The sequence below is a fragment of the Engraulis encrasicolus genome, chromosome 3, assembly GCF_034702125.1.
Source record: "Engraulis encrasicolus isolate BLACKSEA-1 chromosome 3, IST_EnEncr_1.0, whole genome shotgun sequence".
NCBI classification, from domain to species: Eukaryota; Metazoa; Chordata; class Actinopteri; order Clupeiformes; family Engraulidae; genus Engraulis; species Engraulis encrasicolus.
Window position 1 is genome coordinate 56811745 of NC_085859.1, and position 144179 is coordinate 56955923.

The 144179-nt window shown below is 41.0% G+C and overlaps 4 protein-coding genes across 5 annotated transcripts in view; 2 read left to right on the top strand and 2 right to left on the bottom strand.

The window, feature by feature from the left end:
* ptger4a (prostaglandin E receptor 4 (subtype EP4) a) overlaps positions 1 to 3854 on the top strand; it is a 7515-nt gene extending 3661 nt beyond the window's left edge. The window contains exons 2-3 of the mRNA XM_063194597.1: positions 1691 to 1873; positions 3021 to 3854. Coding sequence (XP_063050667.1) covers positions 1691 to 1873; positions 3021 to 3455 — 618 coding nt within the window. The 3' untranslated portion in view covers positions 3456 to 3854. The remainder of the gene's footprint in view (positions 1 to 1690; positions 1874 to 3020) is intronic.
* Positions 3855 to 17101: 13247 nt separating this feature from the next.
* loxhd1b (lipoxygenase homology PLAT domains 1b) lies at positions 17102 to 83928 on the top strand. The gene is made up of 42 exons (XM_063195761.1): positions 17102 to 17702; positions 31257 to 31371; positions 34246 to 34326; positions 36005 to 36189; positions 37457 to 37555; positions 38076 to 38224; positions 41306 to 41429; positions 42777 to 43027; positions 45000 to 45135; positions 45287 to 45447; positions 45910 to 45996; positions 46113 to 46248; positions 47436 to 47590; positions 48871 to 49031; positions 51219 to 51295; positions 52890 to 53086; positions 55017 to 55209; positions 56270 to 56430; positions 56720 to 57038; positions 57225 to 57376; positions 60036 to 60169; positions 60915 to 61060; positions 61361 to 61465; positions 62071 to 62199; positions 63907 to 64071; positions 64778 to 64959; positions 65222 to 65338; positions 65645 to 65807; positions 66926 to 67080; positions 68955 to 69056; positions 69326 to 69433; positions 69641 to 69758; positions 70729 to 70937; positions 71585 to 71770; positions 72893 to 73020; positions 74812 to 74929; positions 76234 to 76411; positions 76908 to 77093; positions 78111 to 78281; positions 80984 to 81116; positions 81958 to 82113; positions 82759 to 83928. Exons 1-42 carry the CDS (start codon positions 17462 to 17464, stop codon positions 83237 to 83239), a joined length of 6750 nt encoding a protein of 2249 aa, XP_063051831.1. The 5' UTR covers positions 17102 to 17461; the 3' UTR covers positions 83240 to 83928.
* A 2952-nt stretch (positions 83929 to 86880) lies between these two features.
* Positions 86881 to 114081, bottom strand: ark2cb (arkadia (RNF111) C-terminal like ring finger ubiquitin ligase 2Cb). 2 transcript variants are annotated; one of them, XM_063195762.1, is made up of 8 exons: positions 113330 to 114080; positions 97717 to 98122; positions 96339 to 96461; positions 95484 to 95613; positions 94508 to 94612; positions 93226 to 93321; positions 92261 to 92364; positions 86881 to 91270 (listed from the first exon to the last, which is right to left on the bottom strand). In XM_063195762.1, exons 1-8 carry the CDS (start codon positions 113472 to 113474, stop codon positions 91153 to 91155), a joined length of 1227 nt encoding a protein of 408 aa, XP_063051832.1. In that variant the 5' UTR covers positions 113475 to 114080; the 3' UTR covers positions 86881 to 91152. The 2 variants fall into 2 exon arrangements, with proteins under 2 accessions (XP_063051832.1, XP_063051833.1); XM_063195763.1 differs by lacking the exon at positions 96339 to 96461 and having other exon boundaries at positions 113330 to 114081.
* Positions 114082 to 121276: 7195 nt separating this feature from the next.
* Positions 121277 to 138729, bottom strand: LOC134445547 (phospholipid phosphatase 1-like). Its single transcript, XM_063194598.1, has 6 exons — positions 138607 to 138729; positions 135446 to 135597; positions 134614 to 134897; positions 133952 to 134009; positions 133523 to 133699; positions 121277 to 121981 (listed from the first exon to the last, which is right to left on the bottom strand). The coding sequence occupies exons 1-6, from the start codon at positions 138662 to 138664 to the stop codon at positions 121862 to 121864; spliced, it is 849 nt and encodes a 282-aa protein (XP_063050668.1). The 5' UTR covers positions 138665 to 138729; the 3' UTR covers positions 121277 to 121861.
* Between the last annotated feature and the right edge of the window lie 5450 nt (positions 138730 to 144179).

Sequence of the window (144179 nt, forward strand, 5' to 3'; positions counted from 1 at the left end):
GTAGCTTAAATTCAAAGAAATTCAAGGTAATGACACCACCTAGTGTTCATATTATGGCATTACTTTGAATTCAAATTCATCTAATTCGGAATGTCGTACAAGCCTGCAGTCCACCGCATGGACGGCCACTCTCCTTAGAAGTCCGTTCTCCAGAGAGAACGAAGATGCCGGTGTTTTGCCCTAGCTTCCTTCCAGTTCACCTCGCTCCATTGCTCTCCAACCACCATCTGCCAGGGGGTGTCTGCTCAGATTTCACACATATCTGCAGATACTGCCCGAGCCCTTCAGATACTGCCCGAGCTCTCAGTGGCGCCCCGTACTCCCGAGCTCGAGAATGTTTGCTGCATAGACATTCCTCGGCCGTGTCAGTACTTCAGCACTATGGCCAGCGATCTTGCCCAAGTCCACCACGTGGACAGCCACTCTCCTGCGAGAGCGGCACGATCATGGGAGGTCCGTTCTCCAGCGAGAACGAATATGTATGCATACATTCTTAATCCAAATTTCAGAGAGTGAACTAATGAAAAAAGTATAAGTATTGATGCATCGATCCTACAGCCGATGATTGAACCGGATCGCATTGTATCTTGGGGCATTCTTCAGTATTGAAAATAATCGAATCGCTGGCCCTTGCCCAATGCCCTAGCTGTTCATTGTACAACGCAACAGAAGTAGGAAAGTAATTTGGGAAAAAATCGAATCATGTCATATCATATCGTACCGAAAATAATTGTATCGCTGCCTTAAGAAATCGATATTGAATCGTATCATCATAAGAGTTGTGAGGTGCACCCCTACTTCTTCAGCAGTTCATGTTTGTCCCACACACACTGTTTACCTTGGTACAAAATTACCTCCACAGTGTTACCGTCATTCTTCACTGGAAATTTAGATGCTGGCTTGTTGGAATGAGGAAGTTCTTTTGAACATATTGTGAATTAACCCAAATACTACATCACATTTGGTGTTAAAATGAATATGAATGCTCTTCCAAGTTATAATGTATAACTGCATGTTGACATACAATACAGCATTAAATAAGTGGTGCTTTGATCTGTGTTCTGTATTAAAAGAATGGTCCACCGTGTGTCCATACTGAGCTATGTTGCCTTTGTGCGTGATCACTGCCTGTTACTGCGGCACTACTTTGTTAGCATTTAGCTTAGCTCAGCATGACATTAGCCTACGTATCGAATGAGGCTGATGTTATTAGTGACCAAGTCAAATGTTATAGTGACATGTTGTCAGAGGTTTCCTTATCTCTATCTCTCTATGCCTGGTGGACTGGTCTTGACTGAAAATGCCCGAAAGTGTCATAATGAATAATCAAAAACTGATGGGGGCCGTACATATTCATGAAAACAATAACGTTTGTGAATGGGCAGCATACACTCTGGAAATTAACAAGGGATTGTAAAAAATGACATATATTAGTGTACCATATCATTTTGGCACTATTGCATTTACATTGTCAGATCGATTAATCAAAAAATTCTGATGTTGATTGTCATTCTTGCCTGTCTTGCTTACTCTTTATATTTCTTCTTCTTCTTCTTCTTCTTTCTCTTTTAATTAGCATTATGTTTTATTCGTAAACCACTACTGCTTAGGCCAACAGCTCTTGTGTTTGTGTCACAGAAATAAAGTTGACTTGAGCTGACGTGTTCCCTTCTGGTGTGCCTTTCTCCAGGCCCAGGTGTTCATCAACCAGCTGTACCTGACTGAGGTGGAGAAGAGGATCGAGAAGAACCCTGATCTCCAAGCCATCCGCATCGCCTCCATCAACCCCATCCTCGATCCCTGGATCTACATCCTCCTGAGGAAAGCTGTGCTCCTCAAACTCGTCCAGAACATCAAGTGCCTCTTTTGCAAGGTGGGGATGTCATGGGGAGGGGTGGTGTGTGTGTGTGTGTGTGTGTGTGTGTGTGTGTGTGTGTGTGTGTGTGTGTGTGTGTGTGTGTGTGTGTGTGTGTGTGTGTGTGTGTGTGTGTGTGTGTGTGTGTGTGTCTGTGTGTGTGTGTGTGTATGTGCATGTAGTTCATGTAGGAAATACCCATATGAGGAAGATCGTACAAAATGACGAGAAAATAGTTTGTATGTGGCCTATGCAGTTCTTTATAAGTGTGGCTCATTCCTCCTTATGTCTAAGGCTACCTTTACTGCAACGTGTACGCACTGTACCTAGAATGTGTATGTTTGCTTACATATTTGCACATACAAAAGTGGTCCATAAAACTGTATACATTTTACAGCTAAGCACCTCGGTCATGGGTGAGATAATGCTGGTTATTCACTGCCCTTAACCATTGTTGTCTGTAATCAAAATGGTAACAAGTTGAACTTGTTGGGGTTTGCTGTGCCACAGCACACTAATGCAAGATCTTGGTGAAAAAGGAAACTTGAGACATTGCAGAAACCATATCGAAACAATGGCACAGCAAATGTGTGCAGTAATAAATAAAGCTGAAGGCAAGGCAAGACATATTTAATTAGAGTGTGTAACCCCTTAAAACATGGCATTATACATTTGTTGTTACCAGAATGGCAATGACCGAGTCGTAGAAGTGCATATCTAAGGCCCTGTGTTATGTCATAGTAGAGTAGTACAATCAGAGATTCTTTAAGTATAGAGATATGCCAACATAATAGGTTTCTATGGGCACCTAATTTGACCAGGTTCCGGTCTGCCTAAAGGGGCGTGTCATAATGCTCCTAGCATTGAATAGAACAGTCCTCAGGTCTGCCTAGGTCTGCCTAAAGGGGGATTTCCCCCCAATAATAGAACCTTGAAACAATGGGCCAATGGAACCTCTCTCTCTCTACTCTCTCTGGTACAATGGCTATTACAGCGTTCCACAGGTGGTACGCCGGGCATTATGGGGCTACTTAGAGTGACCTTTTTCGATGGTGACCTTTATTTGGGGAGTGCGTACATACAGCATAGAATATATGGAATGCACCAGTATGTGCCTGTCTGTGTTTGAATCTTCGCATCTGACATCATGTTTCTTTTTGGCAAGGTGGGAGCCTGTCACCCCGGGCAACCTGGTGTCCAGGCAGCGATGTTCGCCTGCCGTGAAGGCCAGCAGCAGCAGCAGCAGCTGTCCTCCATCATCTCCCGAGACGGAGGCTTCCTGTCTTCCTCCCACAGCTTCCGGGAGGTCAGCAGCACTTCACAGACACTTCTGTATCTACCTGAGGGCTCAGAGAGCTACGGCTGGCACATGGAGGTGTCGTCGAGACGACCCTCCTCCATGGAGGACGAGACGGGTGACAGAGCGCCGCCCCTTCACGACAATGACAAGGTAGCATTGTCATTAGAGGGGGACAAGGAGCAACCTCTTAACGGGACTCACGGGAGCTATCAGACTTTCCAGAAGGATGGCGCCGGAGATGTGTGCGAGGGAGCTGTAAATGAAAGGAAAGACTACAGAACATTTGACATCTCCTGCTGATGTTCCCCAAGAAAGGGGAATAAAAGAAAAACTAACTTAACATTTTGCCCCTCTATCCTCACCACTCTCCCAGCGTTATGATGCTACGATACACTGCCTCACTTAAGCGCAGAGGCCTACTGCTTGCACAATGCACACAGTGGAACTGAAAATAGAAGCTGTCATGTTCAGAGATGGGAAGAATGTGAGTTATCAGATATTTGAAAAGGACACTGTCAAAGATAGGAGAACTGATAAAAAAGTGAAAGGTTAAAATATTAGAAATGCTACAGGTATTAGCACTTTTCACAGTAATGTCAAACAAGTTTCGTGATGAAGCGTAGCAGGGTAAATGACTGCCGGTCATTTGAGGCATTTATACAGAAAAAGTGACGTCTATGTACAGTGCACATCAGTAATGTGTACACTCATTTTGAAAAGTAAGAATGTGAACAATGTTTCAATTAACCCACAAGTTTTATTTGTAAGCTTGCCACAGAGAAGGAAGTTTAATTATACATTTCAATGATTATGGTGGTGCAAAGTGAGCACACCCAAGACTGATGTCCAGTTTTGTCTCTTAAAATATCCTCATTTATGTTCGATTGATTTCAGATCAGGTGTCATACTTAATCACTGAAGCACTCTCCCCTTTTCATAAAATCAGCAGTTGGAAAAGAAAATAATGACCCAAAATGAAGGGCAGTGAATGATGGTGACATAGGCTACTCACTATCCATAGAGCAATACATCTACCTGTATGTACTCATGATTACGTCAATGAGAAGCTCTCAAACACCAGCGGCATTCATGCAACCCCACATGAGAGCTGCATTCGTCGTACCATGTTTCACTTTAGGAACTGCATTTTTTCATATTGTCAATCTCCAACCATACAATTTTGATGCTATCTAAAAAAGATTGATCTTGTGCTCATGACTCCAAGATGCCCCTACCGAGGTGTTAAAGTTTGTTTTTTTGACTGACAAGTAAATCTTTGACCTTTCTTGTGTAAAACGTTCTTTTTTTCAGGTCTGTTGTCCTTTCTCTTTCACGTGATGTCATTGCTTACAGCAGGACATGTGAAGGGATTTGCTCAATGAAATACTATTTTGTAGCCAACTGTTTGATTGAAAACTTTGTGATGAGTCTTGAAATTCCTCTGAGAGTAATTGATTGCTTGTTCATTTACTATAATGTAGCTTGTCTCTGAGGCTTTCATTAGGGTGCACTCACTTTTCTACCACCGTTGTTTCACAAAAATAGAAAAATAATAGGCCCTATGTCTTTTAAGTTATATAATTAAACTTACATTTCAGTTGTAAACTTCACATATGTTGTACTCTATGCATTTTGAAAATAACTTGAAATGCTGCTCAAAATGTTTTTTCAAAAGGGGTGTGCTCATTAATGATGTGCACTGTATGCATATACTTATCTTTGTCAAAAGAATCAAGTATCTTTTGTTTCAGACGTGTAAAAGTTTTTATCTTTTACCTGACGTGTTTCGACAGTGATACTTCCGTCTTCATCAAGAATCACTGTCGAAACATGTCAGGTAAAAGATAAAAAACTTACATCAAGTCAAGTCAGTCAAGTCAAGTCAAGTCACCTTTTATTGTCAGTTTCTTGGAAAAATTACAGCCATGTAAATCATATTACAGTTTTTCTCGATTGCTTACACACAATTTTCGGAATCAGTTCTCGAATTCTCAAAACTCTACACACAAATCTCCAAACCTCACACACAACGGGCAAAACTCTTCACTTCCTCTGAAAAATGCACGTCTTGTCTCAAAACAATGTACTCTCTTCTAAAAAGGTCATTTTGTTCTCAAATGACACACACAAGCAGTCATTTCAATACACTCTTATGTGAACCATTGAACACTAATATGCACATGGTAAAACTCTATACTCAACTTGACACATAGTGGAAACTTATTTTCTTCACTGTTCTAATTACTAAAGAAGGTATTTTTCTGTAACAAAATACTGAAATATTGTTTTTAGAGTACACAGATGTGTGGCAAAAAATAAATTTTACATATTTAAAAAAAAAAAAACACATTTAAAAAAATGCACTAATTTATTGTAAAATATTGGGTAACCACATGAAAGTGATCTCTTGAATAACAGATTTTGGAGTTCAAAAACTAAACAAATGTGTTTTCTCACTGCATCCACTCATGTTTTCATCAATATCACATGCAATGTGTGCCCTTATGGGGGGATGATTTCAGATTGTAAACCGGTATGAAGAGAGTTTGCCCATGTGATGAGGAAGTGAACATAGTATGGCAGTTGATTTTAGTATTTTGAATGGCAGTGTGTTCAATGCGACAACCAGGGATTTTCTTCATGAGAATTGTGTGTAGTCCAGAAAATTGTGTGTAATGGTTTGAAAAGAGTGTGTTTTAAAACTGAAATGTGAGTGTAAAGAAGCAATTGTGCTTAGTGTTCAGTGACATTGGTTAGGGGAGTTGGGAATGGGTGAGATGTTCTGAGAATTGTGTGTGAAGTACCAGAACTTGTGTGGAGGCAATCGAGAAAAACTGTAAAACTGTAACGAAACATTATACACAATAATGAACATAATCTAGTAGTTTGAAGGGCAAAGGTTGACATGAAACTCGAGACTCGGGCACACACAGTCACACACACTCTTCTACTTAAAAGCTGTTGTATATTGTAGCCTCTAGTAGTATCTAGTTTGCATTTTCCTATTGGGAAAAAGGAGAGTTTGGGCTAATGAATATTAATGTAAGGAAAGAGGTAATTGAGTTCACCACTCACCTATTTCTCCAATGTTCTTGCCACAGGGTTGGACCAAAATAACAAGCCATCATGATGTAGCCCCAGCTCTTAACAATTCGTTGAGCCCACCAATGGCACTACAGGGCATTACAAACTCAAGCCACCACCACTACCACCACCACCAAAGCTGTCACTCATTTACAGATGCCTTGGTCAATGGGGCTTGTTGTTTTTTAATGTCCCCTGCTGCAGGTCAAACACCTCTCTGTTGGCACACAAAAAAATTGGACATTGCTTTGGAGTTTCGTCATTAAATGTGTGTGCATTTCCTGCAATAGGAAACACGCTGTTGAAATTAGCAAACATTTTTGTTGTGATTTCCAAACATCCATTATGCAGAGATAGGTGTGACAATATTATAAGTGTGAGGTGAGCTCCTGTCTTTTGCTGTATGAGCTGAGGCCTTGCGATGCTTTCACATGCTGTAAAGGTCACCACTGAACCAACCGTATCTCGTACCATTCGTGAAGTATTTACGAAAAATAAAACAGAACAAATAAACGGTAAGCTTCGTGGTGCCGTCACAAGATTTGTCATGGTTGGGTGACGAAAGGGGGAATTGACAATTGGGGTAGTTTGGTTCTGGGGGGAAGAATAAGGGGGACGGACGTCAACAATCAAGTGTGAGTGAAGGGTCTTGTGCTGTATAAGTCAACTGAACCCTGGGTAAACTTCAGGTAAGTCATGTCTGTTTTTTGTATTGTCTAACAAAAGTATTTCCTTGTGTATGGTCTGCCCAATCTGATACTAGATATCAGATGTTTTATTCCTATTTGTGTTACTTGCATTTGCTTCCAGCAGCGGTACTTCAGTAGCCATGCTGCCCTATAGTGGTTTGCCTGGGTAAAGTCCCCCATAGTGCTGGTTGGGAGATCTCTGAGTACTGTTAATAATCTAGAAGATTTAGTGGATTAACTCTCATTATATGTGAGTCTGAAGATATTGCACAACCTACTGTAGGTGAAAGGACAATATTTAGATGCATGATCCAGTATCAATGATTTGATTGCGGCATTGGCCAGAGTTTGCACCATACTAACATATAAGTAATCTCTAGGCCCAGAGTATGTAGAGAAACTTTACTGTACCCAAAGGAAATAAAGGTGTCCAGTACTGCAGCATACAAAAATTGCACCCCCTTGTATATACAGACCGATCAAAGAGAAAAAAAATATGTATGATGGATCCTAGAAGAGACATGAGGGATTTTTGTATTGGGATAATTACAGTAAAATCACTAATGTCTGAAAAAACGGACTATGCAAAAAAAAAAAACATTAATTATATGGCTAATTGTCAAGTGGTGTTAAGGACACTGTTAAATCCTTCCTCTTATGAAGTCGTAGTTATTACAAGCATGGAAGATTTACAATTAAGACATTAAGAGGGAATAACGACTTCATTATGGGGTAGCCTACCATATATCACATTAGATAAGATGTAGGCCTAATAATTACATTCAATTAGATGTAGGCCTACTCACCTAATCTAATCCTCATTTTGATCCTCTGATCCTTGATGAGTCGTTTTGACACAAGCACATAAGTGGTCCTCTCCTCTACTGTTTTGGGGGTTATGTTAGCTCACACACAACAGCTTGCATAAACACACAATGTCCCGCCCAACTCACCACCCCATCTGGCAAGTCATTTCAGAAGCAACAAACCCATAGAGCGATTAGTAAGGTCAACACCAGAACCGAGAGATGGAAAGTAGAGAATGAGAACGTCCCTTCACAGGAAGCATAATAAACAGTCAGTCCACAGAGTCCTCCCTGTTTAGTTTACCCTTCTCTGTGATTCAAGTAAAACATGGGGCACTGCACAGTTTATAAAAACACTCTCTACTACACTCTACCATTAAATTAACCAGACATGAGAGGCAAAAGTAGGCCTATTGCAGGGGAGCAATTTGTCCACCATATCATCAGATTCTTACGCCGATAACACAAAGATAGCTTACTGTGATGCTATTAGCTACGGCGTATTGGAGAAGATAGAGGAGCATTCCCTTCAGTACCCAATAGAATGAGTGTGAGAGGCACATACCAGAGAAATAATAATAATAATAATAATAATAATAATAATAATAATAATAATAATAATAATGTAATATAATGTAATGATAGTGGAACATTGGAGATCTAGTCATGACCATTCCTTGACTGTTTACATCTCTCTCTCTCTCTCTCTCTCTCTCTCTCTCTCTCTCTCTCTCTCTCTCTCTCTCTCTCTCTCTCTCCCTCTTTCACACGCCCTCTCATTCTCTTTCACACACAGAGAGTAGAGAAGAGAACCACAAAGGTAACTTTTCTTTCCCTTATTGGATGTTTGCCAGAGATTATTTTTGCTTTTGTCCTGGAGCGGTCTTGTCTGTCACTTTGGGGTGTGGAGGAAGATTTCGACAGGAGGCTGTTGCCAGTCTTAGAAGGCCTTTAGGCGGATGCCTCTCCCACATACACTTAATAAACCTATTTCATTTGAAATTACACTTTTCCTTGACCACCGTCCAGTCAGTGCACAGATGCATAGTCAACAAGAAAAGCGCTCAGAGAGAGCACCTCCGCCCTCCGCCCACAAACAAACAAACAAACGTACACACAGATTATAATGCAATTAGATACAGTATACTAGCCTCCTGTGTGAGAAATATCTATAGGCCTATAAAATGTACAAAATGATTCCGAGACTATATACAATACTATACAAGTGGCCCGTTCCCCTTTTTCTTCATACTGCATGCAAGGTATAAATTGGGGCGGAGCACTCCCGAGCTAAGGGTGGGGAACCGTTTTCCATGAACACAAACCAGGATTTCCCCCTGCACTTTATGCCTATTGAAGGTAGCCACCTTTACAACAGACCCCACCTTCACTAAGTGAAGATATAACTTAATTGTATTGCAAATGTATTTTCTAAGATTTCTTTAAAAGACATATTTCATATTTCATGTGAAACTGCATAACATTACAATTTTATCAGGGGCTGGATGAGAAGGCCTCAAGGGCAGTAAACAGCTCTCGAGACATGGGTCCCTACCCATTAGGCCAAAGATGCCCTACCATGAGATTTAAAAAAAAGTAATGTGACCTGTTGTTAAATATTAGATACATTGCACAACACAGTTCCTCACAGCTGACATACTGTGTTTATTGATAGCTTCAAAAGGAGTAGCATATCAGACTAGCTGCAGGTTTTTACATACAATGCAGTCGCTCTTTCAACTTGGAAATGTTTAGACGTTTACCCACCTCTGCTCTAAAGCCTGCATTCATCACCTGCTAAGGAAATTGGACTGTTTGGAAGCACTTTCCGCTGCAGTCAAGCAAACTTAATCAACATACCTGTTTTTAACTCGGGGAAACCAGGGAATAGACCACCAACATTGGGGATTATAAAGGGAAATTTGGGATGGCTAGACAGGCCTGCAGCTTGATTTCGCTACTAGTTAAAATGTGCATTTAAAAAAGCAGCAGCATCCCTCTGCATGATTGCTCAAGGGAACTGCACCCATACTCTCAGTTACTTACTGAGAACCTGCTTCAACAATAATGTGACCAGGAGGTCCAGAAAGATTGTTTGACAAAGCACACCTCCTAAAAGTATATAAACAGCAAAAGTAGCACATTTTCCCTCATTGCCAAATTATAATTGAATATCTCTGCTTCTTTCCGCAATGGTAAAGCAGGCACTCATCTTGGCTTAGAGAGCATTGAGCAGGCAGGCCTGATGTGAGCCGAGGCCAAGGATGACCAAAGCTTTAGGCTAGGAATACGCTAACCCCTTGGTGCTCCACTAATACTTTTGCATAAACAAGTGTTGTGTGAGCACGCAGGCTTGATTCTGTAGTCCAAAGCCACGAGGAAAAGACACTCATTCCCATGATGTGACATATTGAATAGTGAGTTTCATGAGCGATTGTACTTAACCTGTATGGGTGGGATTGTTTGAACATACATTCAAGAGATAAGCTTTCCTGAATTTCCCCTTGGGGATTCCTGAATTTCCCCCTGGGGATTAATAAAGTTACTCTACTCTACTATACTACTCTACTCTAAACATTAAACTCCTTTGCGCAGAGCCTATGTTATAACCTTGCTGTCACCAAAGTTGTAATGGCTATGTCTTAATCTGTTACTTCAGCAAATAGGCCTAATGCCGCCGACCCCATCTGCAGTAAGAGGCTGCATAGATGAACATTATATATCAAGAGATAAAATATTTCTTTTTAAAAAAGGGTATTTTTTACATTTTCCTTATTAAGTTTCATTTTTTTCGTGCACTGGTGCCTGAATACCAACCTTGATCGTCACCTTCCAAAGTATATTCCAGATAGGTTTAATGCTACTTTAAATCAAGTGTCAAAGTTAGTTCTGGCCAGGCCTTGGTAGTCGAGAAGCTTCTTGCTTTCCCTTGTCACCAACTCTCAATTGCATTAACTAATTGGTCCAGGTGTGTCCCTCAGCTTATCATCTGTCTGCGCTGGTGATTGTCCACACACCTTCAGCACGCCTTCTAAATTCGACCCTGTTCCCCTCAACCATATAGTTCTACTACTTGCTTTTTGCTGCCTACCTCCTAACCTGCTGCACCTTGCTCTACATGACACGGCATTTCTTGCCATGTTTCCTGCATTGTTCATGGGAGAATAGTTACCTCTCTCCCTGTCCTACTTGGCTGAGAATTCCAAAACTGCTGCGGTCCCTTGACTCTGTCTGCTGCTGTCCCTTTTGTCATGGTGCTCATGAAAATAAGGGGATTCCTCTAAACAGAGCCATACTGCTAAATGTAATTCACTTCTCTTGTGTTTCTTTACTTTAGTTGACGCCAGTGTCATGCACATGGCATGACCGTGTCATAACAGTGTCATAACAGAGCAGTCATAATACACTCATGGACATGTCATAAACATTATGTCAGTGTAATAAATGACTGAATGACATTGACAAAAATATTAATGATGCATCCATGACTTCGTTACAACATTGTTGACACTGTTATGGCACTGTGATGTCATGCTTATGACGCCAGCGTCAATAAAGTGTTGCTTAAATGCATTGTTCATACATATATATATGCATGAATGCTTATATGACACATTATAAAATTGGCCCATATCTTATATAAGATTTTTATAAAACTTGTGCATGCAAGTTCTATAGGCCTATATATCTTTTCCATATAGGTTAGGAACGTGTCGTCCAGCACAGCCTTGCTAAGCCTCCACAATGACTGGTATTCGAACAGAAACACAACACACGTTCTGATTGAAGGGTGGCTTTACATGCTTCTGATTTATGTCCAATGGAACAATACTGACCAACTCACCAGGCAAAAGTATTGTCTTCCTATAGGCCGATTAGTCCAGTTTATCAGTTTATCAAGCCAGTGGCGCATTTCTTTTTTTCACACACACCCCCACCACCATCACCATATAAGATTTGTAGCTGCACAAGTTTGTTTCTATATCGTTTTCCTATGGGGTCAACAACCTCTCAATGGTCCCCTAGAGTATAGATAGGGCGTGAGAGGAGGAATCTCTCTGCAACTACTGCAGGACTCTGTTATGTCTTTTATGCAGTGTGGTGGTATTTGGGGGGGCTAGTTGAAGTGCCTTTGCTCTGCCAGGAACTTTGTGCAATTTCCGATGAGCTGTTATTGATGAAGAGCTGTGTCTGGGTGAAGAGTTTTTTTAGGACATTGTATGACATTATAAATGACAATTATTTTCTTATTTTCTCTTATTTTCTACATGCACATGCACATCACAGATTTCGGAGAGAGAGAGAGAGAGAGAGAGAGAGAGAGAGAGAGAGAGAGAGAGAGAGAGAGAGAGAGAGAGAAAGAGAAAGAGAAAGAGAAAGAAATAGAGAAGAAGAGAGAGAGAGAGACTAAGAGTGCTGCTCAAACATAATGTTCAATCCGCAACTAAAAGTGTTCTGTAAACGTTCCGATATTTTGTAGGAGGTGCATGCCTAGACCTGACGAATTGTAAGCACCTAAAATAATCCCAGCAACCCCCAGGGCTTGTAGAGATAATGCAAGAGCTCTTAATCTTAGCCAGCCAGCATGAATGAATCCACAATAATTACTCAAGTATGTCACAGCCCAGCTTGAAAATAAAGTGGATGTTTGTTGTGTGTTGTGTGTGTACCCTTGACCATCTTAGGTTCAGGTTTTTGTGGAAAGAGCCAGAATTTAAATGATTTTCAAGACTGGATGTTATGTGACATTTTATTTGGTTCAAATGGCGTGCTGCCATAACAGTGTGTAAAGATTTTAGGCTTTCACAATCAAAATGTGTATTGCCATACAAATATCCTTGTTTTGTGCTGTACCTTTTTTACCACCTGCACTGTTATTCACAGCATAAAGAAAGTGAGGGTTTAAATAAACAGTCTTCAGTTCACACAAGGAAGAGCGCGACACTGCTTCTTCACAGTTCACCACTTTTTTTATTTTTCCTTTGGTGCTGACGTTTCGGCACTAGGCCTTCATAAACAAAATATAAATGTGTCGCTTTCTTTTACAGTTACTTACTGTGTACTCTCTGTGTAACAATGGGGTAACAGAGAGAAGTTACATGGTGTCATGTAACAATGGGGTAACAGAGAGAAGTTACATGGTGTCATGTAACAATGGGGTAACAGAGAGAAATTACATGGTGTCATGTAAAAAGGGGGTAATTGCAAAATACCATGTAATTGCAAGAACGATTTTTGGGTAACAACAGGGTAACAAAAGACGTAGATGGTATCAAAGTGATCTCTTACTCAGTTGTTACCCAGAAAATACACAGCAGTTTCATAGTATTTTTTCAGATATGTGTATTAGATTATTTAGGCCTACTTTGTAATTGTCCCCTTTTTCCTGTTAGATACCATGTAACTTGTGTCTGTTACCTTGCTACACATAAAGTACATAATTAGGCTACTGTACCCATAAAAGAAAGCATTATCATATGAAATAAAATGAATGTGACTTACTGTAGTGATAGACTCATAAAATCCATTCAGTGTTAGTGGGAACAAAGAGGAGGCATGTTTCCCAAGATACATACAGCCCACTGGTTATTACAGGAAACTTACATGGCTGTTCAAACTTTATGTGGGAAAGAATGCATGGTCTATTTTAATAGTATGTGTGCTTTACGCGTACAGTATTCATGTAGGCCTATTCATCTATTCAACTATTTTCACAGTTACAGTAGGCTATATGTTAAACTATCTCTGGGTTATTGTAGCTGCAATCCCTCTCCATCATTTCGGAACCCAACTTCCTGCGTACACTTTGGGATATTAAGTGTTTGTTTTCTCGCATCTGCATGACACGTCCCTCCTCACCAATCAGGCCAGCTCTGTTTTTGTTTGGATCCTACTCAAGATTCCCCAAAAGGAAAAAAAATAAACTCCCTCAACCTTGGGAAAAGAAGGCTCTCTCTCTGGCATAAAACTAGAGGAAATCACTGGATGAACAGTCAACAGGAGGGCTGGCCTGTTAAAAAAATCTCCAAAACCTCTGGCCTCTAATCACAGCGGAGTCCCTGTATGTTGTGGAAGACATACAAATATGTTTCTTTTTACGGATTTAGAGGAAAAGAAAATAGTCTTCTATAGAAGAATGTAGCAAATTTATATGACATACTCATACTTTCGCCTCTTCCTGGTGTGAAACTAGGCCCAAATTAATTCCAAGGTTGGCATCATATTGTGAATTTAATGCAATTCTGGATGTTTTCCCTCTCTAGATATACAGTACATGTTTAATTCATCCAAAGATTAATGTCCTCAGTGCTTCAGTATCCCATATAATGTTTGTCGTACAAAATATGGAAATGGTATAAGGACAATTTGATAGGGATCATGCTCATTGATGAACACTTTTGCATACCAAATTATTGAATGTACTGTAAATATGCCAGAATTACTGTGAAAGGTACTTTTCAGCTGTACGTAGTTCCAAACAAACACACAAACACAAATACAATAAAATAATGTGTTATAGTGACCACATCACTTCTTTCAGTTTCATATAGGCTACTCTCTCTCTCTCTCTCTTTCTCATTTGCCCCTCCTCTCTCTTTTCAACTCTCTCCCTGTCTCTTCTTATCTATCTTTCATTGTTTCTCCCTCTCTCTTTGTGAGACAGAGAGAGTGAGAGAGAGAGAGAGAGAGAGAGAGAGAGAGAGAGAGAGAGAGAGAGAAAAGCAAGTGCTATGAGACTGCCACCCTGTGGTGATGAACTGTAGTTCAGATAGCTCACTCTGGGCCGTCTCAGTATCATACTTCAGTTCAGATTTCTCCCCATCACACTCATCGCTGAGTGTCAGTAGATACAGCGAAGCTGTACATAAAAAATAGATGGGCAAGAAGGCCCTCTATCTAGTTACAGAAAAGAAGCATGGGTTTACTCTGTGGTACAGCTTTGCCATTGATGTGTGTGTGTGTGTGTGTGTGTGTGTGTGTGTGTGTGTGTGTGTGTGTGTGTGTGTGTGTGTGTGTGTGTGTGTGTGTGTGCGTGTGTGTGTGTGTGCGTGTGTGCGCGTGTGCGTGCGTGTGCGCGCGTGTGTGTGTGTGTGTGTGTGTGAGAGAGAGAGAGAGAGAGAGAGAGAGAGAGAGAGAGAGAGAGAGAGAGAGAGAGAGAGAGAGAGAGAGCGCGAGAGAGCGAGAGAGCGAGAAGGGTATGGCTGTGATGTGTATGCTACTGAGTTTGGTTGAGTTTTTGACAACTGTTCAATTGTAAGGCTATTAACAATCCGCACGCTGAACTAGCCAACATCTAGCTCATTAATTTATTTATTCATGACACATTTCAATACTGGTAGGGCCTACATCACAAAAGTGGTATAGGCCTACATTACAATTTGTTGTTTCTGAAGTTTTCACTGTTTAAGTATGCATTTTTTTAAAAAATTGGATTATTTACAGTGGTAATGTAGGCTACCACCAGCATCAGTTTCTAAGTAGGCTATTCATTATGACTTGGAAATTTATTTTCCATTCACGAATAGGTAGATTTTCTTTATGTCCACCATTGTGAATTACCAGTCATAGACATCTTCGTGAAAATGTAGGCCAGACCATTGAATATAAGTTTATTGCTTAGTAGCCTAATATAAAATGGTCAAATTTGTGAATGAGCAACATGCATTTTCGAAAACAATTAGGCTACATGCCTGTTCTTGAAAGTGCTAAAATCTGACTCAATATAAAGTCAATTAAGCAAATAGCCTGTTAGGCTACTAAATAGCCTATTAGGCTAGGCCTACTAAATAGCATAATACAGTTTTTCTCGATTGCCTCCACACAAGTTCTGGTACTTCACACACAATTATCTGAACATCTCACCCATTTCCCAACTCCCCTAACCAATGTTACTGAACACTAAACACAATTCCTACTTAACACTCAAATTCCAGTTTTAAAACACACTCTTTTCACACCATTACACACAATTCTCTGGATTACACTCAATTTTCATAACGAAAAACACTGGGTTTCTCATGGAACACACTGTCATTCACAACACTACAATCAACTGCCATACTATGTTCACTTCCTCATCACATGGGCAAACTCTCTTCATACCGGTTTACAATTTGAAATCATCACCCCATAAGGACACACATTGCATGTGATATTGATGAAAACATGAGTGGATGCAGTGTGAAAACACATTTTTTCCGTTTTTGAACTCCAAAATCTGTTATACAAGAGATCACTTTCATGTGGTTACCCAATATTTTACAATAAATTAATGCATTTTTATTAAATGTAAAATATATATTTTTGCCACACATCTGTGAACTCAATGGAGGAGGCATGTGGCGATATTGCTGTTGATGCCTTCTCTGGGTGGATGCGCCATGCAAGACGGTATTTCCCTCGTTGCCTGGCCAGGGAAACTATTGCATGCGATGTGGATGAGGTCCTGTGGCCAGACCACAATAGAAGGCAGAGTAGATGTGAGTGTGTTTTTTTTTCATAGCAATAGGCTATACAGTAATGTAATAGGTTTTTTGTACTGCCAAATAGGCAGTGGGGTTTATCTTTGTGTTGTTTTTGTGAAAAAGAAATAAAAATCTTTCTGTTTCTGTTTGTGTGTTGTGGGAATGAAGTTTTTCCAACTTATGTCACAGTATCCATGCAATCCAGAAAAAAAGCCCAAGTTACTGGGAGAAATTAGTTTTACCCTGTGCCCAACAGTGTTTTAATGGGTCTGCAAATGTGTATTGTAGTGACTGTCTGTGTGTGTCATTTGACGACAAAATGAGGTTTTTAGAAGAGAGTACATTGTTTTGAGACAAGACGTGCATTTTTCAGAGGTAGTGAAGAGTTTGGCCCGTTGTGTGTGAGGTTTGGAGATTTGTGTGTAGAGTTTTGAGAATTCGAGGACCGATTCCGAAAATTGTGTGTAGGCAATCGAGAAAAACTGTAAGAGAGATGCAACTGCTCAACAGACCACAAGTGTTTTCTAGCTGTAGGCTAAGCTATTGCTAAAGGTGTTTGTAGGTTACATAGTATCTCAATCAAATTTTAATGAGCCAATGACAGTAGAGTGGTTATGGTTTGTGAAGTGCGAGGAACTGCCATGCAGCAGCAGTGCGCTTGACTGCAGACTCTGCTGGCGCGGGCCCTGCTTCCTGGCGTGAGCCCTTTGGCCAGTCGCCACCGTATCACAGGTCAAAGAAGTCGTCTTTCACTCTGGACGTACGGGGAGTCAGTTACAATTACACACATAGCAGTAAATAAATTAAAGATGCCCTCGAAAGACAAAAAACCCAAGAAGCTACCGCAGCGGCGGACTGTGGAGGAAACCGAAGAGGAGGATGACGACGCCAGGGAGCGGGAACTGAAGACGAAGAGGAAAAGCGGGGTCACCAGCCGAGATTGCACTGATGGCAAGAGCGCGAAGTGTCATCCTCCAACAGAAGAGTTGAACTCGCAGAGTAATTTGTCCGAGGAAGAAGTCAGGGAGCAGAGCGAAAGAAGCAAGAAACTAAAGGTCAAAAAGAAGAAGAAGAGGGCGAAAAAAGACCAGGAGGAGAGTGAGTTCAGTAGCGATGAGGCAAACAGACACGAGCAGAATCAGAGCAGCAGTGACAACGATGATGCAAAGAAGAGGTCGATAGAGACAAAACTACTACCAGATGTTGTGCTAGTCAGTAACGGGCACGATAAGAAAAAGAAAAGAGCATCTTCTGTCAAGGACATGGGAAAAGACAAGAAAAAGAAGGGAAAAGATGAGGAGGATACGACGGACCAGGACGAGGACTCCCCCAAGAAAAAGAAAAAGGATAAGAAAGGCAAAAAAGGAGATAGTGATGACGATAAAAAGGGCAAAAAGAAAAAATCTAAAATCCAAGACTATGTGGAGATATACGAGAATGAACTTAGAAATTACAAAGAAGATACCCAGGAAAACTATGAGGATGAGTACCACAAGAAAAAAGGTAAGGAATGCTCCCTTTAATAATAATAATAATAATTCACGACTTATTCTTAGGCCTAGCTTAGGCCTAGGCTATATAGACTAGGCCTATAGGAGACATGCATAGGCCTACACAATGTGGCTACAACCACCGACTTGAAGTTAGATTGAAGGCAAAATGGCTTAACATGATAGAAAGAGATTGAGCAACACAACAGCCTTTATATTGGCTGTAGGCCTAATCCATTTTAGACAATCATTTGCTTTTCATAGTCCAGAGGAATAGATCAAAACCCCAAGGGACTTTTTTTTTTTAAAAGAAGACACCTGAGATGGGTTATCAGTTTGATATGCATAATTTAACACTCCCACTGCAGTTGTGTTAAGTACCAGCAAATCTTTAATTACCAGGCGCCCCTGCTTTAAAATGAATGGCGTGTGTGTTCAGTGGAAAGCTTGCAGGGCAGTGGGCCAATATTAGCCTGACAGGTCAGACCATTCATTTTGAATTACTTCGTAATCCCAATAAGTCTTTTTTTCCCAAAAAAGTTCACATAGGCTAGGCCTACTCGTGCACATGTGATGCATAGGCTGTTTTCTGTTAACCTATACATAACAGCAGTTATAGTATAGTTGTTCCTTTGGACATGGCTTTATCTGAAATGCCAAGTTTTTGCATCATTTTTTGTACTGTATAGGTATTGGACATTGGCAATAAACATTCGGCCTACCTGTATACAGTAGGTCATCCAATATGAAGGCTATGATCCATCAATCACATGTAAGCTATTAACTTACAAGGCATACCTGAGCAAAGGTGATAGGACTGCACTGCACCCATTGGATCAGGGCTGGCCTGAGACCAAAACATGGCCTGGGCATCTTTGGTGTAGTAGGCCATCTCTTCACACAACCCGCTCCCGCTGCTGGAGAGGCATTTGTGCTGATGGGTTCATTTTACTCTCTAAGTTAGAGATAGACCAATTTTGTGGGCCGCCCTCAGAGGGAAAAACAAAACAAAAGTACCCTTATGAAAGTCGACCATGGTTTTAATGTAGTAACTACCATGGTATTTCATGGTTACTCTAAGTACTCTGAACCAACCATAGTATTACTGCTTATCCATGTTTTTTGATAACCATGCAAACTGTGGCTCCCAACTATGGTTTAATCATCGTTTAACTATGGAAACTAACCATGGATCATGGTAACTCGTGGTTTTCATGGTTTTTGGAACATGGCTTGTGACGATGGTTTCGTGGTTAACCAAGAAAACATGAAAACCATGAATAACTACTTGTGGGCAGCCGTGTTGTCATGGTTATGGAGTTGGACTGACGATCACAGATTTGCAGGTTCGAATCCCACCCTTACCTCTCCCTACACCTCCATCCATGGCTGAAGTGCCCTTGAGCAAAGCACCTAGCCCCACATTGCTCTAAGGACTGTCACCAATATGCGCTTTGGATTAAAAAAAGAATCATCTAAGTGTAATTTAATGAATAACTATAAACCGTGATAAAACCATGGTTAGTTTTCAGATTAAACCATGGTTAATTTTCGTAAGGGGATAGTTAAACCATAGTCAAACCATGATTTAACCATAGTCTTAAACCATGGTCAAAAAAACATGAAAAACATGTTCTATTTCATGCCTCCTGACCGCCAGAGGCGGCAAAGCCTGTGAATGATATCCTTCGCGCCAGCGCATGTCGAGACTTTATACCAACAAAGTCATGTATGACGCACCTCATGCTTATAAGAAGCCCTGTAGCACGTCATACGTCCTCTTATTCTTCTCGCGCTTGAATCGAGCACTACTAGCTGCTACCTCTGAATAGGGGTTATCATATGCATTAATGCATCCCTGATAACTCTGCATCAGGTAGCTATGCTCTTCTTACTGTAAGTATTGAAGTTCGGAAGATGGAATTATTATTCACGGTGGGACTCCCCGTGGATATTATTCCGCAGTGAATACAGTCACAAGCATTGGAGAAGCAAGCGGTGGACTACCCCGTTTTCACCTCCACAGTTCACACACAAAAGCACAAGAGTATGGTCCCTGTATGCGGCGGTTCCCCCCGTTGACCAATAATAAAGTGTGTATCCCTTACTTATACGTTGATGTACGACAAACCATAAGGTAAGAACTGTGTGGACTATCGCTACTGGCGTTAGCATCAGCAGCTAGCTAGCTAGCTCCTCAAGAACCTTGTGTTGTGTTGAGTGTTGCTGCTATTGTACTTCTGTTAACGATGGCTTGTTAACTAGAGCCTTGTTTACTGTATGTTGTTAAAATATGTGTTGCACGTTTTAGGCGTCGGATTTTTGTGTTAGTCCGTTGTATCGCTCTGTTGCAATGAATTCACATGCTAACAGTGGCGACGCTCGAATTGAGTGGTCGGCTGTTTGGAATGAATGCTCAATCTGCGCGATTGTATCGCTTGCAGCCTCGAGGAACCACTAATAAAAACAGCCTTATCGGCGGCCGAGACTGGAGTCAGAGAGCCGCCGAGATGGGCGAAGCTGCACAGTGAAAAACACTACATTTTTCCGTGTATGAGTGGACGATCTCTCCGCATTGCACGGCTTCTATCAGCCTCGGCAGATGCGCTTGTAACTGGCTGCCACTGCCGACCGAGCACTTGCTTGCGCTGCCACTCGCGCAGCCACTCTCGCACACAGTACTACCCCCGCTTCTTGTCGGGGGAAACTGGATAACCGGTATGACGATGGACATTGGAGAAGTGAACGGTGGACCACCCCGTTTTGACCTTCATAGTTCACATATTAAGTCTTAACTTCTTGAATGCAGAAAACTGCTATGAGAACGTCACACGCAGTAAAATTGAGTTGGACTCTAACTGCAACTACTGACTGCCTCCTTGTTTATCTCACGGTCACGGAGAGACAATGAATTAAGTGCAACTCGACTCTCCTCGTCCTTGCACATGCTTGGAGATGACACCCCCCCCAGTACATATTCAGATGAGAGTGGGGATGGTATGGCAATTGGATGCCAGTCTGCTGGCTATCACTTCATAACGGGCTACAGCCCTGACAGGGGGGAGTGTGTATTGTTGGCACTACTCCTTGACAAATTCTGGCTGAATTCCAATTGAGAGGCTACCCATAACACAGTGGCTACCTGCTCACATTAACTATGGCATGCCCTTGGTGCTGGCCTGACTGACCAAATATCAACATCTTTCCCCTGGTGTAACCCTGTTAGTTCCCCAGGCGAGGCCGTACACCCAGTACACCCATAGATAGGTGTGTCATACCGGCAAGGCATGTAACTGCACAGAGGAGGATCATTACATTATTATGACAAATAATGTTTCAAGTGACTAAATGAGGACCCCTGTTTCCTCAGTCCTAATAATTGCCACATTGCCACATTCCACCATAGCCATGCTAGCCATGGTCTCTGAGCTGGTCATACAACCATTATGCTTGAATTCTGTGGATTGTAATTACCATTTGCAAACTTGCTTGCATTACATGGGTACAAACCTAGCCCTACTGTGCATACTGTAAGGCAGTCTACTTGTGAACCCTGCATGGTTTCCAGTTGGGACCCAGGATTGGGTTGTCTTGTGTTATTGTGGCGTATGCCCAACATTGACTGGCAAGCACCATTCTCAGACGTATGCCATTCATTTAAGCTTCCGGTGTACCTGGCCAGCTGTCTGGGCCAGCAAACTAAGGTATGTCAGACGCCATTCTCTGTCCAATCCACAAGAGTGGCAGTTAGACATGCCCCAATACAGTGGCAAGCCCAAACCATCTCCCACTGAGGGTTTTTTCTAGCCCATTGTTGGACTGTATTCAGGAGCTAACCTGTTAGAAGGTAACAGGCTAGGCAACAGTTAGGCCACCGACTCCCTTGCAGAGCCTGCTTCAGGCCCATGATTGGAAGTCCAATTAGTCTCTGATTCCTCAGAGTGGGACAAGCATGAGCAGTCACCAAGCACTCATTTGGTCACCCAATGCTACGACTACTAGTACTACTACTAGTAGGCTACTGTTACTAATATCAAAACATGACAATGAGGATTATGATGACAATGGCTTGCATGCAACTTTTGTATTGATGCAATCTGACTGAAAGGACTGGCATGCCTACTTGTATGCTGTTGCATAAGTGCATCGCTTATCACTCTGCTTGTTGCTAACCATTGCTATTGAGGAGGCTACTCCCTACCATATGCCTTGCACTACTGCTGAGTGCACCCCCGAGTGTATACAGGTACCTCAGCCACCTGACTCGTGTGAAATCCGGCTTGTGCGCTCCTTGACTGGAGCATAGCCTGTAAGTTGCACCTGTATCATACAGCAGCTCTTAAGCCCTTATGATGTACTTTAATTTAAAGGCCTATCTATCAACGGACATTGGAAATTAGCCTATGGCTATACATATGGCAGTATATGTTCCTCTGTTAGGCTGCTGTACAGCCTACATGATATTGCATTTGCCCCTATAAGTTAAACCTTAACTAAACTAAGAGCCGTGGCTTAGAACTGGCCCAAACTGACAACACACAGCGAGCTCGCTTGGCTAAACAATCAGTCCAATGATTCTATGCTGGCAAATTTTGAATACTGTTTTGGCCACCAAGACAGATTTTGAATACTACTTGACTGGCCATGCCATCATGTGAGGACATTGCATTAATGTCAATGATTATGGGAAATATGCATCTCTGCCTGCTGTATGCCAGCAAGGCAGGCTTACACTAGAAATCTAGTGTTTCTCCTCGGGCCTGCTGGAATGGCCCTTACAGTGGTTAATCCACCTTGCCTCAGTATAGGTCTTAACAAGAATACACTCTCCCTCATCACCAAGCGGAAAGCTAGCGCTCTCTCGCTGCGGAGACATTCAGGTCTTTAAGCACCAGGTGAGCTACTGGTTGCGGCACTTGCACATGGGAGGTTCCCCTTGACTATGGTCTTACGCACACCCAACAGGTTGGAGGTGCAGTGAGGTACCCACAACCAAATGTTGATTCATGGAGCTGACAACAGGTCTGAACACAAATCTCCACAGCCTATGGCAATGCATCTGTCTGTCACACAATTCTTATCGCCCTTGCAGGGATGACATGCTCATTCAGTCAGACAATATGACAACAATGTGCTTCAACCATCAGAGGAGGGACACTTGCTCCCCTTCTTTCTGCTGAACAACTGTTTGTTGAAATGGGACTATACTAGAGCCATCCAAGACAGTCCACCTGTCAGTAGATGAATTCATTTATGGACACAATATTGGAAAATCTGTTGTTTGCCAGCAGGGCAACCACTGATTAACACATACGGTTTTCTTATACACAGGAGAGAGAAGTTTGGGCCTTGTATCTGAGTGTGATTGGCCAAACAACATACATACTTCTTCAGTTCATCACTTCCTATCATAAGTGTTACTTCAGATTTCAGCCACAATGTCTAGCAAGTCGGTGGCTATTCTATTCTCTGCTAAATGAAACTCCATGCCTCACAGAGTAGATCTCTTGGCACATGGGGAACAGGTATCTGGGACATCCATACTTGCCTCATTCGGCTGCAAGCATGGCCCTTGACCTAAGTCACTCTATTCGAATGACTGCAACCAGGCAGTTATGAATGCGTTAAAGACACAGAGGCCCTCTCAACTAAGCTACTGTGTGCAGATGCAGTTATGAATGTGTTAAAGTCACAGGGGCCCTCTCAACTAATCTACTGCGTGTAGATGGAAACTACCACCTGACGTAAGGTGTCATGTGCCCTAAAACAGGTTAAAGTTTCCTGTTTACAGAAACTTCTTGATGAGCTCAAGTCTTTCTATTGTGGGAGTTTACGTGGCAGCCATTTCTGTGAAACATGCTTAAGTGGATGATTGACTATATGTTTTATAGTCTTATTCATAGCAAAAGCAAGACACTTCAGTCCTTGGAGAGCCCATTACACTCCAAGTGATTTACACTGGGTAATATATTTATTTCCTATGTTACTACTCCTTTGTATCCTCTGTCTCAGGCCCCCCTTTTTTGACCGAGCAGAAGTGGATCTATCTTGGTGGCCTGGAGGGCAACCCCTTGATTTGAATAGCCTCCATAAAACATTGATTGAGTCACAGACACTTCAGCCAGTCCAGACTGGATGGGAGGAAGGCCAGGCGTCCATGGTGTGGCGCGGGTAAACTCTGTTATTCATACAGGATGTGTCTCCATCCTTCTGTGTACCTGTTGAGCTTGACTTATGGGGTTGCATGTCTGCACCCTGTGTGAATATTAAGGCACTGTATTTCTAAGGACAAGACAGTCCAACCAAATGTTGTATGGCATGTGGGTCACTTGGTATCCTATGTCTAAGGAGCACCCCTTACACAAGGGTTGTGTCAGGAGTAGTGTCCAGAACCCCACTGGCACTTTGACTGCACACTGAATGACAACAACGTATGTTATATTACACTGAATGACAACAACGCATGTTATATTATTCGTTGGTTGGTTGATTGGGCAGGTGGTACTACTTGCCATAGCAATAGTAGCCTCCTTCATGGGCAGCCCTAAGAGGGATTGCGGAAGGAGCGACTTGCTCTTGATCATTAACTTGGTTGTGTCTTGCCTAGCCCAAGTTATGCATTGAATGAAACTCTGTAACAGCATTTATGGGGATGCTCGTCCTCCTGACAGTGCTGGTATATGTCATTCACAGGCTTTGCCGCCTCTGGCGGTCAGGAGGCATGAAATAGAACGCTAGTTACGAATGTAACTGTGGTTCTATGAATGCCGGATGACCGCCAGAGTTTCCAGTCACTCGGACTCGCAGACACACGCGAGAAGTTTTCCGAGGACGTATGACGTGCTACAGGGCTTCTTATAAGCATGAGGTGCGTCATACATGACTTTGTTGGTATAAAGTCTCGACATGCGCTGGCGCGAAGGATATCATTCACAGGCTTTGCCGCCTCTGGCGGTCATCCGGCATTCATAGAACCACAGTTACATTCGTAACTAGCGATTTACCATGGTTCATTTTTGTAAGCGAACAGTATCGGTCCCTCAGAAATTGTGCCCACATAGTAAAAATGCCCTGTATGGCAAATTCCCAGTCCAACCCTGTATTAGACATTATTGAGCCCCAGTTGGTTGTATTTCAGCTCAAGTCGTTTCAGTTAAATGAGTCGCTTAATGTGATGTCACTTTGAGAGGTGATTTTACTCAACTTGATTCCTGACAAGCACCGCAGCTCAAATTGCTCTGACAAAAAGCAGTCAAGTGGAAGAGGAGACGTGATCTAGTGCATTTCGCAGAACATTCTCTTATAGCAGGCTCCCCAAGTTGCAGGATGTCGTCCATCTTGGTGCTGTTAACGCCCCAGCATAGATATTATAACCCTAATTAAAGTTATGGGCCTCATTAATTCCTTTCTGGTAGGTTGTTGAAAAGAAAGCTCAAGAGCCAGTCACACAGTCGTATGAGCTGTTTTCAGCAGGACAATGACTGTAAGCACTGCCCAACACAAACCAATGAATTCTTGCTGAAATTCAAGATAAGATAAGATAAGGTGAAACTTTAATATCTGTTTACGCAGGAATTTGTCCATTTAGTTCATGGGTTCCCAAACTAAGGCCCACGGCCCGCCTGGCCTCTTTGACTGGCCCTCCACCTCTGAGCAACTAGTTGCAAAAAATTATATAAAAAAAAAAATTATAAAAATGTATTTTATATATTTTTTTTATTTGGTTTTAGATAACACTAAAATATTTGTATTAACCATTTATATTTATATAGCCTAACTGCATGTGTCTGTATTATTTTTATGATTTATCGTTATGATGACCGAATTTCTGCCACCTCACTGATCGAGGACGTCATGCGCAGAGAATAGCAGCAGTTGAACAGCAGTGCAATGGCGTGCAGTAAAGTGAGGAAAATTGATCGAGAGTGTCGGGTTTTTAATGAACAATGGACCAGGGATTATTTTTTTGTTCCATGGAAGGACCGTGCCATTTGTATTATATGTAAAGAAAACGTGTCCGTGTTTAAAGAATACAACCTTCGCCGCCATCACGAAACCCGTCACAAGGAGTATGCTAGCTTGAAAGGGGCAGCGAGAGATGACAAAGTTCGGCGACTGAAAGGTGGACTAGCAATCACGGGCCAATCTGGCCGCTGTCCGAGCCAGCTACAAAGCAGCTAACCTACTGGCTATTCACGGCAAGCCGTTCACGGCTGTGTCTGAGGAAGTGTGCCCCGATAAGACGGATACCTTCAGAGGGGTGAGTCTCTCGGCACAAAGCATGACTAGGCGAATTGAGGAGATGGGGGAAAACGTCCTTGACCAACTCAGAGAGAAAGCGAAAGATTTTGTTTTTTTGCTTTAGCCATGGATGAGAGTAATGACGTGCAGGACACGGCACAGCTCTTGATTTTTATCCGTGGTGTTAACGCTCGTTTCGAGGTATCAGAGGAGCTAGCATCTCTGAAGAGTTCTATGCTGCTCTACCAGAGTGCAGTGCACATACCCAAACATCAAACAACATGCTCTGAGGATGTGCACCGTATTTGGTAGCACCTACACGTGTGAGCAGACGTTTTCCCGCATGAAGCAAATAAAAAATCCAACGAGGAACAGACTCTCAGATGAGCATTTGCATCAAACTTTGAGACTGGCAACTACTAGGCTACACCCAGACATCGGACTTCTCGCCAGCCAGAAGCAGGCACACAGTTCACACTGATAGGTAAATATACTGATTTTAACTATTTCAATTTTATGTGGCTGTAAACATGCATATAAACATGGACTATGCTTTTTGATGAAATATGATTGTTTTCATTGCATGTTAATTAATAATGCTACACTGTGGCCTATTTGTAAAATCACATCAAGGAACAACAGGCAACATATCTAGAATTATGATTCAACTGAATGTGTCCAATGTCATCCCTTTATGCCAGGTTTCCAGGCAGCAAGAGAGGGGACTGCAACTGCTGACCTCAAAGATCATTGCCCATCACTTACCTGCCCATCCATCCTTCATCCCACCTTGGTTACAGCATGTACAAATTCACTGCACATATTGCTGACTTCTTTTACTCTGTTGTTCTGTTACTCTCTTCCGAGTGCGTACTGCTCGGTCTCTCCTCTCCTCTCTCCTCCCAATCTCTTCTCTCAGCATCTCTCTCTCTCTCTCTCTCTCTCTCTCTCTCTCTCTCTCTCTCTCTCTCTCTCTCTCTCTCTCAGCATCTCTCTCTCTCTCTCTCTCTCTCTCTCTCTCTCTCTCTCTCTCAGCATCTCTCTCTCTCTCAGCATCTCTCTCTCTCTCTCTCTCTCTCTCTCTCTCTCTCTCTCTCTCTCTCTCTCTCTTTCTATGCACTGCCCCTCATCTCGATCTCCTATTTCAAAGGGTTATAAATCACTGTTTTAGGTTTGTTGATATAATGGTCATGGCAAACTTTGTTTTATATATTATTATTGGTCAATTTGATTTCATGATCTACATGTGAGCTATTATAGAGCAATGAAGTTCTGTTTGTTGTTGCTCTTTCTGTAATTTAAATGTTTTTAATGCATTCAGTTTGTGACATGTATGATGCACTTAATTATAACTAATAGCTAAGCCTTACTCTGAATATTATTGTTTATTATTTTCAATGCATTCAGTTTATTTGACCTGTATGGTGCACTTAATTATAACTTATCAATAGGCCTTCCTACAGTTTGTAATTTTCACCAGCCTAGTGTGAATGACCAGAAGTTTCTTGTCTTGATAGTTTCTCATCTCACTGGAAGTTAAACAGGCCTGCCCTTTCTCTTGTATCACTCATAAACTCAATCACCATATTTTTCTAACCTTTCCCTGCTATTTTTACATGGTTGTTATTAGAAAATAAAAGGAATACCTGTGGTATTTCAAATTGGAAAAACGTGAAGAACTCACTTCTTTTGTAAATCACTTGTAATGATGAACTATTTTGTGCTTGAAATTATGGCTATAACTGGCCGTGGCCGAGTATACAGCCCATATGATTGATCCCGGCCCCCCAACACAGTCAGGAACGATAATGTGGCCCCCAGAGAAAAAAGTTTGGGGACCCCTGATTTAGTTCATTAAAGGGACACTGTGCAGGAAATGGTCAAAAAAGGTACTGCAACTATGCTGCTCATTGAAACTGGGTTGGCTATCGCCAAATTAGATATTTACATGGAATTAACTGAGTAATAAACAAATATTTTCTAGTATGGTCCAAGTAGAGTCATTTTTGCAGCTAAAAATGGCTATTTTTGGAAATTCAAAATGGCGGACCATGGAGAAGATCCCCCTTTTCATGTATGAAAAGGCAATTTTTCCAGTCATAATGAATACTTAGAATTTGATGGTGGTGGTAAGTATTCATGAAAAAGGTAACATTAGTGAATGGGAAGCATGAATTCTGGAAATAAACAACTAAAAATCTCACACAGTGTCCCTTTAACACCGAGTCCATAAGCAGTAAGGGTGCTTCATAGTCCAAAAATAAAGCCTTGAATGTCTCTGGGGTGTGTGCCATTATTTTGAGTGGAGTATGTACTGTATTCCAAGTTGTAAGTGTTTGAATTATTTTTTTATATACAATTCTTTGGTGATTAGTTACAGTACATAAAATGAAGGGAAAAGGAATGTTTATACTACTTGCTTCTCCAAAGTAGATTGTCCTAAGATCATTAGGGCATGCTATGTATTGACGGGTATGCCATGTATTAGGGTATGCCATGTATTGACGGCCCCCCGTGAAAACGAGATGATTCATCTCAAGGGACTATCCTTAATACAATTGAAATTGATCACATTGAAATGCCGGTATATAGAAATTAGAAATATATTGAAGTAGGCTTGATTTGAAGCAAGCGATCTTGAGTGATTTACAGTTGTTTTTGAATAATTGGGAACATTTTTATGTCTTAGTCTGCTGCTTGTTGGCGGCATCCACGGCCCATATATCAACCAAATAATGCTCCATTAAATATTAATGTAATTATTTATTGGGGTACCCATATTTTCTGTACACATAAACATTATACATTTATAGTGCACACAGCTTACTTTTTAAATGCAATTAACACATTTCCCATGGACCCACCAGTACTCAAACTCCAGCCTTCTGAGAAAATCTAATTTGGGGCTCTGACCACTAAGCTTACAACAAAGAGTGAGGCTCACAGACATGTCAGTCAGGGTGCACCCACAACGACGTACAATAACTTACTGTAAAAGGAAAGTTGGTCTTTCAAAAGTTCAACAAAAGATAAACCTATGTGAAGGTTTTCCTAAAGGGCAACCAAACATCTGCATAACACTATATCAGTTACTGCAAATATATTTTTCTACTGTTGTGAAAGATTTGTGATCATTCCAAATTGGAGACAAATGTGAGCCATGATATAAATCGATTAATGACCATCACAAGGAGAAACACTTTAAAATATATTAAATTGTAACTGCCTACAGGAATGTGCAACACTCCATCTAAATTAATATGTAATTGCCTACAGGAATCGAGCAACCTGCGTTAGTTCTGGCAGACAACCTTGTCAACGCGCCCTTTTGCCTACTGGCTGACGCTGACCCAACCCGTACAACTCTCCACTAATCAGCTGCGCTTTGGTTAATCAGCTGCAGCTCGCAATTGGATGTTGACATTTGGCGCGCTTTATTTAAACTACCGGATTTGTTTTCCTGTCATTGCTTTTTGCTGCTTGTTTTGCTCCCATCACCTCCCCTGTTCCACCAGACTAATCATTGTCAAACAATGTCATGTTGTTGTTGTTGTTGTTGTTGTTGCTTGCTCTGTTCTAGGGGGTATTTTGCCTTTCCAGCTAAATGGAAGGCACACCACCTGAGGATGCTGCTGTTCCCTGTATTGGCTTCCATGGAGCTCATGGAGAAGCCGGGGAACTTCCTCCGAACAGAGCCATACCCCCAAACACAAATTTATGCATTCATAATGCTGTGTTTTCACGGGTTAAGCTAAATTGCATTTTGGGGCACATGTTTGCAACTTACTGTACTTAAGAACAGCCATGATCTTCTTAACTACAACTTAACTACAACAAAACAACAAAAAACAGCAAAACATTGTCATTTGACTAAGATTCACGTTTGAAAAGTGCAATATTGTTTCAAAGCTTTGTGGATCAATCTTTTGCAGATGATTAAAATCGCTTTTTTTCTCAACCACATCCTGTAGCTCTCTTCCACATTCACGTAGGCTACATGCACAAATACACAAGGCTTGTTCATGTAAATAGTACAAGTCTTTTCCCACCTTTCTCTCTCATACCAACGTTTCACACTTCATTCTGTCATACCAAGGTATTTCAAGGTATTTGTTTGTATGTGCTTCAGAGGCTGAGATATTTAGGTTTTGTAGCCTAGTGACACAACCCAGCGAGACAGAAGATCAATCTTGAATGAAATCGAATCTTATTGTGAATCGAATCGAATCATGACCTTCTGGATTGGATCAAGAAAATCTGGATCGATTCCCTATTAGAGATGAATTTGGATTTTGGATCAAAATCAGCCAGTGTCTAAATCTTGAATCTACAACGTCAGACTCATTTTGTCCGATGACGTCACAGTGGCTGGGTGCTTGTGATGTATAGCTGAGTTGAGCTCTAGACATGGCCAACAGAGTAGGATCACCATATGTGCTGGTGTCAAACAACAGCCAGTGTTACAGGGTGATGAATTATACATAGCGTAGGTGATTGGAAGGGCCAGCTCGCTCATGTGGACCATGCCAATAACTTAAGGCCCTAAGGGGCTACCAACAGTCAGGCAGTCAATCATTGACACTTGTCCTGAGTGAAGCATAGTACTTACAGTATATGCAGTCCAGTACAAGTTAGTGGAAATGGGGCAAAGATATGATGCACAGTTTATGTACGGTACAAACACATTTTCATATTGCTAGTTTGGGTGGTGTAATTTAAATATCTACCTTGCCGTCAGATGTCAGCATAAACAAAATCATATCAAATATCACATGGGAATCAAATATGAATATATTTACAATAAAAAGCTATTGAAATATGAAATGTTCGTTCTGGCTGTTTGTGGCCTGTTTGTCCCCCTGTCCTCCTGTGGCTTTCAGGTTCATTCCTTAATCCATCCCACAGTCATACAGAAAGGCACACAGAAAGATGTGACCAAAAATGTGTAGATTCATTAAATATCAGGTAGGCCTACCGAAAAATTGCATGATGAATTTAGTATTGTGTGATATATTGTGTGTTATATGCACCGGTGTGGGTTATTAATTGGCCCTCATAGGTGTTAGGCTGGTTACAGTTGTTTTTGTTTGTGTTTAGGCCTATGTGCAGTTTCATTACATTACTTTACCTTGGTGCTTGTTCGAAGTTATGAAAATGTGAAATACAGCAGCTTGCTAACCTCATAGTTACCTGTGTTCACCCCCCCACTCCTTACACACACACACACACACACACACACACACACACACACACACACACACACACACACACACACACACACACACACACACACACACACACCTCTATGTCTTTGTTACCCTGATAGTGTATGAGGTGGTCACCATTACGGGAGATGTGGCTGGAGCGGGCACAGACGCCAACGTGTTTGTTACTCTGTTTGGAGAGTACGGGATCACACCAAAACTTCATCTTGCCAGCAAGTGAGTGTTCTTTCATTTTACCCACACAGACGAAATCTGCATATCCACACAGATTATTCTGCATGTTCGTTATATTTCACCCCCTTTTTCAAATATGCTCAACTTATTACTGAGCCAGCCACACAACATTAAGTCAGATGTGTGCTGCTGACACACAGTAGGTCCTATAATGACTATAGGGTTTTGCATGGCCTGGTAGCCACACAAACTAATTCTGGACAACCACAGGTCACAGTAAATCATTTAAGGATAATGCGTAGGACAAATATTACATCATCTCAGTGTTATCATCGTCACTATAATCACACTTGCATAAACTGTATACCTTAATGTTTGGGTTCACCCTTTATAATAAGTAAGATGTAATTAATAAACATTTAAGACAGTTGTATAAGTAAAGACATAACTGCAAAAAACACAGTGATTTAAAAAACACATTACATTTACTGTTCATGCACATATATGCACATAACTTATGCTAATGATTCAGTAAGGTGTGTGTGTGTGTGTGTGTGTGTGTGTGTGTGTGTGTGTGTGTGTGTGTGTGTGAGAGAGAGAGAGAGAGAGAGAGAGAGAGAGAGAGAGAGGGAGAGAGAGAGAGAGAGAGAGAGAGAGAGAGAATCTGAGATGTTTACTTTTTGTTTAAGTTGTAGTAGATATACTGTTTTTTTTCCTTTGCTTTACATACTACATTAACAGCTACAGTAATTGAATGAGCCAGTCAGTATGTACAGTAAAACGTTCTTTTGATTTTTTTTCTCCAATTTCACAGCACAGAAAAGAGGTATTTGATTGTTTTGTATTGACAAGAGACACCTAGCCGGCGAGCCTTCTGATTGTACCAGTGACGTTTGACTTTCTGGACATGACATTCTAGAACCCTTTTACCATGGATCATTCTGAGCCCTTGTGCTTGATGGAGCAATAAAGTGTGTCCTTTCATTAAAAATGCATATTTTGTTGAGCCATGGCTCAGAACCGTTAAAGCAAACAATGTCAAACATGAGCATGGCTAATTTGTTGACATGCTATTGAGTTCCAAAGATAGTGTGTACAGGGGATGAACCCTTGAAGAACTGTGGTTAATTAATGTAACCCAGCGGAGAAAAAAAAACATGCAATTCCCTGTTTAGAAGGAAAAAATCCACTGCAATAAACATCCTTTCATGCAGTGCATAAGATGAACATTATAAGTTCAGTATATCGTAAAAAGTATTCATTGCAATATTATATCCACACTTTATATTATCACGCAGTTTGACATATACAGTATATCTCCTCAAGATGTACCATGGTAAAAGAAGAGAATATCAATGTGCAGTGCTTACATGATAAAGAAAACCCTAACCGGTCCTTTACAAAAATGCATAGAACAGTATTGTACCCTTCACTTTTCCCATAAGGAGTAAAAAGTGAAAGATAGCAATACAGTACTATGGATTTACAATGATTTGTTAGTTTAAGAATTAATTTAGACCCTCAGTGATCCTTGTATTGGTATACATGGCATTGCATACCAGGGCGACAGATGCAATGGCATGTATACAACACATATTGCTTTTAACTTTTTCTGAGAGTGATGGAGGTTACAGTATGTTTTTATATTGCAACACCATAGGTAGGGGTTGTATTCATAGCAATATTATAGACCATTTAGACCATCTGTGATCCTGGTATTGGTATACATGGCATTGCATACCAGGGAGACAGATGCAATGGCATGTATACAACACATATTGCTTTTGTCTTTTTTGAGTGTGATTGAGTTCACGGTATGTGTTTTATATTGCAACACCATAGTTACCATAGGGTTGTATGATATTGAACTATTGAAGACACAATACTGGGTTGTTCTTCTATTTACATCATGGTAACTATATGCTATATGCATCAAGATGTAATGTTACGTACTTAAACGGTCTACGCCTAACCATAACCCTTACCCCATGGTACAGTGGAAGTACATAACGTTACATGTCATTACATATGCTATGCTACACGGATCCATTGACTTTCACTAGCTTAGCGACATATTCCCTCTTTTAACTTGTCTTAAAGCAAGACAACGCTTAACATGAAAAATAAGACACTTTACCACCTTTATAAACCCCAGCCAACGATTTTAACTGTATTAAGCCCCAAAATAGTGGCATACCCCTTTAATTAACAGTAATGTGTCCAATCCAGTAAAGTATAACATTATTTTTACCTTCCCAGCTGGAACAATTCAAAACTACGCTTTTGCACACCTCTGTAGTTGGACAGGTGTGTAGGATATTATCCCAGTGGGGTTGTCATTGAATTGTAAAAAAAATCCCACATTCTACGAAGAAACTTTAATACAATGTTTCGGTCATCTAACCTTCTTCAGGTTAAGTTACTACCTCAAGGAACCTGAAGATGACCGAAAAGTATTAAAATTTCTTCGTGTAATGGATAGTGTGCGAGATTTCTTTACACCAGCTGGAACAATAGGCCTAGGCCTACAACTCATTCTATGACTGTGTCAGTGTGTATTGGGATTTTGATTGTGTGTTGGAAGTAGAGTTAGAGAAATGTACAGTACTGTAGAGCATCTGTCACACAGTGCAGTGAAACGAGGGGGGTATGGTTAGTATTGCTATGTGTTTTGCATGTATCAGCATGTATTATTTAAAGCAGGAAGTTACATATATCCTCGACACATTGAGTTATAATGATCAGGATTACTTAGCGCGTTCCTACTTCTTGGGCACATAAATGATTAATGAACACTGAAGCATATGACTTGTATGTAAACACCAGTTTAGAATGGTACAATAGTATTAACCTTTAAGGAAGTGACAGAAGTTTGGATATGAATATTAATGAGATAATTTGTCACATGTCTTACAGGAGCCGAACCGCTTTTGAAAGGTGTAAAACGGATGTTTTTCGCCTCAAAACGCATAATGTTGGTCCTCTGAAAAAGATAAGGTACGTACAGTATTATATATTGTATAAGTGATTCAAGTGTTAAAGTGACATTCTACCATTTTAGAACGTCTGAAAGCAATTTCTCCACCATGTCTGAAACGGCTAGAAGAGCAGGAGAAAGGTAAAACCATAGACTGTATATTACTGGACAAAGGATTCATGACGTCACCCATAGGCCTTTGCGCAGCCGAAATGAGGATTAATTCACAGGGCACTGTCATTTTAACACACCTGGGCATTGTTTTCAATCCGCCTTTTCATGACCAGTTCCGAATTTCAGAAGCTGAAAATCGCTTCTCCCGATGTCTGGAGGAATAGGTTGCTATCAATCATGGGAGCCCTGGCAACCCAGCTGTTAATAGTTTGTAAAACGTACACTATGCGCACTTTCCACACGCATTCTATTGTGTACGCCTACTTTAGAAACAATTTAAAGCACTGGTCACAATATGTGATTGTGTGAATATATGATGTCATTGTGAATATCAACACAATTGACAAATGGAAAATCGATCTTTGAACCAAGTTTTAAGTACAGTATGTTAATTTGAAAATGGTCTGGTTAACATTGGAGCTTAAGCTTAGCCAGCCCCAGCCATAACGGGAAAAACTGGCTTCATTACTTTGACTGGAAGGTTGGCTTGGGTATAAGATCAATCATTAAACCCATTTAAGCCTGATGATTCGTATATGTTGTTTGGCCTTTGGTGCCTGGAGACAAATGTATGCTGCATTCAGGCTCTTGAGATTTTAGCTTTTTTAAATAAAAATGTGGGTATGTTACAGCTGAATGAACACATTCTAATGCAAGATGGGGGTCTTACGGTTTAAATGCAACTTATTTCATGTTTTCATGTAACTTCAGACCAAAGTGCAAAAATGTTTGTACACCTTATCTGTTATCGTATCTGTGTCTGTGTCTGTAACTGTATCTGTCTGTCTGTGTTCGTGCATGTGTCCGTGCATGCAAGTCTCAGCAACGAGAAGAGATTGTGAGATGTGTGTTTGTGCGGAGAGAGAGAGAGAGAGAGAGACCCAGGAGGGTGACATTTGCTCCTTTGCTTGTGCTCCAGAACTGAACATGATAACACTAACCCCAATGGCCAGATGGTCCCTAGACTGTTGTAGAATTCACGTGCCATGGGGAAGAGTATGCTTTCCAGTTTAAAAAAGTGGAAATTATGAGGATGGTGTGTTCAAGTCCATTTGTTGTCATAATGACGTAAAACACTAGTGAGCTGAAGTTGATCTTGATAATCAGAGTTGTATAAAGTTAAAGTGGAAGTACTCTCACAGATGTGATTACAACATGAGTGGTATGATATTGCATGATTTTATCTTAATCAATCATGCTACCAGTGTTGTAATTACATCTGCAAGAGTACTTCAACTTCTACATTACACAACTCTGTTCTCAATGTTGTTAGTGTGCATGTTTGAAACTGCCAAACATACTTCAAACCATGTTGTGTTTCATATTTGGTAGGCTTGTGCTCTTTTGCATTAACGTTTTACTCTGCCATTCACAATATAAACGTACACTGCCTACAAAAATAACGCCATAGTTGTTATGCATACAGTATGCATACAGTATGTTATTTTTGTAACATACTGTATGTGATTATAGAGAGATAGAGACAGAGCGAGAGACATCTTGTTTTATTGTGCACTCCTCCAGAATTGAACATGATAACACAGGTCTGAACGCCAGCTGGTTTCTGGACCGTGTGACCGTGACGGACATGAACAGGCCACACTTGCGCTTCTACTTTGCCTGCAACAACTGGCTAAGTAAAGACGAGGGAGACCACCTCTTCATCCGCGACATGCTGGGTACCTCAGACCCCATGGACATGCCAAAATGTGAGTTTCCTTTTTAAGATAAAGCGAGTAAAGTTGAAAGCCCAACTGGGAAACTCTGACTCTCATTGTCATTGTGACACAGCACTCCACAACACACAAGTGTACACTGCACACAACAAAATTGCATTCATGCCTCACCCGTGCAAGGGGGCAGCCCCCAATGGTACCCGAGGGTGGGCAGTGCGGCAGGACGGTACCATGCTCAGGGAACCTCAGTCATGGAGGAGGATGGGTTAGCACTCTTTTTGCTTTTCGATTGGGCACGACACAGTTCAATTGAAGAGCAAAAAGTGGCGGCCGAGTCGCCCTGCGCCGAGCTGTAGGCCTACCAGAAAACCGGCATTAGATGCAAGACTTCTAGTGTAGACTCCTTGTAACCCATACAGGAGAGTGGGGAGTACTGCTCTCTATTATAGGATTTTTTGTCTTTAGAGTTGAGAATGCCCCACTGGTACAACTAAGGAGGTGGTGTATCTCTTCATGGCTTTAGGTGACAGTGGGCTGCCAAGATAATGCGAAGCACAATTTCCATCCTGGTTTTCACTTTTCAGTCAATGTGCCCTGTGATGATGCTATTATAGCCCTCTCAGAAGAGGATAGTCTATAGTCACACACACACACACACACTCACACACAGCAGGGCCGGATTAAGGTGGCTCGGGGCCCCGAGGCTACAGGTTGCTGTAGGCCCCCACGGAAGGCAAATTTTGGGACAATATTACATAGACAGTGTTATAATTCTGAGCTAGGAGTTTAGGATGGCATGTCTGCCAACAGGAAATTATTACATTATAAGGTTCTACAAGTCTTTCTATATCTCTTAAGCCAGGCTTAAACTACACGACTCCCGATTGTGTGTACGATTTTGACGTTGTTGTGCTCCACACACTAGAAGAGAATTGCAACTGTCAGTCTTATCCCGGCTCGCAACCACCGAGACAATGCCCAATGTTCTATTTCCAGTCGCAAATATCAAACAGTGATACGATTTGCGATCGGCAACTCTTGGAGCTGCCAAAATTCTATCTTAGAACGTTGCACACGAGGAGGATATCTTGCCCGACAATCACTTGCGATGGTCCTGGGGGATAATGTTCCAGCGATTGTCGTAAAGGGGTTTTCAGCCTAGAATCGGGCCGATGGTTGTGTAGTTTGAACCTGGCTTTACTCTGAGTTTTTACCTTATGACAATCATCTGGTCTGAAATTATTTAAGAATCAGTTTAAAAGTCTATCCTGTATTTATATATTTATTTATTTACCAACAGACAACAAATATCTTATAAGTGTGTTTACGGCGGACGTCAAGGGGAGTGGAACAGACGCAGATGTCTTCATCAATATCTTCGGAGAATTCGGAGACACAGGTAAATGCAATAGCACATAACAAGCTTTCAACAGAAGACTTTAAAAACAATGTATAGTAGCTTTTAAAGGAACCCTCTGAACCTGAGTTCTATATGATATGTTTTGTGTGTGTGCATGTGTGTGTAAGGGGTGGGTATTGTTCACGATTCGATGTACATCTCGATACACATGCCAAGATGCGATACTATCACGATGCATTGCAATGTATTATTGTGATTCATTGCGATATTTATTTCAGTAAATGTCAAAAAATACAGCTGACTTGCCAGTTGCTGTATAGCATTCATAAGTGAACTTACAACAGAAAACAGAAATACTACTCAAATGAACTGGTGGCACATTCCACACACAATGTTTTTTACTTTTTAATATTATTATTAAATTATCGATTTTTGGTGTCAGGAATCATGCAGTATATCGTGAAAACAAGTATTGAGATGCATTGTCATGACTGTTTTTGTGCACCCCTAATGGATAAGTTATTAACTTAAGTTATTTACCTACACTTTTATTGGAAAGGGGAAAGGTGTCTGGACAATGATAGGAACAACTTTGAGAAAGGCACTGAAGACAAGTTTACCCTTGAAGCACCGAATTTGGGGAAAATACGTAAAATCACAATCGGACACAACAATAAAGGATCCTCAGCAGGCTGGTTTGTTGACAAGGTAGGCAAGGATTTTGCAACAAAACACACCCTACAACATCCTTCCTAATTGGGATATTCTGAAATCACACATTTCTTCTAAGAAGAACAACAGCATTTCCTTCTCACACATTTTTTTTCATACTGTTGTCACAGGATATAGACGTTTTGCTTGTTGGGTGACTTTAAGTGATGTAGATGTTTTCATGTGAAAAAAGACAAATAGGCGTCCTAAGATTTGTACTTTTTTCAGTGTATAAACCGCTGTGAAAAGGTATTCATATTTCTACAATTTCCTTCTAGAGGTCTGTAGAGGTCTGTGTAAGCTTTTTGATTTTCTTGTGACAAGTGTAAGGGTTAAAAAGGAACAGAGCTGGAGATAGAGGTTGATGCAATGTGCTACAGCACTGCCCTGCATGAAATAATTATGACATAAACATGAAAAGTAGTTGTGTCAGATCCACTCTAGTCAAAAATGAGACGGGAAACACAGATATATTTCAGAAGCTTGAATGCATACATTTGTATTTTGGGGTATGGCTCTGTTCGGAAGAAGTTCCCCGGCTTCTCCATGAGCTCCATGGAAGCCAATACAGGGAACAGCAGCATCCTCAGGTGGAGTGCCTTCCATTTAGCTGGAAAGGCGAAATATCCCCTAGAACAGAGCAAGCAACAACAACAACAACAACATGACATTGTTTGGCAATGATTAGTCTGGTGGAGCAGGGGAGGTGGTGGGAGCAAAACAAGCAGCAAAAAGCAATGACAGGAAAACAAATTCGGTAGTTTAAATAAAGTGCGGCAAAGGTCAGCATCCAATTGCGATCAACGGCTGATTAACCAAAGCACAGCTGATTAGTAGAGAGTTGAATAGGTTGGGTCGGCGTCAACGAATAAGCAAAAGGAAGCGTTGACTACGCGGTCTGCCAGAACTATCGCTGGTTGCTCGATTTGTGTGTGTGTGTGTGTGTGTGTGTGTGTGTGTGTGTGTGTGTGTGTGTGTGTGTGTGTGTGTGTGTGTGTGTGTGTGTGTGTGTGTTTGTAAGTCTGTATTGTTTTGTATGCTGGCAGCATTGGTTAATTGTGGATGGGGCCCGTCTACCTAAATTGGGGGTGAATGAGTTCGGGTCAGGAATACGTCACTTTAGTCTTGTTGACAATCAATTGTCTCTGTACCACATGGTCAGAAGATCTACTGTACCTATGTTTTTTTGTGCTGTCGTGTTAGCAAGGTGAAGAGCAGTTTGTACAGGTATGCTCTTAGACTCATGGCATCTGACACAAACTGGCTGTAATCTCTGGCTATGAACAACATTCTCATTCATCTTAGTTTTACCAGTAATAACACATTTACCTGGAAAGAATATTTAATGTGTTCATTTAATAGAGTTTAGTGGAGAACTTTCAGCATTTGTAAAAACATACCACATAAGGTCCACATTAAGCATGTAGATGAGTGGAGAAATATTGAATTGGAGAATACCAGACATACTGTAAATGTATATACTATTAATACCAATACTCTCACTGGCACACACGCACGCACGCACGCACGCACGCACGCACGCACGCACGCACGCACGCACGCACGCACGCACACACACACACACACACACACACACACACACACACACACAGTCTCTGCAAAATGAGATCATTCTTCCTCACTGATCAGTCACCCTATCGCTAGCTGAAAGGAAACACCTGCTTGTTTTACAGGATCAGCTTTCCTAGCAAGAGACAATTACTCACTCACACGCCCATAGGTACACATACAGACACAGAGAAGCATGCACCCTTGACATCCACTCTCTAGCTGAAGTTTATCCTGTTTGCTAGCAGAGTACAAGACAACAGTATGCCCAGTGTGTGCTCTCTTGTATGTTGTGATGAATTATTGCATTTGGCCCTTATTTTGGCAATCATTATGCAACCAGAGCAGTTTTCTTTGGAGGTCATTTGTAACAATACCCTTGCCTGTAGTTGATAGTAATTGGACCCTCCAGTCACTCATTAAGACGTGGATCCCTCTTGCACCCCAAACCATTGTGTACTCTTCCCCAAAGCCATTGTTCATACTAAGCAACTAACGACGTTTACAGCTATGTTAGCCTGATGCATCGCTTAACGATGCAGGTGTTTCTGAACAGCTAAATTCGGACAATCTATTGTAAGGTGCAGCTATTCCGTCTTTAAAGTGATTAGATTGGACCTAGCGTCAGACCATCATATGCATACACCTCACCTTTTGTTGAGCACTTCTGGGTTTTTTGGTAGGCTCACACACTATTAATGCTTTGCAACCACCAAGTGTTTGAATGATCTTATATCCTAACTCACTTCATGTTCACCAGAGCAATGACAAGCCAAATAAAGACAAGGTTGTTTCGAAGGTTGAGATTAACTGACTCCCTTGGCTGATCAATAAAAGTGTATCCTGCTGGCAAAGATTAATTTAGTGCAGTATAATCATCAGGACCCTGCCATGAAGCAACCCAGCATTAAGTAGAGCAAACAATGGCATAGCATGCAGTTACAGGGTGCTCAGTAAGTGTCGCAGTGTGAAAATTGTAAAAAAAATAAATAAATAAAAAAAAAGCCCAGTGCTACCATACGTTACTCCTTGACAGTGTCTGTTTGTGGACTTACGAAGAAGTAATTTCACTGGAATGACATTTGTCAGGAGAGGAACAGGTAGATGAGGCTGTCCTTGGCAGTCTCTGAAGTTATTATTATTATTTTAAGGTAGAAAATGCACACAAAAATGTGTTGAATTCCACAAATACAGTATGCCATTATCCCACAGATAAATTTCACCGGTTTCCAAATGATAAATGTTCATCAGGATTAAAACTCACGAGCCACTGAAAAGGAGGCCATGTTGGATTGCCAGTGTGGTGTGCAAACTATGCAAATGAGATTTTTCACTGATTTTCCTAAAAAGTTACAATAAATGAGTCATCATAACTTTGAAGTCCTCAGCTGTTATATCAAGTACATATCAAATTATTACAAAATACAAGTACAAAGTATGTACATTACTTTTACATACAAAGTATTATTACAAAAACAGTATAATACATAATATCTTTCTCTCTAACAGGTGGTCGTAGATGATATGGGCAACAAAACCATTTATGAATTCCCCCTGGGGCGCTGGTTCGCCATCGACGAGGATGACGGGAAGATCCAGAGAGACGTTCTGGTAGGAGCGAGCCAGCCCACAGGTGAGTCACCAAGGGACCAGCATTACAAGATTGGATAGATAGATAGATAGATAGATAGATAGAGAGATTGAGAGATAAGTAGAAGTAGTAGCCTTCTTTTGTTTAGAGACAGAATTTGGTATCAACAAGTGGAAAAGGTGTTTTACCCTTAGGAAGTTTGGAGGTGGACTAATTTAGGTACGCTCCCACAAAAGCTTTGCTCCAGTTAACAAGCTACAAGATCTCAGTGGTTCTAGTCACTTCTCTAGGCCTTCGTTTACCTTAACTGGTGATGCGGTGATAACCTCTCCCCCTTGAAACCCTGTCACACGCTCTGTTGTCCTCAGGAGAGGACATGGAGTGAGGGAGTGCAGCACTGTGCAGTGGCACATAGAGATAACACGTGTAACTGTATCTTGGCAGGGATCATGTGCGGTACATGACCACTGTAGCAAAGGCAGAGAGCCATCACTCGCACCCGAGCCTTGAACCCTTGAACCCATGTCCCTGGGGTGCACACAAGTATTGGCAGAGGACGCGCTCAACTTCTTGGAAAACCGAAAAGCTTTTGGGTGCGAGATAAAAAGCGTCAACTTAAGGAAGAAGAAATCCGCACTCACAAACTGCGTCTCATTATTTATTTATATTACATTATATATTACATTACATTATACATTATTATATTTATTTATATTGGACATGGTGGTAATATAAATAAATAATGAGACGCAGTTTGTGAGTGCGGATTTCTTCTTCCTGGGGTGCACACACCCTGACCACAGAGCCAAAGATGTAGGCTTTTTGGGAATGGTAATCACAGCAAATGTTTTACCCTACAGACAGTATTTTGGATGTTATATTTCCAGTCAGTGCTACAGTGGGGTCATGCAGGCACAATTTGAACACACGCACGCACGCACGCACGCACGCACGCACGCACGCACGCACGCACGCACGCACGCACACACACACACACACACACACACACACACACACACACACACACACACACACACACACACACACACACACACACACACAGTCATCAAAGCTGCTGCTCCAGGCATCCCAATCATGTAGGTGGGCCGTATAGCTTAAAAGGTAAATCCTCATGCAAATGATTTGTTTGTGTGAATGTGTTAAACAACACTCTGTTGTCTTTCATTTGCCCCCATCTGACCAGAGACTGCAGATTAAAAACTTTTGCTAACTTTTGCTACCCGATCCTTATTTCGCCTTTGTAAATGATTTTAGGTATCCTGTACATACTTATTCGCTAGATTAGAAGAACTGATTTAATGTAAATTACATTATCTTACGCTGTAGATAAAAAACAGAGATAAAAACGGTAGTTGTTTATCTTCTCAGGGATCATGTACAATGTCCAGATTGTGACGGGAAACGTCCGTGGTGCTGGCACCAACTCGAAGGTGCACATGGTCATGCATGGCTCCAAGGGCGTCAAGAACAGCGGGAAGGTGTTCCTGGAGGGCGGCAAGTTTGAGCGTGGGCTGACGGACATCTTCAACGTGGAGATTGCTGCGCTTCTCAGCCCTCTCAGCCGTGTCACCATTGGCCATGACAATGGGGGTGTCAGTTCCGGATGGTACTGTGAGAGGGTAAGATTGGGTGCAGTGAGACAGGAAGAGAAAGCATCACAGTACTGCTGTTTTTGTAAGCTCCAAATCATTTCCCCCAAATTTGTGTGCTTTCCTCTGTCCTCTTGTTGTCCACTTGAGTAAGACATGGCCCATGGTCCCACTGCTTGCTCCGCTTATGGACGCAAGTTTGGGGAAAGCATTTGCACCCTTAGTGATGTCCATTTTAGGGCTGTAACGATACACGGAACTCAGGACTTTGTTCATGTCACAATATTTGACCAACAGCATATAGATTTTTTAAAATGGACTTACCTACGTTAATGGAGTATGCTTTGGTGTGCACACTTTTGGGGTAGGGGAGGTGAAGTGTACCAAATGGCCTTAAATTCCTTGGCTTAAATTCCTGGGCCAATAAGTATCTGGGCCATTGGTCCACAGTGTAAATGGGGATGATATTGGCCAACAACAATTTAGCTAATTGTAGTGCCCCCCAATGGCAGATTCGAAAGAAACTTTGGATGTAGCGTCTGGCTATAGTGAAGATAATGTGTATTTATTTCGGTTGTGATACAAGTAGGCATTGCAGAGATATGAGCTCATTTCCTGTTTGGCGTCTTCGCCGCCAATTTTGATTGGCTCCTGTTTGAAGACGGTTCAATCAATCGTTCCAGAAATTTCAGGGTAGATGTATCTCAGTCTGAAGATGCCCTGATAAAATTCTCGGGACAAAAATTGTGGGCGGGGTGCCATTTTATTGATTTTTGAAAAATTCAAAATGTCGGTAAATCCATCATGGTAAATTCGTTGGATTTGTCTTGACCCAAGGATTCCAGCGATGCCAAGAATTTGATAATCAGATCTCAATATGGGCCACAACAGATTTTTGTTTATTGTAGCGCCCCCTAGTGTCGGATTTGCACTAAAATCAGTATGTGCCCTCTGGGGATAGTGCTGATCATGGGTATAAAACTTGGTTCAAGTAGCTGTTGCTGAGATATGAGGTTTTGATTGAGATTTGATTTGCTCCTCTCTGCAGACGGTTCGACGGTCCAGCATTTAAAGGGTAGATAAGATGTAACTCAGTCCGAAGATGAGCTGATAAAATTCTTGTGACGATCGGACAAAAAATGTGGGCGGAGCATCATTTTTATTGATTTCCACAAAACTCAAAATGGCGGGAAATCCTGGCGGATTCAACTTGGTCCAAGGATTCCAGGAATACCAAGTTTTTGACAATCGGACCTACGGTTCAAAAGTTACAGCATGATATATACTTCCAACTTTGACCTAATGGTGGCACTACAGCGCTCACGGTACCCCTTAACAAAGTACATACCCCAATCTACGGGCCGAGCTGAATAGTTTGGCATTTGAACAGGCTCTCTATCTCAAACGGTGCAGCCGGTGGAATAGGGTTTAGAATAAAAATATAGCATAATGAGAAACACGGCACTGAAATCCCAAGAGAAATAAGGGATGGCACCATGGCAAAATAGGCCATCATATCATTCTGAGATGCGGTTGATCATGGAAGAGAGAGAGAAAGAGAGAGAAGGTTGAAGGTGCCAGTAGGTAGCCTAATTGACACTTGACCCAAATTATTAATTATTTTTCTTAATTAATTATTTTATTTGAATTATTTTGTTTTCTAAACTTCATGTTGATTGTGCAGCAGTACTTGTCCATTTAATGTAGCCTATTCAATTAATGGAAAGTCTAATTGAACCGCAGTTAGCTGTTATAAACGGCTACAGAAATGTCAACAATAAACACCTTGTCTTTTTTTAAGAAGCCTTTCACACTTTGTCAAGAGCGAGAAATAATGCAGAGACTGAAAATGAGCACATCTTTGCCAGGTATGCGATAGTTTTCTGACCACAAACAGCATATTAATGTTGAATATTTATTGGACTCTACATCTCCCTATGCCTTTGGCTTCCTCGCTTTCTGTTTCTTTCTTCCCGTCTTTCTAACTTCCACCCTCATGCAGGTGGTAGTTTTTTGTCCTTTCACAGGCGTTGAGCAAACGTTTCCCTGCTGTAAATGGCTGGATGAAGACGAAGGAGATGGTTTAATCGAGAGAGAGCTCTATGAGATGGTCTCCCTTCGCCAAAAGAGACAGAAGAGTATGCCCTCTTTGAATACTACATTTGTATTACTAATAATATTATATTCAATTTAAAGGGTAACTTCAGTCAATTTCAGCATGCAGTTGTAATGCTCACACTATCATGGACTTGCAACTTGTCTTCTGTATTTTAACCTCTTCTCTACCAGAACACCCATGGTCACTGTGGATTTGGACTTCCGATTTGCCTGGAGCGGGGACAGATGCCACAGTGTTTTTTCAGATCTATGGAGAGAAGGGGAAGTCGGATGAGATTAAGCTAGACAACAAGACGGATAATTTTGAACAGGGGCAGCTTGATAAATTCATTGTAAGAACTGCAGCAGGTCATTGACATAACACCCTACCTTTTTTATTTTATCATGTGAAGCATAGACCAGCTTCAAAAATTAAAGGAACAGTCCATCTCATTTCAAGAAATTGCGGTAACACTTTATTTTAGTGTTATATCTATTAGCACTAATACATATTAATGCCTGTAAGTAACTTGTAAGGCATGTACTACGCAAAAGCAGACAGTTTAGGGATTTATTATATATCAATTGTACGACATGTCATGAGATTACATTATTAACTTGCTATTGCATTGCTGATCTGGCAGCTAGTGCCAATAACTTAATCATTTTTTCATTATTCTTACATTTTGGGCAGAAAGCGTCATATTTAGTTTTAATATTTCATGCATTCAGCAAAGCAAGTGTTTTTTAAATATAATTGAGCAAATGCAAATTAGTATTCATTGATTATTATGTATGATTATTCTCATATACAGGTGGAGTTGCCAGATCTAGGAAAGCTAACGAAAGTACGACTTTGGCATGAGAGACGGAATCCTTTTGCTGGGTGGCATTTGAAAAAGGTAAACCGTTTCTGTGTACCACGTATTCCGAGTCAACAGGTAGCAAGTGACTAAACTGACTAAACTGAGATATACCCCACAGATCCTTCTAATCTAGAACTCAATCCCTTTCCCAGGTGTCCTTGATGAAAACTTTGACTAAGGAGATGTACGAGTTCCCCTGTGAGCGTTGGCTGGACACTAATGAAGACGATAACGAGGTTGTGCGAGAGCTTACTGCCATGGGCGATGAAATATCTGAACCACTGCCAAGTAAGCTTATTGACATGTTTACTTAGTTAAGTTAAGTGCTTTCCTCCCATAGGCACAGTAACACTTTAGAATAGCTACAGTAAGTAAAGCACTGTCCTACCATAGTCACAAACGTAAAGTTTCCCCATTCAAAATGGCCACACTACGTACCACTTCTACGTACTATATATTCCTGGCAAAATATCCCTAAGCACCGCACTGACAAAGTTGTAAACTTCGGAAGGTGTGTACGTCCAGATGAGGCTTTCGAGAAAGGGTTGCATAGTTTCTTTGTAGTACTTAGTAAGTTGCTAAGCAACGGTGGTTTTGAGAAACGTAGCCCTGATTTAGGAAATAGGTAACCGACCTGGGGTGCATTTCTCGAAACCATAGTTGCTAACTACGTTAGTTACTTTGTTGTTTGTGATGTATTTTCTCATTGGCAACTACCCAAGTTGTTAAATGGCTTACAACTATCCTTTCGAGAAACGAATCCCTGTTTTGCAACTGCTCTTTCCAGGGTTTTGGTCAGGAAGGGAAGGAGTGAGACAGGATGGTTGTTATTAACCTGAGCTGGGTTGAGTGTAGGCTTTTCAGTAGAGTCGTTACCCTTGTTTGAAGTGATAGTGAAGAGACGACAGGAAGTGATTGGGAGAGAGAGATGGGTAAGGTTTGGGAAATGACACAGGGCAGATTAGTAATGTTTTCCTTATACTGTGTATTACCCTGCTGTGCCAGAGCATGCCAAAGAGGTCTTAATTTGTCGATGCCTGGATCATATGTGATGCCTGTGTAAAATGTAGTGCCGCTGGGCTTTTGCTCTCATATCACCAGCTTGTGTGTTGTTAGGTGTCTGCTGATATTGGACTTAGCAGCTTAGATATTTGGCGTTTTTAAAAGAGTAGATTCTCCTAAGATATTGAACAATGGCGTATGCATCGCTTCAAAAAGGAACTTGTATGACATCAGAGTATAGGTGAAAGAAGTTCATTCACGCCAGGTCTAGAGGTTCTCATTCCCTAACACCACATTAGAAACTGATGAAGTTCCTTGGATAAGGAATGATTCCCCCAGAAAATCCCACTTTCTGACAACTTTGGCCTAACTTATTCAGACCTTCAATTAATTTATGAAATTGCTCACGCTGTGCCAGTTTCTTGCATCTAGTTAATGAATAAATACATTGTTTTCCCTCTTTTTTGTTCCAGTGATTAAATACAGAGTAACAGTGTGCACGGGTGATATTGGTGGCAGTGGTACAGACGCCAGTGTTTTTCTCTGCCTCATCGGAGACATTGGTGACTCTGGGGATCGGACTCTTATCAACTGCAAGAATAACATCAACAAGTTTGAGAAGGGCAATGTGAGTGTTTCATATTGACACATCATCATAAATTTGCTGTTACCAGAATGGTAGTGACCAAGTCGTAGTGCATTACTAAAGGCCCTGTGTTATGTCATAGGCCTTGTAGTGTAGTATGATGGTTAACTATTTGAGGGTGAGAAAGCCCTGCCAGTGCACCTTTTGACTAAATTCCCGACATAAGTTCAGGGCGAGAACAGAAAGAGATACAGCTGTCACATAGACAGTGCATTTATTTTCAGATCCCTTTTTAATAAAAGAGTCCTTAAAATGAGGGAAGTCACATAAAAGGCAGACAATTACAGGATAAATAACATCTCGGCTAGGCATCTATATTATGCAAATTCGATTTTAGTTGAGTACTAGTACCGCTGAGTGGCGGCTAACTCTAGGTTGGGTATGTACAAATTTAATTGTGACACAATTACACACGTTACAGCGAAATACAAAAATAAATAAATGGGCAATCCAAACAAAATCGATTGTGGATAAGTACCAGTGGCACACAAATAAATTTAAAAAATTCACAGTGCACATGTTAGTAAAAGGACGTTGACCACAACAAGGAAGATGTTGGCCTATGCTCATTCGTCCAATTAGCAATTGTCTATCTAGATAAAGAAATGGAACTGTAATCAAAGGCATAGTAACAAATTTGGAGCACTTTGACTGCGGTGCATTGGTGTACTCACTTCTAGTTCCTCCCCTTCCCCCCTCCCTTCGTGCGAGCGGACTTGGAGCATGAGAACGGAAACCATAAAATAATGTTTTCAGTATTGTGTTAGTAGAAATGTGTTTCTGCAGGTTAGAATGTCTGCTATGAATGAATCGATTTTGCTAATGAGTTCATCGGAAACCTTACAGAGGCATTTGCAATTTCAGAAAATGTTCCTCTTCATCGTCATCAAGTTATTGACTTTGACAGGACGTTTAACCCATTGGTGCCTGATGCAACATTGGCCCTAGCGCCTGGAGCTGCATTACGCAACATTCAGGCTCATGAGATTTGAGACAACTATATTAAAAATCTCTGTTTGTCTGAAATGAATGAACACATTCTAATGAAAGATGAGGGTCTTACCGTTTAAATGCAACTTAGTGCATATTTGTATGTGCTTCAGAAGCTGAGATATTTACGTTTTTATAGGCTGAGGGCAGCTTTTCTTAAAAAGGGCTCAGGCATTCAGCACCCTTTTTTGCAGGTGCCTTAGGCGTCAATGGGTTAAGACGTTGTGTCTTGTATTACTGTTACACTGTCCACTTTTGTGGCTCCTCCACAGGCTGATGAGTTCATAATAGAGTCCGTGTCACTGGGCCGAGTGAGGAGGGTAAGGATCGGCCATGACGGCCGTGGGGGCGGCTGTGGTTGGTTCCTGGATAAGGTCTTGGTGAGGGAGGAGGGCAAGACAGAAAGCGAAGCTACGGTGTTCCCCTGCAACAGGTGAGGAAGACCATGCTTGTAATAGGTAAACTACACTGAGAAAAATTAATGCCACGTGTGTGCACCTTGTTGGTTCAGACAACATTGGTTCACACAAATGTGGGCTTTGGAAAACAGTTGTGTTGGGCTTTGTCAGGTTTTATCAACTTTAATTTGGCCTTTTTGACGAATTTTCATTCCCTTCCCTCTTTGAAACGAAATCTCACGTTATTGTGCGCCTTGTTGGGTCACACCACATTGGTTCATGTGAACATCTGATTTAGAAAACAGTTGTGTCTGTCTTTGTCAGGTTTTATCGACTTCAATTTGGTTTCTTTGGTGAATACTCACTCCCTTCTCTCTATGAGATAAAATTTCACCTCCATTCAAAGGCAATGGAAATGATTGATTCTACGATTTCCCTACGCTTTTGGCAAAAGCAAAATGTCAATTATCAGTATTTTTTTTCAACTAAATGACCTAGATGTTTACATAGTGTATATATTTAAGTTTCCAAACAAACAAATTGCCAAGCTTAATCTTAAATCATTTGATAAATACTCTAATGAAAGCGAACATTTATTACATTATTTTGTCAACAGTGTTATGGACAAATACTATGTCATTTCAAACATATATAAAAATACTACAGAGTTGAAACAATATATGTTTGAAAGTGCTTATGTCCCTTAGCAGTAATGTTGTCATTAATCTGTGCAACTGATATAGAAAATGTGATTGTTGAGCTTCATAAGTAGGATTTTATGAGTCAGTGTGATACAGACTGACACATTTTTCATCATAAATCCCTGTAACGTCTGATTTGAATTTAGTCACCCTCCTTACACAAGACTTCCTTCTCCAGAGATAATCCCTAGTGTATGTTCATAGGATTTTTCCAACACATAAGGGATCAATAGCACAAAAACACTTTCAAAACAGTCAACGGTGTAACTCAACTGTGTTACGGTCAACAGTGCAGGGGAACAAGTCGGCACTCTTTTAGGAGAAAAAAACAGTGCAGACAAACCCATCTCCCTAGAACACAAATTATTTTGTTTGTTTGTCTGTCAATATGGATATAAATTGGCAAAAACATACTCCTCCTCAACTGTCATCAGTGTTACCAGATTGGGCTGGTTCCCGCCCAATTGGGCTGCTTAGGATGGCCGTGTGCGGGTAAAAATGGCATCTATCAGAAAAACCTTCCCACTGCCATATAAATCAATAGAATTGGGCGGGTTTTTAGGGCGGATTTTGATTATTTTTTGGGCTGGAAATCATCAGCCTCATCTGGCAACCCTGACTGTCATACTTAATTGTAACACCATTGACGGTAACACCGTTGACATTTCAGCCATTTTTATGGTGTTGTGCTAACTGAGGACCTCAGAAGTTCCACCACAACACCTTAATCAATTCATGTATCTGTATGCTTTATCTGTGTTTTTCTACATGTGATTTCTAATTCAGATTCTTATGAATATGTTGATAACACTGTTGATAGGCAATTTTCCCGCTATGAGAACATGAAAAAGAATGGATTAAATTATGGAAGGATGGAGCCCAAAATTTACCAAAAAGTCTTCCCGTATCCTGCCAAAGAGGTTATGACATCACGTGATGTTATTCGTATGGCCTAAGACCAAACCATTACTGATTTATGGAGGAGGTTTCAGACCGTGACACGGTTAGCACAGTTTTCGTGGACACACACAAAATGGCAAATTTCATGTATAATGGAAAGGACAGTGGTCTTTCTGACAGTTTTGTCATATTGTGATGATTACTGTGAATCAACATTTGCAATCGTCTTGGGCAAAACAAGTTTCTTTACATGCTAATATGAAGACTGAATCTGACATTTGGAAAACAGGACGGCATGAAAACGCCCAAAACCAGTATTAAATATTCATTCTTGCTGAGGGAAATAATGCTATGTCTACACTTTCTGTATTATATGAAAGATAAATGTTTTCTAATGTCCAAAACATCATTGGAAGCAGTTAATAGTTAATGGAATTGCCAAATAAAATCCACGGACTTAAAAGTGTAGGCGAATTAGAGAATCACTCAAATAAGGAGTATACAACTCACTGAAGTTAGAATTGCGAATCAATATTATTTATTTAGAGGAAATTGATTGACAAGCTAAAAATGAAAATAGATAATGAAGAACATTAACAGTAACAAGAATGATTTTTGCAGGTGGCTGGATCGAGGTGAGGACGATGGGCAGATTGTTCGTGAGCTTGTTCCATATGCTGATGGTCAGCGACTGTACAGTAAGTACAGTCGTACAGTAAGGGGGTGAGGGTGGGGTGGGGGTTGGGGTGTTGTGGTCTAGGTATGCATCCATGAAGACTGGGCGGACAATTGTACTTTATACTGTAGTCAATAAAATAATGTTGCATGCATTCAGACCAAAAGCTGTGAACACCAAAAGCTGGAAAAACACAGCTGCAAACTAATCCTGTTCACTTTTGTCGCTCAAGTATCTCACGTCGTCAGTGGTAAATAATTAGATTTGCATACCTGTTTACAGGATATACAGTCATTACTTCATGCTGATTGGCTTCCAGTGTTTTACGGCCAAAACACTCTAGTAGACCTCTTTTTAGTTGGTTTGTGCCTATATCGCTGGTTGCTCTTGTAGTTCGTCTCCATTCAAAATCAAATGCTTCCAGCAATTGTATAGCTTAAGACCTGGGATATGCTTGCTATGTGACTTAACTTATGTGTTCAACCATGTGCGAAATAGTGCCTACTTGATGACAAGCTATTCAGAGCACTATGCATGATACTGGAGGTATCATCTAGAGCAGCGGTTCCCAAACTTTTTTCCCTGCGCACCCCCTTGTACATTTCAGTGTGGTTCGCGCTACCCCCTAAGCAAATATTTTGATGTGCTGATGGCTATGCAAGTATGATTCACTGCGCATTCACTGCACATTATGTACAGTTGTTTTGGGAAAACTCTTTTCCAATAAAAAACTCACATATCCACCATTGCTCTATTTAGCCTTATGGCAGGCCGCACACCCCCAGGGGTGCACGCACCACAGTTTGGGAAACCCTGCTGTAGAGGACGGATAGCCAATGAGGCTCTCATTACAATCGAACGCCTTCAAGATAGTGTTGTCAGGAGTGAAAAACAGCATGTATCAGGGCTTGTTTAGAAATATTTCCAAGTCTTGTACGCAAGTATAGTGTGGGTCGATTACCATAGGTCATATCTCCTGAGTGAAATCTTCCTCCTGTAGTGTGCCTGTTTTCCCGCTTTAGCATGTTGATAGCAACATTGTATTTATGTTTGGCGTTTGACACCATATGATCAATCCTGTTGTCCCTACAGTCTATTTTTAACATCCTCCATAGAATGTGGGGGTATGCTAATCACGTGTTTTCACTCACACCTTATTTGAGATTGGTCACCATCCATTCTGCCCTATTCCTAGGAACAGTCATGGCGTTAAATGCCAACAAAAAAGACTACATGCTTCCAGGTGACTTGCGAACTCAATATGTTGGCACATGAAATGTACATGCGCCTGCGTATCCTGCCGCAAGCATTCTTTCATCTTAAAATCTATACAAACACAGAACATTCCTTTCTCAAAACTTACACACACACACACACACACACACACACACACACACACACACACACACACACACACACACACACACACACACACACACACACACACACACACACACACACACACACACACACACTACCCTATTGTACTCTGCAGATGATAGCGATGACGATGGGCACCCCTCCCAATGCCAGCTCAGACTATTCATTTACTTCTTAGAGATAAAGGTAGACTATTATAGGAAGTATGTAAGATTTTCTTGTTTCCTTGCCTATAGATGTGAGTTATCAGATAGCTGTGAAGACTGGAGACATCCCTGGTGCCAGCTCTGACTCCAAGGTGTTTGTGAAGCTCTACGGGGAGAAGGGGGACACAAGCAGGATGATGCTGGCAGTCTCCGACAATAACTTACGGAACTACTTTGAGACGGGACGAGTTGATATCTTTACTGTGGACACATTTGACATCGGACAGGTACAGTATGTTTGTTTGTTCACACTACATTTGTGTAAACCCTTGTGATGACTCAGAGAAATCATCATGTACAACTATGAAGTGGACTCAAAGCACTATAAAAATACACATAGGCCTACACATACACACATACGGTACACATTCAAGGTAATAGGCCAGTCAATCTAGCGTTTGACCCGGGGCAAATTGCAATAGTAATCATTCCAGTTTTTTGTAATCCCTAGGTATGTCTAAATAACATATTGAAAATCTACAGCTTTATATTTAGTGGAACATACTTTTTTTAAGGTCAAAGTTGGAGATTTCCCATTCATTTTCCCATAGGAAGACAATATAGAAGATATTTGGGGAATAGGCTAATTTTAAACAATGAGATATAAATTTGAAACTTTCACAGTAATTTACTCAAGCAAAGACAAATATGTTTTGTATTGCAAGTTGTCTGAAATATAATGATTAAATATGCAAATGAGATCACATCTACTTAAATATGTGATACATAATGCAACAACAGGCAAAACATAAGACAAATTGCAAAAGTAATGATTCACACTTTTTATTGATACTTAATCCACCCTACATCACATGTGAAAAATCTACCTTCATCACTTTAGTGGAACATACTTTTTTGAAGGTCAGAAGTAGCTGATTTCCAATGCATTTTGCCATTCAGTGGGTAAAATCGGATACTTTTGACCTTGGGAAAAGTATGTTCCACTGAATTGATGAAAGTAGATTTTTAATATGTGATGCAGAGGGGTTGAAGGATCAATATAATGTATGAACCATTACTATTGCAATTTGTTTTATGCTTGGTCTGTTACCACAGATTGTATCCCACATTTCAGTACATATTACCTCATTTGGACATTTAACCATCACATTTCAGAAAACTTGCAATACAAAAAATCTTTGCCTTAATGTGAGTAAACAACTGTGAAAGTTTCAATTTGATATCTATAGTTTAAAATTTTACCCATTTCACCTTGTATCTCCCTATGGAGAAATGAATGGCCTCGAAAAAAGTATGTTCCACTAAATATAAAGCTGTAGATTTTTAATATGTGATACAAGGGGGTTTAAGGATCACTTAAAAGTAGGAACCATTAATATTGCAATTTATCCCGGGTTTGGGCCTTTTTAGAGCTAATGAATGGCCTATAAGGTCTTAATGGTTTTACTGTAGACACATTTGGCATCAGACAGATATGGCTTGCCTGTTTCTACACACTATACTTGTATTTAAACACTTGCAGCAAATAACCCAGTTCTGGCAGTGTGAGGCAGTTGCTCACCACTGATAATAACAGTATCTGGTAACATCAGAAATTACATGAGGTTGGACTCAAGTCTTGTGGTATCTAGTCTTAGCCCAGTGAGCCATGGCACCTCCTCAAATGTATTTTCATATGATATATTTTAAACACACTGTCTTGCTTGTTGAGCTCACACCTAATCTTGAACTGACTGACTTGTTCACACCCAAAATCAGGATCCAAGTATTCGGAAACTTGAAATTTGGTTTCTGAAGCGAACTGAAAAATCTTTTTTTTTTCCTCTGCAAACTGTCAGCAGGTTCATCACGGTAGCACAATAAAGTCGACAGTTGCAAGTTGTTTACTGTTAAGAAGGACTTTGGCTCAGATCGTTACTAGTGTGGAAGTCAGAACTGGCACTGTTCTGGCCGGTCTCAAATTATCCAGAGTGACGTCTCAATATTAGGAACCACCTGCTCAAAAAGTAATGGCACATGTAGGTGCAGTACACGGGGCTCAGTGGGCTAAGACACCATGCCATAAATCCATAGACACTGGTTTGGGTTGGACGTCTGATCCGAGGTCATTTTCCAATCCTTTCCCTTCTCTCATCACCCACTACTTTCCTGTCTCTGTTCTGAACTTAATTTAACCTGTTTCCTGGATCATGGCAGATAAACCGCTTGCTGATTGGCCACAGCAACGAGGGCATGCGTGCCGGCTGGTTCTTGGACAGCGTCCAGATCATGGTACCAGGCCACGGCTGGCAGTACATGTTCCCCAGCCATCGCTGGCTCAGTCAGGGCGAGGCCGACGGCAAGACAGAGGTGGAGATCTATCCTAGCGAAATCCTGGAGCTGGAGAAATGTTAGTGTGTGTTTTTATGTGTTTGTTTTCACCCGGGCGCGGATGCGAGCGGCAGCAATTCTAAACAGCTCTGTGTTTGTATCTTTGTGTTTGTTCTTTTCTATATGTTTACTGCAATGGGCAATAATGTGTATTAGCTCTTTGTGTATGTCTTGTATTTGTGTAGTTACAGTATGTAAGCTGTCAGACACTTCAATTTCCCTTGGGATATATAAAAGTATTCTACTGTAGTACTCTATGTTAAGGTAGAGTGTTTAATCTTATAGAAGTTTCTTTCCAGAATTTATGTTGCCCATTCGCAAATTCTATCTTTTTCATGAATATGATTTACTACCTCTATCAATTTATAGGTTTTCATTATCTTGGAAATGTGCCTTTTCATACATGAAGAGGTGGATCTCCATGTAAACCTGGCATTTTGAATTACCACTCATAGAAATCATAGACACCATTGGCTGCAAAAACAATCTGGTCAGAACAGACAAAATAGGCATGAAAAGATTATATTTGTGAGTGGGCAGCATACCTTACATTTAGGAAATAACCTGCTAAAATTACACAATGGACATTTAAAATGTATATTTTAAGCGTGTCTGGATGTTGGATGTGTGCTGTACTATGTTCCCACAGCCATATGTTCCCCCCATTCTTTTGTTCTTGTAGCTCTTTGAGTGCCATGGACTTGAAAACGAGTCTTTTCAGAATGTGTGGCACAGTGCCAAAGACTTGATATCAAGTAATTTGCCTAACACGTTGATCTGGTATGTTTGTTGTTCACATGGACAAAGAACTCAATTTTTTAAGGCTCTTGAAAAAACACTCAAATGTTGAAAAAAGCCTGGCAACCCCCCGGTCTGAATTTGAAAATGGCTGGCACTCAATGAGTCAAAACTGACGTCAAGTCATTTTATGCGTATTCCACTAAGAGGAATATTGGACGAATGTAATTTGTGGTCAATGGAAAAATTCATTTTAGCAGAATTTTCTAATCATACTTTATCGAGTACTAAAAGTATTTTTAAAAACTGTAATTTGCGTTTCTGTGATTCCTTTTTTCCAGTGATAAACTATGAAGTTACGGTTGTTACTGGTGACCTCTTCGCTGCTGGCACAAATGCCAATGTTTTTCTGCAGATGTACGGAGATGAGGGCAAAACAGAGTTGCTGACATTGAAAAGCAGGTCCAATAACTACGAGAGAGGGACAACAGAAATCTTCAAGGTAATGACCATGTGTCATTGTAATTACACAGTGTGTGTGCGTGCGTGCGTGCGTGTGCTGTTACACAAATGTTGAAATGGGCAGGAGGCATGTCTCTTCTCAGGAGGTTGCAAGGTTGATCCTGGGGGCCTGGGGTAGTTGCCAATGGGAAATTCCAAACTTGCAAACAAAGTACCTAACGTAGTTAGTAACTATGGCTTCGAGAAATGCACCCCTGGTCAGTGCGAACAACTGTATATAGGTGATTTTAGCTGACTGGTTCTTTGTTTGGCTTCTGTCTTGGCTCCAGATCCAGGCAGCGGATGTGGGGAAGATCTTTAAAATTCGTATCGGCCATGACGGCACAGGGATGGGCAGCGGATGGTACCTGGAGAAAGTAGATGTCAAGCGTCTGGTGATGGGCATGGCACCCAAGGAGAAGAAGGAGGACAAGAAGAAGAAGAAAAAGAAGAAGAAAGGAGAGGAGGAGGATGAGGAGGAGGAGACCATGGAGTTGCAGGAGGTTGTGCAGACATACTCGTTCACCTGCGATCGATGGTTGGCCACAGATGAGGAGGACGGGGAGATTGTCATCGAGCTGCTGCCTGAGGGAGCTGAGGACCTGGAAGGTAAATTACTGTTATTATTGTTATTATTATTATTATTATTATTACCTCTGCAAAGGAGGTTATGTTGTTGGTCGCGTCTGTTTGTCTGTTTTTTTTGGGTTCCAAAGATAGAATTTGCTAGATTATGTCATTTCCATGTTTGCCCAATGATTTTCATGTTCCCATGTCCTGTGTTTCTTTTGTAAGACAATACATATGAGGTCAGTGTGTTCACGGGCAAGATGATGGGAGCCGGTACGGACGCCAATGTTTTTGTCAACATCTACGGAGAGAATGGAGACACAGGAGAACGCTTCCTTAGAAAGTCCAACTATATCAACAAGTTTGAAAGTGGACAGGTACTATAGATAGTTTCAGTCTATAGGTTTGGAATTGTCTTCCTAAACCTATATGGCACTTTCTCCTTTAGTTTTTGATGGGGGGAGGGGGCATTACGTTTAAATACTATTCCACTGATGAGGTTGGTTGTGATAGCCAGCCTAGGATGATGGAGGAAATGTATTGTGTGTATTGTCCCTTATAAAGAGTATCTATGTATGTTACATTTACAAAATGATATATTGTATGTGTGTATGGGTTACACTTTGACGTGTTGCTGGATAACACATCCATAGCAGCTGTTATACACTTTGCATGAAGGATTCATGACTGTTTTGTGAGACATTAATACCAAACCTGTCATAAACATGGAAGACAAAAGGACAGCAACTTATCAAAAAGCCAGGCCGCCTAGTGGCTAGTCAGGTCAAGAGCAATGCAATTACTTTCTGAGTTCCCGAAAATAGAGGAACTCCTTTCACTTTGTTGGGAAGCAAACAACCATAAGCAAACCAAGGAAGACGGGTCAACCATGCCGTTTGGGAAATGATCATATGCTCTTGGTCAGACCAAGTCTCGAAGAGATTTGAATGTTGATGATAATCAGGCTAATTAGGGGCCAAGCAGCGAAACTGGCGAAGGCCCCTTGAGTGTTTCTAGCTTTTTTCTTCTCTATTATTATTATTCTTCAACATCTTTCCTCTCCTTAGCAAGTCTATGGCAGCCCATAGAACCGTATGTAGGAAAATACTGTAAATTGGCACACATATTCGGGCCAGTCTCAGCATTACCCACAGCGATTTATAGGTCCCCAGCCCCAGCACTCTAGCGCCACCAGCAGGTCAAAGTTGCTGGTACATTTCTGCTTGTAACTTTTGAACCGCTGGGCACATTTTCAAAAACTTTGTATCCCTGGAATCATTGGGCCGAGACTAATCCAACGCACCCTATGACGTCATTTTCCGCCAGGATAGTTTTCCCGCCATGCCGAAATGCTACTTCTCCCGCAATTTTTGACCATTTCACCCGAAACTCTTTATATGGGGTCTCAAGCAATATTGGATATCTTTTATCGTTTAGCCGTGACAGCCAATCAAAATGGTCGTAAAAGTGGCAAAACAGGAAGTGAGGTCATATCTCAGCAACCGTTTGTCGAATTCAGCTGGGATTTTTGTACACACATAGAAGTCCATCCCATGACCTCCCCCAGCTCAAACTCTGTAGCGCCACCAACAGGTCAAAGTTTTAGCTACATTTTTACCTGTAGCTTTTAAACCATATGCTCGATGTAAAATATATTACCATCACTAGAATCCTTGGGCCAAGCCGAATCCAACGCACTATAAGACGTCATGTCAAGAGAAATTCCACCATTTTGAATTTTGTAAAATTCAATGAAATGCTACTTGTCCCACAATCTTTGTCAGAATGACCTGCAAAAAGGTACACATCATCTTCAGACTGATAGGCATTAGGATATTCAAAGAATTTTTGATACCTCTTATCGTTTGGCGGTGATAGCCAATCAAAATTGTCATAAAAGTGGCGAAACAGGAAGTGAGGTCATATCGACCGTTTGTCAGATTCTCTTTGGATTTTTTGCACACATACTAGTCAATCCCATGACCTCCCACAAAATAATCCAGAACCCCAGCTCAAACTCTCTAGCGCCACCAACAGGTAACAGGAAGTGAGCTTATATCTCGGAAGCCCTTTAAGGGATTCAAACTAAGTTTGCTTCACGTGATCACACTCCCCTCTGAGGAATGCACACCAACATTGGCGAGATTTGGGCCAAAGGGGGCGCTGCATTTCCCTCTGTTGCCGTGTCGACTTCGGCAAATTTACTGCTTGGCCCCGCATTGCTGCTTGCAGCTATATTTTTTGTTCTGAACCTGTCCTGACTGCAACCAATCTGGGTGTATGATTTACTCCTGCATCAGGGGCAGAATATGGTCATGCAAATATTTTTCATTCAAATGTTCAGTCCCTGGCACTGAAGTAAATTCAGTCCGGTAGATGATTTAGTGGCATGTGGCATGCAGAAATGGCATGCCAAAGGAAGACTATGTTTTAGATTGGTGGACACACATTATTAATTGACAGGTTAGGGTTAGCAAGGGGTTTTGGTATTGGCACAATTTAACATGTTTCTAGGTTGGTGGACACACATTGTTCACTGACAGGTTAGATTTAGGAATGAGTTTTGGTGTAGACAGCAAATGTAGACATGGCTGTGTGGCTGTAGTAGTTTACCATAACCAAGAATAGCCACATGTGACTACACTTGGAGTTTGCTTACTTATATGGCACATAGTCTCTCTCCTTTCTCTCTCTCTCTCTCTCTCTCTCTCTCTCTCTCTCTCTCTCTCTCTCTCTCTCTCTCTCTCTCTCTCTCTCTCTCTCTCTCTCTCTCTCTCTCTCTCTCTCACTCACTCACTCACTCACTCACTCACTCACTCACTCACTCACTCACTCACTCACTCACTCACTCACTCACTCACTCACTGGCGTGCGTGTGTGTGTGTGTGTGTGTGTGTGTGTGTGTGTGTGTGTGTGCACGTGTGTTTGTGTGTGTGTGCGTGCGTGTGCGTGTGCGTGTGTGTGTGTGTGTGTGTGTGTGTGTGTGTGTGTGCGTGCGTGTGTGCGTACACGTGCATCCATGCTATGTGTCCTCAGGAAGATGTATTCTCCATCACAGCTGTGGACCTGGGTCCGCTGAAGAAATTAAGAATTCGTCACGATGACACGGGTCCTAACTCCGCCTGGTACCTCGACAGAGTAGAGATTGTGGACCTTAAAGATGAGATCACGTATGTATTGTGTTTTTTATATACACTACAATATATGTTTATGTTGAACATCTTTTATTTGACGTTGTAACAAGTACAGCGGAATTGAGCAGTCCTTGTTCATTTTCAGCAATGAATAATTAAGGTTAAAAAAAGTTTAAAAAAGTAAGCTAAATCTCACACACATTCAAATATCCAATATGGTAAATATTGTAGAAATGCATCATTACAGGAGACAGAATCCAAGAAGAACAGCCTTTGCCATCTATTTCATGACATTTCTAAACTTTATGTGTGCCTGGGCTAAAAAGAGATCAGACAGAAAGAGTACATCCAAAGATGGAGAAATGAATGCAATGATGCTCAGCCGTGTTATGGACTCATGTAAGAGGACATTTGAACATGTACAAAAAAACATACTTCACTATTGCTTGCCTAGAAATCTAGACGCCTCAAGTGACCGGAAATTGAATTGCGAGACGCGCAAATTTTGACATTCCAGTTTTTAACACAGAAAGAGGGCAGAAAGACTTAAAATAGGGTGTACCAGTCAAATGTTCTATCAATCAGCTTCCTTGGCGGAGGTCTGCCCTGTCTGAGTGCATTTCTAGTTAAGATTTAGTTCTCCATTTGATTGCTATGTGGTTAAAGTCTAGAGACTGTCAATGCCACTTCATGACCTTAATGTGGTTTCCCTTGACGTATGGGTTCCCCTCGGCTTTGTGGGTTATTGCGATTGAATGAACTTACTTCACAACTACTGTAGGTACTACTTCCCTTGCAACCGCTGGTTGGCCATTGATGAGGACGATGGGCAGATTGCCCGAGAGCTGGTGCCAGTGGACGAGGCCTTCATGAAGAGGGACGATGATGAGGAGGGTGACGCTGCCAAACTTGGGCTAGAGCAGAAAGGTGACAACTATCTTACATTACATCATGTCACGTTGCCTACATTACATTATTTTTATATTTAGCATACACATATACCCAAAGCAAATTACAAAGAAGATATACATAACAAGAAATTGGATACAAGAAGAAAGTATCAATTTATCAGAAAAAGTATCAAACGGCCTCAATGCTGTTGTTTGTTATTACTCTGTTGTGGTCATGTCAGCTTAACTACGTCTTTAAAACAGTTTCATTTATACATATACTGACAAAATATTCATGTTCTCTCTGTTTATATTCTTTCACTCTATGTATAAACAGCCATGTCAACAACTTATACAATGCGGGTCAAGACTGGAGAAAAGAAACATGCTGGAACCGATGCCAATGTCTTTGCTATATTGTACGGGGAGAAGGATGACACAGGTACCGTAATACAGACATGGGTTACACATACCATCATTATTGCCTCCACCAAGGAGGTAATGTTTTCGGTCACGTTGGTTTGTCTGTCTGTCTGTCTGTTTGTTTATTTGTTTGTCTGTTTGTCAGCAGCATAACTCAAAAACTAATCAGCAGATTTGGACGAAACTGTGAAGTTGTTGATAATGACCCAAGGAACAAGTGATTAAATTCTGGTGGTGATCCGGATCACGAACCGGAACTAGGACCTTTTTAAAGATTCTTCACCATTGCTGGCCTATACATCTAGACGCCCCCAGTGACCACAAATTGAATTGTGGGGCAAAACATTCCAGTTTCTAACTCAACAAAAAGAAGGCAGAAAGACTTGAAATAAAAATACAGTGTGACATAGTCAAATGTTCTATCAATCAGCTTACTTGGCGGAGGTTTGCGCTCTCTGAGTGCTTCTAGTTAATAATGTGATGCATCTCATCACAGATACTACCAATATTAACAAGAGCAATCAGATGGCAACGTGGTTTATTCATCTGCACTAAGATGCTACTGAGTAATTTGTCTTGGGTGTAATTCCATTATGTAATTTAATATATTTTGTTTGTTTATAGGTCTTATCAACCTCAAAGCCTGCAAACTGCACAAGAACAAGTTTGAGCAGGGCATGATTGAGGAATTCACTGTCGAGGCTGTTGACCTTGGGGAGCTAAGGAAGCTGCGGATTGGCCACGACAACTCAGGTATCTATGGGCAGAGATAAATAACTAGCGATTCATAAGTAGGTTTTCCTGGGCATGAATAGTGCACAGTTGCTTAGCTGTAGCTTGTTTTCTTTCTTTTATTAGCTCTCTTCTAGAAAAGTAACTATCAGTATATGGACGTTTATATAGAAGTTTAATTCAATATCTCTCAAAAGTGCAATTCAAAGGTCATTATCTCATTTGCAGTTGGGATGTTGAATGGGGAAAAGTCCCCCAAAAAGTGTTGTGGCTAGGCTGACAGCGGAAACCATTGTTTTCTCCACGGAATGGGAGGCGTCAGCGATGTGCAAGGCCACAAGCAAGAGTTAGGATAATGGAAAGAGCCCCTATGATGTCGTCAAGTCTGTGACACAGAGTATTATGGTGCAGTGGTCATGAGTGTACGCACAGGAGACATCATCCTGAAGCAACTATGTACTGTATGCACACCTGTTATGTGTATTAGATTAACCTGTCGTTGTCTCACACTTGCAGAGCTGTTTCGGCACCCATAGCGGTCTGTGAATTATTGCAGTGTGTATATTCTTAATTCATCACCTCTCTGATGAACTCACCACAAGTTCAGGAGATTCTCTCCAAGCTTGGCTTGGTCACACTACAGTTTGTGCAACTTTCTAATGCTTGTTTGGATGTTGGCTGCAGTCAAACGATGCAGTTCATCAGCTCTTACCTCATTTGGCTTTTGTTATCTATGTAAAGCCATCAGTGTTCTCAACTGTCCATGCTCTCTTGATGTGTCAGACACCTCTGTCAGGTCTAGGGGCACAGAATGTGTTTCCCTCCAAAATGTATAAAAGAATCCTGACTGCACCTCAGAACTATGTGTTAAGATTTTGTCTGAGACAACCATATTCATGCACCTAGTTAGAGAGTTCAGAGGTCTTGAAAACAGAGTAGCACTTTTCTCCTGTGTGGATAGGCTGGCTGGTGAGCTTAACACTAAGGTTTTTCAGTTTAGATACAGAGCCCCTAAAAGATGTGACATGGAGAAGCAGGATCACATTAAGTGCTGCAGAATTATTTGAGCTCGCATCTGGACAATGTGAAAAGAAGGGAAACAAATGTCCATTGTGTTCTGTGTAGAAAAAACACTCAACTTAGCATAGCAATTCTTTCTTTTGGCAGCACCTGATCTTCCATTGTCTTTTGTAGTGTACCTTCATGTATCAACAAGTAATATTATGTACTTATACTGTACATACTGTGCCTAGTCTTAAGGTACAGTGTAAAGTACATCACTTTGCATGTTTTTTTTCATAGCGTGTTACATTGTACCTAATTAATGTAACAGGACAGTGAAATAAAAGCCATTTAATGCACTCCCGCTGTCAATTTGACAATGCTCTACACTGTCCAGTTTTAAATCTAAGCTTAAGACGCACTTCTTCACTGCTGCATATTCATTACACACTGACATGCACTTCCACTTCCTTTAATTATTACTTTATTTTCATTTTATTTGATATACATAGCCTATGTATTGTATTTTATTCTTGTTTAAGTATTTTTATTTTTATTTTATGTTTTAATTATTCATTGATGCTTAGTTATTACTTTTTCTACTGTTCTTCTCTTTATTTCTTCTCTGTTTTATGTAAAGTGACCTTGGGTATCTTGAAAGGTGCTTAAAAATAAAATCTATTATTATTATTATTATTATTATTATTATTATTATTATTAATGCAGGCGGCTCATCTGGCTGGTTCTTGGACTGGGTGGACATCAACGCTCCGTCTCAGGGCCAGAGAATACGGTTCCCCTGTGGCCGCTGGCTCGACCGAGGGGAGGACGACGGTGCCATTGTGAGAGACCTGTACCCAGCAGAACTTCAGACAGAGTTCTATGTCCCCTGTGAGATAATTGGCCTTGGCCACCACTCCAACTACACATCACATACTCTATTTACTATCAGGGCTGTAGTCAAGTCCACCTTTGTAGAGTCCAAGACAAGTCCAAGACCAGTACTAGTCAAGTCCGAGTCCAAAGAGGTTCGAGTCCGAGACAAGACCGAGTCCAAAAAGATTCGAGTCCAAGTCAAGTCCGAGTCACATGTCGGTCAGTGTTTGACAATGAAAAGGATGAATGTCAATAGTGTGAACCTTAGAAGATAACCTATATGGCATGGATGTGAAGACAAAACTTGTTTGTTATTGGATTTCAAGCTCCACTTTACAATCTATGATGGCCAGTGTTCTAAACAAAACTTAATGACAGACCCCGCGAGTCCAAAAGCCTAATTTGGCAAGACCATTGTCCGAGTCCAAGACAAGTCCGAGTCCAAACAATACCGAGTCCGAGACAAGTCCAAGTCCATAAAAAAACGGACTTGAGACCGGACTCGGGCCGAGTCCGGACTCGAGTACTACAGCCCTGTTTACTATATTGAATCAACACGGTGCACCTTAGATTTTCAGTACTATTTCCTGTAGTGTAGTGTGTGAAACAAACAAAACAAGATGGATTGATTTTTAAGTTGACTAAATTCATTGAAATAGTTATGGAATAAATATTTTTGGTAAACTCATCATAAATGTCATTCTAAAATGTTTAATTCCAGTTGTCCCATATGAGATCAAAACGTTCACCAGTGACGTTTTTGCGGCGGGTACCGACGCAGATGTCTTCATTGTCCTCTATGGGCGCAATGGAGTGTGCACACAGCAGAAGCATCTCTGTGTCAATGAGAGAGAGCGACGCTTGTTCTTTGAGAGGGGAGCAGAAGATATGTTCATTGTTGAGGTCAGTAGGCTGCTAAATTATTAAATGTTTCAGAGTGACTGGAGCTGTGATTTGAGACTCTTCAAACGGTGTTCAGCTATGAAGCATTGGTGTAGCACCTGGTTCCCATAAAAGTCAATAGGTTGAGGTTTTATGAAAATAGAAAATAATTCAATCATTTAATAATTTCCATTTTAATCATTTTAATTTTAGATCTTCTATAAATATATGTCTTGTGGAAAAAGCAAGCAATTCAACAACTAAATGAAATCAATCCTTCCAGCTAGAAGATATCGGGGATGTAATTGAGAAGATACGTATCGGCCATGACAACAGAGGAACAAACCCCGGATGGCACCTCGATAGAGTGGAGATTCGTAGACTACTAAGGAAAGGAAAGGTTTGTTAAGCCTAAAAAGTATTAAAAACATTTTGGCTCAAGCAGTCCAGTCTCACATCTGTCGCAAGTCTGCGCATGCCTCTGTGCACGCAGACATTTGCCATGCGACTGCAATGTATATAACCCTAAGATTGTTGCAAAATAATTTTGGGCAAGTATTTTCATATATGAATAACCATTCAAACCAGTGAGATTCATCTTAAATTGGCTGGGATTTAGTTCCTGGTGGGATTTGATCACAAATTGGTCTGTAAATGATCAGCTACATCTGACAGCCCTGTTTGTTCCTCACATCTCTTCTGGTAGGGCTCAGAAACGGTCATCTTTCCGTGTGAGGGCTGGTTGGCGCGCTCCGAGGAAGATGGCGAGACTGTACTGGAACTGGTGCCCTCTGACATCATCACGGAAACACTGAAAAGAGATGGAACCCTGAAGGTCAACGAGGTTGAGGTGGACGACGCACTGGAGAGTATGTGTGCCTCAATCATACTGTACACACGCACACACACACACACACACACACACACACACACAATATGTGACAAGCTACAGGAAAACAGGCTGGGGCCAGGTCGGGGGGCATTTTGAGTTAATCCTAAATTCTGATGCAGATTTGTTGCACTACCTTTGCAATGATACCTTACACTGGCCTGGTTCACACCAGACAGTGTGTGTGTAGCTTTGGCACCCCCTGGCGGAGCAGAGCTACACACACTACCGTCTGGTACACAGCCATAGAGCACGCTCCGTCTCCAGCCAGAAAATAGACGGAGCATTTATTGCTTTAATATCAACGGTAGCTCACATTGAGGAGTCACAGGACAGATTATAGACTATATTGACTCTTTAGAGATTACCAGGAAGGTTTTTGATTGAATTTGTTGGTGATGAGGCCGCACAGAAGCAATGAATGCTCAGTCTATTTTCTGTCTGGAGACGGAGCGTGCTCTATGGCTGTGTATCAGACAGTAGTGTGTCTAGCTCCCTGGACACGGCAAGAAGTATGCTAAAGACCAGGCATCTAAACTCATTTGCCATATCTGTATGAGACGTGGGGCCCCCGGCCTTACAGCAAACTCTCCGGGGTTCAGACCGGCTTTCTCTGCCAGGCAGTCCGTTTAGGTTGTTTTCCTCTGTACAGTAACAACATGGTTGACAATGGCTTCATCGTTCTGACGCGCCTCACCTCTTTTTCTGCCTGTGCCTCTCTCAGAATAACATGCAAGGCTTCCAAAAAATGGTAGCTGTAGTTTAACGATAGTTTAAAATCAGCTCAAACCTTTGAACGCGTCTTTGCCCGTAATAGGTTGTTGCTTAACAGCAACTGAGTCATGGTCAGCAGATAGTTGAATTTCAACAAAAAAAGATGGAACACAGTATGTAACCTAGCAACAGTGATCAAATCCTGACAGCTGACACCAAACGCTTGCTATCAACACTTCTCAAGTTTTTGAAGGCAAAAAAAAGCATTGCCGCCTGAAAGGGGCCTAAAAAGGGTTCATTTCTAATTTTCCACGTGTAAGATTTGTATGCGATGTACAGTACATAGCCATGTAGGTTTAATATAGACCTTTTTCCTATGGGTAGCCCATCAGTACAAGGTGTCGGTCAGGACTGGTGACACAAGTGGAGCGGGAACAGATGCTAACGTCTTCCTCACCGTCTACGGAGACCTGGGTGACACAGGGGAGCGAAAACTCAGGAAGTCTGAGACGAACAGTAACAAGTTTGAAAGAGGGGCGGTATGTTTTTCTCCTCTTTTTCTTTCTTTCTTTTTTTTGAAAGAAGATTTTAGATTTCAGATGTGGATTTGTTACCTTATGCAATTTAAAATAAATTTGCATACCGATATGACTTGAAACAACTTACTTTCCCCACTGTAGTTTAGATACAATACATTACTTTCCCCACTGTAGTTTAGATAAAATACATTTTCATGCACTTGTAATTCATTAGAATTAATGTTCTAGTTAATAAGAATAATTCATGTTATTATTGTGGTTATTGTGATTTTTACGGTGATGATGATGATGTTTATTAATACTCTCGGCCATAAAAAAAGTCTCCATCAAAAAAGGTCACTGCAGACTTTTTAGAAGTTTATTGAAACAATACAACACTAAATGTTTGGCGCAATCAAAGCTAATGGTAGTTCAACAACATGTAAAGTCTCTTTTCCATTGGGTTCCGCGTTCCGGTGCGGGCTTTATAAATATTCATGAAACTTGACGGGGGGGTCGATGGTGCTGTCTCGCACGCATTTCCATACAACAGGGACTAGAACTGGGCCGTATGATCAGCTGCTACAACTAGCCGCGACAACACCGTGTTTTCACGCCATGTTGAATCTAGCCCTAATCTAAACAATAGGACCTATATAGGACTAACTTAAATATAACCAGCGATCTCCTTCTCTTAGACCCATAGACATGTGTTTGGGCTTGTTCGAAAGCTGCGAATCTTAGCTTTTCACAGGTTTTTACGGAACGTTTTTATGTTCTTTCAATCCAAAGTTATATAACTTTAAGCGGCCGCTGTTTCAAGTGAAAAAATAGCGCTTTCCAACCATTTTTTTTTACCTCGTCATTTTGTTTTCGAACAGACAGCGATCTCCTTAACCTAGACCTACAGACATGTGTTAGGGCTTGTTCGAAAGCTGAGATTCTTAGCTTTTTAAAGGGTTTCACGGAACGTTTTTATGTTCTTTCAATCCAAAGTTACATAACTTTAAGCGGCCGCTGTTTCAAGCGAAAAAATAGCGCTTTCCAACCATTTTTTTTTATCTCGTCATTTTTTCCGAACAGCCAGCGATCACCTTAACCTAGACCTACAGACATGTGTTAGGGTTTGTTCAAAAGCTGAGATTCTTAGCTTTTTACAGGTTTTTACGGCACGTGTTTATGTTCTTTAAATCCAAAGTGCGGTCGCCACTTCAAGTAAACAATGGCGTTGTTCTCCAGCCGGATAGAGAGGAAATCTTTTTTGTCATGGCTGTGTTCTTTGTTCCCTCGAATAAACCACAGTTGTCTTTTTCATTCGAAATTTTCATTTTTACATTTAATTTGATAACAGCAAATTCGCCATCCCTCTGCAGGTTCGTATATGAAGATATGTGCAATGAATGATAGTGTGCCCTATTTTGCATGGTGGTAAAAAAAAAAACGACTTCTCACAAGGAGGAGGCGTGGAGCATTGGAAATAGCCTAGCGTGATTTTAAAATAATAGCCTAATAGGCTAATAATAGGCCTATAACTCCTTGGCCAAGGCCTGGAGTTAGGCTACTTCTCTGTCTACTGTAAAAACTGCCGACAGAAAAGCGATGTTGATTTTTAAAGTGCGTGGGTGGGGATAGGTGTTTGCACATGCCGGTAAAGCAACATGTAGCTCCGCACGCCTCGAACCACGTCTTTCGCGATTCTATAATCGCCCCTGTTTGAGCCCTGTTTGAGCTGATGATGGGTGTGTATGGGTGGAGTAAATGCAAAAAGAAAACGAAACCACGCCCCAGCAGTGCGCAGCCCCGTTCTAACAGGGCTAGTCGAAAAGGGGCTTAAGTGTGTGTTTGTGGGGATTCCTTTGGCCATGGATCCTTACTATTCTTGCGTCTTCCTACAGGTTGACAAGTTTACGATTGAGGCGGTGGACCTTGGTCTGGTGTACAAGATTAAGATTCGCCATGACAACTCCATGCTGGGGGCAGACTGGTACCTGGACCAGGTAATAGGAATAATAATACATTTTATTTAGAGCACCTTTCAAAATACCCAATGATACTGTACATAAGGAACAAGATAATTTCGATTTCCAGCCCTCCCCCACCTCTGTCCCACTACTCTCCTGTTTACTTTCACATAATCCTGGCCTCTATACAGACACAAAATCCCCCCCAAAAAAGCAAATCCAAATAATGATTAGAACACAATAATTACACAATAGTAATAATCACAAAATAATAATAACAAACTAAATGAATTACTTACGAAAAGGTGGAGGTGGTGGATGAGGACACAGACGAAGTGTATATGTTCTTGTGTGAGCGATGGCTCTCAACCAAGAAGGAGGACAAACGCATCGAGAGGACGTTTTTTGTAAAGGTAACGAGAAACATTTGTAATTTTTTTTATTTATGAAGGGACAAGGCACATTAATTATCATGGGCAAATAAAAGATGAGAGAGTCTGCTTCAAACAGGATTTTATCCTCCTTTTATATTCTTATGTGTTGTTTTGGGTCACAGGCCTTTCTTTAGATCATCCAATGCACAATCCATTTACAAAAGAATTGTATTAATGTTTTCATAGGGCTATGAGGGAGAACGGAACCCCAAGAACAGTTCCAAAACCCCAACAAAGAGTGTGGACAATAACATGAACAAGAAGAAGAAGAAGAAGAAAGCTGCACCAGTAGAGGAGGGGCCAGGTAAACTAAACGGGCAGTCTTGTAAAATACGGCACCGTATTTTTCAGTCTATAGGTCTATTTCATGGTTTGGCTGGTCTTGCAACTTATAGTCAGGTGCGACTAATGCCCAATTGGCAGAATGCTCTGCTGCACCAGTGCGAGTTTATTGAATCCTGCAGTCACCATATTCGTATTTCTTGTTGGTTTGATCATGTTTCAGACTTTTTGATCAGGCTAGCAGTAAGCAGTGTGCTAACTGTCTATGAGCAATCGAACATTAGCCAGGTCTCCTTTCTCGGCTGTCCGTTTACAATGAAATTGTTGTTTTGAAACCAGAGTTCAAACAAGTTTACTTAAACAAGATGCTGCTTAATTTATACTGATTAAGCCAAATGTATGAATTGTTAAGGACTTGGGGAAAAATGAGACTTGGACTTTACTTGGCTTGGACACGACTTGGACTTGAACTTGAACTTGTCAAATGTGTCTAAACTTGTGACCTGACAAATTAGTGACTTGGTACCATCTCTCTCAGTAGCCTCTTAGTGCAGATGGGGTCGCCGGCGGGCCTATTCACTATTTGCTGAAAATACTCAGCTACATCATAACAACATTGCTATGACATTACAGAGAGCCTTAAGTAACAGATTAAGACAAAGCCATTACAATTTTGGTGACAGTAAGGTTATAACATAGGCTCTGCTCTACAGGGTTAATATTCTCATAAAAATGGCCACAAAGCTAAACCTTCTAGCAGGGTATGTGAAACATATGAGCAGCACTCTGTATATCAGTTCGCCCGTCTGCCAGAAACAGCTTGCTTTTTGGAGGATTTGCGCATGACATAGGTCTGTAGACCTTGTCCTAGAAAAAGAAGGTCTGAACAATTAACTGTGAATTTGATTCAGATTAATCAAGTACCTATTTGAGTCTGCAACTCTCTCTGACTTCTCTCTCGCTTTCCCCTTCTCTTGATCTCTCTTTCGCAGTAATTCCGTATGACTTTACGGTGTCCACGGGGCTGGATCGTGATGCGAGCACTACTAGTCGTGTGTATGTGATCATCATGGGCCCGGGGGATCTGGAAACTGATAGGATGTGGCTAGATCTTCCTGAAGGAAAGAAGTGCTTCGCCTCTGGCAGCATGGACCATTTTCAGGCATATGGACTCGATGTGGGGCAAATTAAACGTGTGGAGGTAAGTACGTATTATGGAAGTACTCTACGCACATATTTACCTTGCATGATATGTTGAAGCGAAAAGCGGTTTTGTTGATATTTCAGTACAATTAAATTAGTGTTCATTGCAATGTTCTGCTGTTTGAGACAAGACATTAGAGACAAGGTTACTACACAAAGACAAGGCTACTGCACAATAATAGTTGGTATTTAAAAGGGTCCATGGGTAGTATAAGGCAGGCTGGCCTTATAAGACTGATTTTGGTGTCATGATCATTGGGTAGTTTAGTGTAGCAGGATTGCTTTATGTTTTGTTTGTAAGTTTGTAAGCTACCATTGCATTTACAGGTATGTCTTAATTCAATCTGGATGAAAGGCGACATCATGTGGTTGTTATTGCTGGTGTCTGTGAGCAGTAACAACTTGTCTTTTGCACTTTGATTGGGCTTGGATTAGATGCAACCAAGTGATTTTATATTTTTAAGCTTACAAGTACAAGTATTTAAAAAAAAAATAGAAAGCTAAAATAATTTCAATGTTTTTAAATCACATTTATCTAGCTGACACCAAGTCAATCTTACAAGGCCAATATGTCTTAACGAGCCAGATATCCTTTCAAGAAGAGAGTGAAGGCCTCTTGTAATTTTGACCTGATCTTCTTGATAGCTAGGACATAATGGAGCGACACCGGAGAGCTGTTGGCTCGTGGATGAGCTGGCTGTCGCCGTGCCAACCAAAGGGATCAAATATAGCTTCCAGTGCAAGTGCTGGCTTGCCAAAGACCGTGGAGATGGTTTAACAGCCAGGGTCTTCAACATCCTTGATGCCATCAGCATCAGTATTATACGTAAGGTGAGTACACACAGTACTTTTCACCTCAGTGGCTGTATACATGAATTGTCTGTGAATGAAGTAGTGAAACTGTCACAACTGCCATCAAATGTTTTTTGTAAGAGCAGACAGATTAATGTCAACTCATCTTCAAAAAGTGTGCTGTTCAAGTGACACCCGAGTAGAGGCTGGAGAATACGGAACCCTATTTGCTCCCCATACCAATGGTGCTAATAACTGAAGAGTACTTGAAAAATGAAGCAACTGCAGTGCTCCTGTAGCAGCCCTCTCCACCCACCCAGAACAGTTAACAATGATATATTAAGACCAGTGCCATGCAGAGAGCTTCAGTGTGGCATTGTCTAACATTTTTGGAAAGGGCACATGTAAAAAAAACCATCCAAACAACCTGTCAACTAAATTTTAATTACACCCTGATAGAGCGTGCAGGCTTATTAGCCTACAATGCTGTTTCCATTTTTAAGCATGTTAAAAACCCCTAAACAGCCCTGCCAAAATGACACAATGACATTAAAGAGGATAAGGCCAGGGGCTAGAGCCCCTCTGGATTCCCTCCTGGGCATGTGCCTCATTAAGACAGCGTAGGGTCATTTGTTGTCATTAAGGTGAAGTGAAGAGGTGCATCACACTCAGCTTCTTCTTTTCTTCACACTGACAAAGACAACAGCCGAAACGTTTCTCTGTTTTCTGCTGCTATGTAAAAATAAAAAAGAGTGCGATCCACCTCTTCACTTTCTAAGATTATTCAACTGGAGAGATGCACCACACGGAAGAGCGCGGTGTATTATCTACTGCCTGTCATTAAGGTGAAAAAATGTTTTGGGAATGACATAATAAACATCCAGGGCTACCCTCTTCCTCAGGTGGTGTATGATGATTGCTCACAAGTTTGAACAGGAAAAAACACGTAAAGCAATAAAAATGGCTCCATAGTATTTCAAGTTTCACTTAGAATATTCAGATGTGACTAAAGCTGTAGTTCTTAACATTTCCACAAGTAACAGTAATTTGATTCAAAATTGTCTAGTTGTTACTGATTGCAGTTTTTGTTATTTGTCATTTGTAATTGAATTACGTAATCTTGTTACATGTATTTATTTACTCACCTACCCTCTTCCTCAGGTGGTGTATGATGTAACTGTGGTCACAGGAGACACACAGGATGCTGGGACTGACACCAATATCTTCATTACAGTATTTGGGGTCAACGGATGCACTGAGGAAATCTTACTCCCTAAGATGGAGGACAGGTACAGTCAATATGTGTTGTACAGGGCAAATGTACTGTATGTACTTACATATACAGAAAGACACACACACACACACACACACACACACACACACACACACACACACACACACACACACACACACACACACACACACACACACACACACACACACACACACACACACACACACACACACACACACACACACACACACACACACATATTCATAACCACCGACCACCCATTTTTTTCCAATTTGGAGGGTGACTTTCCAGTGGTACAGTTGTTAGGACATAAAATACTTAAGATATTAGTTAAACTAATTTTCATTGCCTTTTGCCGCTCTGGGCTTAGCATTGGAACTCTTGGACAAGGAATCAACGGAATCAACAATCAACAGCACACAATGCTCTGTGCATAGTCTTGGAATTCTCTGCAGCACACAAGATACACCAGCTGCTACAAATCCCAGCATTCGATAGTCAAGTCCACTGAGCACCTGTAAGTTAACCAAGCTGTTCCCGTGCAGTCCGTCCCCCTCGGGGCCACAAACTCACCACCTCCTAGTCAACGTTTCAGTTCGGGTATGGGAGTCACAGCACGACACCGCTGAGCTAAAGGACCAGTCCGATAGCTCAGTGCTACCGATACTGTATGAGGCTTCGGGAGGGAGGTTTACTAACGTTCCACGCCACACTCTGCTAGTTGGCCTCAGTTACTCTCGCCCCCCTAAACCTCACTCCCATCCTGGGTAAATGGCACCAGTGTAACTGAGGTGTTCAGTCCGTCCCCCTCGGGGACTTTGCTTGGTCATGCACCATGGTCATTACGCAGAGGGAGAGTGTTCCAAAACTTGGAAATGCAAATCCCAATTTACAGTGATTCCACTGAAACATATTTGTGCCTCATGATTGGCCTATAAAAATCTATCTATCTCAAGTATTCAAACATTGTAACCCTCACTATTGTTGTGTGAGTAGGATAATGAAGGTCCATTTTTTAAAATTTGTTTTACTTCATGGAAGAGTAGTACATGAAACAGAGCAGAGGGCTACATTTTGGCATTAGGTACTTGCCTAAGGTTATTAGTAGAGTAGTAGACAAGAGTAGTAACCTCAATCTCAATGCCAAATGTAGCCTCTGCTCTGTTTCATGTGGCCCACCATGAAGGAAGGAAGGGTTTTCTAGGGTCAAAGGGCTGAAAGATCGTTTTTTTTTTTTACCAAAAAGACATTCTGTCATTTCACTAGTTCAATTTCCTAAATTTGTTGGAATAAAGTATGCAGACTGTAGATTACTAGCTTCTCTGATTTGGATGTGTTAGCAGAGACCACCTGTGCGGCTGGCCAGACCAGAAAGTGCTATGCGGGGTCCAGCGTGACTAAAAGCACTGGAGAAGCTAGCATGGCCAATGTGATGTGGTTTGGTTTGGTGGTAACAGCACATTGGGCAAGGTAGCTGTCTGGGTCCAGAAGTGTCACCAAGATGTGTCGGACCCTGCACGCACGGCAGGATTCTCGAGCGAACACAGACCAAAGGATGTCAAATAGGGAGCTACAAATAACAGTGTTAATGCTCCCAGTTGTTTAATGGCACAACGTTTCGGACCTTGGTCCTTCTTCAGGCACGAGTTGCACTAAGGTCCGAAACGTTGTGCCATTAAACAACTGGGAGCATTAACAGTGTTGCGGACATTTATCATTTACTTCAGTTATTTTGTTTTGTCCAGCACCTGAGCCACTGATGTGCGCACATTCTCTGCTTTCTTGAGCTACAAATAGCACCCCTGTGTCTTTTATCCAATACTAGGTTTGAAAGAGGGCAGGAGGACACGTTCAGTCAAGAGATCGATGACATTGCCCCTTTGAAGAAGATGAGGGTACGTGTTGACGGCACAGGAAGTCGCCCTGACTGGTTCCTTGATCAGGTTTGTTTCAGTACATTTAGTATTTCATACTGCTCTTGTCCTGTCCACCTACTGTATAGTCATTTATTACCTGCACCAAAGAGGTTATGTTTGCGGTTGCGTTGGTTTGTGTGTCTGTCAGTTTGTCAGCAGGATAACTTAATTTGGATAAAATAGAGAGGTGAATTCACCTATTGGCTATCTGATGAAAACATAGCAGCTGCGATATCTTTTTGTTCACCTAGTGACATGAAAATAAATTATTTGCCTGATTCAACACTATATATGTGGCACAGTCAATTGGTCCATTGTGTTAAAAAAAACAGGTTACAGTACACTTTACATGACGTGTTCCTGCATAACACATTCATAGCAGCTGTTATACACTTTGCATGAAGGATTCATGACTGTTTCGTAAGATATTCATACCAAACCTTTCATAAACATGGAAGACAAAAGGACGCAGATTGTTCACTGACAGATTAGGTTTAGGAATGAGTTTTGGTACAGGCACAGTTCGACATTCGAATTCACAAACATGGCCGTAGTAGCCTACCATAACCAAGAATAGTGTCATGTGACTGCACTTGGAGTGGCATATGCTACATGCCACTAATTCATCCAACCCCCTCTCAGTAAATTTACCCAGATTGATTGCGATCAGGAAGGGTTCAGAACAAAGCCCGCAATGCTGCTTTGTTCAACTTTTATTTTGACAAGTTGCTGTCCTTTCATGTTCCATGTACATGAAAGTTTTGGTATGACTGTCTAATGAAACATTCATGAACGCTTCATGTTCAAGTCTGCTTCAAGTTCATAACAACTGCTATGAATGTGTTATAGTGCTACCAAAATTCCAGATAAAATGTCCAGATTGTGAGTTTTCATGTGACAGTCTATTTCAGTTCTATTCAGCACCGCGTCATCCCCAATCAGCAACAGGTGCAAAGGAGACGCCTAGATAAAACTCAGGAAGTAGCTTAGTAAGATGAGACACTGACGAAGGCAACAGCCGAAACGTTTGTCTACACTTCTGCTGCTATGTAAATAATAAAAAATAAAAAAGAAGAAAAGAAGAACCCGAGTGCGATCCTCTTTTTCACCTTCGAAGTTATTCAACTAGAGAAGCACCACACGGAAGAGTGCGGTGTATCTGAACTACTAGTTCTATTCATCACAAAATCACATCACATGGAGTTTGGTGGAGAATCTATTTTGATAATTAATTTTTAAAAAACGTGCATAAGATGTGAAGTAGAATAGAATACCTACCATAGCAGTATTTAATGAAGTCGGGATTGTCTGCTGTATTTTACACCATTCAGATTATGATGCGCAACACTGTAACTGAGGAGGTATCAGTCTTCACCTATGAGAACTGGCTATCTAAAACCAAAGGCCCAAAAAGGACAACCGTGTGTGAATTAGCAGCCGTAGTAGACGAGGAAGAGATGGTGGAGAAGACAACCTATATTGTCACTGTCAAGACAAGTGACCTCTCAGGTGAGATAAATCATTTTAACAACATCTAGACGGTAATGCTTCAAAACATTAGTTGTAATAGGGCAGTCATGGGTAAGCGGCTAGGGCGTCAGACATGTATCCCAAAGGTTGCCAGTTCGACTCCCGACCCGCCAGGTTGCTGGGGGGAGTAATTAACCAGTGCTCTCCCCCATCCTCCTCCATGACTGAGGTACCCTGAACATACACTGCTCCCTTTCGGGCAACATTGGGGGCTGACTTCTTGCACGGGAGAGGCATAAATGCAATTTTAGCAGTCAATTGGTGCTCATAGCAGGGACTTTCTCATCACACATTTAAAAAAAAACATTTTTCAACAATTTGACACCACTTTATATCATTTATGTAATAAAACATTTTTAATGTTATTATTATATCCTCAGATAAGTCTATAAACTAAAAAGTAATAATTTCCCAATGTGTCTTATTTAGGCCATTGCTGCAAAAGCAAACCAGTGTGTTTTGTATGAAATCCCAGGTGCTGGAACCGACGCTAATGTATCCCTGGTGATATTCGGAGAGAATGGGGACACTGGTACACTGGCCCTGAAAGAAAGCAGCAACAGGAACAAATTTGAGCGGAAACAGGTGGACGTCTTCCGATTCGCAGACATCTTCAGTTTAGGGGAGTTGTCAAAAGTCCGCGTTTGGCATGACAACAAGGGTGAGTTTGTCTGTACAGTCTCACTGACACTCTTTTTCACTCTCTCTCTCTCTCTGTCTTTCTCTCTCTCTCTCTCTCTCTCTCTCTAGGATTAAAAGTTTAATTATGTGAGTCATTTGTAAGTCAACTATGGCTCCCGCAACCGCTTCCACGGTCTGCTGTCAGAAAACCCCCCATGCAACTTTTGACACCGTCGGACCGAATGAGTGTCGTGGGAAACACTTTTCATTTGAAACATCACTTTACATACTGTATTCAGATTTGTATCAACTGCTGGCATTCCGTGATGAAAAACAGTCTCACAGCGAGTATATTTGAACAGCATTTTTTCATTACGGTGTAGATTTTGAGACAGGCATGCCACGGGCGCTGCGCAAATGACGTCATCCTACCTTGTGCCCCTTTAAGATATTTCAATGTGCTTTTATACCTTTTATGGGAGATAGTGCAATGAAGAGAGACAGGAAGTAAGTGGGAGAGTGTGATAGAGTAGGGTTGTAAAATTACCCTGGACAGATTTGAACCTGGATTCCCAGGGACTAGTTGCCCATTTATGGGACAGCACATTAGCGTGATACGCAACAGCACTCCCACTCTCCCTCTCATATACAGTGTAAGTAGTCCTTCCAGGATTTCACAGACTGTTTTGCGACTGTTGCTTATTCAAAGCAAATTCAATGCAATTTCACAGAATTTTTTTGCATGTGTTGCATCTGTTTGGCCAACCGCAACTGTCCCAAAAATAAACTTTGACACCAGTGAAGCAGAGGAAGAAAGCACACGACCCCAATGTTTCCATGATGCAACTACAAGTAGATATTTACAGAAGAGCATGTAACAGTAACACTTGAAACATGTGTAAGGTAGTTTAGTTTTGGGAAAGTCACAGTGACACGGTGGTGCCACAACGCCCAACAGAATTTGTGGGTGAAGTTTCCTTGAAGTTGCAAATCACAGCATAATAAAATCCAGGGAGAGTCTGTCTGATATACATATAATTTCCTCCGTCACCACCAGGACCTGCTGCAGGTTGGCATCTGGAGTTTATCGACATAAAGGATGAGCTGATGGGTGAGACGTTCCGCTTTCCCTGTGACCGGTGGCTAGCCAAGAACGAGGACGACGGCCAAATCATGCGGGAGATGGCATGTGCCAACAATGACAATTTGGACCTCAGTGACAAAACTAGTAGGACTCATTTCTCTGAGCTATTTTTTAGGATATTGAATAATAATACTGCCACATCTGTGATGAAAAGGTTTGGAGGATGATAGTAGTTATAAATAATGTTGGGCTTCGTAGCAGAACTCAGCAGAGTTCTTAAAGGTCCCATGTGTAATGCTGCCCATTAACTAATTTAATATTTCATAAAGAGGTTCTACCTCCATGAAATGTACACTTTTTACAGGTGGATCTTCTCCATGTTTTGAAATTCTAGTCATTGTGGAAATCTTTGGCTGCAGAACTTGAAAGTACTCTGGTCAGACCAGACCAATATTTATTAAACAGGTCATATTTATGAATAGGAAGTGTGTGTGTGTGTGTGTGTGTGTGTGTGTGTGTGTGTGTGTGTGTGTGTGTGTGTGTGTGTGTGTGTGTGTGTGTGTGTGTGTGTGTGTGTGTGTGTGTGTGTGTGTGTGTGTGTGTAGAGGCAAAGACACTTGCATTCTGGGAAAAAGCATGTTGTTATTGATGGTTGCTACTGAAGCGTTCTAATGGCTGTAACAGCTTGACTGCTGCGCTTTGATCTTACCTGGATCAGTTGCAGCCAGATGATGGCACTTTTTACAACAATGACAACTTTTGACTAAAAGGATTTTGCAAAGTTTCAAGAAAACCAAAGACATTAGTGTTCTTAAATCACCAGTAGGCTTATGTAGCTGATACCAAGGGCAGTCTTGTGAGGTGAACGTCTTACTACTGTACGATGGGAACCTTTTAAGATTGATTTTCAATGACTTAATTTTTTTGCATTGGAGCTGATGAATGGCTGAGTCTTTTGGGTGTTCTTCTTTAATTTGCACGATCTCCTATTAGTGGTGTGGATTGGCACTGCCCTCACGATCCGATTCGATCACGATTCGGGAGGTAGCGATTCGATTTGATTCGATTCTCTGCGATTCGATCCGATCCGATTAAATTCTACAATGCATTGCAATGCATTACATTTCTACCGAAAGCAAAGCAAATGTTTAATCAGTCATGATGAGGCAATACAAGTAGTCAGACACTGAGCAACAATTTATTGGCTGTTTTCTGTATCAGTCTGGATCAGTCTGTATCAGTCTTGCAATGCTTTGAAGTACTTTTATTTAATTTAACATTCATTTGCTCCTGAAATATCCACGGAAGTAATTGAAACTTAAAAAAATGGCCGCATCAATTCTGGAACTTGAATTGAATTGAATCATCCATGCCCCGCATTGGATTGCATCGCCGGATAGATCATTGTTGACACCACTATCTCCTATGGTTTTGCCTCTTTGATTGTTTTTTGTTTTGTTCGTTTATTAAAGGAGAATTCCGGCCAGTTTGGATTAATATCCCATCTTGGGTGGACCGAGGGAAAGGGATGAAAGGCAAAACCGCGAGAAATGTTCATGCCTGCTGCGCAAAGTTGTTCAATTGCGCTGTTTTCGGTTAAAACCTGACCCTTCGGGCACGTACTGTATTTGACCTGTTTTAAAGCTCCTAGCGTGCATTAAAACCCTTTTGAACGCTTTGGCCGTGGTGTGTGGGTCCATACAAGTCGATCTAGTGGTTCACATTTCCATTAGGTAGCATAGGTACGATACAACAGGAGTTTTCAAAAGTGGCGCACCTACCTCTTTCAGCTTCCGCCTTCCAACTACGTCCGCAAAATGGTTCGCCAAAGTGATACTTCATAGTAATCCATTTTATTTTTGTCCACCAAAGACGAGCCACAAGAAACATATTCACATGTTTTCATGTCCTGAGTTGTTATTGTCGCGCAGATTCACTTCTCTGTCACTGAACGCAGTTTAGTGACGTCACGGTGTCACATGACTCCTGGAAGGAATAATTCTTAATCTGTAACAAATATTCTGGTTCGAAAAAGATAACCATGGCCACCAAACTCTTCAATTGAACTACCCCAACGGAGGATCCATCTCAAAATATCAAACAGTATATTACGACAGCGCCTCTCTTTCTCGCTTATGTATAATAACTGGATGAGCGAATGGCGTTCCTTCCAGGAGTCATGTGACACCGTGACGTCACTAAACTGCGTTCAGTGACAGAGAAGTGAATCTGCGAGACAATAACAACTCAGGACATGAAAACATGTGAATATGTTTCTTGTGGCTCGTCTTTGGTGGACAAAAATAAAATGGATTACTATGAAGTATCACTTTGGCGAACCATTTTGCGGACGTAGTTGGAAGGCGGAAGCTGAAAGAGGTAGGTGCGCCACTTTTGAAAACTCCTGTTGTATCGTACCTATGCTACCTAATGGAAATGTGAACCACTAGATCGACTTGTATGGACCCACACACCACGGCCAAAGCGTTCAAAAGGGTTTTAATGCACGCTAGGAGCTTTAAAACAGGTCAAATACGTGCCCGAAGGGCCAGGTTTTAACCGAAAACAGCGCAATTGAACAACTTTGCGCAGCAGGCATGAAAATTTCTCGCGGTTTTGCCTTTCATCCCTTTCCCTCGGTCCACCCAAGATGGGATATTAATCCAAACTGGCCGGAATTCTCCTTTAAGTTATCACCATGCCCTACACAAAGCATATGCAAAGCACAACTGTCTTGTGCGCACAAGGAACTTTCAGGTGCTCTTCAAACTTCCTTTTGCTCTCCAAAGAATAGAGAAGAATAAAGAATATACATCATTGTGTGTTTTTCTTTTGCTCCTCTAAAGAATATATAATCGCCACAACAACAGCCAGCTCCGATGATGCGGACACAAAGGAGAACGTCTGGATCATCCTTGAAGGGAGGAAGGGGCGCTCCAAAGAGCTCATGATGGAAAACAAGAAAAAGAAGTTCCAACGGTATTTATTTGCAACACTGCATACAGCGCACAATGAGGACGCATACATTTTGGAAATAAATTACTAAAATTACACACTGGATCTTTAGGAGCAACTCCTATGATAATACATTCCCTGAAATTAAGTTGTTGCATAGTTTCAGGTGGAGTCCAATTCCGTTAATTGCTCATTTCCCATTCAAAACAATTCTGTAAAACTTACAAAATGAAATGCCACATACTTCAAAAGTGGCCCACTTCTCATTAATGGCTTTTGGAAACAAGGATAAAAGACAGAAATTCAGTGCTTACGTAGAATCCAAATCACTTAAAATGAAGTCTTGTATCAAAAATGCCATGATGAATAGTGATCTCAGTTTCAGTGCTCACATCAAAAACTAAAATTAGCTTTTTGGCATCATAGGAACATAATAGCTAAGATTAAGGCGTTGCCTTTATTTCCTGTAGAGTGGACTATTACAATACCCTACTTACAGGCCTTCCCCAGAAGTCATTAAGATAGGTGTGAATAATCCAAGTCATTCCAGTGCTTAGGTCATTGCACTGGCTGCCAGTGACTTTTAGTCTATATGTCACTCAATGGCTTAGGCCTTAAATATATTGCAGATATTCGAAAGCGAAATCATTCTAAAATATATGTTATATTAAGAGTCTCCTCTAATGATTGTGCCCAGGTTTGCAACATGGGCAAATTTCCTGGTTCCAGAATGCTCAGATTTTCGGCGTGAACACGTCAGTGAGTTCAACACTAGGCACGGCAGAGGGCTCTGACACGGTTGTCTGTCAGCCTGAACGCTCCTTCTCTATGTTCTCTCTCATCGCCTCTCTTTTTCTTCCTGCAGTGGTGCCACAGACACATTTGAGTTCTCCTCCAAGAACATTGGTGAAATTGTAGGCATATGCCTAGGCCACATCACCAAGGATGGCAAGAAGGTGAAGACGGAGTCCTTCTGGCATGTCTTGGAGGTGGTCATCACGGAGAAAGAGCTGGGCAACACGTACGTGAATTTATGTTTCGAATGATGTAGAGCTGAACAATTAATTGATAATAGCAATTTTAATCGTAACTGTGATTAAATTAAATGAAAAGGGTGATTGTTTTTTTGTTTAAAATGTATATTCTGATGCATATTTAATTAAGCAGTGGACCTTTCCATCAGTTAACATCTGTTTGAACGTTCGGGTGACAAAATGACTCAATTTCGTGTTTTACTGAAATTGGTTCCTATTAGAAAGTAATAGTGATTACAATATCCATTAAAATGATCGTGATCATTGACTTGGCCATAATTCTGCAGCCCTAAAATGAAGTGTGCTCATTAAAGTTCTGATGGATTTGAGCCAACTGGTACTATTATATGATAGTATTGAAAGCTTACTGGCAGACAGACAAAATGTGAAAATGTTGGCTTGTGGTTTTATGATTGTAAGACATACAAATTATGGCATTTGAGAAGAGATACTATTATAAAGCTGATATATTATTTTAAATTACCTTTTTAAATCCCAAATGTGAACAAACACCTTATCTATGAAATGGTTGTGTAATTAGCACTGCTTGCTGTTACCTGCAAATGCCCTTCCGTTTACCCTCTCTCTCAAAAGTTGTCACTCATATGTCTTATCCACTTCAATATATGCAGATATACATTTCACTGCGACGCTCAGATCGCCCTTGCTGCCAAAAAGGATGCCTTCATGACGTTTGAGTGCACCAAGTGCGTGGAGAGCTTTGCCAGCAAGGTGCGCAGCCTGGTGCCCGTCAAGTATGAGATCATCATCATCACGGGCGACGTCAAGGCTGGTGGAACAGACGCCAACGTCTTTGTCACCATCTACGGTGTCAATGGAGACTCGGGCAAGCGCGCCCTCAAGCAGAAGTTCCGTAACCTTTTTGAACGCGGTCGCACAGATCGGTTCATACTGGAGATGCTTGACCTTGGGGAACTGTTGAGGGTGCGTGTCGAGCATGACAACACGGGTACGAACCCCAGCTGGTACCTTGAATGCGTAGAGATCACAAACACGGCCAACTGGGTGACGACTATTTTCATGTGTGGGAAGTGGCTGGACCACAACAAAGCTGATGGGCAAATTCAGAGAGTTCTGTACCCTCGGTATTAAGGGTAAGGACACCAGCACATAACTCTGGATCCAACAACAAAGCTGATGTGCAGATTCAGAGATATTGAGAGAAGGGCTGAATGCATGGATCAGTACAATGTCTGTATTGATGATGGACTAACGGACCTGGGGTCCGTATCTCGAAAGCGTCTTTACTAACGACGGTAGCAACGTCCTTCGTAAGAGCGACTCAACTCTCTCGACAGCGACGCTCACCACTAAATCCAAGGGAATGGTGTTACGTCTTGAGACGGTTTTAAGACGGTTAGCAACGACAAGAATCGAGAAACGGACCCCTGATTAGGGTTAGGAGTTAGGACTGCGGCACATGACTCTGGGTCCTGCATAGAAACAGCACCAAGACTGCATAATTATACAGTCATATTATAGTCAAACTGCCATTTTAGTGAATATCATTTTTATGTCTTTGAAGTGGCTTGACGCTGCTTTCAACTAAACAATGGCTTTTAGTTGGATGGTAAAACTATTTTTTTCATATTTATTTCATATATTTATAAAGGATTTTATACAAACTTCTTTTATGCAATGTAGAGGATTTTGACTGCTGATTTAGATCTTAACAGCCAGTTCAAGTGATATTCAGTAGCCTACTCAATAAAAAAAATGCAACAAAAAGTCCGTCTTTACTCTTAAAGAATGAAGATTCGTAGCATTCTTAGCATTCTCGTTGCTTGGCCTCTAATAATAATAAGAAAAAATCACTAGACTAAAAAAGTCTTTTATTTATTTATTTATTTATTAGTCATGCCACCAACCCCCCCCCCCCCCACACACACACACACACACACACACACACACACAGCCTCTCTCTCTCATACAAACACACACTCGCACGCGCATGCATGCACGCACACACACACACACACACACACACACTCGCACGCGCACGCATGCATGCACACACACACACACACACACACACACACACAATTAACAAAGATGTACGTTTTTTAAGCAATTTATTTGAAAAAAAAGAAAAGAAAACACATACAAAAAGTTCATGTACAAGACAAGAAATTAAAATAGAAAGACCAGTTTGGGTTAAGCTATGCAACTTTTTGCATCATTAGTAAGTAATAAATACAGTACAAAATCCACCATAAGTGAATGTATTTTTTTTCCCGTCGTCATCGTACATACGCAATATACACTCATCTAATTTATACATGATCATCATTTTAGCTATTGCTTTTAATAATCATTGATACATATTTCTACTTCATCTATAAAATATTCAGATCATAAAACATCATCATTGCGGAGTTACAGCAAACAGCAGTTGTCTTATACAAAGAGATAGCCACGCTTTCCGTGTTTTCCACTGGCAAAGATTATTTCAACTTTTTTGTAAGTCAGCAGCAGGAAAAAAAACAAACATCAGAAATATTAAATGGTATTATATTCAACATATCAACGATCCATTCCCGTGTTTTTGAAACATATATATAATCCTGAGAGGAGAAGCATGCATTAGCTTTGTGCTTTAAGATCTACTTGTTTCATTCTGCTTTTAAGGGATCTGATTGGATGATGTTGAGGAACAACACTATATTGCTCACGGTCAAGATAAGAGCTCTCCATACATTCACTGGCTTTGATATTCTCAACACACTTTCAAATTCGACAGTTTACACATGCTCCTGCACACCCACCCAGCAACCATAGTAGAATTCCATCCACAACTGCTATGTTACGGATGAACAATGGATTTCATTGAGTGGCAGCAGCAGTAACATAGACCCGAATCATTAAGGACACACCATTGGCAACAGAGCTCAACACTGCTGTCAGTGGTGTAGTGTTGCACTGGGGGGACAAAACAAAGCTGAGAGACTGTCGGAAATGCAGTGTGTAGCACTTTGTCAAAGTCGGTGTATGGAGCCAGTAAGAATAACTAAAACAACAGAAGAGGGATGGTGGAGGATGGCAGAAATGTAAACTTTGGGTAATAATAATAATAATAATAATAATAATAATAATAATAATAAAAATTGGAGATAGAATACCAAGGGAGGGTATTCCAAGTCAGGTGGTTTAGTCACTAACCTAAAAAACTGGGAGCAAGTGGTAAATCTATTACTAGAATAAACACATGGCTTAATTATTTGGGACAAACAGAGCCACGTGGATTATCACTTGTTCACAGTTACTATATGTATTTCCAGGTACAATAAGTTGAAAAAAGTTGTGATTTGTAAATCCTTTTTTGTTTTGGGTCTGTATTAGGAGATTTACTATCCATCCACAGAGGTGAACACAAGGGATCATCCCTGTTCCCACAGCCCTTTGTCCCTTACAGTTTTATGTTCTCAAAGATTTTTCTCAAACAATTCTGTCCTCACAGGTTAGGGGTTTTGGGCTGGGCTCAGCTTAGCATTCTGTTGTGCAAGCTCTGTCACTCTTCTAAGAGGAGAGACTATCATAGAGCAAGGGGAACATAGGGCTGTGCAAACATAAGTACGTTCCCAAACGCAACACACTACGGTGAATTACTGTAGCCATTCCATGTGTGTGTTTATACCCAGGTTTGCGACTCAGCCTACTCGCTGGAATATCTCCCTTTGCCCATAGCCAACGCGTCTCCATACATGAAGAGAGTCAAGCATTTTGATTAGAAGATAAAAGAAAATATTGAAAATGTCTATATTTTATAGTAGTAGTATGTTGTTTTATCGTCAGGATTAAAACCACAAGTTCACAATTTTAGCTATATCTGATCGATATCAATAATGGGGGAAAAAATTGCGGTTAGTTAAAAGTGCTAGTTATAGCTCCACATTAGCGAGCGATTTTTACTATCTAGTGTCAAACATGCAGCTTTTCACTTTGAACAGCCCCAAAACTCACAGCAAATTTCCCACAATACTTGGATACAAGACTATAGCTGACAGTAGCGAGAAAAGGACAAAGGCAGCAGTTTATACTTTTTTTTTTCTTTTTCATCCCAGCTTGATACGCACGTAATTTCCCAAACAAGTGGAAACTGCTAGTAGAAGGTGTGGGTGAAATAAGCAAACTACCAAACAAAGCCGTGTATTAATACAAATAGCTTTCATTCATATTGTTGGTGGGGGAAAAAACCACAAGTGATCCCCTGAACTTTTAAAACACATCACACTGTTAGGATACGGTACCTTGAACCACTGTGTTGGCGGTGGGATTTCATATTCTTTCTTAGAGATAATACTAGAATGAGCAGTACAGAGTAATTAGCTGCCTGGCTAGAAAAGCTCTTTAGGGCCTAGCATTGGCAGATGGCCTTTGAAGACATCACTGCTCTATACAGGGTTGGAAGGGCATCCAAATTCTAATTTCCTAAAGGCCTGCCGTTTATTTTGTGTGGTTCCGTGTAACAGAAACTAAGAGTATCATAAACCCTAGTTGAAAGAGCAAATCTTAGTGATTGACTACATCTGAAGATCCTCATCTGTGTCTCATCTTGGCCTCTGTAGCCTGACTTCGACACTACAGCCTCAGTTTTCCATATTCATCAATTAAGTGTGTGTGTGTGTGTGTGTGTGTGTGTGTGTGTGTGTGTGTGTGTGTGTGTGTGTGTGTGTGTGTGTGTGTGTGTGTGTGTGTGTGTGTGTGTGTGTGTGTGTGTGTGTGTGTGTGTGTGTGTCTACCCACGGACCAAGCCACAGATGTCTCAGAATTGTACGAGAATTTATGATGATAAACAATGGTGCTGTCAAAAAAATAGTCATAGTGAACAACTTGTAAGCAGAAAAGTGCAATGCCAATGTGTAGCCGTGGGATTGAGAACAGCAATAATGTCTAAACCAATAGAATGTAGGAATCATACTGTAGTGACCATACCTTTTCATAGCCAGTTTACAAAACCCTTGAAAGTTCTACATGACTACTGACAACTTCCCACATCATGAGGTTGGAGGGGTAAGTCCAGAAAGCAGGTTTAGTCACCTAACCACCTAAACTTCCAAATAGTCAACTCACAGATGCATTACATGAGAGAAACAAAACCAAGATTGGGAAGTCTACCCATCAACTTTGAGTAAACTTGCCTGAATTAGTCACTACACTACTGCTACTTTGCATGATATCTGGAGCAGACAGGTTAATATGCATTGAGAACACATTAGCCAATAGCAAGCCAACAGCAAAGCATGGCAGCCAGAATGGGACTACAACAAAAAGAGTTTCTCAGAGGGAGAAGGATAGACCGTTGCATTTTAAAGAAGCTTAAATTAGTAAAACAAAAATAAAAAACTAACAAAACACATAGTTGCACACAGAACACAAAAACAAGTGGCTAGGACCAGCAGAGAGCATTGGCCATGCTGACAGTGCAAAAAAGAGAGAGACATGCAAAACACTTCTAGTCCGTTATTTTGTTGTTGTTGTTGTTGCAAGTTTTGTCCACAGCTGCCCTCAAGGCAGGAACAAAAAAAGTATAAGTTGCTTTAAATGGAATGTGATCCACAGCCACCACCATACAAATGTAATTTGCAGCACAAGCCATTTTATGTACGCTGTTTTAAACTATACAACTGCATGCAAAGCACTCCCACTTAAGATATGCACAATGAGGTATTTTACATGTTTTACTAAAAGTCTTAATAAATAAATAAATCAGGGTTTTGAAACACAAACAAATTAAAAACAAATCACCACTCATCTCTGTTTAGTTAGTAATAAATAATGATTGTTAAATACTTAAGGCATTTTTAAACACACAGCCTCTCTTGTAAACTATGTCTTTTCAGAGCGCATGGAGAGCCAAAGCAGAGGGAAACATGGCAATTTAGAAATGTATTTTTCTCCCAAGTAGCGTCACCAGAAAAACTTTTTTAGAATTCAGCAAGTTATAGCCTCACCTTTGTCTCAGATCTCGGAAATCAAACTCCTAAAAACAAGGTCAGGCAAAGTCACGCATAAGATCCTTGGAATGGCCCCATACTCTTTACACTGTTCTACTTCACCTGAGGGGTTTTTAGAAGAAACAGAACACTAAGATACATGTATTTTTGGGAAACAACAATAAAAAACCTAATGGGAAAAGTGATGCTTTCTTCTGGGGCAGTGTTTTCCCCTATTTGTAGCCAACATACAGTAAGCGCAGATGGATACTTTCAGACACAACATTTCATACAAGGGCTAGCATATCAATAACACTGGATGCCTCACTAAGGAACAAAGAATGCCATCACAGTTACATCCTATATACTGTATATGAAACACCAACTGCGCAGCCATCTTAAAAAAGAAACGGAAAAAAAGACACCATGGTCTAGGAACCAGGTGATTGGATAATCTGTATTGACTAACCCAGCTAGGGTAACTCAGGGGGATGGTAAACTTAATTGATCTGTATTATGGTGTATGAACAAAGGAGCACTTCTCTTAGCACTGTAACTTATGACCCTCTATGGTGCAAGTGGCCAGACCTGCTTTCTGGGATTCCCTTGGGGCTGGGATTGGGGGTGGGGATGGGGGTGGGTAGGTTCCCAATCACCTGCCCTTCCCGAATATAAAAATGAAACATGGAACCAACTTTATATGTAAACACGATGCATACATCTGTTTTTCACCAGTTTACCGTAATCATGTAGGTTATGAAGATGGCATTGGTACGATTAACCCATGCAATGAAAAAAAAAGATCCATGCAGCCACTTGATGTAAATTGAGTTGGGTCAAAGCAACAGCTTTTGCTGCATATGACGGCTTTTGTCCATAATGACAAAAAATGTTGTTAAATACAGGAAGAGACAGATATAGGAAGAGTGTGAGAAAGAGAAAAACCAGCTGGGGACAAGTAAAACCCTCACAGTCACATTAGGCCATTTCATATTATAGTGCATTTACAAAAACGATAGCTAGCTACATTAAGACAACAATAAATAGTACTCCAGCATTGCAGCTACATCTTACAAAAGATGAAAATGGACATTGTGACATTTCAAAAATCTTGTCTCTATATGTCCATGTTGGCATAATCAATAAAAATGATCAGGAGAAAAGAAAAAGATGAAAATTAAAACAACAACAAATAAACATGACAAACAAAAGGAATAAGAACCAAAAATAGCTTTAAAAGACATGTTTGGTTTTTTTATATCAAACAAATGGCTTTTTTTCCCTTTTTTAAACTTTAAATCTACTCCAAGAACGTCACGCACAACTCTCATGCACGATACAGACTGAACTTCCTGTTTACTGATCGGATTTCCCGTTTCATGTCCACTGCTAATGCTAACGGTCTACACAAAGGTTCAAGCAGTTACCAGACACCGACAGTGCTAACGAACACACAGGTGAAGTAGGCTTGTTGCTATGGTTAAAAAATCACATGTGCTTGTCTTCTAGGCAACAAGGTATGGGGGATCTCCAAAAGGGATTTAACACTATTACCCTGTGGCTACACCAGAGAGCGGACAGAACATGTAGGTGGAAAGATGGAGATGCAGAGAGCATACTGTAATAAGAACTATAGATAACATTATAATCAGTCAATAATGGCAACAACCCAAAACTACTTTGCATGTTTTGAAAAGAAAAAGAACCAGGCTAATGAGAAATTCCAACCACTTTCTGTTCCAGTTCTGTGCTCGATGTGTAGCCTTTGGGTCATTAATTGTTCATCCGACGAACAAGTACACTCTCCATTTTGTCTTCTTCCATCACCCCGTGTGTTGAGTGTTACTTCTTAATTCGTATAGTTTTAGTTCAGCAACCACTTAAGACTCGCGCCTTCTATTAACACTCACAACACAAAGCCCCCTGATACACTAGGCCTACTGTATGTATGTTTTTGTTTGTTTTTTTGTGTGTTTTTTTCTCTAAACTCGTGTCCAGGTTAGGTATGGGTACAGAAGACAGATTGGCTTGCTTGAGCTCTTTTTTTGTGATAAAACCATGCACACCAGTACACAGTATCCATGATCTTGTCCCTTTAGATATAAAGGAGGGGGAGGCCCAAAACTCTCAAAATGGAGAAACATACCAACTACATTTCCTAGATGAATGGCCTACAATCATTCATTTCTGTTTTTTTTCTTTCTTCTTTCTTCCTATGGTGATGGTAAGCCCACAAATCACTGTACATCTATGCCAAATTATAAGCGATCAGGCTCTACAACACTCCTAGTTACGACAAGTGAATGCACCACTGTAGAAATGCCTTATCTATTTCTAGACCAATTCCACAATTAACAGCAGCATTGCACATGTGTGAGGTTGCTTCAACAGTGAACATTAAAAAAAAATAGAGAGTGCAAGACAAAGAAGTGAAAAGAAGAGAAATAGTGAGAGCTACAGCTTTTGGTTTCTCTTCTGAGAGTTGGAACAGCCAGGGGAAGTTGGGAGGTATATAAACTGTACACATCCTGTCAACACTACAGATGCATGCTTGGAACATTTGGAAACCAATGATTTGCTCAATCTCTGTACGACTAAAAACGAATACAAAACAAATCCCTCTTAGACTTATAGATTCCTACAACTCCGACTTTCAGAAACATCATGCAGATAGATTCTTCTTCCACGGTATAATCCTTTCCATTTAACTTGACAAATACAACTGTGATTCAGGCCTTTGTGTCTTATCCCCTGCCATTAGTCTTCAACTGGCTCAGAAGGCAAGATTGGAGGTCAATGGTGAGTGGGTTTTGGCGAAGCACCCAATGGGTGGGGTATGTCAGGCTGCGGGGAGTATGGGTGGTATAGCTGCGGATGGGCCAGGACATTCGTTCACTTCTTTACCAGGCCCAGGTGTACGTTTACTTCATAACAGGCCCACTTTTTTTTCTGCCCACTCATTAAGTGATTTGTGGTTGGCTATGCCCATGGACAGGTGGGAGGGGGAGGGGTGGGGAGCTGTCATAACAGGGCTGGCAGACGGAAAGCTACTCATGTGGGAGAGAAACACCATCAGCTTTCTGGCGACAGCTGGGTCTCGATGTCCACCCTGCATATGGGGCACTTCTTACTGGTGACCAGCCACTGGTCCACGCAGGCCTGGTGGAAGAGGTGCATGCAGGGTAATCTCCTGGTATTGAGGAAAAACAGAAGAGAGGTAGAAAAAAATGAGAGTGTGATAACATTGACAAGTGCACTACTACAATTTCACATGCACACGTCACACGCACATAAACACACCGAACGCATCTTTCTGACATTTGCCTTCAATGAAAGCAAAGACCAGCAGAGATAATGATTTACTAATATGGAAAGAAGGGGGAATAAGACAAAGCAAAGTCTACACATCTTGAACAGCACACTGCAATACAATATTGAATAACTACAGACCGGCTATTGCTGCTGCAAGGATGAGAGAATTTAACAGAACAATAATTTCCACAGACTATGGTTTCAAACACACACACACACACACACACACCAAGCACCAAACACCCAAGCACATACACAATTCGGTTCACTTCACAACTGAAGAAAGATTTGCACACTGTTGCTGCTCACCCATTTATTAGGATGTTTCGTAGCCTGATAAACCAGCCTAAATGTGAGACTGGGTGTGTAATTTAGTCTGGCCCCGATGAACGATAAATCCGAAGATTGTTGATGAGAACAACCTGTTGTTTTTTCAAACCGTGCCGGCGCTCTGACCAATCAGCGATCTTTGCCGTTGATGTGCTTTCCCAACGGTGTTGCGAGCTTCATCGTCACTCCCTCAAAACCCTGCCCGCTTTGATTCAAAACAAATCTCTGCGTTGTGATTGGTTTTGCCAGACTCAGGGCACAGTGTTCAAAATGTTTTTGATCCGAGGCCAGACCCACTCGCCAGCCAAAATGTTTTGGTGTCCAGCGGGTGGAGCTGGTTTACTAGGCTAGATGTTTCGACCACACACAGTCTTCGTCAGGAGGTTGTGTTAATAAATCAGTGAGGAGCAAGTGTGTACTGAATTTTCCTTCACCTTTTTTTTTGACCCAGCGCCTGTTTTATTGGATGTGTGCACATTCTGGACACTACACAGCACACTCCTGACCCACATACATAAACTTCAAATTCACTCCTCACCTGACGTCCTCTCCGTCCTCGAGCATCGACAGGCATATTGTGCATTTTTCATCCGTGTCCAACTCCTCCTCTTCCAACCCTAACTTAAACTCCTGTGGTCTTCTCTGTAAGCAGAAAAAAGCACAGAAAACAATAAGTCACGGTATTTAGGATTAGGATGTGCTGAACCATGAGGCAAATATGACCAAGATTATTATTGACACCTTCTATTGGTTTGGACTCTTTGTATAAAAACTTCAGTATCTGCTTTCATAATAATATAACCACTCCATAAATGATATAGAGGATCAGGTTGCAAAGATATTCTTGAGTCCAAAAGAGGGGCCATATCGTCCATTTTATGAATATTTTCCAACTCCAACCTGCATGAACCTACTGGACTGAAGTATTCCAGGTAATGTACATTCGTGTAACAACAGGCTGTCTTCCGGAGCGACGTGGTTGTCTTGAAATTGCGTAAATATAAGTCACATGATCACAGAAATATCAAACACACTGGTACAAAACCAGCAGGGTCACAAGAAACATGTTCACAAAGATTGAGAGGATTTAAAGATGAAAGTAACACAGAAACAGAAAACTATTACCCTGCAGCACTGGCATATGAAACCTACGTACATCAATTGTCCAGAAGAACAAGGTGTTAAGCGCTCAGAGACATGGCCAAGATAAGAAACCAATAGCTTGTCATGTTCACACAATTGGAGTTTGAAAATGTGCATTTAATGGAAGATATGGTAAAAAAAATACTTCTTTGCCTAATAATTCTGCATGCAGTGTAGGTAAGTATTGAGTGTCTGTCTTCCATCTTTGTTTCCAAAAAATAATTATTTCAGTCTTTCCTTTATTCAACTGCAAGAAGTTTTGCTGTATCAAGCCATTGAATTTTATCAAGGCATGAACACAAATAAATTGTAATTTCTCATTGGAACGATCGCAAAGTGTGGTGGTTCCTGGGGAAGTACCTTTTTATATTTGTGAGGAAACGTAAACCGCTCAATTGTAGTCTGGACAGCTCCCCTGTTCACACTCCCCAGTCGGTCCTCCAACTGCAGGAGCTCCTGAGGAATAAAAACAAATTGTGGGTTAACAGCATACTGTAGGTAAAGAGCCTTTATAACCAATGGTGTATAAGGAAGGCCAAATGCATTATATCTGACCCACACCATTACAGTAACACTTCACCCCAATATCATCTGGCCACAGCTACAGGAGTATGTGCGATTGTGCGCCCATACCAGTAGACTAAGGGACGGCTTCTTCCCACAGGTCGTTAGGATGCCATGAAGCGACAAGACAATTCTTCATCACATCTTTTTTAAACCTGCCTTTTTCTGAGAGGACTTTTCTACCTTTCCAACTTTTTTGGGGACTTCTTGGTTACAAGATTGTATAGTTTATGACAATATAACATCTTGAATCATATATTGTATCTTAAACATACACACTGTAAAGGGGTTGATACACAGGGCATATCCTTGAGCATTATGTATGCAATGACACATTAAGATTATGTTTCAACTGTTTATCACTATAAAACTTTCAATAGAACTAGGATGAGCAGCAGACAACTTGTTTAACCATTCCATCAGAAAAAATAGAAGCCAGTCATGTTATTGCCTACCAACATTTCTCTCTAAGTTGCCCTGAGAGTTGGTCTACCAGCACTGCTCTAAATAAAAGTACCATCTGACCTGCTTCGCTGACTCCTACCTAACTTGACCTTAGTCCGCTCTCAAGACTCACCAAATTCTGAAAGACAAAAACGCAGAGGACACTTTGCTTTTCTATGTGTACATACTGATGAGGCCTCATACATGCACAGCTTGATATTGGCACCTGCCCACCGGCCGAATCCAGATAAAACGCAGCTCTGGCTGGTAATAATTTTGACGTCACACACTAGCCTATTTGAAAGCTAGTTCTTTATTCATGGGCATGACATATTGTCGTAGCCCCAATTCTTTTGTTTGCTGCTTGTGTGTCAATTGTTTGTGTTAAAATTCAAGATAGAGCATACTTAGTTTGTATTTGTCTGATTTCCTTAGATTTTTTTATATGTATGTTACGTAAAGACATTGAACTTCTTGCAGTAGCACTTAATCAATCTTCTGTAACACACTGTATCATGGTTAAGAAAATAAGTGCAGAAACCTGAAATTGGACACGTCTATCGTGCCCATTGAGTTTATCGTTTTTGAAAAAGCATAACTAAATGACGGGGGTATGAGGAGAAGCGGCCATTACCTCATAACTCTCTCTCACAGCAGAGGCATGCCGTGAGGGGTTCAGGCTCTGCAGGGCCAGCAGATGAAGCTGCGGGTATGGGTAGTTTCGAATTTCATGAACAACCTGAAATAGATACACGAGGAAGAATAACTTTCACTTCAAAATGAGTTGAAACATTTTTAAGCAGTGATATGAGCGACATGAAGAGGATTTATGTAATCATTTCCTCTCAAAGCGAACTAATTATATAGTTGTCCTCTTTCAGCTGATAAAGGGTCAGGTCCCAAGAACAACAACCAACAGTGTATGAATTGTGGAATATCAAAATACAAAAAAAAAATGTTCATTAAAATCTGAAAAAAAAATTGGTCTTGAGTGATTATAGAGGTAATGTAACTTATAGGGTGAAATGAGTTGCTGTAAAGTAGTAATTAAACAGTGCTAGTGAAGATTACCCCACCTGACACCCAAATTAGCATGAACATTTGGACAGGTGGTCAGGTGAGGCACTGATGCCACGTCAGTTCAATTTCAGCTTGACTGAAATTCCCAACTGGGAAACTCCAACTCCCATTGTCATTGTGACACAGCACTCCACAGTACACAAGTGTTCACTGCACAATGCACACAACGGGCAGCCCATAATGGCGCCCCAAGGGAGCAGTGCGGAGGGACGGTACCATGCTCAGGGTACCTCAGTCATGGAGGAGGATGGGGGAGAGCACTGGTTAATTACTCCCCCCACCAACCTGGCGGGTTGGGAGTCGAACCGGCAACCTTTGGAATACAAGTCTGACGCCCTAACCGCTTACCCATATGCAAGGCTTTTAAAAACTCAGACTAAGTCAATAACTAGAATTTATCTTAAGTGCATGTTAACGTACTGAGTGTAAGGCGCATAACAGAAAGAGACTCGGACTCTAACCTGAATTTCTCTTAGTACAAGTAAAGGTAGTGATTGAATCTGATGCACATAACAGAGAGGGAGACTCACCACTTGGGCGGAGGAGGTGTTCCTGGGGAAGTGGTGCAGACGGGGCGAGGTGAGATAGTGCTGGTAGGGCTGAGGCAAAGGGGGGATGTGGTACTGGTGATGAGACAGACTGGTGTCCACGCTCAGGTCCCTGCAGGATGGAAGAAAAACAGCAAACGAGTTTGTAATAAAGCAAGATTGTTGTTATTGGGTGAAACGTACGGCTGAGACGTAAAGTGGAGTAACAGCATTTAATGCCCATAAATTCATTAGAAATTGGTGGTTGATATTCTGCAATGAACATGCCTCTTATATAGTCCACCAAAACAAACAAAAATCCATGCTATAGTGGCACTGGCTGTCATTGCTCTGCCCTGACGCATGCTACTGCTGAAGCGTCACTGACCCTATTGTTGTTATTAGGGAAAGAACTGGAGGAACATGGAAACGGATCAGGAAATGACTTGTGGTTGGACCAGATCCCGAGTCCCCGGATATACTGTATGGCTCCTTAGCCCTTTGAGTGGTGGTGCCCCCATTTGACCCCCATCTACCTTGAACATCTGCCAAATTCCTTAATGGGTTGACATTTCATGGTTACTTGGAAACTGTAACTTTTTCCCCTTTGTTGTTTATTATTATCGCTATTTTATTAGTAGTAGTATTTGCTGCTTTTGTTCTCATTTGTCTTATCATTGTATTGGTTTTGTACAGGGTCCTTGGGTATTTTGGAAGGCACTAAAAATAAAATGTATTATTATTAGTATTAGTAGAAGTAGTAATCGTAATAGTATTAGTAGTATTGTTGTTATTATTATTATTATTATTATTAGTAGTAGTAGTAGTAGTATTGTTATTATTATTATACTATTTTACCAGTCTGTTCCTTCGGCCAGGTAACGAGGCTGCTGAGTCATTGGCTGGGGGACGTGCAGAGGCGTGCTGTAGTCGTACCCTGTCCTCAAATGTTGGGGCGGTTGGGCTCTCTCCTGGGTGTGCCTGCAGAAGAGAGAGATGAGATGAAAGGACCATCGGAATGGATGGATGGAAGCTATAGTCTCAAAGCACCATGTCTGCTTGTGCTTGGCATCATTGGAGCAAACAAACAGCACACACTCGCCTGTGTACATAAACACAATCGTGGTCATGATTCCCTACTGAACGGATGACGGCACTATTTGAGAATTCCTCAACAACCCATGGCGAGAAACAGGGTCGGATTAACGCACAGGCTAGATAGGGCTGCAGCCTAGGGGCCCCCATATGCCAGGGCCTAAGATTGGCCAATAGTGAAAAATTCCAGAATTGAGCATGAAAATTGTGAGGGATTAGAAGTAGTTTGGGGATAGATCGCTCTGTATTGTCAGATGCATATGGAGCAACAGAAGGGAATCAGGGCGACCATGAATATGCAACTGAATATGCAGACAAGAGAACTTTCACTAGATTTCTTAGCGCGTTAGACGAGTGTGCACACTGCGAAATTATGATAAACTTCCCAGCGAAAGTAGTTTTGGGCGACGGGATGTCTGGCTATCCATTTATTTGTTTCCTGTTTTGCGAATGCACTTTCGCTAGACCGAGGGAACTGGCTACAGTTAGCCTACTACAGCTAAAATCTACAGTCCAACCTCAATATCCAATTCCCTACAATTCACAAGACCAGTGAGTAATGAGTAACTGGTACTTTGATGAGGACTTCGCTTGTGTTTTAAACCATGGTGTGAACACCTGGCCTTTATTGTATTGGCCACTCGGGGCGACTGCTCACCTACTGTACCTACAGTACGGAACTCTGCTGTGTAAAAACGTACCAAACCAGAACGTCACCCCCTGCCAACTTTCATGAATATATATTTTTTTAAGTATTTTTTTGTGGCTTTTTGACCTTTATTATTATAGGACAGTGTGAGAGCAGACAGGAAATGATTGGGAGAGAGAGATGGGGCAGGGTCGGGAAATTACCCCGGCCAAACTCGAACCTGGGTCCCCCTGGGCAATGTAAGCCCAAATGTGGGGGGCTTAGCGCACTGCGCAACAGCACCCCCCTACTTTCATGAATATTTATGACACCAGAACAGTTCTAGAACCTCTAGTGTGAAAAAGGCTTATGATCGCCAATCCTATGAAAGTCGAGCCAAACCAAAGTCATCTTCACCTAGTGTGCGGTATGTGTGTGGAGAGATCCATGTCTGATTGTATACTTTCTGTTTTTGTGTGCATGTCGTGTGCATGCTGTGCAGTGCGTGCATACCTGGTGTGAGGGAGGATCCGTCGGTGCTGTGCCTCCAGAAGCTGCTGTTGTATGAGGTATTGCTGGTGTAAGGCCTGAGGTAGGAAGGGGGCTGCTTGGATCTCCTGGAACTGGGGGGGGCCTGGCGGTGGAGGTGGCGGGGGAATGGGGTTGAGGGAGGGGGGCGCATGGAGCTGGTGAGTGGCCGACTGCTGCTGGTGGTGGGGCGGGGCTGGTGGCGGCGGACCAGGCGGGGGTGCAGTGGCCAGGTGCGGGGGAGCGGGGGCCAGGCCTGGTTGAGATTGTCCTCCTGGGTGGTGGTGGGGCATGGGGGGGAAGTCGAGGGGCAGCTGTGCCGCCTGCGGGCCTAGGTGGAAGTGTCGGCACGAGGTAGCATGGCTCTGCTGATGCCGGGTGAAGTGGGAGCCTACAGAGACAGCAAGGACAGAAGAGGAAGACCACATCAAGGCACCCGAGAGGAAACAAGCGCAATGAGTGCAGATAATGAGTTTGTGTGTGTGTGTGTGTGTGTGTGTGTGTGTGTGTGTGTGTGTGTGTGTGTGTGTGTGTATGTAAACTGGGTATAAGAGCTGCAATTCTGTACCATATCAGCCTGTGCTAATGTGCCCTTGTCTACTACAGTATGTACAGTGACGGACTATGACTCCAAGGGGCCCCGGGCCACACAACAAGAAAGGCCTCCATCCGTGGGTGTTGCTAGTTTACAATAAGATTTGGGGTTTTAGACAAGATGCTAGAGACCTTGTGCTGTTGGAGGTTTGGGCTTTGTCCACTAAGAAAATTTGATAGTACAGTTAAGTGTGATTTTCACACCACATGAGAATGGAAATACAGATGGTATTTCTCAAAATGAAGTGTGCTAGCCTTGCTAGGACGAGTAACACCCATTCTTCCAAGGAGTATCCAGTTATTAATTACACTTAGAACTAGTGATTGGATAGTCTTTGATGGAATCCACAAAAAATGGGTTCTACTTGTCCCAGCAAGGCAAGGACACTTCCCTTTGAGAAATCCCCAGAGGCCTGGGCTTCAGGGAACCCTATGATTCTTGGGCCCCTGGGCCTGGGACTAGTAGGGCCGTGCAGTAATCAGCCCTTGATTATGTAGTGGGAGACTGAAGCTATGAGGTTTTATTTGTGCACGTTCAAAAAGAAGTCCAGCTACATAACGGTTTTAACCAAGTAATCCTACCTTGTTCAACTTTATGATGAAAATCTTTAGGCTTTTTAGGGTTTTCATTATAACCTGAATAATAGTGATAGACCAGCTGACTTCAATGACAAATAAACTGCAAAAACGTTTTACTCATTGTACTGCACTATATAAGGTAGGCTACAGTATGTAGCTTTGTTTCAAAACATTCTTATCTCAGGTATAGTTTTTATATGAGTGATTAATCTGGTGTTGGGACTAATTATTATCAGGTGACTTGGCTCAAACAAACTAGCACTGGACAGGAAGTCCTGCAGATTCCCACGACTAGTCAATGATCGTGTGTGTGTGTGTGTGTGTGTGTGTGTGTGTGTGTGTGTGTGTGTGTGTGTGTGTGTGTGTGTGTGTGTGTGTGTGTGTGTGTGTGTGTGTGTGTGTGTGTGTGTGTGTGTGTGTTATCAATCAGAACAAATAAGTTACTGTTTTAGAAATAATGACAAAATGATAGAAAGTGATGGAAAAATGAAGTTAAGTGTTTGTGTGGATGGGGGGGAACAACCTGATTCGTTTTTTCTTTCTTTTCTTTTCTTTCACTTCTGAGGCTGGGCATTTTGTCACCTCAGAGCAGCTGATGCGGTTGCCGTGGTAGCAGCAACTGCAGCGAGTATTATTTAGCTGCTATTTAAAGCCATTCCCACTCACACATGTTTGGAAGCCAACTGAGGAATCTCAGCTGTCACCTAACACTCACTCAGCTAAACTTGAAACAAGGTTGACAGGACAGTTTGGCTGTTATAGGCATTTATTTTGGAGACAGTTATTGTAGCCACTTACTGCATGGGGTCGCCAGTGGGCCTATTCACTATTTGCTGAAAATACTCAACTACATCATAACAGCATTGCTATGACAGTGCTAAGAGCCTTAATTAGCAGATTAAGACTTATCCATTCAGATTTTGGTGACAGCAAGGTTATAACATAGGCTCTGTGCCAAGGGTTAATACAACTCTCAGGACCCCAGCTGTTATGACGTCGTCAACTTTTGCTTCAATCAAACAAAAGGGTTCAGAACTAAGACCAGCTGTTAGATTGCCTGGTATGGGAGATTCAGTTTACCATGTCTTTGGAAAAAAAAAACACTACGTCCAAGGATTGAACAGACATAACAGGGCCAAACTTCTACTTTGGATGGATTGAATTTAACTTTCAGCACTATAAACCAACCCTCTTCTTCTTTACAATACATTTAGTAGCATTATTCAAATGGTGAAATCATGCATTGTTGTCTCATATACTGTATTTTTAAGTAACAAATCCACACAGCTAGGCCTGTTTTAAGGAGTGATGTTTTAAGGGGTTCATTTTCTGTAATTTTATATAGACTACAACTTCCATTACTGTTCAGCACAAATGTCATGCATGCATGTTTTGTGCATCATTACAAAAAACCTTAATAGATTTACCTGAATAAATTCAACACCCTCTCCAAACAATTGAACTACAAAGGTTTCTTAGCAGTTTGAGTTTAGCCCAAAGACAGACAGGTATCTGCCTATCCTCCAAAATGGTCACAGGAAAAAAGAAAAAAAAATAAGTGTTTCACTTACATGATGTTGAGTTGTTAGCACACCAGTTAGTAGTGCTCACCATGTGGTTAGGGCATTCTTACCCTTCGCCATTTTGAGGAGTAACACATTTTGCCAGTCCTTCTAGAATTTCACTTGAACATTCTACAACAGCTCCCATGAAACATTGTCTAAAAAAATCCCACAGAGGATTTGTGACATGGTGCTAGTGAGAACCCAAAATGTTGCTTCAGTTCAAAAGACAAGGGTTTGAGTGCACCGTCACATCGGTGTGAAAGGAATGTCTGGAGAACGAAAGGAATGTTGGACTAGAGCTGCATTCTCAAAGCAGGGAAGGAAAGAAGGCACTATTTATATAAACCTTCAATATATATTTTCATATGATAATCATTCCATTCATTGGTTAGCAACAATATTCATGAATGGTTGATAAATGTATTTACTTTTCCAGTAAATTTTACATTAAAATTTAGCTATATTAAAAGGGCAAAATGTTTGCTGTTTGGAACATGGGGCCAGAAAAATACTCTTAGGGTCTAAAAGGGGGTCCCAGCAGAAAAGGGTACGTGAATGCAGGTTGGACTCAGAAAAATGAAGCCGTTGAATTCTTGGATTTTAATGCCATTTCAGTCATACAGTGAGCCGTTCCCGTTAATTTGTGTCGGGTCCCCATCCTGCTGCCTATTCCACAGCATATCCCTGAAAGCTGGGGGGGCAATTGGGACCCAGGTTTGAGTCCAGTCTCATAAACCCATGTAATTATTTTTCAAAGGGGTGCCCAAACTTCTGCACGCCACTGCAGCTATCCCTGTATGTACCCAAAGAGGTGACGTAAGGGTGGGGCAGTGATTGGTAGTGTGGCATACAGAACATTTCCCAGTATTCTAATAATCCTCACAGGCCAATGCTGTTTTCTTTATTATTATTATTATTATTTTAATAGAGCTTGCCCACAATTTATGGGGGTGAGCAAAAATGTGACTGGATTTCACACCCAGAGTCACATGCCACTTGACAGGGAAACAGAGAAAATTGTCATTAAAGGTGCACAGCGTAATATTTCCAGAATTCATACTGTCCAGTCCATTCACAAATTTTTCACGAATACTGACCACCACCATCAAATTATAAGTCTTTATTATGACTGGGAAAATTGCACTTTTCATGCACTGACATTTTTTTTGCTGTTAAAGGGGTATGCCACTATTTTGGGGCTTAATACAGTTAAAATTGTTGGCTGGGGTTTATAAAGGTGGTAAAGTGTCTTATTTTTCATGTTAAGCGTTGTCTTGCTTTAAGACAAGTTAAAAGAGGGAGTATGTAGCTAAGCTAGTGAAAGTCAATGGATCACTGTAGCATGTAGCATGCTACCCGGATTCATTGACTTTCCCTATCTTAGCGACATGCTCCCTTTTTTGACTTGTCTTAAAGCAAGACAAAGGCTTACATGAAAAATAAGACACTTTACCACCTTTATAAACCCCGGCCAACGATTTTAACTGTATTAAGCCCCAAAATAGTGGCATACCCCTTTAAACTCACTCTATTTCGATGATACTAGTAAATATTAGTTTATTATTTCGTAATTATTCATGAAAAAACAATATCACATCTGGCAATGCAAACACAGTTTCAATGAGCAGCATAGTTGTAATGCCTACTTTGGGCACCATCATACACAGTGCATTAGTTGTGTGATTTTAATGACATCCACTCACCGGCTACTTTGTTAGAAATACCTTCCTTGAATCATTTTGCAACCTCTTTTGCCATCAGAAGTGCCTGCAACTATACTCAGGTAGGCTGTGGCCCATGTAGCCCATGGTTAATTGTCCACGTTGTTAATATTGAGCCCAAAGTGTGCCAGGAAAATATCACCCACACCTTTACAGCCCAACGCTGTTACAAGGCAGGATGGATCCATGTTTCCATGGTGTTGATGCCAAATTCTGACCCTATCATTCAAGTTTCGCAGCAGAACTTGACTCTTCTGACCAGGCAAGATTTTCCAATTCTCTATTGTCCAATTTTGGTGAGCTGCACAAATTGTAGGCTCAATTTCCTGTTAGCTGACAGAAGTGGCACCCAATGTGTTCTTCTGCTGCCTGTAGCCCATCTGCCTCAAGGTTGGATGTGCTGTGCATTCAATGATACTCTTTTGCATAACTTGTTTGCGTGTTTCTTTTGGTGAAATTCATCCATATAGGCCTACTTAGTCTGTTTGACTCTGATGAGGCCAAGATAAACAAATGTAGGCTATATAAGATGGTCTCAAGCATGTGTGGTGGTAACCAAGTGAGAAGTACAAAGAAAAGTGTCCCATCCTTACAGTCAAGAATGGTAGTGGAGCTGACTTGGTTTTGGGGTTGTATGAATACTGTCAACATTGGGAAGCTGAATTTCACCAAAAAACATGCATGTCAGCATGTACTGTGACAACTGGTGCAGATAATGAACCTCTTAGGGGTGTACTCCTGAGGTGTGTGCAGTTACTGCCTTTTTGCTTGAAGGAGAAATAGTAACGTCAACCGAGATTTTACAGTAGATAGCATGCTTAATGCAAAATAGTAAATGATTAACAACATTAAAAAATAAGCTATATGAGGGGGGAAATATGAGGGGGGGGGGCACCCTTTGCTGAAAGTCACTATGGAAACCCCAATTTGGGAATCACATATGATAAATTGCTTTTGTCAATGGGATACGACTAAACCTATGAATGAACATATTTGTGGTGTTTTTTTTTTTTTTTTTTACCAAAGTATGAAAGGTCACCTCAAGATACCTAGGTATTCCCATTTCCATGATGTGTTGTTTTATTAAGAACTCTGACTGTAAGGAACCTCCCTGGATGTGGAGTTGAGGGGAGAATTGATGACAGAAGTCTTCCGAAGTTGGTGCTAATGGTGGAAAAAACACCAGGCCATCTAATCTTCATAAAAGTAAGAGTATGCACATCCCACCTCTCTGAGGCCAGGTGCTGGACAAAGGCGCGTCTAATAGATGATGAAGACCCTGTTGGGTCGAAACGTTGTATGACCTGAATAAATTTTCAAAGCGGAGCCACAGTATGCGGACATCTACTTTTTTTCCAAAAACACCAGGCCAAACATCTACAGAACTGAAGGCCAATCTGGAACATTCTTCAGTAGTTGTCTCAACAAGCACCATCGCCAAACACTAACATCAAGCAGGGCTTTTTGGGTGGAAGCCAAGGCAGACCCCAATAAAAGTGCACACCACCACAACCATTATAAAAAATATTTTTAAGGCACATATGGGCAGTGTACTAACATGACAAGCAATGACTGTCAAATCCAGTTGAAAATCTTGAGGGGAAGCTCAAATCTGTAATTAGGATACCAAATCCTGTACATGTTCAAGAGGCTGAGCATATAGCAAGGGAAGAGTGAGAGAACACCCCAGTAGAAGCGCCACACGCTCTTTGATGAATACAAGAAAATGTTTGGAGGCTGCAATCACCGTCAACGGGTTTGTATCTAAATATTAACAAGGGGTGCCAATATTGCTGCACATTCCATTTTTCATATCTTTCTTTGGAATTGCAAACAAAATTCTATTCTAAATAACTTCAGACCTCCAGTTAAAAGACTCTGGTGATATACTGTAGGCCTAAATTGCGTACATTTCCATTTACTTCTGGAGATAATAGATAAAGTAAAATTAAGGGGTGCCAATAGTGCTGGGCTGGACTGAGGTTTCTCTATTCTGACATTGCAGAGAATGACTTTTGAGACTTTGGTAAACAGGACAAAGATGAATATAGTGATCAATGCCTCTCGCAGGCAAGGTATGCAACCATGTGCGAATATGTGCACGTACTTGCTGCAGAGCTATCAGGGCGCTACAGTACGTACAGTAGTCTATGGTTATCATCAAGGGATAGATACCTAACGAGGCTCACATTAATATTTTACACAATTTTTCACTACCACAACGTCAGTATGGAAGTTCGTAATATCCCCCGTAGTGGTTGTCAATATTCCACCATACAAATGCATAGGCCTACCTTGTGTTCAGATACAACATGGCATCATGACAATGCGAATAAATAAAGTGCCAATTTGATGTGTGTGCACCATGACTGCATGTTAACTCATACTCTTCAACAGGATAGGTGATTTTGGTCTTGGCATAATTTCGCCATTATCCTTGCTTATGTCGCTGTTGTTGGCAGAAGTAAAGCGGCAGAAACACTGCTTTATTGACAGGTTAGGGTTAAATATGGTTTTGGTCATTTTTGCATTTGTGCATTTAGCAACAGAAATTTGCCTCGGCCGCAGGAAAACTACTTGTCTCGCATGAGGCTGGTCACGTGACAAATCTCCTTTTCTGTTGCGTTGTACATGGGTTTTCAATGTTATCAAACATTGGCTTCACACGTATACAGGGATTCCAAAATGCTACGCGGCTCAGTGTTTAACATTGAAAGTCCTATAGAGCTCGAAAGTCCCGCCCCTTAGTTCCGCGTTTCACGGGACCTCAGTTGACCATCGAACAACATGGTAGCGAGTAAATATCTTGTGATCTCAGTCATGATATGCGCTGGGCTCCAAATATGCTGTTTAAGAGGATAGATAAAGATTATTCAAGCAGAAGTATCAATGTTTTGTTCCGAGGCCGTCGGCATGAAAAATGTGAAGAAACACAGCTTTCTAAAAAGTTTAGGGGTTCATACGAAAAATTAGGCAAAAATATCAGAAACAACATATATGGAGCTCGTGGCACAACTCGAAGGGGATCGAAATGCCATTTTAATACCGCCATTGGATTACATGCTACGATTTTCGGCTAAAAACGCCGTTGAGGTCCCATGAAATCGGGGGAAGTGACGTCACTTTCGAGCTCTATCGGAGCCCTGCACAGCGTATGACAAGAACCTGTTGTCTTTATCTACTTGCTCAGATTTTGTACTATTGATGACACCATTTAGGAGAACATAGTCATGTTGCTCGGAATTCTTTGGTATGCTCCCTAAATAACGCTTTATTGTGTTGCAAAGTGGTCGCCTTTGCTGACAAGGCGTTTGGAAGCTGCGATCACTCAAACGCTGCACTCACGTCTGATTGGCGTGATACAATATAACTCCATTACAAAGCAAAACGATTCTGATATACGCACAATAAGATATGTTCTCCCAGAAAGTAGTCGGTAGGAGTACGGAAACCACGGAAACTGCTACAACATCCAACCAGCTAAACAGGTTTTAACCATGCACCTAGTTCAATGTTAAAAACTTAGCTGAGTAGCATTTTGGAATCCCTGTCTGCGTGCGTAGCCAAAGCTTGATAACATTGAAAGCCCATGTATAGCACAAAGAAAATACGTTGCACCAAAAAGCGGAATACACTTGCATGAAATAACACACCTTTTCATGATGCCAGTCACTCAGATGAGCCAATTCCGCACGCAAAATTGACATGAAATACACAGAACGCATCCATACATGCAATGTGCATGTGCATATTTACTGCAGCAAGCGTAGGCCTACAGCAGGCCACATGTGACGACACGGCTGTGCTGCCCAATTATGCAGTTAACCCATTTGAACTGGTTTGAACCCCATGACACAGGTTCCACAGCTTCGCTAATGAAAGTGCCTAAACTTTTCATGTTATAGTCTGACTCACCAGACTACAACTGTGTTACTTCATTAGTCTGTAATCATCCAGACATAGGTCACATCAGCCAGAGTTGTACAATGTAGAGGTACTCTAACATGTGTAATTAAAATACTAGTAGTATATTACATGCTGTCAACTTTGTAATCTCATACTACTAATGTAATGACATCTATAAGAGTACTTCTAGTTCTACAACTCTGCACATCACTGTGTAAGCCACCGGGTTCAAAGTATGAAAAAAAGAAGTGGCTAAAAGGCCCGGGACATGCTTGCTGCAGGATACGCATGCGCACATTCCGGACATTACAGATGCATGGCAATTTTATGTCAATTTTGCGCGTGGGAGAACACCCGACACAAGATATGGAGATGTGCCGTGCGGTGCAATACTGACAAAACCGTGAGGGGTAATCTTCCAAACTTCCATCTCAGCCATTGTGCCTCCTGAAGCAAATACAGATCCTGGCCATATAATTAGAATATAGAATATCATGAAAAAGTTGATTTATTTCCATAATTCCATCAATATTGTTTAACTTTCATGGATTGTATAGATGCATTGCCCACATTTCGAACTATTCATTCAAATCATTAATTTGTTTATTTTTTACATATTTAGGCCTTCCAGCTCCAAAAAAACATGAATTGATGAATTCACATTATTAGAATTTTGTAATAAAATCACAATTTTCTTCAGAAAAAAAGAAAGAAATTCGGGACACATCAAATCAGTTGAAATTTGGTACTTTCTACACTGTACATAACACGTCAACATTCAATACTTGGTTAGGACTGTCCGTCTTAATCACTGCCATGACGTGTTTAACATTGAAGTCAGTGGCAGAGGCATTGCATGGGAGTATGGAAGCCCAGATATCCTTGATGCTTTGCTGCCAGCTGTTTTTGTTTGCTTGATCTGGTGACCCACACTTAACTATGCCCTGTAGATTTCCATGCCATGTTTTGGTGCTAACTCACCAGTTTAATTCTAACTCACCAGAAATAAACCCCCATTCATTTTCAATGGGGTTTCATTTCTGGGGAGTTAAAATGTCCACACCACCAAAACATGGCATGGAAATATATGGGGTATATTGAAGAGTGAAGTGTGGGTCACCAGATCAAACAAACAAAAACAGCTGACAGCAAGGTATCAAGGATATCTGGGCTTCCATAATTCCCATGCAATGCCACTGCCATTGACTTCAATATTAAATACATCATGGCAGTGATTGAGACAAAGACAGTCCTAACCAAGTATTGAACATTGACATTTTATGTATAGAAAGTACCAAATTTCAACTGATTTGATGTGACCCGATTTTTTCTTTTTTTCTGAAGAAAATTATTATTACAACAATATTCTAATAGTGTGAATTCCTCAGTTCATGATTTTTGGGAGCTGAAACTTGAAAGGCCAAAATATAAACAAATGAATGATTGGAATAGTTCGGAATGTGGCCAATGCATCTAGGCCTATACAATCCATGAAAGTGAACATTATTGATGGAATTATGGAAATAAAGTAAACTTTTTCATGATATTCTAATTATATGGCCAGGATCTGTGCACTTGATTGCATGCACCGTTTTAAGCACAAAACAAGCATAGCTCTGGCCTTATTGAGTAGACAAAATACACTATAAGAAGATATAATAACAGTCTCACGCTGCAACTTCACAAGAGCAAAACTATTGGCCCAGTCTGTGACTCAGTATGTAGGCCTATGCCCATTCGGTGTCTGTTACACAACCAGGGTTGTTTCACGGTATTTGGGAGCCCTTACTCTCCATGATTGCATACAATTTCACTCATCAGTGTCCTGTTTTTTCTTCTCTTCAAAGTATTGAGGAGAGGCCCTTGAGAGAGAGAATTCGATAGCAGGATCATCGCCCTTTTCAGTCGTTGAACAACGAAGTTGTCAATGTCGTCATTTGAATACACTTCACCAGTCATGCCCCTTTCATCTGGGGGCCCTAGGCAATTGCCTAATTTGCTTGCCTGGTTATGACAGACCTATACACAACTGCAACATCCGGCAATACTATAGTTTACTTGTCAATCATGTAGTAAGGCCACAGCCATTTTGAAATGAGAGACACATTAATATTAGTGCCTATGAGAAAAGTGCATAATTTAGCTTAATGTGGGCAGTCATGGGTGATCAGTTAGGGCGTCAGACTTGCATCCCAGAGGTTGCCGGTTCGACTCCCGACCCGCCAGGTTGGTGGGGGGAGTAATCAACCAGTGCTCTCCCCCATCCTCCTCCATGACTGAGGTACCCTGAGCATGGTACCGTCCCACCGCACTGCTCCCCATGGGGCGCCACTGAGGGCTGCCCCCTTGCGCGGGTGAGGCATAAATGCAATTTAGTTGTGTGCAACGTTCACTTGTGTGCTGTGGAGTGCTGTGTCACAATGACAATAGGAGTTGGAGTTTCCCAGTGGGCTTTAACAGCTAGCAAATGGCAACAAACGTCATATGGTCAACTGTAGTTATGCTCTCACTCCCACCTCATGAAATCTCAAAGCCGACAAAGCAATATGCCATAGGCCTACACTCTGCATTAAGCTTTTCCATTAACATCAACACCAGTGAGGCTGAAAAAGACCATTTTCTAATATGGCAACTTATTAGACAGTAAAGCTTTTTGAATCTTAAACACACAGCATTTTTTGCGAGGCATTTGTCATTTGCAATTGCATCCCAATTAAGTCAAATTTTCACAGATATTTTATTCTGGTTCTGAAAACGTATCTTCGTATTCAAACAATGCCACCTCAGACAGTTCAACTTTGTAAAATATTCAACATAACTTAGGCTAATGCAATCTCTGACATCCAAGGGTGTTTTCTGTTTCTTCCCTCAAATAAATAGTGCCTGCCTGAAATTTGGCAATAATGTGACAAAAGTGTGCAACTTAGTGAATTACGCCCCTTTCTCATATCACGGCCTGCACCAGTCCTGATTGATTTATGGTGTCAACTGTGAGGCTACGCATTATGGACAAAGACTACTGCCTTCATATATTTACACTGTAAATAGGCCTGTATATTGATTTGGTTGGTGTAAGTATTCTTAGGTTTACGTTCCACCAAGGCTATACAAAAGATATGAATTAAATTGAAATCTGTGTTAAGCATTGTTCCAACGGAGCTTTGCATGTGAAAATGTTAACAGACCTAACATACAGCTTGTGGCACAGGCACTTTCACAGTGTAACCACATAAGGGTGGACAAAAACAAGTCTGCAGTAGTTTACTGGCATCTTGTCTCTATAGCATACATCCCTCAAATATATATCAGTATTGCTGCCAACAATTCCAAGACCCGGCACTGAATGGTAGTAGTCTTCGGAGGTGAAATGCATACCAAGAACTATAACAATAATGACAGCAAGAGTACTAAACAATATCTGCCCGACGTTGTAATGACAAGATTTAAGCTTTAAAGGTGTACTGTGTAGGATTGTGGCCAGAGTAGGTATTGCAACTGTGCTGCTCATTGAAACTGCTGCCTATTGACAAAGGTCATCTTTTCATGGATATTTATTTAGTAATAAATTAATATTTACTAGTATGACCAAAGTACACTAAAATCTGCTGCTAAAAAATACTAATTCTGGAGATTCAAAATGGCTGACACTTTTCATGTATGAAAAGTGCAATTTTCCCAGTCATAATGAATACTTAGAATCTGATGGTAGTAGTGTTTCTGAAAAGGGTAACATTTGTGAATTGGCAGCAAGAATTCTGGAAATAAACTGCTAAAAATATTACACAGTGCACCTTTAAGAACATACTGTCACCCTGCTATTTGTGAGATTCCAAATGGCTACAGTGTGTTTACAGTTCAGAAAAATAAAGTTCTACAGAGGATTTCATGAAAGCGATTGTTTGAGGTCTCGTCATTTTTACCCAGTTGAGGTGTGAATTCCACTTGTCTATTGAAGCTCAGATGACCTACAAAAATGCATTACTGTTATCATTGTGGTTATAGTTCTTGGCACATACCCAAAACAGTACCCATGACCACTACACATAGGCATTGGCAGTGAAGTTCTGATGGAAAAGGACAAGGTTTAGCTGTTTTTATCGTGCGTGCTTCAAAAAGGTGTAGTAATGACGTGAAGCAAGGGGAACTGGAAATGGTCAGTGGGGAGAGAGCACATGGGTAACACGCATGACTGGAAATGGGAATAAGACAGAAGATGCAAAACAAGAATTGAGTGAGAAATTCCACTGTATGCAAAACCTTCATTGTAAATTTGCCAATTTTATACTTCTGCCTTAAGTTCTTACAGGACTACTTCTTGAAATGTTAAATCACTGGTACACTTCAGGTTCTCAGCTCCAAACTGCAACTGCTCTACAATAAGGCTAGGCTTTTCATCTGTTACTTGAGTGGCGTGCTTCCATCAGCTTTATAAAACTTTGGAATCTTAGTAGCCTTTTAACCTGTTCCAAAGTGTTAGAGGAACACAATAAGCAAGGTAACCCCCCTCCCCCGTTAGAACAAAGAGCAAAGCCTACATTGCATTTAGAATTACTTGCTGGTTTCTATCTTGAAGGTGCAGCTGATGATGTAACAAAAAACTGTTTTGAATGTGGTGATCAATGACCAATTTAGAATTCGAATTTGGTTTAGATTTTTTTTAAATTGCTTGTACATGAGAAATCAGCCAAAACATAGTACTTAGTAATCCTAACCATCCACACCTTCAAGTGGCACCAGACCAAAACTGACATAGATGACTGTAACTTAATCAGGTTTCATGGTAGACGGGGATCTGTCTATCTTTGTCACCGCAAGGGGGAGTAGGGAGGGGAAGGAGGAGGTGGGGAGACAATAAATGGAATTGGAGCAAGAAGCACACTGAAGGTTAGGAAAAATACTATATTCTTTATTGAAAAATATTAGTATATGTGGAACTGTCATAAATATATATAGTATCATGCAACAAAATAATAAACAAAAATTGAAGGCAAGGCCACTCATGCTCTGTATCGGGTTAAAACAAACAAAAAGCTGCAATCCAATGAGCAGAATGTGGTTTAAGCTACAACAGCACACGTTAAACAGGTAAACAGCAGGGGTAACATCTTTGCTACAGAAAGATTACATTGGAATATTCTATTCAATGTAAAAACAAACAAAATATGAATATAAAACGTGATCATGCAACTGAAGTCTATTTATAACCAGAACAAAAAGGTAGAGAGACCACAACCAAACAATAGACAATTTGAATCTAATAAGGTTTTTTTCTGTTGCAATGCAAGGAAAAATAACATCCCTGTGAAATGGATAGCATTTTGTTTTACATTTTTGATTATTTGCTGTTTTGTGTGGCCCTATAAAAGTGTCATGCCTTTCGTGAAGTCCAATCTTTTCTAAGGAATAAGACATCTTTTTTTTTGGCCAAGCCAATTAAATGTTTTATTTTCTCCAGCAAAAAGCAGGGAAGATGTCTTTGAATAACAAATTGGTTATTAATAATTGTTTTACATTATCAACTGCAGTTTGGTCGTATGCTGCTCCACCAGAGGAGGACGTGATAACGAAACCCCAAGCGTTTGCTGTACACGTCTCATCCTATTTGACCAATAAGGCATCTCTTAAATTCTGCCATTGGCAAAGCCCTGGCGTTAGTGGTGAACAAATGCAATGAAAGGCAATGGCAAACAAGCACAAACTGACGCAAAATGTATCCACTTTACAGGAATTTACATATGTTGTCTACCAAGACTAGATGGAAAGGTAAGGTACATGAAATATATATATTAACTAATCGCTACAATGGGTTAACTATTGCAACTTGACATGTAGAAAGACAATTCTTTTTTCTACAAGGTGTTAGCTATTGTTTTAGTCTTATTCACACAAAGGGAGTAAACATTCTTGGATGTGTTTTTGAAAATACCAATGTCGTCCTCGGATGGAAAGAAGGAAAAATGAAGAAGGGGGTTCACAAAACAGCTAAATGCAGAGAACAGGCAGAGAGGCGCCACACCACACAGCAGCGGATGGTTCATTAGCTAGGTACACAATGGAGGGGGAGACGACAAAGATCGGATAATGCAGAATGTAGGAGCCAGCCCCGATACTATGGAACAGGAAATAAGAACAGAAATAAAAGCACAATGAAAATCACTATGCCATTGAATGGAAGAATAAAGCTACAGCCACGCACACACACTAACAGCCTTCAAAATAAAAAGAAAAGAAACCACACACATACATACACACAGGCTAGCTTGAGCAGCTGGTTACAGTCAGCTCGCTAAGCTAGCTGAGTGTAACCAGAGACGCAAGCCAATGTTGTTGGCTAAAACCCTTCTCAAGTGACTACTGCTACTAGGAACTCCCGTATGCCATTATCCCGTATGTCGTTTGGCTAGCTGTTACTCGTTGAATGTTATTAGAACTGGAGGCTAGTTGCTGAGAACTTCACACGTTGCACAGACAAAATGTTACCTTTCAGGCCATCATACAATTTCCAGGAGAAGCCAAAAATTACGCCAAGCCAATGACCAATAACCGACTAGTTTCACCGACGTTTATAGCTAACGTTGTGCGGCTAGCTAGCTCTTTGCCAAGCAATCATTACCGCATAATCCTCAAATGACATCAGCAACAGCACATCAAATCTTTCAATTTCACAAAATGTATCCTTGGTGCACGCGCACATAAACATCCGAAATCGAAATAAGTCCAATAGCCCAAGTGTATGTGTCCTTTTGGATTTTCTTTTACAATTATGCATTTCAAAATACACCTGCTAGCAAAGCTAGCTAGCTTTGAACGTTAGCCCAGTCGGACAAATGCTGGATTCTCAGTTTAGCCCTGATGCCAATCGTATCCAAATATTGGCTTGCCTGTTAACAGTTTGATCGAGCAAAACAAATTGCAGCGTGTAATAATTTTCCAGATTTATTCTCATTTGCAAGACGGATGCAGAGACCATTTGATATTTCGGGCCTAACGTACCTTAACCACCAACCTTTAGATATAGCATGCAGACGCCAGACATTTGCTAATGGGAACAGTCGACCGTAAAATTCAGCTGCTAGAACATGCCCATGGTAACCAAATCAGTTTTTTTAGCTAGCCAACAGCCACCGATTGCCCCCCAGATAATTTCCACAAGTTTAAAACAATACACAACAACAGATGAACCGCATTCAGACTGGTGTGATTGTCAAGGAAACAAGGAAGACGTGTAAATACCTCTGTTTCTTACTGAGCCGAACACGGGAAGAACCAGGTATCCGACATGCACTAAAACCATCCTTGATTTCTTCTCTTGCTGCGACAGCCTGTAAACAGTTGGCCCGAGAAGACGACCCGTTGCTCCTACATCCAGGCTGATCATGCAGTTGCCTGGTTGTCAGACAAAGAGAACACACGCTACCAAAATCCACTAACAACAGGGAATGGCTACGACACGACGAAGAGCACAAAGATTCGACGCGAGGCAGAATGGTGGTTGACTCAAACCCCACCGCTAGGGGCGCTAGCAAGACATAGTTTAAAATGGCTTCCTTTGCTGATGTGTTTTGTTCACGATAGTCTGTCAGATCATGGGCGTTCCGCATAATTTGTTGTTGTAAATATTTATTTTGTTTCTATTGCATACACGTGTTCGAATAAATATGAGCTTAAATTTGTTAAAAGCGCCACATACTGCATGTCACTAGGCTGGTCATTCCAATGAGTTGGCCGTCTTACCAGTATGATCAGTCAGCCACCACATTTGCCCATCCCCCATTGACCTTATAAGCCTTCTTAGGTCAGCCCTCCCCTGTTCCTTTGTGAACCCACCATCCTGACACCTGGCAGCACTTGGACGGGGCAACAGATGGCCCCAATATAGTGTGTCTGTGTACTGTGACTGTCACTGCAGTAGCAGTAGGCCTACATAGAGGGGTGGGGGATAGGAGGCAGCCGGAGATGAAGAACCTTGTAGCTACATGAAAACAGGTTGGCATTAGTCAACAATGTTATTTGTCAAATTGGCTGTGGCCTATGATATCCATAAACTGTGAAAGTGACAAGTGTATATTCCAGGAGGAATCATGAATGTGTTAAGGCCAGTTCACACCAAAGAATCTTTGGTGTGAACTGGCCTTTAAACATGCTCTATTGAGAGAATGTTCTAATGGACAGAACACTTGGGTAACTGATGAGCTATTTATGCATACTATACATATACTATTGTCATTATACTGTTACTACTGCTACTGCCACTGTTATTATTCTATTATTGTAATGTATACATTCTATTTTATATTTATCCTATCATCTTTTTACATGTTGAATGTTAAATGTTAAATGTTCATTTGGCTACTGTATTTATTATTGACCACTTATTGTTACCAGTCCATCACTGTTACCTGTCCTGTCTTGCACTTTATGTCAGTCTATAACATGTCAGTCTTGTATATGTCTATGTCCTGGCATGGTATAGAGAGAAAACGTAATTTCATGTTCCTTGTATGACTTGTGCATAAATAAAGTGACAAAAGAAGCTGACTTGACTTGACTTGACATACTCGGGTAGGCTATTTTGATAAACGTAGACCTTGCCCTTCGTTTGTGTCTTTCGTTTACAAACAAACAGAGATTTTTCCTCTAAAAGCAAACCCTCAAAAAACTCTGGTTAGCGGATATAAATGGAGACTTGAATGGCGTCCTTACCACACACAGACTTAACATAATTATGGCCCTCATCAGCATATTTATTCGTATTTGCCCATGATATGAACGAAAATATTTTGGTAAGCGTAGAAAAAGAAGAAAAAATGTTGTTGTTTATCAAAATACCCGGTATGTATAAACAGGCCCTAAGGTGATTTGGGGCACGGCACCAGTGTAACTGAGGTGATCCTGTAGCCAGGCTGCGCCCTCCTAGTGACGCAACACCTTCGGCGGCGCTGCTTCTAGATCGAATCTCGATTGCAAGTCTATGATAATCAGGCAAGTGATCCTGCACTAGTTCGCTCGGGGCTTGAACCTGCCACCTACCAGTCAACGCTCCAGTTCGGGCAGCACAGTGGGAGGAGGCACAGCACGATATCGCTGAGCTAAAGCACCGGACCTACAATACATACAATAGCTCGGTGCTACCGACACTGTATGAGGCTTTGGGAGGGATGTTTTCTAATGTTCTACACCAAACTCTATCCCATATTAATGCTTGTGTCTCCTCACAGAGCGCTCTGGACTTATTAGCTATACCATGTCCCATATTAACGCCAAACTCTGCTACTTGGTATCCATAACAGCATCACAAGCAGGCCAATTGGTCGTTTCAGAGAAATAATCCAAAGGTTCTGAACGTCCTGTTTTGAGCAAGGGGCAAACACAGAACTAGACTGGGAACCAATCTGCAAATGCCATTGCTGTAGCCTATAGGCGTGCACAGATAGACACGAGGTGTTGCTTGGGCAGCACCAAGTTGCCTTTAACGGACAAAAGTGCCCTTTTGAAAGTTCGTTTTTTATTATTATTATTTTATTATTTTATTCCTTAAATGTAGGGTTAACGCTGTAGTCGATGTTCCCATCATCATTTAGACATGACTGTCAATTAAAATCGCGTGATAATAATGCCTCATGCCCCCTCCAACGGCACACATCCCTCCATTTGTCAACGTGAGCGCGCTTGGACTGAAAGATTCGGAAGCGCGTTGCGCAGGCAGTAGTGTGGCGGGCAGCCCCCACCGTTCTCCCCTCCAGCCAGGTAGCAGTCAATAGCCTATTTAAGATGTTGAAAGTTGCTTGTGAGTGACTTTGGAAGTGATCTAGCCTACATAGAGCCTTGACTTTTATAATGAGACTTTGGTAATTGTGCATTTATCAAATCTACCGCAGAAGAGGTAGCCCAAGTTATGTCAACAATTAACACGGTGTAACATGATTGTAACAACCATTATTAGCCTATAATGAATCCAGAAGTTGCTCAAACAGTTTCAGGTCTAACGATGAACCTGTTCTGTAGAATGTTTGGGAAACAGCGAGAGGATTCATGTAGGCCTAGGTATGTTTGGGAAAACGTCGGCCTCCTGATGAAATATGCAACGCGCCAAACATTTGTAACAGACGGCGGCATGGAACAGATAATAATAGCAATAATAACAGGGTGCACAGTAATGTCTTATGCGGCGGTAAACAGGATTGTGTTTAATGACACCTCCAGAAAAGTGTTATTACTTACACGGATACAATCTCCGACCCAAAGAAGCAGTTTTCACTCACAATAGTGTAATACGATTTGATAATGTCTTGCAATGATAGTTGGGCTTTAATATTGGTCTTAACAGTTTGAAAACACACATGAACTAATTAAAATCAGTACTAATGGAGGAAAAATAATCGGAGATGCAGAGTTTTCCAAGTAAGGAATCTGAATGAATCGCTTCCTGATGACTGCAAGTATGTTCAACTGCTGCGCTGGGAGACGCACAGTTAAAGTGACAGTACACCTTTTAGTCCATGCGGTAAATTATGCTCTCGGCATGGTAATCTAATTATTTTAACTTTCCGACATAATATTCATAATTTTAAACATTTATAAATGTTTGGTTTAGCTTACTGTGGAATGTTCATTAAAATGTGATTAAAAAAATAAAAATAATTATAACCGAAGCGTGACAGCCGCCAGTTCCACATGCCCCCCACAACCACCCCAGGACCTGCCCCCCAAAATGTCTGTGCACGCCAGTGCTGTAGCCTATGGATGCATTTGTGATGCCACATGCTGTGGGAGTCTGTGCAGCACGCATACACTCTGCAAAAGTAGAATGCATTCTGGTTAGAACATTCTAACCTGAATGCATTGCAATGGCGAAGTGCGGATGCACGCTGCGCAGATGGCTGTTGCATGTGCAATTACGAACATGTCCTACAATATTGGTAAAAACTGTAGGCCTATGTAATTTGTGTTTCAAAAGTCTGTAAGAATCTATTCGGGGTAATTAATGTCATTGAAGGATTTATATAGGCGACATTAGCCGTCTATAGACCTATGAACTTTAAATAAGGTAGGCCTAAGTATAGTCTCGATATCAATGGTGGTTCCCAAATGTTTTTTTTTTCCCTGCGCTGGCAACACACTTGACCTTAACTTAAAGTTAAGAAAAGCAAATAAATTGCTTATACATAAGAAAGATTATGTAATTTAAAATACTGTATTCACAAAATTATACTGACAACAATAGATTTTTGATATTAACAACAACAAGATTCTCTGTCTCTGATACAATGTTTCAGTGGTACGGAGTGAGGATGTACGTGTAATGAAATGTTAAGATCTTTCCAAAAATACATAAAATAGGCCTACTGTTCAACAACTTTGATTGGACATTCTGCTGACACATGTAAGACTATTGCAGGACGGTGGGGGGAAGGGGTGCATGGTAAAACCATAGTCACGAACGAAACCCCTGAATAATCACATGTGAGTAGCCGTGGTGTAATGGCAAGGGAGTTGGACTCTAGATCACAGGATTGCAGGTTGGAATCCAGCCGTCACCATTCCGTAGACCTCCATCCATGGCTGAAGTGCCCTTGAGCATGACACCTAACAATGATCCAGGGACTGTAACGAATAGCCTGTAAGTCGCTTCGGATAAAAAAGTGTCAGCTCACTGTAATGTAATGAATAACTATTAACCATGGTTAGTTGTCATAGTAAAACCATGGTTAATTTTTGCATTGCAAGTCCATAGTTAAACCATTTTTAAATCCATAGTTAAACCATGGTTGAACCATAGTCACAAACTGTGCTAAAAAAAGTGAAATGAACCATAAAACCATGTTTTAGTTAGTTCTCATAGTAAAACCATGGTCGATTTTCGTAGTAAAACCATGGTCGATTTCCGTAAGGGTAGTTTATCGACTGGAATGCCCCTGTGGCCACTTCTACATTGAAATAACTAAAAGAAGATTAAAATACCGTCTCGGGGATCATAAGACTGCAATTCACACAAAACAACAGGACTACGCCATGGCTGTGCACTACGAAGAAGCAAAAGCCCATCCCTCCTGAGAGCAGTGGTTCTTGAGACTGTAGGCTACCTCCTCCTAACATAAGGGAGGTGATAGAGGACTCAATGATGAAGTGGACTTTTTACCATTCTTATGAAAAAAAGGTGTGTTGAAGTCCTGTACTCTTGTGTCTGGCTAAAAAGTCACACAGTTTGTGTATAATGCATTGAACATTAGTTTTCAATCATGACTTGTGCTTTTATTTGTTTTTCTCATGCCTTGTGCATCCATGTCTCACACTTACCTTTTCACCTTGGTTAATTGGATGGGCTACGACCATCACCAATGACTAATTGACAGCTGTGATATATTCTGTCCAGTGATTGAGTGACTGCATCTGTCGGTCAGTCCACTTGTTGCCTTGAAATCAGTAAAAAGGAATGAAACTGGAGTGCCAGTTTCCTCCTTCTTCTTTTATTGTGTTAAAATTGTTATTTAAACTACTTATTTTCACATTTTCCCAGGAGAAACTCCTGTATCCCCAACAACGAAGGCTCTTCTTATCTAGTAAACCCCAGAATCTTTTAGAACCTTGCAATGCCAAAAAATAAATAAATAAAATAACCCTATACTGCACACATTATTATCCCATCATGGAAAAAAATCTAACTGTGGTTTTTGTCACATAAAATGAACTTCTTAAAACATTTTTGCAATTTTTTTCAAAAAAAAAGTTTTTTGGGGGGGTACATTTAGGTTTGTTGCCATATGGCAACATTGTGCAGTTACGGAAAGGATCCAGTGTACATTTTCCCTCCAAGACCAAACAAGGGTCGTACAACATTATGGATTATTTTATAGAAATATAATTGTTTTATCTCAGAAAAACATTGAACGTTTACCCAACAGTTCAAGGGAGTTATTTAACACATTTTTGCCCCTGAGAGAACAAGTGAATACTGTTTATTATATCCCCGAAAAACAGTATTTCAGTGGTATTACTTTGACCAACCACCAATGAATATATTAGGTATTAAGACAATATCTGTGCATATATTTGCACAAAAAATGTGTATGGTAACTGTCTATAATATGTACATGAACTGATTTAATTTTGGAAGCCAACACTTTCAAGATGGCCGACATTCAAGAAGGCACGATTTGCGGGCCAGGCATCTTTCAACATAACCGACAGTTTATTTGTCATAACTTTTGAATGGATGCTTGGATTTATACTAAACCTTGTGTGATAACACTCTATAATGAGTAAATAAGCCATGTAAAATTGTGAGGCCAGTGCTTTAAAGATAGCAGAATTTCAAGATGGCTGACTTTGAAGTTGGCAATCTTTCGAGACTGCCTACCTTTTGTTTACGCCACAACTTTTCAGTGGGTGCTTGGATTTGCAGTAAATCTCGTGTGTTAATAATATAATTGGTTTATGAGCTGTTTGAAATTTCGAGATTATGCTTTTAAAATGGCTGACTTTCAAAATGGTTGACTTTGTACAATAATTTTTGATCGGCATGACAGATTTGCACAAATGTTGTGCGCTAATTAGCCTAATTATAACATACACATGAAGTCAAAACATTTTGGAGGCTTCAAATGGTCAAGATGACAGTAGCTTTATGCTCTAATCTGGGGTTTGGGGATTTTTGTGGTATACCTCTGGCAGTCTGGGGAGGCTGCATAGGCCTTGTTCGCTTTTCTACATGTACTCAGAGTGAAAGCTCATAAAACAGTTCTGTACACCTATTATAACATTTAATTTAATTATACATATTATCAGTTATCAATCATTCAATCAATAAATAAATCAATTAATCAATCAATTAGAATTGGGTATTTGTATCAATACACTTTCCCTATTGACCGTCTTGTTCCATTACCGCACAATGTTGCCGTATGGCAACATACCTATTTTTCAACATAAAATGGAAATAATTTTAGTTGAAAACAAAACAAATAGTGAAAACAGATCATGACTAACTATAGATCATCCCAATATTTTTTTAAATTTTGTAAATATTGCAAAAAGTGTGAAAAATCTTGGCCAATGTCAGAGCAATCTGTCAAGGACACACGCTCATGTACAGTGAGGGAAAGAGCGAGCCTGGGGCAGTGTGTGGTGTCAGGTGATGTCAAGAAACCACATCATTGGATAAAACAAGGTCACGGTTTCAATATAAAAACCAGGAAATGCCAAAAGAATGGTATGTTGCCATATGGCAACACCGTGCAGTATAGGGATAAAATAAAAAATAGAACCTTGCAATGCCATGGAGGGGGGCCCTCTCGCCCTCTCTTGTTGTCTGCTCCAGAGGCCCATGGAGTCATAATCTGTCCCTGCTATTGGTCACAGCTGAGGTAGTCTGTGGTAAGATGACGGCACTGCATCCGTCTAGTGTTCAGCTCAAGCACTGCCAGTCTAATTCTGTCTATGGGTCTTTCTCAAAACCTAGGACAGTGTCCTTCCAAGTGTATCAGCCTAATTAGTCACGCTCAGTGATTGGATACTCTTTGGTGGACTCTACAGAATATCCAATCACTGGGTGTGACTAATAAAGAGTATCCGATCACTGGGCGTGACTAATTAGGCTGATACACTTGGAAGGACACTGTCCTAGGTTTTGAGAAAGACCCTATGTCTGTGCGGAGCGGAGAGCCCAGTCTAGTTCTGTCTAAGTCTGAAAATCACACCAATGTCTTTTTACTGGTAAAATATTTTTGACAATTGCACTCAGAGAGTGCAGACCTCTGCCAAGGAAGCTGTTTGATAGAACATTTGACTATACTACACTATATTTTTTTTCAAGTCTTTCTGCTTTGTTTTTGTTAGAAACTGGGATATCAAAATTCGTACTATCCCGCAATGGTGAAGAATCTTTTAAAAAATTACTGGATCCGCATCGTGATCCGGATCACCACCAAAACGGAATCACTTGTTCCTTTTGTCATTTCCAACAACTCCACAAAATGTCATCCAAATCCGTTATTGACGGAGGTACTGTAACTACTTCAATTACAGAAAAGACATGCCATATTCATTCATGACAATGAAAAGAGAGGAACGCAAACACATACATCGACTTTTTACGAAACATATGAACATTCATGTACATGTACATGGATATGTTTATTTTCTTTATAATATTAGCAAAGCACACAATTTTACCATTTACCATAATTTTACCATTATGATAAAGCTAATTCGCCAGTATAATAATAATAAATAAGCTTTGCACACATTTACTTGGTCAGTTCACAATGTTTTAAAATAAGTATATGAAAAAATGAGTATTGAAAAGATTTTATAATCTCTCTCTTTCTCACTCACTCACACTCACACCCGCACGCACGCACGCACACATGCGCACACACACAATCCCTGTAATGTCATCATCAACAGGTCTTAATCAGCAGCAATAGTAAATGAGATACAGTATTTAACACGTAAAACATAATTACAAATCCAAAACACTTTGGCAAAAGTTGTTGAGCTGAACATTGTCAAATATTTGGTATGGACAGAAGGGAACATTCTGTAAGGGCTTCCCATAGTCTCTGAAATGTATTTAGATGAACACAATAGCCAAGGTCTACAGTATGTACTTGGTTAATCTCAAATCCGCAAGACCCCTATCTTGACTGAGAGGATCACACAAACTCTGTCTTTTTTGTAAAGTCTCTGCAGGCCAGATCAAATGGCTCAGCAGGCGGCGTGTGGCCTCCGGGCATGACTTTGCCCACCTCTTGCCTAGTCCATATGTCAATCTGTGCTGCCATAGTGGTTCCCATTGGATGCAGTGTCTTGTAGACTGGTGTGAGAAATCTCCTGCTCCTCTTCTATTCCTGCTGGCCTCCGAAAGAAATCTGCCACAGAAAATACCTACAAGGAAATGAAATAAAGCATAAAAATAAAGAAATAATGTAGGCGATATTCACTTTTCCACTTCAATTAGGGTCATTCCACACCAATTAAACAATTCTCATTAAAAAAAAACCCTGAAAATATCACTAGGTGTTTCCTTTTCCTCTCGGCAAGACTGAGTGTGTGTGTGTGTGTGTGTGTTGGCTGGCTACCCTTGTCGTATGGTTTGAAGCAGGATGATAACTGAATGCACATCTCATCATCTCTATATGCAGCCCTGTCTCCTCTGGTGCTCCATGATTACATCCCCATTCACCAATGACCACGGGAATGGTGCAGCACAAGGCTACTATCTGCCGAATTGGCCAACATAAAGTATTTAGCAGATCCTTATCCACCTCAAGGATTCAAGGATTCAAGGATATTTATTTGTCATGTACTAATAGAGACACTTTCGTGTCACTTGTAATGAAATGCATGGCCGGTGCAAAACAAGTGTGCAGAAGAAGGGTGAAGAAGAAATAAAATAAAAATAAAAATAAAAGCTGTGTGTGTGTGTGTGTGTGTGTGTGTGTGTGTGTGTGTGTTCAATCAAAGTAATTAGGAGAAATTCAGTAAGCAAATGGCATGAGGAAAAAAGCTCTCTCTCAGTCTCTCAGTTCTAGCTCTGTGACAGCACAGTCGCCTTCCAGATCTCAGTTTTTTAAATAGTCCATATCCTGGGTGTGACTGGTCTTTGAGAATGTTATGGGCCCTAGATAAGCACTCTCTTTGTGTAGATGTCTTTCACGGCTGGCAGAGGTTGACGAATACAGCGCTCAGCAGAGCGCACTATCCTTTGTAGTTCTTTCTGTTCACGCACTGTGGCGTTTCCGTACCAGGTGATGATGGACCCTGTTAAGATGCTCTCCACTACTGAGGAGTAAAAGGCTTTTAGGATGGGTGTGGAAACTTTGCACCTTTTCAACAGGCGCAGAAAGTACAGTCTCTGCCTGGATTTCTTAATGATATTGTGTGTGTTGTTTGTCCATGTTAAGTCATTTGTGATGTGAACACCAACAGGTTGTTTACAGATGGAAAGTGGAGTGTAGTTTCCCCTCTTTTTCCGAAAGTCCATCACCATTTCCTTAGTCTTGCTCACGTTAAGTGCCAAGTTGTTGTACTGGCGCCATTGTGAGATGTTAGAAACTTAATTTATGTATGCCTGTTCATCGTTATTATTGTTACCTTTACCCATATCCAAATTTATTGCACCAAAGTCCATGTTATTGGACATTATGTCATTAACCCACATCTGGCCAAGCTTTACGAGGCACACTGTCTGTGCACTCATAGTAGGAAGAGTGAATGTATATGCACTACAGTAATGTTGCGCATCCAACATTTCACCCATCTGATGGCGTGTCAATGGTAAGCCACTGGCAGTATTTTAGCAACTGAATTCCCTCCGGAGTTTATCGTTTATCACAAATGCTGCACTGCACATTGTTTATCGCGAAGCATGTCATGTAGACAGCTTGTGGGTGATGGTATGAGAAGTCACATCAACATTTGGGTCTGATTGTTCCACTTACTATAGGTCAGTGGATCAATCCAACCCAAATGTTGAAGCTGTGGTGAGCTTGCAATTTTTCTGTTCAGCCGATGAGCCATGAACACATCAGTACAAGGGAGAAGGTGGACGGGGCGAGGGAGAGAGAGAGAGAGAGAGAGAGAGAGAGAGAGAGAGAGAGAGAGAGAGAGAGAGAGAGAGAGGGGAAAGGATGGAGCGAAGCCACAGGTACAGAGGAAACGGAACAATCCACTGACCTAGGTCAGATGTTGGTTTTGGCCAGTCCTGTTCTCTTAAGGTCAGATTAGACTTCTGCAACTGCGCTTGTCAAAAGTGGCGTGGGAGTGGAAAAGAACCAACATTGTATTCATGCATCTGCAAGTTCTGCGAGGTCCGAGGTCTCGTCGCAAGACACATTTGAAATTGCATGATTACTTTCACTACATTGTAAGCACTGCGGTCATCATTAAGCAATGTTGCTTTCTAGCCCGGTTAGCTAGGTGTTTTCACACAAATTGCAAAGGCAATGCACTGGTATCATTATTTGACATACCCAGTCTGTTTTCACGAGCAGAAAATGCAAGCATGTAAAGACAGTTGATTCTGCTGATGTGTGTTTACATTCGGTGGAGGAAGCTACGGTAGTAAAACCACAGGCATTGTGCCACAAGTGTTCAACTGATGCATTGTTTGTTAGCTTGTAGCTTTGTGTAGGGCTTTGAACCGGTTCAAGGAACGAAAACGAAACCCGGGAACTTTTTGTATTTTACAGGGAACAGAAACGAAACCGGAAACTTTATTATTTTTTATGTTCTAGAACGGGAACACTTATTTAAAAAATATGGTAACCGGTTAATACCGGTTAATACCGTTCCTCAAACTAAAAAAAAAGTAATTATTTTCCTGCGCACGTTACCATGACGGCTGAGGTTCATGTCCTGTGTGACATCAGACATTCTCTGACTGAATGGAGAGAGAGCTGTGGAATACAAAGTCTCCAGTCCACATCTTAAATAACATTGTCATACAAGGGCAAAGTTTCCATTGCATCATTGTTAGATCTTGCAGAGAAGGGTGTTTAAAGCGCACTGAGAATGTTCTTCGTTATTGGGCATCCATGGCCGCTTCAAATATGTACAAACTCACAATGTCCGTCTTAGCGCTCCCCATGACCCAAGTCAGCATGGAGCGCGCATTTTCATCATTGAGGTTTATTCTCCGCTTCTCCGCTTAGGTCGTCCCTGAATGACAAAATTCTGAAGGATATTCTTTTCATCCGCTTGAATAAACAGTTTGGAATGTAGGCTGACCCATTTGCACTTCCGTCTTTCTTGGTTAATTAACGTCACTTAGGCCTATGGGGAGTAATCAGCTGACAGGAACGAAATTAACCGTTCCGGGAACAATATTTTTTTGTTCTAACCAGTTCGGGAACGTCAATTTATTGGTGGAACACATAACCGGAAACGAAATAATTCCGTTTCTGTTCGGAACGAACCGTTTGGAAAAAAATAACGGTTCAAAGCCCTGATTTACACACATTTACGCACAAGGCATTAATATAGTTTTTAACAGAATACAGTTCTGCTCTCGCAAACAACTGACATTGCGCTGCCACAAGAACAGAACAAGGAAGTGGCGAGACGACCAATCATAGCGCCTTTTTGTCTGCGTCCTCCGTGTCCGTCCGACGGATAGTTCGAATTTTTTTGAGGCGCTCGACGACGGGCGCAGAGCCTCTGCGAGGGGGGCGTGGACTCGCACAGACAGAAGACGGACGGACACAGAGGCTCTGCGTCCGAAGCATAAATCTAGCTTTACTGGTAGTATGCACAAGGTGTAAATTTTATACCGGTGCTGCGCACTGCTATGCACCAGTCTACTTTCAAGACATGCTTTTAAAGGGACAGTTTGGTCAATTTCAACATGCAGTTGTAATGCTCACACTACCCTGGACTTGTCAGTGCCTGAGATTTTTTTTTCTTCTTCTTCAGCCGTTTCCGAGATCCTGGTCATTGTAATGGGGGCAGCTCTTTGTTTACATTTCAGAAAAACATTTTTATTTATTCCCAAAAACATCCAAAAGGTTATAAAACATCAGCAGACAACTAGCAAACAGCAGTACCTTTTGGGAAAATATTTGGAGTTGGCCTATGTTTCATTTTTTAAAAATGTAAACAAACGCTGCCCCCATTAGAATTGCTCATATCTCGGAAAGGGCTGAGCCGAAAAATGTGGCATCACCAGGTACTGACAAGTCAAGGGTAGCGTGAGCAATACAACTGCATGTTGAAATTGACCAAACTGTCCCTTTAAGTGAAGTGTTATCCTTCTCAAGTTGCAGACTGTTTTATAGGATGAGGGAGGAGGAGGGTGTTGTTCAGCCATTGTTTTTCTGCAAAGTTCTGATGACCATAGCATAACATCTGTACAATACAGAAGGCTTACATTTGGCATGCTAGTACATTCTGTTGTAGTCTTCAGCAAAATGTTCCTGTTTGCTCTAGATATTACCACATCTTCACAAAAGTCCCTCACAGTTGATCAACATTTTATTGCAGCATTTTGCTGCATTTCTGTAATGTAGGGTTATGTGAAATCATTGTGAGTCATGAGATCATGAAAAACCGATTGTCAATAAGCATACCATGACACTTCAACAATGACAGCTGTTGAAAAAATGAGAATTAACACTTAATTAATGCACATGATGTAGACATGTAACAGTGTTGCATGTGGCAAATATAATGTATAATAAAGTGCTTACAAAGGAGACATGTGAAACTCATCTGATTACAAAATGGAAAATATTTCATCCTTTTTTAAAACGATGGAGTCATGCTCTCTCCAGGTTACAGAGGATGAATATTTCAGCTTGATTTAGTGATTAATCTGAAAGACGGCATATATGATGGTAAGGAGGTGCAGTAGTGCCTTGGTTATGATCCTCTGACTCATGTGGAGGATTAAAATGAATGCTGAATGATATATAGGCCTACCAATTTAAAGCCGCATACATAGCCACCAAGGCATCATATTTTGGAGCGCAGCCTTTAGATATTGCACATAAGGATGGCAAATTGCAGTCGCTATACTATGTTCAAACAGTGTGGTTACATCCAGGGTGCGATTTGTGGGGGAGGGGGGGGGGATTGATTGTCCCCCGTTCTGGTTTTGATATTGCCACTTTTGCTACATGATTTTAATCACAGTTCAATGTAATTCCATTGATTTTGCTTAAAATCTGAAACTTATCCCCCTTCTGGGTTTCAGACAAATCGCACCCTGGTTACATCATAAGAGTAAACAGGTGATAAAGTGATCAGCTTGCAGTCAGGATATGCCACATATTAAGCTTAACAAGAAGGTAAACAAGTTGAAGAACACACCTATCGGTTGAGCTAGTGAAATCATGTCTCACTCAGAAAAATATATATTTTTGAATAAAATCATGGCCTCAGTCAAAGTATTTAACTGCTTCTTTGCCTTGTCTTTTGTATTATCTAACTTAAAAAGCATTTTATTGGCCCCGTCCCAACTTTTTTGGGATTTGTTGCAAGGGTGAAATTTTAAATTACCACATATTTCCCTTTGACAAATTAACAACCCATTTAACAACTGATATGTTTTCTTGGCTGAATAGCCTATTAACAGATTGAATGTTTTGAAAATTGCATTATTTTTGTTTTATTCACAAAAACCAAGTGTTTGTAAAATCAGCAAGCAAAATGTCTACCATCCTGAAAGGTGGTTCGAGGAGGGCAAGTTGGTTGCTGGTTAAGAGTTTGACTGTACCTTGTTTGCAATAACAAGATTGATGTAACATGTAAAAACAAATAATTTTTGTAGCAATGGTTGAAACAAATGTACAATCTTTTCCTGAAACATTTAAAAGTTAGTCAGCATGTGAATTCCTGAACTCCTGCCCTTTCTAACTGACATTTTTTCCCTGTGAAAGGCTACCATGCTCGCTAGAGTACAATGTTCTACAATGAACAGTGTGCTCTTCCATAAGATGGCCATTGTTGAAGAATAGGATGATTGTCCCTGGCAGACAAGGCTCAAACTACATCACATGACAACTGAAAACAATGACGTTTTCTTTGTTTGGATCGTTTCCTTCCGAAACACAAGTGCTGCTGACCATGAATATTTTGGTTACATTGCAAAATTCAGTCATGTAACCATGTGGTCATGTCGTAGTCAATTAATTTAGTCGACTGCCCAATTCCCTCTCTGCAAGACCTGTGCAACACCCACTGCCTAAAAAAAGGCCAATTCCATTCACACACATCACACCCATACCTGAATTACTGCCACTCTGCAAGAGATGCAGTCCAAAAACCAGGTCAAGCAGACTACAAATTAGTTTTTACTCAACAGCAGTGTTCATTTCGTCAACCACGACGATGACGAAAATATTTCGTCAACGCCCCTTTTTCCCTTGACGATGATGAGACGATGACGCACTAAAAATTGCCTCCAGCAAATAAAAATATGACGAAAATAAAAAAATATTTTCGTCAAGGAGACTAAGACGAGACGAAATTTACAAGCCATGGACGAATGGACATTAAAAATGTTATGTATTGGGATTGATGTTCGGTGCATGCGCACCATCTCAGGCTGTTGCCATAGTTACCTGTTATATACAAGTTAGCTGACTAACAAAGGAGCCATGTAACGCCATGCCGATAACCTAAGTTGAGATTCATAAAGGTTCATAAAAGCAATCCCTCTGTGTCCGTGTCGAATCTTACACTGGCGACGTCGAATCTTACAAAAAATATATAATTATTTATAATTAATTTGCAAATTGTAATTGTAATATATGCCTAAGAGTCTTGAACTTCATAGGTGATTGCGCGCTCACGCTGTTGCCTCGCTTGTCTCTGCCGGCAGCCAGTGCATGGCGCGGCTCAGTCAGTAGTTCTGTAGCCTAGTAGTTCAGTGAGTCCAATTAAGTTGAGTTTAGGTCCTAAAACATTCCCATAGAAAGAGAAAAAATAGCCGACGTTGAGGGAAGTGTTCATTTTGAAACATGTTCAACAACCCTCTTGTCCATGACGAAGACATGTGTTTCTGCAGTACAGTAATGACAGTCGCGCCAATCCTCCTCTGATACTGTCATGTTACACCTCCTCGAGCTTCCACTGTTCTCCTTTTCACTTAGGCTGTCTTAGCCCGGCGTTCGTTGTCTGTTCTTTTTTTTATTGTTTGCTATATTTGCTGTTTAACCATATGAGTAGGCAGTTCGCAAGCAAATCATGAAGGTCGGATTTGTGAATTTATTTAAATCAGTCACCGCGGGAACGCGCGCCAGCAGGGGGAAAGTTGGCCAGTCTAGAGGCGCGGCTACTGTGGTTTTGAAAAGAATGAATGGATGGGCGATCGCTAAGGAGTTTTAAACTGTTGAGATTTGAAACTTGTTCTCGTCGAGAGCAACGCTAAAAGACCCAAGGAAGTCGACAGCATTTCCATGCGTAGGCTATGCATCGTCTTCCTAAGTTCCAAAAACTCTTTTCAGAGTCATGCTTATCGAGCCTCGTCTCCCCCGACAAACAAAACGGCATTAGTGTTTAAATATTTGTATGTGCATGTCCTTTCTATCGTCCAGTCTGCATACCCCTGCCTAACTATTTTTCCTGGGACTTTTGCAGGGCATACGAAGTGCGCTCTCGAAATCTATTTAAGCCTATTCCACGCATGCCGCCCGAGTCATTATCTTTCTCTGCTCGCATTACCAATTGAAAACAAAAACCGCTAACTTGCATAGTCTCACATCAGCAATATTTTATCTGACTCGTGGTCATCGGGAAGCCACTATCAGGGAGACTTTTCAACTTCATGGAGACTTGGGATGTCTGGTCTTCCCACTGCCGGCAATCTGCAGGCTTTAAGTCACGCGGTCAGGTGAAGAAAAGCATGTAGCTTCCTCCGTGATCGAACTCAAAATCAAATAATATGCAGCAGCTTCTAATGCACGAGAGAGAGAGAGAGAGAGAGAGAGAGAGAGAGAGAGAGAGAGAGAGAGAGAGAGAGAGAGAGAGAGAGCAGCCTGCACCTGGAAGTGTGTGTCTGTGTGTGTGTGTGTGTGTGTGTGTGTGTGTGTGTGTGTGTGTGTGTGTGTGTGTGTGTGTGTGTGTGTGTGTGTGTGTGTGTGTGTGTGTGTGTGTGTGTGTGTGTGTGCGATGCTCTTTTGCTCTATGATGTTGAAATGACTGATTTGGGTTTTGGTGGCAAATGACCAAGTAACAATGTGAATATTTGCTGCAATAGGCTATATTAGTAATACTTGGTGAAATAACAATAGCCATTGTAGGTTATTTATTTTAGACCACAATATTGACTAAAATGACTAAAATGACAAAAATTTGAAATGTTGACTAAAATGACTAAAATTTGACTATGACTAAAATTGATTTTCGTCATTTTGACTAAGACTAAGACTAAATTGGGAAGGCAATGACTAAAATATGACTAAGACTAAAATTGATTTTCGTAAATGTGACTAAGACTAAGACTAAATTAAAAAAAGCTGACGAAATTAACACTGCTCAACAGCCATTAAAATTCACTAATTTTGCTAACATAATAAGTACAGTTTAACACCTTATGAACATCTATGGATGTGTAAGGCTGTGCGTATGTGTGGGTGGATGTGTGGAATTTGTATTGGGTGTGTGGATCAATCAATCAATCAATCAAAATGTATTTATACAGCACAATATTGCAACTATAGAGTTGACTCAAAGTGCTGTCAAATACACATACACATTCCCACATTCACAGACCAGCTCTAGAGGCTGGCAAGAAGGCGTCTATTGTCTGAGGTTCACGTGAGAAAGTGCTGACTCTCTCTCTCTCTCTCACACACACACACACACACACACACACACACACACACACACACACACACACACACACACACACACACACACACACACACACACACACACACACACACACACTAAGTAATACTAGTCCAACATTAAATAGTAGACCTGGCGCTGGAATGGGTATAGAGGGGATACAGTGTATGTCAGTACACAAATAAAATTTCTACCTACATTGGTGGCCCAATCTCCAAGAAAACCAAAATAAGGAACAAACAATCATCTGTTTTAACTTACACCAACCCAAAACTATGCTATTGTACTGTATTGTTATTGGCCATAATGTAGACATTCTCAAGAGAGGGAGGAGTAAAAAAGTGTCCTCTGCTAAGGAGCCTCCAAAATCGAATTGTATAAAGTAAGACTAACTATTAGACAATTTGAGGGACTTGAAGTTCAATCTCAGAGTTGTGTAGCCTCTTACAGATGGGATTGCCGGCGGGAACTATTCACTATTTGCTGAAAATACTCAACTACAACAATATGGCTATGACATTACCAAGAGCCTTAAGTAACAGACTAATACAGTAGCCATTACAATGTTGGTGACAGTAGGGTTATAACATAGGCTCTGTGCTAAGGGCTTAAAGCTGCCCTGGGCCTTGTTTCCCGATAACGATGGTTCTTAGCCTTACGTGTGTCGTTAACCAGTGATCCTACGAATGTTCTTAGATTTCCTACGACTGTTTCCCAAAGACACTCGTACATGAACGCGCGTGCACAGCCTCTAAGATCATTCGTAGCGTCGCTCTTAAGGATCGCTGTCCACATATGTGGTGCTGAAGTGTACTCGGAGTGAACTGCGCCGTCATCTGCTGCTAAACCATTTACAAAATGTAAGGCGTGTGTCAGTATCAAAAGTTGTTTACAAGGGTGGGACTACATTTGTAGCAGTTTGCAACTATCGACAGGAGTTATTGTTGGCAAATGAAATAAAATGCACACACACAATGAAATCATGCAAAACTCCCAACTGACGGTAATAATGAGCTACGCCGTTAAGACCCAGATAAATCGCGTGCACTTGGCTACTGCAGCTTAATATTTAAGAAGACAAGTAGGCCTAGGCCTAGTTGGAGTTCCAAATTGGGATGCGCAAAGTTACAACCTCAAGGCGTTCAAGGCTTGACAACTGTCGAGAGCACGTCATGCTGTTATGAAAAACAATGTCCATCAAAATTGACACATCCCCTCGCTTGGCACATGTGGTGAGCGGTGCGCAAAGTACCGCGCGCTCAAGACTTTCACAACTGTGAGGACATTTTTGCACGGCAGTCTGCTGTTATTAAAACAAAAAATCTACAAGAATCCCCATCGCTGCCTTTTTATTTTTTGTCATAGCGTACCCTTCGCCTACAACTATCATGTATTTTCGGCGTCGCCTTCCCGTTCTTAGGCTACTTGAAAATGACAGAGGGTGCAACAACTCGCTGACCATTTTTCTTCAAAAAATATAAAATAAAGTTTCGGGAGTGGCCTTCCGACATCAACACTCTTGTCTCTGGTTGCCGAAGCCCCTTATTCATTTTGCCTTGTTCTTGTTCATGAAGCACCCAAATTATGATTGATCACAGTTTAATTATGCCCAGGTTTATCAAACACAGTCGAACTATTTTACTGCCTGTAAAATATTTCCAAACACATTACTTTTATTTTATAGGCCTACACATCCACAATTAATGTTGCCTTCTTATTTTCGTTGCAGTGTCAACTGTGCTGCCATGATATTTAGGCTACACTCCCGTCTTAAAACATCAAGTTGAAGTGCAAGTTTCCTCTTTTCCTATGGGTGTCTCCACTGTGCCATGCCTCTCGCGTCTTAAAACAACAATCTTATGCGCAGGTTTCTTCTTTTCCCTTCATATCCTGTGGGTGTCTCCACTGTGCCATGCCGCTACGATCAATCTTAGCGCGTTAAGACTACTCTAGACCACTCGTGGATTGCTCTTAGAGTTACGTGTCAACCTGCGATGGTTCTTTGCTAAGTTGGCTTTGGGAAACGCTCCGTGAGCTCTACGATGGTGTTACGTGTGAACTTAAGTAGCACGTAGCGTTAAGTAGTACTTAGGGCCCTTTCGGAAACGAGGCCCTGCTCAGTGGAAAACACACACCAAGGATATTTAGGGATATTTTACTTATTAGGCTACCACCCTCCACTGAACTCTTTTTTTCCTCCACTGTAGCTGAGATAGAAGACAGCGAACAAGTTCAGTGCCGTAGCCAATCAAAACTCGGCATGGCAGAAGTGCATTGTGAAAACAAAAAAAGAGGCTTTCCATAGTGTCTCTTCCTCTTCTTCCCTCTCTGCCCTTCCCCTTTACTTACACATCTCTCCCTGCATAGAGTAACAAGTCCACGCTAGACAAAGGGGCCAGGCACTATCATCTAGGCAATTTAAATGAAATTCACACGAATGTGCCAACATGCCAGAGCAGTGGAAAAAGTGATTTATTGTCATTATTATTGTTGTTATTGTTTATTTATTGTTGTCGTTATTATTTGGAATGGTTGAATATGAATTGACTGGTACATTTTAGAATACACCTGCCACTGACTGGTGAGGAAAAAACTTCCAAATGTCCACCCTTGGTGCTGGAGCAGGACAACGAGCCATATTATGGTGTTAAATCAACTTTAGAATGACCGTTGTTTTTTTTACATTTCAATGCATTCTGGGAAGAACTGACATCATATGATTGTTATATTACGGTGATTTCTATTGGCAGCAGAAACATCTTGAATGCTGTGTTTTGATTAGACCTGGATCAGATGCATAAAGATGATATGACCTTTTTATAACAAAGGCATCTTAAAAGTGAAAGGATTTTTAAGATTTTTTAAGAACACCAAAAACCTCTTTAGTGAATTGTTTTAAGACACCAAGGATAGTCTTCTAATGTATGAATGTTACATATCGCACTTCTTTTTTAGGAGCTGCGCTAAACTCTAGACTGTTTTTTAAAAAGAAACTGAAGAAGATTACGGCCAAAAAGTGTTTCATGCTAACCCACTAAATAAATTTTAAAAAATTGCGGTCAAGAGCGTGGCTTTTTTCTACAACAAATATGCACGTCACACTTCCACTTTTTGTTCTCAATTGTTGTTACTCACAATCAACACCGCCACTACGGCACCCTGAAGGAACCCCACAACCACATCGCTCCAGTGGTGCTTGTAGTCCGAGATGCGCGACAGGCCCACATACAGGGAGGAGGCAATCAGGAAAAACTGGACGGTGGGCCGGAGCAGCCGAGACCATTCCATCTGGAGTCTTGCCTGCAGGTATAGCTGTAGCGGAAATAAGAGAGAAAGAGAACGGTATGTTGTCCGTACACACTGCAATTTATGTAATTTCCAATGTATAGCACATTTTTCAGTAGTCTATGGGATGTGTCGAGATGAATTTCAACTTCAATATTTTCATGTTTTCGCATATTAAATTAACATAAGCCTACTGAAGTGTGTGAAAATGTGTGAAAAGATGTGGTGAAGTATACTGTATTAAAGTAACACAGGGGAGTTTACATGAAGGGTACTTACTGCTAAAAACACCATGCAGTACATGGAGAAGGAAGAGTGCCCAGAGTAGAAGGAAAGCCTTAGTAAGAAAAGAAAAGGCATGAGGTTTTAAACAGCTAAGCCTTGACAAGTGTATGAGTGAAAGACATGTTTTTTTGGGGTGTTTTTTGTTTTGTTTAGACGTCAAGTGGCGCAACAGCATCTAATGCCCATAAACAAATTCAAAAACATTCGGCAACACTTTACTTGACACTGGCATCATCCGTATGACATAAGTGTTATAACAGTGGTGTAAGACAGTCATGCATGTGTCATAAACATTATGTCAATGCCACAGTCAAAGTCACTATTGACATTCGGATATGATAGACAGCTCTAACAATGTCAACTTTACTATGAGCATAAAACATTTATGACTCGTCCACGACTGTGTCATGACACTACTTTGACACTATTATGTCATACATATGACGCCGGTGTCAAAGTAAGTGTAACCAACCACTCTTTGTAATCAATGCCCTCTAAATGCTGAAAGTACTTTTACTCATGTGTATGTCTCACTCCAAGTGAATTTCAAGTCAATCTTCAAGTCAATCACTCACAAGTCATCCAATAACTCACTAGAATTATTGAACTATAATTTTTAGTCATTTAAACCTTATTTAAAGCCATATCTAGCTTACCGGCTCTCGTTGACCATAACTTTATCTCCGGTGCAGGTAAAGCTTTCAATGTATCCTCCCGATTTACAGTCCACAGTGTTCCACTGAGGCTTGCACACATCCAGGAAGTGCGGCCTGAGTCTGCCCACCGTGTACTTGGCAATGTCTGTCAGCGACTGGCTAACGGCGGCACCAAACAGGAAGGTTGACACCGCCTTATACAAGCATGGTCCATAGCTATTGGCAAACGACTGTTTGGCCTTGATAGGTTTCAGGTAGATTGACAGACACTCCCCAGAGACAATCTGTGGAGTATAAAATTAAAAGGCTGAGCACACCAGATCACATTGTCAGAGGATAAATGTAGACAGGCTCTTGCTACTTCATTGATGCATATGTTTTGGTTTTTGCACCAAGCTACTCTGGGCTGTGGGACCTCTACATTTCAATTAATCTCAAAGACCTTCCACAAGACTATTGACTCTTCACGTCTTTTTAAAATATATATATGTATATATTTAGGGCCTCTGTGCCTTTATTATTTGACAGGTCAGTGGAGAACAGACAGGAAATGGCTGGGAGAGAGAGATGGGGAAGGATCGGGTAAAGACCCGGGCCAGGAGTCGAACTCGGGTCGCCCGCACAGCAGTCCAGCGCTCAGACGCTACAGAGCCACGGCTGGACCGACTCTTGGCCTCTTGATAGCCATTTTGATCCCCAGGTTTAAGGGTGACCTGGGTCATATCCCAACCCTACCCCATCTCTCTCTCTCCAACTCATTTCTTGTATCACTCTTCCACCAATCTATCATAAGAAAGGCAAAATGTATGTTAATGGTTTAGAGTATACGTACAACAAGTACAGTCAACGGCACCATTATTCCAGCCAGTAATTGATATGATATGGTGTCCTCGCGGAAGGGGTATCTGATCGAGTCGTCGCTGCAAAAGAATCCTCTTTTGAATGGATTGTGCCGTGGAGTGAGTACAGCAAATGGCAAAGCAGCTGCAAAAAGACAGAAAGAAATTATAGAAGTGGGACTTTCTCTTGCAAAAAATACATGAAACATTTTAGTGAAAAGTGAAAGTACATCCATTCTCAATGAGTTCTCAAAACTATGATATAACCTGGTGGAAAGCAAAAAAAAAAGTCTGAATGCATCATTGTACATCCTTGGTCACTCTGCATTCATGATGCTAGTACCATCAGCAAATGCTTCCTGTTGTCATATTCAGGCCTACATTCTGAATTCTTAATTAGCCTATTCAAACGGCTAAAGCTGAAAACGGCTAAATATGTAGTCGACAAATTACTAGACTAGAATTGATCATTTTAATGAGTTTTTTAACATTTGACTTTCTACACAAACACACTTGTCCATAGTTTTAAAATGTCAGTTTATCTATTTAGAGCGGAGTTACTAAGCCTGTCTACCATGGAGATTAATCAAGGGTTCTGTGTAATGTGTTTCTGGTACAGAACAGAACACAACAGGGGAGCGCTGCCATTTTTTAATACATGACTAGACTTGGAGGGAGCCAGAGAATGTGTTTTTTTCCGTAATGGTGATATCCAATAACATTTCAAGGATATACAGTATGACTAAAGAACAATGTGCCTGCTGCCACCTTCAAGTGTAAAATACTAAACTACCGCTTGAAGCCAGGGTTGGATAACATCATGTTGTAAATGAGCAGGGACGTGCCAAATGTAAGGCATGTGTTTGAAATTAACAGGACGGATGGGCCAGCAGCATCAAATGCATCCTTTAGGATGGAGGATAAAATGGAGCCACAGAGGAAACCAGTGGTTTCATGTACTACAAATTCCTGCAGTTAATTGACAGAGAACTTCCCTTAAGGGGCACAACGCTTGCTTACTACTTGCTGACGTGAAGACAGCAGGCTATAAGATCCCATTCGTCTAACTCTTTTTGCTTCAGTGCACATTCCTCTCTCAATGTTTTTGCCGGAGAAAGACATTCATAAATGAGTTAGTAGGCTAAGTCACAGGACTCACATTAGCGAATTGCAAGGGCATGTTCACAACAGCTGTCTACGCGTGTGTGTGTGTGTGTGTGTGTGTGTGTGTGTGTGTGTGTGTGTGTGTGTGTGTGTGTGTGTGTGTGTGTGTGTGTGTGTGTGTGTGTGTGTATGTATGTGTGGGGGGACTATTATAGCAACTTGGCTGGGCTATTATAAGACAAAGCCTTTTAATTTAGGCTCTATTCAACATAGGCACTGCTTGAGGCTTGTTCTGATGAAGCCACAAGTAACTGCTTCAGCTAAAAGCTCATGTCATTTTGTTTGGAAATATGCCTAATGCCATCAGAGGTGATTCTAGGATCAGATGGGGCCCCAAGCAAAAATGCAAAAGAATGAACATATGAACCAAAATCTATCACTACTGTGGTAAAGTGTGGGCAGTTATTCACTATCTAGGGGCTTAGGGGTCCCAAGCGGCTGCCTGCCTTGCCTGGTGGTAAGATGCGCCTCTGAATGCCATGCAATACAACAATGGTAGAGGTGTTAGCAAGCCATAGATGCACAGTGTAATATTTTTTGAAGTTTTTTTTCCAGAATTCATGCTGCCCATTCACAAATGTTACCTTTTTAATGTACACTTACCACCACCACCACCACCAAATAAGTACAATAATAATAATAATAATGCAAGTATTCATTATGACTGGGAAAATTGCACTTTTCAGGCTACATGAAAAAGGTTATTTTCTCCATGGTCTGCCATTTTGAATTTCCAGAAATTGACATTTTAAGCTGCAAAATGTACTGTACTTTGGTTATACTAGTTAATGTTGATTTATTATTTAGTAAATATTCATGAAAAGATCAAATTTGGTAATAGGCAACACAGTTTCAATGAGCAGCATAGTTGCAGAAGGCCTACCATTCTGGTCACATTCTACACAGTGCACCTTTAAGTTAGGAATTCTTCTGAGTTTTTTTTCTTCAAGTTTTAGTAAGATCAGGCTACAAACACAATATCTGTTTAATTGGGGCATGTTAGTGCAGACCCATCAGATGGTGAAACACAGTACAGAATAGGCCTACAGAATGTCACTATTATGCATTCCACATTTACAGAAATGAATGCATCAAGTGTGTTTCACTTACAACACCAACAATTTTAACTCCACACAAAAAAACGGATACAGTGCATTAAGGCATCATGACTGCCTGTACTGATTAGACAAAATCTGATCAATGTTGTCAGTGAATAATTGAATCAGAAGATAAAAAAGGGCTGCTCAGATTTCCAGATGAAGTGAGTGAAAGAGGCATCTCTGGGAGGTAATTGGTAAAATGTTGGGTTGCTTATCTGTTCTTGTGGTTGCTCTCAATTCTTTAAGCTTGTTTAGTTTTTTGGATAGGTAGTTGTATTGTATTTGAACATTTGAACTGGCAACACTATCATGGCCATGGCCTACTTCCGCTGAGCCTACCCCAAACATAGAGGCAGAAATATTCACAAGGCCTACAACACTGTCTATAATTATTTGTGGACCATGAATAGCTTAAATTTTAGGTGGTGGCAATATTGCAAAATTCCGATTAGGCCTTTGAATGGCTATTGGCCATTCATGCCATTGGCTATGATTAAACAAGTTGAAGTACAAATAATACAAATTAAAAACAATAATAATAAAATAAAATAAAAAAAAGACCCGCGTCAACATTAGCCGACTTCGTGCCATGATGATAAATAGCCCTTTCGTGAAAAATATCCTTGGCAAACTCGTGCCGCCTGCCAGTGTAGGAAACGACAGAGATGGGCGCTTCGTTGGCAATAACATTTCTTTTTACACGGTGAAGTGTAGAGACGGCCGTCGCCTACTAAAGTATGACTCAAGTCTTGACCTAGGCCTACATGCGTCTTCCTGGAAATCTTGCATCAGTCAAGTATCTAATCCTCTTAGAACAACTTGGTCGGTGTACACGTCCTGTGCTTGTCAACTCTATAAAGCTCTGAACGAGGCAATAGATATCTACCTACCGAGTACCATGCAGGTCAGGTCAAGTAGAACGACGTGAACTCCTCCGATTTCGAACATTGTTGATCTTGATCGATCCCCGCAAAAAAAATATCCAATGCAGGTGCTGATAAAGCAGGACTATCTAAAAGTTTAGCATCACCAACTCTCAAGGAAAAGATACAGTAAAACTGCATGCGTCAGTCTTATTACGCACTGAAGAATACGCGTGCCGATTGCTGTGATGTTGTGCCAGTTCCCACATTTCAAAAAAAGAAAGGAAAAGTAGCCTTGAAACTCAGTTTATCCAACCCGCTGTTGCATCGGGTCTTCATGCGGCTATGGCTGCAACTACAGTACTTCTCCAGTCGCATGCACAAAACAGCGCCCCAATGATGAGGCGCGTGTCGAGCGCGTGCATGTTCGCTCTTCACCACTAGGTATGACAAGCCAACTGATTCATATCCACACGTGCGTATGCCCCCCACACACACACACACACACACTGATTTTTCACTTTTTTTGCACATTTGGCACACTTAACATTTTTAGATCACCAAACAAATCTAAACATTGAACAATGATGACCCAAGCAAACATAAAATGAAGTGTTTCAGTGATTATTTCATTTGTGAAGAATAATGCCCTGTAAGAGTAATTGCCCCCCTTGTTAAATGAGAAGGTATCTGTTATTAGGCTAAACCTATTGTAGGCCTATTGGACAACTGAGTTATATTTCAATGCTGCCCAAGTCTGGCTGCTACCAGGGCTTTCAAATCAAGAGAAAAATTGAATAGAACCTGTTTGACAATGTGTCAAATCAAGCCTTGGTCATATCGAATCCATGACATCACACTGTGATCCATCAACGTTCAGGAGCAGATCATAATACAAATAAATGATATGTCTCGTATGTAAAAGGTTAAAAAGTCATTGGGGCATCTGCAAACCATGGTGAGGGCCATTATCCACAAATGGAGAAAGCATGATGTAGTGGTGAACGTTTCTGAGAGTGGCTGTCATACTTAAATTACCACAAGAGGACAGTAATGGTGGATCCAAGAGTTCAGAAAGGAACACAGAACAACATCTTACCAACTGGAGGTGTTAATTACCGCATAAAATGGAAGTGTTCATGACTCAACCATGAGCAAGAGACTAGGCAAACATTGCATGCATGTCATAGTTCCAAGGCCAAAGCCAGCTCTGACAAGGAGAGTATTGTAACAGGACTGTGCCTGTTATTTCCGAAAGATGGGCATGCTGGGAGTGAGCTGTTTTGTTGTTTATGTCTTAAAAACGTGTTTGGGAACATTAAATGTTATTGCATTCATAATGTTGAGGTGGATGACTTTATTTCATATTTGTATGTGTTGCCACCATTGTTATGTAATCAGGGGCAGAGATAGCGATGGCTGTTAGCACTTTGGTAAGTCGTCTGTTTAAATAAACCTGATTCTGCTTGAGCGTCAATAAACTTGACTGAGCAATACAGATCAATTCCTGGTTTTGTCACAGGATCAAGGCTTGTCTCATATTTGCTAAAAAAAAAAACCACATATTGACAATGCATACAAAGCTTCTTAGAAAATATTCAGCTGGCAGATGTAACAAAAGATGAACTTTTTCAAAGAAGAGCCTCCTGTAATTTGGTGTGATATGATATACCGGTATTAGATGAAAAGAACGGCATGTTACGAGTGAAATATGGTGGTGGAAGTTTCATGCTTTGGGGATGTTTTGCTGCCTTAGGACGTGGATGACCAACCATGATTGAAGTAAGCATGAATTTGGCTCTTTACAAACAAACCCTGAAGGATAATATCCAGCCACCCATTTATAACCATTCATTTGTGTACACGCATGGGATCCATACCATATAAGCTTCCAGCACGAAAACCATTTGAACATGGAAATACCCCTACATCACGAATGTTGAATTTACCATTGATCTGGCCTTGTTTCATCTTAGATCAGGGGAGGGGAACCTTTTTCATTCGAGAGGCCACTTCAAATTCCTCCAAGGGTCGTAAAAATCCCAAGAGGGCCGTATATCAACAGAAACCAGGATTTCCCCCTGGACTTTAGGCCTATATTCACTAATAAAATTTCAAAAAACACAGCAGACATCTTTTTGTGATTTACACTGACTGATGTAATCAAGGCTGAATGTATAGTGTCCTACCCTCGTATGTAAACCTTTCCTTGTCTGTTTCTCCTTTAATATTGGTGTCAGATTCACACAAAACCAATTCTGGGGTGCTACATTGCTACCGTGCCTTTGGAACAGTTTACCTCCCGATATTAGATCTGCTCCCACGACTTCTGCTTTTACATCTAGACTTAAAACATACCTACAGTGAGTCCAATAAGTATTTGATCCCTTGCTGATTTTGTTGGTTTGCCTACTAACAAAGACATGATCAGTCAATAAATGTTATGATAATATGTATTATAATATGGAGAGACAGAATATCAAAAAGAAAATCCAGAAATTAACTTAAGAGAATATATATTAATTTATTTCCATTTCATCGAGCAAAATAAGTATTTGATCCCCTGCCAAATGATTACAGTTCCTGAATCACAGACCAGATGGGCATTTCCAATCAACTTGTCATCTGAATGAAAGACACCTGTACATACTAACATGCATGAAAGACACATTGAATCAGCAGAATCAGTCCATAGTATGAGTGAATCAGTCACACTCCAACCTCACCAGCATGGGAAAGACCAAAGAGCGGTCAAATGATATCAGGGACAAGATTTTAGACCTGAACAAAGATTAAATGGGCTGCAAAGCCACAAGAAAGAGACTGGGTATTAATGACCCAGCTGTTGATGCATTTCTTCCAAAATGTGAGGAATACAAAATGACTATCCATCAGCCTGTCTGGGGTTCTATACAAGATTTGACCTTTTGTAGGGATTTGATAAACATGAGAACAGAAAGAAAGCACCCTAGACCTGTACGGGATGAACTAGGCAATGATATCAAAGCTACTGGGACCAAAATCACTGAGAAAAAGAGGTTTAAAATCCTGTAGTGCACACATGGTACCTCGACTTCAGAAGGAACCTGTGCAGTCCCACCTGAAGTTTGCCAACGGACATCAGACTGGTTTAGGATATGATAAGGAGGTGCTGTAGTCAGATGAAACCAAAATTAAGCTGTTTGGCATTAACACAATTCAATGTGTTTTGAGAAAGAGTACTGCTGTCTATGATCCCAAGAACACCCTCCTCACCATCATGCATGAAAGTGGTATCATTATGGTTTGAGGGTGTTTGTCTGGCCAAGGTACAGGACAACTTCACATCGTCAACGAATGGATGGAGGGAGACATGTAATGTGCAATCCTGAGTGCAAACGTCCTTACCTCCACCACTACACTGAAGGGTGGGCCATTTTTGGATCTCCCAACATGACAATAATACACAACATACAGGCAACGAAGGAGTGGCTCAAAAAGAAGCATATTAAAGTCATGAAGTGGCCTAGACAGTATCCAAATACTAATTCTATCGAGAGAACTGAACCTCCAATTTGCCAAGCTACAGCCACAAACTATTAATGTTTTAGAGATAATCTACAAAGAAAAATGGGCAAAAATATGTTCTACTATATGCACATAGTCATCAAATAAAAGAAGCATCTGACCTCAGTGCTAGACAACTAGGACTTTGCCACAAAGCACTTTATCTTCTTCAGCTAGAGGGGTCAAATACTTATTTGCCTAAATTAAATACAAATAAATTAAAATATATTATTTTAAGTTATTTTCTGGAATTTCTTTTTGATATTCTGTCTCTCCATGTTTGAATACATATTATCATAAATTTATAGACTACTCATGTCTTTATTAGTGGGCAAACTGGCAAAATCAGCAAGGGATCAAATACATATTGGACTCACTGTATATACATTGGCCTTTGCTTCTTAGATCTTCTTTTATTGTAGGCCTATAGTTTTAACCTCCCCTTTCCTTCAAGACACTGTTTTAATCACCTTATGTAGGTCTATGTGAGTTTTTCTAGGCTCACCTTGTGTGTCCTGTTGGTCAGTGTTGTCAGTGCTGCAACTGTACACTGCATGCAGCTGTTTTTCTTTGTGTCTACTGGAATGCTTCTAAAATGTGCTAGTAATATGCTTTAGTTGCTTTATTTATTTATTTATCTATTTTCATTCCAACCAGCCTCTGTACAGCACTTTGGTGAGTTTTGTGTTCTGTTTTAAATGTACTTTAGAAATAAAACTTACTTACTGTACTTATTTACTTAAAAGGCAAGTATGATTGAAATCTGTGTCTGTCGGGTCCCAAAGTGTCTGATTTCACGTGAAATTACCCTATTTTAATGTTTTTTTTTTCTATCTATGCTTCTTTTTATAGTCTGGAGGGAATTTGTGGATTTTCATAACAATTGTTCACTTTGTGACAAGTTTCTGAATTTTTGCAAGGTGTTAGGTATGGGTCTAAGGTTTCCAAAAATCATTGGAGGCAAGTTGGCGGCGCCCCCTATTGGCCGGTATCCATTACTTTCAAAATGGCCCCTGCTGAAAAGAAAACAGGTCGTATCCTACCTTATTATGGTCTGAAAATGTTGTAGGGTGCAGCTTTTCCCATTTCACTAAATAAAATGATTGTTATGTAAACACCATAATACTATTTGAAGGTAATTTCTTGAAAAATACCTGGTCATGGTCAATTTTTGCTCTAAAAATGATCCATATTACCAAAATCAAGGTAATATGTGTTCAGAAACCAATGGTCAATGACTGAATTTGTAGGTGTGGTATTGCAGCTGGCTATCACAGGCAATTGAAAAATTAAGAAGTTTTGATTGCGCCGCCTAAAATATCGACTAAAATACAAGTCATAATACAGGATCAATAAAATACTGTGAAGTCCCAGTAATATCTAAACGAACAAAAAATGCACTCATTTACAATGTGGCTGTGTACTGTGCACATTACAGTAAAATACTTGAAATAATTGACAGTGATGTGCTGTGAAATTTTACAGTTAATTACTGTGACACCACTGTAATTCTTAACAGCGTAATATAAACCGTTTTTAAAATGTGACAATGACATGAAAATGACCTTAAACTAGTAATAAAGAATTGCCATAACAACTATTTGTGAGAAACAATGAGAAACATTGGACTATATAACAATTTCAGACAAAAAAGGTGAAATAAGGCCATTTGTCTCCACTGATTTGTATCCACTGATTTTTGAAAACTTTATACATAAACACCCTGCCAAAAACCAGAAACTTCTCAAGAAGTGAACGATTTCATGAATTTCGAAATTTTCATAAGAATTCTGGTCCCACTTGGCTCCGCCCTCCACGACTGAGGTACCATTAGCATGCAACTATTCCACCACACTGTTCTCTTGAAGTGCTGTTTGGGCCTCTCGTTAGCGTTAATGAAATTTTAGGGGATGCAGTGCTGTGTTAGAAAGATGGATGGGAGTTTAACCAATGGACATTCATGGGAGTTTCTCAGGTTGGCTCTAATTTATCAACTCTGAGGTGGTATACAAAAGAAAACATGATCCACTATGGGGTATCTAAGGCCCCTTCTG

Excerpts from the sequence above, each read along its gene's own strand:
- LOC134445547 (XM_063194598.1), bottom strand. The coding sequence starts at position 138,664 with ATGTTCGAAATCGGAGGAGTTCACGTCGTTCTACTTGACCTGACCTGC. Across the intron at positions 134,898-135,445 it reads TGCCGTTGACTGTACTTGTT|ATTGTCTCTGGGGAGTGTCT; the intron begins GTACGTATACTC and ends TATACTCCACAG. Across the intron at positions 121,982-133,522 it reads CCGTAGTGGCGGTGTTGATT|GTATTTTCTGTGGCAGATTT; the intron begins GTGAGTAACAAC and ends ATTTCCTTGTAG.
- ark2cb (XM_063195762.1), bottom strand. The coding sequence starts at position 113,474 with ATGATCAGCCTGGATGTAGGAGCAACGGGTCGTCTTCTCGGGCCAACT. Across the intron at positions 98,123-113,329 it reads CGGCTCAGTAAGAAACAGAG|GCTCCCACTTCACCCGGCAT; the intron begins GTATTTACACGT and ends CTGTCTCTGTAG. Across the intron at positions 95,614-96,338 it reads CTGGCCGAAGGAACAGACTG|GGACCTGAGCGTGGACACCA; the intron begins GTAAAATAGTAT and ends TCCATCCTGCAG.
- loxhd1b (XM_063195761.1), top strand. The coding sequence starts at position 17,462 with ATGGGAAAAGACAAGAAAAAGAAGGGAAAAGATGAGGAGGATACGACG. Across the intron at positions 51,296-52,889 it reads TGATGGTCAGCGACTGTACA|ATGTGAGTTATCAGATAGCT; the intron begins GTAAGTACAGTC and ends CCTTGCCTATAG. Across the intron at positions 69,759-70,728 it reads ACCAGTAGAGGAGGGGCCAG|TAATTCCGTATGACTTTACG; the intron begins GTAAACTAAACG and ends TCTCTTTCGCAG.